Source organism: Neopsephotus bourkii, unplaced genomic scaffold (assembly GCF_033783945.1).
Source record: "Neopsephotus bourkii isolate Nb327-2 ecotype Australia unplaced genomic scaffold, CSIRO-AGI_Nbou_v1 NB_1630, whole genome shotgun sequence".
In the NCBI taxonomy this organism is placed as follows: Eukaryota; Metazoa; Chordata; class Aves; order Psittaciformes; family Psittacidae; genus Neopsephotus; species Neopsephotus bourkii.
Genome location: NW_026902105.1, coordinates 11,329,508 through 11,471,123, shown reverse-complemented (window position 1 = coordinate 11,471,123; position 141,616 = coordinate 11,329,508). Strand labels below are relative to the sequence as shown.

The window sequence follows — 141,616 nt, the reverse complement described above, 5'->3', positions numbered from 1 at the left end:
TCTCCACGGGCTTCAGCAAGGGGCTTTGGAGCGGGTCCTAATTATTGTGTTCTCAGCTGGGTTCTTCACTAATTCTATTAATTTTTAACAGCAAATATTTAATGTTTGAGTCATTTGTTATAACGGGGGAAAAGCTTCAGGCAAAAAAAGGAAAAAAAAGAAAGGAGGAAATTCTTTTTCTTTTTAACTTTCTTCCACTTCCCCCACTGCAAACTCAGAGCTGAATCCTGCTGCACGGGCGGGCTGCGGTGGCAGGCAGCCTTGCTTTGATCTCAGCAAAGAGCTTGGTAGGTTAAGCCTGTGTTTTCTCACTGTAACCATTTATCAAACAATCCGATCCTCTCCGAGGGCAGCCTCCTCCTTGTGCAGTAATGTGTTTATAATCGCAACGCGTTTCCTGGTTCTTCTCGATTAAACACACCTGACAGAGCAGGGACGATGTCAGTGCATAAATAAACGGGCACTTGGAGTTCGTTGCTTTGTCAGTCCCTTTTTTTTCCTAACGCCGAGGAGTTCACTGTGGGGTGAATCCTCTACTTGAGAAGGAAACAATGGGGAGAGCATATATGAATAGCGTACAGGGTAATTTATCCCTGGCATTGTTCCTTAGCCTGACCTGAGAGCCATTAATAATTGACAGTGGCAAAACCAATCCCTTTTTACAAATATAAACATCTATACTCTTTTTCCAGCTGCTTGAAAGCTCCCACACAGGCCTCAAACAGTCATATTCTCCATGGCACAAATGAGCATGAATTCCTTGGTGCAATCTACAGGAGCTAAAACCTGCTCATTAATAAAGTGCTAACAGTGATTTCAATGGCTATTTTGATGAGTTTGCCCAGGGTCCAAGCAGAGCACAGGGCAAACGGGTGTCTCAGGCTGCAATGGAGTGAAAAGGGCTCCTCAAGGCTTGTGCTGGAGCACTGAGAGATTGATCTGGCCTCTTGTGTTTATTGAAGTTTCCAAAATAGCAGCATAGTGAGGAGCCCAACTGCTCTGTCACTCGGCAGTCACCCACCGGCGCCAGCTGCCGCTTGTCACTTCTCTCCCTGGGGCTCTTGCTTTGCCTGCGCTTCTTTCGTGTTGCAAGACCCCATTCTGAGAAGAGCAAGGAGCAGCGTGTCTCCTGCAGCCCTGGGCTCTTTGGTGGATGCTTTAAACACCAGGCATCCCCACAGCTGTTGGAAATATTTGTCTTCAGACTGGGGGTGAATCAGGGGGTAAAACACTGGTGCAGGTGGAAAAAGCTGTCAGAACCTGGTCCATTTCTTCATCTGGCCAGGAAGATGTCTATAAACCACCCTCCTATATCTAATCCTCCCATTTCTAGTCTTCTGAAGGTTGTTTCTTGATCAGGCTGTGTCTTCTGATGAATAAGCCATATCCCACCACCCCTCCCTAAAGCAGGCATGCTGGGACAAGGGCTAAGGCCTGGCACCTTCCTCAGGTCCTCCAGTGCCACAGCTGTAATGGCATCCTATGAGTTTTGCCCTGGTCTTCCAAGGTTTCTCCCTGCTCTTGGACACCTTCTCCAGCCACGCAACTGGGCAGATGTGCTCTGCAGGTGCCCTGCACCCATGTTAGGAATTGGCCACGAAATAGCACCAAGGGTTCTCAAGTTCAGAGTTTCAAGCTGATAGGATGCTCCTGCTGTGGTAAATCAGTCAAAACCAGTCTGAGCCTTAGAGCAGAGCCCTGACACCTCTCCATGAGAGCCAGGTCACTGCAGGGGAACAGGGCCAGTCCAGAGGAGCAGAGAACAAACTGCATGGAGAGTGCTGCAACGTGAAACTTGGCTACAAAGCTTCAGTGCTGGGAAAGTGCAGTGTTTTGTCCAGAGCAGCAGCAAGCCCTGGAATTAATAGGGTTGATTAAACCATTTTGATGTGCATGGTATGTGGAGATAAGGGCCCAATTCCCAAGGGCTTCCAGTGAAAATTACATGTTAACCACAACAGTACGTGACATCCCCTGATGGGTGAGGAAGACTAGAGACAAGTACAAACCAAGGGGGCAAAAAAGGCAGTTCTTGGGAGAGCAAAGTGACCATGAACTTGCTGGATCTGTTTTGATGCTGAAATGACGTGGACCCTGGCACCAAGCAGATTGAAAGGAAGGGAACTATGCCTGCTCTATGTTGTTATGACACGTATATTTCCGTGAAGATGACATTAAAGAGTACCAGAGGCTCAAACACTGTTGTGTTTATCGGTTCCCTGGGTAGGACTCTTACTCTTGGAGACAGCCTGAGCCCTGCAGAATATGGCCCCTGTTCATAAAACTTTGCCTCTGGCTTGAGGACCATGGCACATGTGACATGGAGAGCCAGCCCAGCGGGTCAAGGGTCACATAGCTATTGCCCCCTGCTACCTGGCAGGACAGCATCCCTTTGTGGCATGCAAAGGGATGAGCCACCAGAAGAGACTCCCCTGCCATGCACGGAGGCTCACAGATAGGAAGCTGATGGCAGAGAACAATTCCTCTCCAAGGTGTTGATGTGGGGTTCATCCTGTGCAAAAGCACGGAAAGGCTCCTCATCACCCAGGCTGTGTCAATGGTGCCTCCATCTGCTTCAGGCCATGTTTTGATCCTGGGACTCCCTTGCAGTGGAGCTTGCACCTGAATTAGGCATTAATGGGATTGCAAATTCCCCCTACCCATGGCACGGACTCACCCATGCTTGTTCAAGCAATGCACACATAGCCATGGCATCCTGAGGAGAAGACTCCCAGCAGTTGGGCACTAGCTCAAGCCTTGACTGAGGAGGAAAGCAGAGAGGTCCTATGGACATTCTTCATGACACTGATACTTAATGGCTAGCTCAGACCTTTTTCAAAGGGGGCAGTCTTTGGGCTTGGGAGATGCTGGCTGAATCCCTGAAGACTTTGAGCTGAGAGACTCTGTTTTAAGCCTGCAAGAGTTGTGTTTCTGCTCATTATAACTTGGAACAAATGTCAGTAAACGGAGTCTGCTTCTCCTCCAGGAATAGAGGGCCCTGGAAATCTTCTCAAGAGAAAAACAGCAACACGCTGTGAGAGAAGTGGTGTCTGCAGACTGAAATACAAATGGCAGAGAAGCCAAAAGCATGTTCACCCTTCCAAGCTTGAGCTTATGTTTTTAATGGCATGAAATGTGACATGCACAGTCAGTCACAGATTTAAAGCCGAGAGTCTGTTATTTGTGATGGCAGCATAAAATACATGAGTCCTTTCTTACTCCAAAGAGCTTACAAGAGATTCAGAGCAGAGGGCATAGATGATACTCAGTGCATCATCAGCTGGAGTTTCAAAGCATACAGCTCATTTGTTAGGCGAGAGCAACACCTTATGCCATAACCTGGATCAAAACAGAAAAATCAGCTCTTCCCTGTGGCTTCCTGGTCCACAGCCATTCCCACAGATCAGCACACAAATGCCATCAAGCAAGTGCCAAGGCCCAGGGTTCCTGGAAACTCATGCAACACGTGGCTGCACCAACCTCTTCTGTCCCCAGGTGCCCCATTGCCAGAAGGGCATCATTACCCTAAAACATACCTAGGAGAACAGACTTTAGCCTGGTTTTCAGCATCTAGATTTTCCAGTCCCCCAGGAAAGGTAGCAAAAGGTTTGGGACAACTCTAGGAATGGGCATGCAACTGCGAAAGTGGATCCCTCCTGCTTTTAAACACAAATGCATGATAGAGTGAGGGAACATTCAGACAGCTCAGGGCTCCCTGATTTCCAGGAATAAACTAAAAAAGCCGTTTAGATAATTGAAAATACTTTGGCATTTCCCTTTCACATTTACAGAGCAATTTCAAAAGTAGTGCAGGCCAGTCTTCCTAGCACTGTCACCAGGGAAGGGAAATGCAGCTGGGGAAGTGATTACATGGATCAGTGAGGTTTTGCCTTTATCACATTTGGTTCTGGAATACATTCTGCTCTGCTGATTTGAGGCTGGACTAATGAAAATACATGGATTTTCACATAAATGCCACATAGTGCTTTGTGGCTGCAGGGTGTTGGTGAGCTCAGCTTGATCAGGAGAAAATCCCTGCCCAGGTTTTAGTAGACATCAGCAGACACACTGCTAGCAGAATCCTGGTACTGCCAGGCTCGGTGGGATACGGCACTTGCGAACAGTGTGACTCATCTGCCCTGGAGCTGTAGGAGCAGAGACCATGTGAAGATCTAGATCAGATTGGTGAATCAGCAGCATCTGACACAGTTTAAGAGGTTAAGCCTATTTATATACAAATGAGGGTAATTTTCATAGCTGAAGGGATTGGATTTTATTACTTTTTTATAAATTCATAATAAACTCTAGGGAGGAGAATACTGAGATCTGCTCTCAGTTAACTCCTTGGAAACAAGAGGAATTTTGTCCAAAACAGTCAAAAAGACAGAAACTCAAAACTGCATTATCCTCACTGCTTTGCATTTTAACTACTCGCAGGATTAAGTTACGCATTCAGGACAGTACAAAGCATGTCTGTAGAGCCAGACCTTGGTCTCCCTACATTGCACATGGGTGGAACTTCCCTGGCACCCACAGAACTGCATGGAATGGGGGAAACTCAGAGGTACAAATCGGATTTGCACCCTTGTGGAAACAAGTCTCTTCTTTACAGGGGACTTTCTGTCTGTCATCTCTTGCTTTAATTCATACTTTACTCTTGCTTGTCACTAATGGTAGACATAGTTTGTCAGTGTGTATCAGCAGTGGAGTTACGTGGCATAATCAGGCAAGTAATATAGGATGTGACGTGCTGATTGTGGGTAAAATGTTACTTGTGTCTCTACTGTCACACCTTGAAAGTAAGGATAATACCAATGGCACAAGGGCATTGCAAATGAATCCACCAAAGCCTGAAAAATGCAGTCTCTTGTGAATTGCCAAAGACTGCTGTTGTGCCATCCTGCTGCAGCCACTTGCTATTTGGGAATTAACCACACCTACAGAAAAAGTGCTTTTAAGTGAAAATGATGATGTTCTTAAATGAACTGGTAATTGGTTGGATAAGTACAAAGACTTATAAAATGAACGTGGATCTGGGTTTGGTGGAGATTATCCACCCCACACCCCCCCAAAAAAACCCTAAATGTTCCCTTAAAGACTACCAATGCTAGGAAAAGCCTTTTGTAAAGAACAGGGCTGAAGTTAACGACCACCTCATTTTCCTGCAGTATGTTTTTGTACACTGCTTTCCACAGACATCAAGAATGGATTGAATATGGAGTTACAGACCCACTGGGAAAACAGGCCTTATGAAAAGGACGCAGGCACTTGTAGTGTTTGCAGACTGATCGTACCCATGGACTAGTAATGATTTTACTCAAGCAAGGGCTCTTCATCTTGGAGGCAATCTCCCAAGTAAGCTTGCAGATATTAAAATCATCCCTTTGGGTTCAGCTGAAACTTCTTTTCAGACTCAGAGTACTGATGTATGGAGCATTCCATGCACTCATTTCATTCCCAGGTCTGCAATTTCAGATCATGCCAAAACATGGCATTTCCATAACATGCATTTCTACACCCACAGTCTGTAGGACCACTTCCTTGCTTGTTCTCTTGGAAAACAGCAAGTTTTTCAGTTCTTCCAATGTTTTTGCACCAGTCTTTCTGAGACGCCTTCTTATAGCCTCCCCTCAGCATCTGTTTTATTTTAAAAGGACAAAAATGCATCAGAGTCTCACACATTCTTGCTACTTTCAAGGTTCTCCAACTATGTTATTTATATGGGGTTTTTTCTGTATTTCAAATTTCATACACCCAGTGGCAAGGACAGAGACCTGCAGGGTGTGTTGTTTCTAAAAAAACCTTTTATTTTGTCTGTTCTGTTCTGAAAACTGCCTGCAAATGTAGGATTACAAGAATGTTTGGGCATCCGCCATCACTCTATTAACTTTAAGCTGATCTAGGAACTGGCAGTACTTGAGTATCCAGTTCCCAAGTAGCACTATGAACCTCACGAGTCCTTCAACCTTTTCTTCCAAGCACAACTCCTTAGGTCCCTGCACTCCCCACCACTCTTGGTAAGATCAACTTACCCTGAAATCCTAAACTAACATGAGGCATCTCCATTCTTCGGCATTCACGTGCCTGCCTCGGCACAAAAGGAGACAGAGCAATGGAGGTGCTCAACCTGACAACCCAGAAGACTTAGAAGACTTTCTGGTAGTGTTCAAGGCCAGGTTGAAGGGAGTCTTGGGTGACGTGGTTTAGTGTGAGGTGTCCCTGCCCATGGCAGGGAGGTTGGAACTGAATGATCTTAATGTCCTTTCCAACCCAAACCATTCTATGACTCTGTGAAACAGCACACACTTCATCTGTGCTTCTCCAAGTGAAAATCCCCTCATTTATCCCCTGCAGTTTGATCTGACAGTAAATGGATCAAATGCTTCAAAGCAGCCTTGGGGTGTTGGTTAAGTCCCCCAGGACTAGCATGGGGGTTCCTTGGTGCTCCACTATTTCTCATACCTTCTCAAAAGCAGTTCTGCTCAGCATGCTTCAAAGCAAGCAAGCAAACCAATTAACTGTGTTTGAAAATCCTGGCATCGGCCTGTTATGCCAAGATCCTCTTGATAACAGCACTGTTTGGAGTAAGCAAAGCACTCTCCTTGTTTTCTTCAATGTGAATTCAAGCAAACTTCTGCTGACCTCTTCATTTTGGCCATTTGATTTCAATGGGAAATGGGCTGCACAGGGACCTCTGACTGAAGCCTTGTATATTTTCTCTAATATTCTTTTATCTTCACTAAGAAACATTTACTAATACTTTAAGCTAATGTTTCTCTTCAGAGGGTCACACACAGTTCATCAGCATCCGAAGATTTCTCTAGGTCTCTAGAGTTAAGTTTTCCTAAACAGGTTGAGTATTTACTTGCAGTTGCTGAAGGCAGTGAACAGAGCCCTTCCAGCTGACATATGAAATAATGAAAGGAAAACAATATGTAAACCATACTTTCTGGAAATAAACTGACCCCTCTACATTTACAGGGTCAGGGGAGTACAAGTGACCCCATACATCCCCATGTGACTGCCCAAGTTTCTACATAGCAGGAGGGAAGAGGGCACAGCGATGTAGTTACAGAAGATGAAATGGGGATGCAGGGAAGATGAGGAAATGCAGCCAGATTTGGAGTAACAGGTGGGACCCACGAGGGATGAGCGGTGCTGAGAGCAGCCTCTGCTGAGGCAATGGGGTGGAAAACTGTCTGCAGGGATTTAACCCATGGAAATCAGCAGGGAAACTGGCACACGCAGCATCATCCCTTTCCTAGGATTGGTCCCTCAAGGAGCTCTGGAGAAACCTGACCCTGCGATAAGGGCTGTACCTCAGGACGTTGGAAACACGGGGTCTAGGCACCTGCTGTCCCAGGCTGTGTGGGACGATCAACAAACCACTTGGCCACGATGTGCAGATCCCAACAAGTGCTTAAAAACCTTCACAGTCGTGGGTGTTGGTGTCTCAGTTCTCCTGTTTCCTTTCCATGTCAGGGGAAAAAATAGCTCTTCCCTACCTCGCACATTGGAGAAGACAAACGCGTTCTGCTGCGCCAAATGTTGTTTGAAATGAGGTCCTTATTTTAGGGGCCCACTCGGCTCAGAAGAAATAACCCATGCCCATGTTTCCAGCTCAGCACAGGTACCTTGTGTGACCCTGCAGGTTTCATGCCCATGTCTCCAGCTCAGCCCAGGTACCTTGTGTGACCCTGCAGGTTTCTGCCTGGCAAAGGACAGGTCATACAGAGGCAGTGACAGAGATCCAAGCAGAGCACTGCAATCCAGAGGAGATTATGAAGCCACAGACAGCTATGAGAGTGAACTCATAGCATGTCAAGAAGAAAACAATTAGCACAGGGTTTGAAATACAGTCTCTGGGGAAGCTCAGGAAGACTTTCCATAAGTGTTTTAGTGTCTCACTTGGACACTGAGTTTTTCCCCCACCATCCTACCCCTCGTGTTGGCACAAACATATAAAGAACGCATGAAATACCATTCAACTTTATGTCATAGTTTACCTCCAATCCATGCTTTTGAGCCTGTCCAAGAGAAGGAAGAGCTGGATTTTTACATACTAAGTTTACAGGATTACACTCTGCTACGTGACTGGGGCTTTTAGATGTTAAAGCCAGATGGAGCCAGACCTCTCCTAGTCCCACTGACCTTTTCCCATTGATGACTGACATCAGGCCTGCCTATACGAACAGAGAGCAAACAAGTCCAGAGCAGCAGTTCCTTGGCAGGGACTTAGTTTACCTTTCTGTGCCACATTTAATAACACTGGATCGCACTTATCGGAATAGATTTTCCAGCAAGTGGCATGCCAAAGCCTTGATAAAATCAAGCCTTCTGTCTGATGTCAATCACGTACCCTTTGCCAGTTCAAAAGTGCTGTCCATGCTGGAAATGCGAGACCCAAGGAACACTTCAGCCCAGAAATGCACAGCTGAACCTGGCCTAGCAATACACTGTAGTAAAAAGAGGTCATCAGTGCATAGCCTTCAACTTGTTCTTCTACACTTTGTGTTAAACAACTCACTCACGGAACTGCTGGATGTGCTTCCACATGTCTTCCTCCCTGTTTTATAGGGAAGCTTGCATGGACACTGGAGCTGCAATACATGCATAGGCATGGGTATCTATCAAGGTATTAGAAGTAAAAGTGCATTCACCACCTTTTTTGCAGACATTCCATGGTCTTTACAATAGATTGACCCAAACAGCTGATTACACACATATGAAGATTCAGGGAGTGGGCAAAGCTATTTCTCAGCTCATGGCCTGAGCCTATTCTTGCTAAATATGCAAAAACAGACATTGTTCTCACCCCTGATTAGGTTATAGTTTCGGTTCTTGTTGTTCCCTGGTGTCAATAGGAAGTATGTTCTCTGGCATCTGCATTAGGCTCACTTGCACCAGTCCCCGATGGCTGCAGAGCTGCAACTTCTGCTTGTGGGTGGTGACTTTGCCTCCTGATCTATTGTTTTCAGAATGCAGCTGCAGAGGAGACGAACATGGCATCATTACTGCTATGAAAGGTCTTTTCATCCTCTGTGGTTTCCGGGTTAGAGCAGTGTTGGCTGAGGATTCCTCCCCCAGGGTGGAGGAGTAATGGAAACACAGCCTAAAACAGGATCAGGAGGAAGATGTGAAAATGAGCGCAAACGTACAGAGTATGAGTCAGTACCACAAGGAATCTCTATCCCATAAGTCAAAATCACACCTCCTCCTGGTACAGCAGAGCTGTTCCCACACAAAGAGAAGGCATCATGTGGTGTTCAGCATCTTAAAACGGACTTATATCCTGACTGAAAGTTTAATAGTGGGAAAATGCTTTCAGGTCAGTAACACTGGAGCTTCAGAGAAGGATAGGAAAAGCAAGCACAACATCACAACATGCTGCATTCATTATCTGCTGTAAAATAATATGGACTTGGCACTGAGGCCAAATCCTCTGCATGTGCAAATCAACAAAGCCTCACTGGTGCTAAACTGATGCTGAACTGATTAACTCCAGCTGATGAGCAGGCCTTTGTAAACAAAACCAGTTCTTGTACCATGGGGTCTCGTGGTTTTAAACTGTCATTAACAGCCTCACCTCAGGCTGTGTGGGAGAATGAAACTGTAGCTTTAGCACAAGGAATAGGTGAAACTACAGCTCCTCTGTCAAGTGACTTCAGACTCCAAGACCGTAAAGAGGCAGTCAATGGCAGCCTGGAGCTGCCTGAGATTCGAGCTCAGACCTGAGCCTGTGGGTCCTCCAAGGCAGACACAAAGTCCATCAGAGTGGGAAGAATTTGTCCCCCAAGGAAAGAGTAAGGGCCCAACAGAGAAAGAGCTTCTCCTCTTAGGTGAGCATGAACAGGGCAAGGCAGGGTCAAGCCCAAAGAGTAGTGCCAAGTTTGAGCCCAGGGAGTATTAGGAGGTACTCCAGTCAAGGCAGCCACAAGGCAGACTTACAGAAGCTGCGGTGCACTCTGAACCAAAGGGACTGGCATGATCGAGGTTAAGGAACGATATATAAAGAGTTATTTTTATTGCTGTTTATATCTTGAGGACCTGAAGCAGAAGTGGGATATAAGGGGGCAGGATGGAGCACGGCAACAGGGGGTGGGACTGCTGCATAGACCTAACCATGGAGCAATCATCATCCCTCCTTCAGCTCCTCCTAATGAAGCTTATCAAGCCCTGCCTCTCCCAGGGAGCTAGTTACAATCAGGGACAGAGAGGAAAGCCTGGGTAGAGCCCCACGGCCCATGCAGCTGCACACCTGAGCACACATCGTGCTTGACACCAGCGCACCGCTTCCCTGGCTGTGCCTCACCAATAGCTGCCGAGCAGCTGCATGCCACACTGCCTGCTCACATGTCACAGGGCACACAGCACTGCAGCGCTGAGCTGCCCACAGCACACCCTGCAGCCCCGGGCAGCACGGCACATTCCTCTGCCATGAGTATGGCTCGCCTGGCCGCACCCAGCCTGCCACATCCACATTGCAGCACCAGCCCTCCTGACACAGCTCCCCTGGGGAATGCAGGAGGAGCCTTTCCAGGAAAGAGGATGTTCACAGAGGGGGTGGGCTGCAGTGGGCACATGGCTCTGGGGACAACCACCTCCAAGGAAGTGCAAGATGAGGATGCTCAAGCATCCTACCAGCCTAGGAGACACCCCAAGGAACCCAGAACAGAGAAGGTCCAGGACATGGCCCGGGAGGGCAGCCTGGGCCATACCTGTGCTCTTGGTACCCATTTCCCAACTGACTCTTTAGGGGTCTCCATGCAGGTGTTCACTTGCACTGGCAGAGGGGACACCTCTGTCACCCCTGGATTAGTAGGACATGGCCAAAAGCAGGTACTAAGCCATAGTGAGTGTGCTATTTTCAGGGAGGGGCAATGCTACTCTATATTATTAAACATGCTACTCTATGTTATAGAAGCCTCTGTGTGGTTTCTCGTAGTGGCTGGTCTCTGCCATGTTCAATTTATAAGTGCAGTGACTCTTTTCCTAAGTGCTGGAATGATGAATGCTGCTGGCCTCTGCGGTTCAGGATGTTCCCAAATAAAAACTGTGTTTCCAAGGACACATGTACACCTTCCTTTCTTCCATGAATTTGCATGGCTGGAACCCAGTGAACTGCTGACAAGGCACGAGGAGGAGCAGGACGCAGGTCACTCTCTGGTATCCATCCTGGCTTATTTGAAAGCAGACCTTGTTTCAAATACAAAGCGCTGAGCAGAAGATGCCATTTGTCACTCTTGGGAGCAGATTTTCACTGTAGAGGCCCCACTCGCATTTACAGTAAGTTGCCTCATAACGTGTAGGTGATTTATGCCATTCTTCAACTATGAATTGTATTTACATCTACTCCATGGTCTTTTTACATTGTTGAAGTGTAGTAATGTGACTGTGGGGTAAGCAATAGTGATAACTTGTCTACAAGGAGAAATACATCAGGATAACTGTGTGCATGAAGAGAAGTCTTTTTCATCTTGGAAAAGCATTCTGTCTGGTTTCCTCATGTGAAAAAAACATTTGCATCACAGATTTGATCTACAGGCGTTGTTTCACTTGACCCGAACACCACAGATATGTGCTATGTCTTCCTCTGAAATGGGGTCAGGAATTATGAATCTCTTCAGTAACTCACATTATTTCTATTCACAGTATTCATCCAAAGATCCCAAGCAGGGAGGAGAAAGCTTCTATTAGCAGCAATCGAAATCATGAATGAGGATAAATGTGTCCTGTTTGCTTTTCTGGTTTGCTTTTCCAGTGTCCGGAGACTATACCTCTTCCTATTATAAGCTATTTTTCAAGGGTGATTTTACCTACAAGCAAAAATGAGCATTGTGAAATCAACTGTTAAATTTAGATCTTTGGGCTGTTTTCATCAGAACAAAAACACAGGGATCTGTAGCTGTCAGCTTTCCTAGAACTGATTCATACAGAAAGCCCAAATCCCGAGCTCAGTTACCTTAAGGTGGTTGCCAGTGACACCAGAGCCACAGGCATGAAATCAAGGTCCCTTCGGACCTTAGGATGAGGGATCTTTTGAGCATTTCAGGCAATGACCAGATCAGGAGAGGTAACTGGGAAAGAGCTATTTTAGTGTTTTCTCACTGCTAACTTCCTGAAGAAACTTTTGAAAGAGGAAAACAACATTTCTCGTGTCTCATTTTTCTTTCTATTTTAGGATATTACTTTGGCTACAGTTGGAGCTTTCTAGCTTTGAGAGCCAAATTCTACCGTTAGCTCTGCAGGGCATTTTATCTGTGAGGGGAAGAAGAGAGTTGGCTGGAACGTTTAATGGAGGGCCTGCAGGATTCTTCTGGCTCCAAATACTGGTCTTGGTGGATCCATGCCGACTGCATGCTTGGGATAATAATGCATTTTGTTCAAGAGGGGGCAGTTCTAGTGCTACCTGCACCACTAAAACACATGCCATGACTGCCTGTACTAGGGGCTAAATCCTCCATTGTGCTCTCTGATGACTTCTGAGGTCATATTGCTCAATATGCTAAATTACAGCCAATTACCTTATTATTATAGATAGAGTATTTTCATCCAACAGGCCATGGAGATGAATATTGTGCATAACACAATGCCTCTGAAGTTCACAACAGTGACTTCTGAGAAGAGACATCCATCCAGTTCACTGGTAAAAGTGATGTCTTGTATCACTTCCCAGCAGAAGGAATCAACCAGTTACTGGATGAGCCTTCAGAGCTGTACTTTAGTCTAGGAATTCAGTTCAAGAACTAAATCCTGGGCCAAAATTCTGGTATCTGCCAACTTCAGTTTTCACCCTCCTCTGTTCGCCCAGCAAATCAGATCAATGATCTCACTGATACTGTGTCAGTTTAATTGCAGGAATCGTGTTGCACCACTTAAAGCTTTTACGTGCAGGCTCGTTTCTGTGTCCTCTTGGATGTCCTCTGCATCAGGTTGGTTTGTCCCAGCCCTGACCCTGTGCATCATCTCTGTGTTGCTTTTCTAGGGGAAAAAAACAACAGCTTGCTACCAGACTCACTGATGCTGATAGTCTGTGCAGGATAAAGTAAATTAAACCCATGCATGTGGTTGGTCAGAAAATGAGTTTTACATGTGAAGAGGCTTAACTCCAGTGATGACTTTTTTGTATTCCTGTTAAACATTACAGGACCTGTACTTAACAGACGTTATGCTGCCAGCTGTATGGGTCATTTCATTGGCAAAGACCAAAACCCCAGGAAGCACTGAATTCTGTCCTCCCGGAGAAGGAAAATGGTATTTTACAAGACTCATTGGTGCTGGTGCACCACAGAAGACCTTCTGTGGCTGATGACAGCCCATAGAAAAGGATTGAAAACCAGAGAAACAAAGATCCTGCCTTCCGGGGTACACTGAGGTAACATGACAGCAGTGAACCCCTCACATTTCTAAACCCAGAGTTTCCCTGGAAAGCAGACACTTCATGAAAACATGATAAAGTTGAATTTAACCTTTTGCTGCGGCGAGCATTGCAACCAGGCATTTTACCTGCTGATAGAGGATACCCCTTTCCCTTTTTCCTTTCTTTTGTTAACAACAGAAATATTTAGGCACATTGTATGGACAGTCAGGACATGTCTACAGCTAGGGGAAAGAGACGGAGTGGGAATTTGGGAGGTGATGTCCTCTACTGCCCTTTGTGCTCTCCATGCCTGGGGAACAGGGGGATATTTTTGGAATATTATTTTATAGAGCAGAGATGGGCTATCAGGTTCCGTTTCATCTGTTGGTTCAGGTCTGCAGTGCCAATCAAGCTACAATTGTAAATCATAGAATGGAGCCCTATGTGGCGAGAAGCAAAGGAGAGGACAATGCCCTCCCTCCTTCGCAGCTGGGGCATACCTGTGGCCACCTGCATTTTCACCACTAAGCCCATGTTACTGCAATTACTGTCTGTCTCGGACTTACTTATTTGAAGCCTATTACGTCAGCTTAGTCAGATAAGCGCAGTAATGCTCTGCTCTCTGTGTTTCAGCCCCTGGTAGGAGAAGAAATAGGTTCCCCTTTCTAGAGGGAACCGAGGTTTTTCTGGCAGTGTGCGATAGTGCACAAATACATGGATAGCTGGCATCATCCAAGGTCTCAGGTCTTTACCCAAGACCCCTCAGGAAGATCCATCCAGACCCCATGCACCCTAGGGAAGGAGGATTAACAGGGAGCACAACTGACTCCCACACACACTCCTCTTCTGTCTGGGAATAGCATCCATCTGCACTTTGTGTTTTGTCCCTTCTTTACAGCCTACAAATCTTTCATCCATTATGGTTTTACTCCAACTTCCGCTGTTGAAGCAGCTGATGATTGTACAGTCTGACCATGTGAGGAAGATGGCCCAGAGATGCACTGAGCATCTCTCTGTTTATGTCCAGATAAGGCTGGATACTGGGATGGGGAAAGACTTTGAAGATCCATCAAGATTAGGGAGTTGAGTGGTATCCCCAGTTGACTTTCCTTTAGAAGTACATTTCAATGTAAACTTGCACAAATCCCAGCACCAGGGAAGGGTGAAAAAGGGATCAACTGTTCTCATGGTATCAGCCTCTCTTGTAAGCACTCAGCTGCAGTGAAACCACACCAGAAGATAAGGTGGTGGGTTCTGACTATAATGACACGAACGCTTTGGGGCTGATCTTGGGTCTAAAGATTTTAAGTTGAATTTACCTTCTCTTTCTTCCTTAAATGCTCTATTCGAAAGACAGCAGGAAGGCTTGTTCCAAAAACAGTCTGAAAGGAGTTTTATGGGAAAAGTAATAAATTTACATTTTGGCTTGCAGGGTTGTATATTGCCTGCACTGCCACAATGATCTAATTTAGCTGGAGGAGTTAGGCTCCAACATGATGACAAAGGCTGTTTCTGCACAGGCTAAACAATAACAGCTTTGTACAAGGTAAGCTTCAGTGCCTGGGAATGGGTGGAAAAGACTGGGGTCAAGCAATTTAAGGTAGGTAGCTGTCCTATAATGTATCTCTGCATTTCAAACAGCTTTGAGATCTAAAAACTCAGCTGTTTAATCAGCTGTCACCTGTTCAAGGTTTCCTAATTCTCCTACGCTACGCTCACAGCCTTAGATGATACGTATTTTCCACAGACACATGATGAGACCTCTGTTAGGCCCCATGTGTCGTTACCCTCCCACACCAGAGCTTATGTCCTTCCCGTAATGCATGTAGATATACAGATGAACACAACACATCCCCTTCAAAAAAAGCTTTCCATGCTTTTTCTCCATTAAGTTAACCTCAATTGTATTATCTGGAATTAATTTTGCTGCAGTAATTGGATGTTCAACAGAAAGAGATAAGCTCTTACGCAAGTTTTATGCTCACTGGAATAGCTGATCATTAAACTTGGATCTGGAAGGGTTTTCCTTCCTCGTGCTCCAGCTGATGTATTTACAGTGGTCACACTTTTAAAGTCAGCATCCTGCACACAGTGCTTTTAATACCTTCCAATAAATAGCACAGTATCTGCTGGGAAATGCTATTGGCCACCAGCTTTGCCTCCAGACTACTGGTCCACTGCAGCTGTCAGCAAAAAAGCCTTTTACACCACCACAGAGTTTCCAGCTAGAGTATTCCTTAGGGACATGGACTGCAAATTTAAGAACAAAACCTGCTCCACTAATATCAGTAGGAAAGTCGCCAACAGCAGCTGCAGGCACCAAGATAGATGTTCTGGCAGCAGAACAGGAGACTTACTTTGCACTCTCAGATGGATAGAGGTACTGTGTCCCTCCCAGCCTGGGCAAAACCCATGTGAGTTAGAGCAGAAGAACCTTAAAATTAGATGCAAACTTAGAAGGACCCACCTTTTTTAATGCAATATGGGTGGTAAATCACATTACATAATGAAGCTCTGAATAAAAGCAACATCTGCTCTTAGGGACCTGCAACCTAAAGAACAGGCTGGGACAGACTCAACCAACAGACTCCTCCTTGCAGTTAAATACTGAGATTTAACAACATTCTGCCTGTGAGCTAAGCTGCAGTAACTGTCCTGAGCACCCTTCTGACTCCAGTGGAACACAAGGTAATCTGACTCGACTGATGAGCAGGGAGGCAGATTGCATCACCACCAGGAGCACGGAGCCACCGCATGCCTGCAGCTCTCCTCATGCACCGGGACTTGTTAAATCCAGGCGACTGTGCATCTCGGCTGCCAAAAACCAGAAGAAAGGTCCTGTCCTGGGCCGGGTGATGCATTTTGAATCAGAGGGACAAAATTTTCTCCTGAACTGGCCTCTAATTGTAATGTGGCAGCTCACATATCCTACCATGAGCCAAGGAAGGGTGGGAGGCAACTTTTTGGTCCTTTAGGATTGATTTGCAGTGGCTGGGTACAGCACATAACTGCTTCTGCAGAGCTCAGAGGCTCTTAATGCACACCAGCTCTTGCCAACAGAAAAAAAACCCAAAATCAATGTTCCAGCCATGCAGGTGGCCTGCTTGGGTTTCTGAATTATGAGCCTGCTGAACTTGCTGAGCTATTCGCAGTCCTGCAGCCCCATATCCCACTTTTACTGTAGTAGGGATTATTTATTCCATCAACCCCAAACACCTGATCCGCTGCCAACGTGTAAGGGGGCCTTTTTGTGATTTTGAGGGATTGTCATGGCTTGTACCTCAGCCTTTGGGAAAGTAGCCAAAAAATGCTCCTGCCCACCAGCCAAGTGCTGAGATGAGCAACTCAGCAAGAGGCTGTGTAGTTGCAGTATTAGCCACAGTTAGGAGACCCGACTCGTCTTTTTTAAATGAGAAGATGCTCAAAGCAGCAAGTTGCTTTATTTCCTGCAGTTTTAATTATATTTTAAAATCAACATATATTTAGAATATATTCTTTAGAAAATAGATATTTTGGTATTACTTAGGTCTTCTTTCTATTTTACAAGAAGACTGCATCTTTCCCAGCTAAAATTTGGAAAAGAGAGAAGTGCTGTCACAAAAATATGCACTTACTTAAACTCTGAATTCATTCCTGCTGTTGCAAGCACCAGTGTTGTGCCTTCTCCTTGCACTTCCATCAGTCCAGCTCTGGGCTGATGAAAAACCTCTTGGAGAGTACTACTCCCCCTTTCTGGCATATTCTAGGAGCTGGGCTCCAACTGCCTGCAGAAAGACTAAACGATCCTAAAGATGAAGTAGCCACCCATCATCAGTGTGTGCTGAAAATCCCCTCCTTGTAATAATAGTGATGCTGCTGTGACTTCTTGGCACTTTCTCTGCAAATCCACTTGCTTTCTGGAAAAAATCAGGCATGCCTTACTCCATGCCTGGCCAAGAAAGTCCAGATGCTTTATTGCTGCATCCCCGTGCTGTGCTTAGTTTGTTAATGCTTTTATGTGAAAACAGTGTGACACATGGGAACCCTAAGCTGATACTCTATTTATTTCTTCTGTAAAGTCACTTCTTGGTGTGAGAGTTAAAGGTTATGACTGAATGGCTGCTGACTCCGGGGGTTACTGCTCTAAAGCAAACCAACACTGATTTTTATATCTGTTTATCTGAAGCTTGCAGAGCACTACACACCATGTAAACATCACAAGGCAGCAAGGGGGGAGTTGAGAGCAAGGACTGACCACTGCAATTACGTCTGCAAACAGCACAGGGAAGCACAAAAAAGCGGATTAAAAACTGTGATTGCTGAGCCACAAAGTCTGTGCCTCTACTGGAGCAATACCAAGCCTGAGAGACATGAAGCCAAAGCCCCTCAAATACATCTTTGTATTACCTATTGGAAGAGAAAATCTCTGATGTGCAGTGATCTTCAGCAGGAGAAAATGTTCTTTCATGCAGCTATTCATAAAAAAAAAAAAGGTTATAAAAATATCTTACTTGCATGTATTTAGGTTAAGAGTGCTGGCATTACAGCTGTGTGTGGGCAGTAATAGGCAGGGCAAGAGAAAGGAGCCAACCTGGTCTGATGCCTCCTACCTGCTCCTCTAAAAGGTCCCAGGTATGAGAGGTGCCCCATTGAGCTCACCACTGTTCTTCTCAGCACTTCACAGGAGTGAAGGGAAGAATCCATCATCTATTTCAGGACACCTAAATCCCTGCAGGTTTGGCTCTCGACATTATAGGTAGCTTCATAACAGAAAGGCTTGGTACACTGGCTTCTTTCCCTGACATTGCCAGTGCCAAGTGCTTAAGGACCACAACTTAGCCTTAAAAAAAACTAATATTCCTTTCTGATTGTTTTCTTAACCAAAGCACAGGGTATTTTGCATCTTTTGAACCATGGGAGCATGCTCAGAAGTCACCTCAAAGCTTGTCTCTGCAACTGTCAAGGCTGCAAATGTGCATTTAAATGAAAGCCGAGCTTCTCACCCCAAAACTATGCTCCAGATACCAGTGCTTTCAAAGCCAGTTATCACAAGACAACAATAAAAATCAGAGAGACGGTGACTGCCCTTCCAGCAAAGCATTCTTTGTGGCTACCTGTAGCCAGCTGAATCTCAGCTGTGTGGTTTTAGACACACAAGTCAGTTCCTCCAGCTGCGTGACAACAAGACTTAACTAGATCAACTCGAGAAGGCAGCTCCACCAGTGTCCCTGCTCACTGGCACCCACACTGGCCTGATGCACAGCTCGACAGAGGACAGTGGTACATGCACAGCATCCGTTGGATGCTCAAGGAGCAGAAGATAAAGCTGAAAAAGTGGTGGTGCTTACAAGTCATAGATGTGAGGGGTAAAGAATAGATGGCATTGGGTAGAAAACAGCAACAAAGACCAGTAATTACAATACTTCTGGTCCAAGTACAAGCACACGGGCCAAGTGTCCCTGTTCAACTGAAAATGTGTTTGGGAGAGGTCCCACATGAAGCTGCAGCACTATTCCTGGCTGTGCTTCGGGTGAGCTATGCCGGCCTGGAATGCATGCTTCGGGAATGCAGCTGGGCAGGCTGTGTTTAGGAAAAGTTGTGTATCCTACCAACAGGGAGGAGGATCGGAACTCTCTAATAACCACACTCCTCCCTCTGCAGGGGGTTTTGCACAGCAAATCGCCCTGCTGCCTTTTGCTCCCATCACTGCACTAGGCACTGGCCACCCACGAGACCCAGCCACCCTGGAGCAGCTTTGTACAGCTCTCCCTGTCAGGCAGGGATGCTCCCTGCCTCCTGCTGATGCTGCCAGGGTGGTGTTGAGGGGGGGCTTGCTGCAGACATGGAGGCAAGAATCCTGATAAACTCCTGTGGGATCTTCACTGAGACCAAGCAGGAAAAGCTCTGGCTTCCATAGAATCTGCTGCTGGTGCAGGAAAGGGCTTCTTGCATGTGGAAGAATGAGCTGTTCTGTTACATAGTTCTGGTGTAGAAACATGTAAGGGACAAAAGGGTCAGCTAAGGGGCACCTTCAAATCCTGTCAGGCACAACTACCCAGGCTGCTTCCCCTGCAGTGCTTTCTACAGCACAACCATGAAATCTGTGTTTGCTTAATGCTTCTATGATTCTGTGATTAATGGCCAGTGAGAAAAGATGGGAGAGAGGGAAGATGTGCTGGGTGGTCCAGCTGCAAGGAGTTACCTATTGGATTTTCTCCCCCATTGTGTTGCATGGAGGCCTGAAGCGGGCAGCGTGCCCAATGGGCAGGGCTGTAACCCCCTGGCACCTTCTCACACCTCACCTGGGGCCACCTCTCACCTTAGGAAAGTGCCCTGCCATGGATGGCTCTTCACACAATGGAAACAGCTGCTTTCTGAGGCTGCAGGAGGGACAGAAGGGTGGGAATCTCACACTCCATTCACTCCATCTGTGTTCCTACCTTCCCTTCCAGGGACATCCGTCCTCTGCAGCAGGCTCTGCCCTTGGACTGCACCATCCTTCCAACTCTGAAGGCTCCAAATCCCTATAGGAGATTAAGACACAAGATGGCTGCAAAAAGGAGTACCCCAGCATTAACCACCTCCCTGTTAACAGGCATCCAGAGAAGAAGAGCAGTGGGCAAAACCAGGGAGAATTTGAGTCACCAAACCGGGTCCCTTGAGACTGCAGGCAACCAGGCAGTGATGCTTGTTGCATGGGGGGGGGGGCTGAAAGCCACAGAAAACACTGCAGTGCCAATAACAAACTTCACACCCATTGTAAGAGCCACGGCCCTGATGTGACACAAGGACATGGGAGATGAAAGGCATGGCCACTGTGTGATGTCCCTGGGGTAATTACAGGAGCCCACTGGTTATTCTAGCAGCTCAGCCATGACCTGCACTACAAAGCCAGGGCACTGCTCATCTGAGCTTCTCAGGTGCGATGCCCTCAGAGCTTAGTGCTTTTGGTGCCTTTTGCTTTCCCCAGCACTGGCGGGGCAGCACACACACCACCAGCAAGGCACTGAAGCCGATCCAGCTCTCGGCTTGGTGCACTGCTGTCCCACAGAGAAACCTGTGTGCTGCAGGGCTGTCGCTGCAGCCGGTTCAGGCACCGCTGGCTGATTGCCCACTGCAGCTCTGAACTCCTGCTCTTCTCCATGGTGGAACTGAATGTCAAGTACTAACAGCTCCTGGCTACAAAACCCTAGGCTTCGCCCAGTGGGTGGGAGGTGGAGACACCCTTTGACATGGAAAACATATATTTTCTATGAAATCAAGCCCCGTTCCTGCTGTCAGCTACATAGTGTACTATTTACTGTAACCAAGAAATAATTCCCAGATATACTTCTGGTTTGACAAGACAAGTCCCTTGGGCTGCCCCTCTTCAGTTTGATGATACTAATTTGCTGCCAGCCTCTTTCCTCCTTTAGCTCTACCGATGGCACAGGGGGGAGGGAGCACTGGCCCATCGCGTGCCACATACGTGGAAGCTGGCTCACAGGCAACACCCCACTGTTTGTCTTTTGTGCATGGGGAACTGCCAGTACTATCGCGGCTTCCTCCTCCCTGCTATCTGTCCTAACCACATCACCCATGTTTAGAGGCAGGCTTGTGTTCATGAAGGTAAAGCCAAGTCATCATTTTACTTTTGCTAAGTATTTTCTGCTGCACACCAAACCCCCTCGCAGGTATTTGCCCCGGAAGCTGTGATGCTCCTCTCCCTCTGGTTCTTACAGAAGCTGCAGCTCTGCACTGATCCCATTTCACTGCAGAGCAGGCTTCTCCCCAGGGAGATCAAGTAACTCACCCAAGGTCAACCAGCAGCTGGTGAGACCAAATCCGCCCTTGGGGCCAGTGTCCTGGCTTGAGTCCTCACACAAACAGCCCTCTCACCCCAACATCAGCACCAAGACCCCATCCACAGGGTTAAAATCTTGGGCTTGGGCTTTCAAAGGTGACAAAAAGTTCAGCCTCCTGATCCAGCCAGGAGCTGCTTCCCTTTATTTTCCCTTTATTCCCTTTCTGCATCCTTAACTGAGCGGTGTCACTGCCAGACCCAGGAGCGAGTTGTTGGAGGATGCACCCCGCAACTCCCCATCCACATCCAGCACTGGAACCTGCCTCTGAAGGTGAGTCATGGCCCAGCACCTCCCCATGGGCTGCGTGACTTGTGCCACAGGAGTCTGGCTCCCGCACCTCCTTGCATGCCAGCTGCCTCCTTGATGACTACATCGGGTTTAATGGTCACGGGACGGGCAGGCAGGAACTGCTGTGATTTCATTGCAGCTATGACCTGATTCACCCCTCATCACACCATTTACTCCGTCTCTCTGTGGAGCGAGGGTCAGGAGACTCGTCTATCTGGTATGAGCACTAATTCCCACCACTAATGTTTTGAAGATGAGAACATGGGTGCCACTGTTATTGCTGTTAGACCTGTGCTCTGCCAACCTGAGAACCAGGGTCTGATAACGTACAGGCAGGAGTCCCTGGTGAGAGGCATTTGGTCATACATGTTTGCGTGATATCCCTGTCCTGGGAGGATCCCAAAGGAATTCACTGTCGGGTGCCTTGACGGACCCACATCCACCAGGTTGCCACCAAGAAGCTTCCAGGCAGGGGCAGAAGGGTCCCCTCCCATGCCCAGGGCCAAAGGGAGGCCTGATCCAGGGTAGAGCTACTGAATGTTTTGAAAGATAGGGCTCCACAGGACACCTGTGAGCATCCAGACAGGAGAAATAGAATCCTAGGCACAAACCAGCTCTCCTAAAGCTTCCCTATAACACACACACCAGCGAGCCAAGCTTATTCTGGCATCTACTCTCACTCAGTGACTTGCTGTTTCAGGGAACAAAGGTGTAGTAAAATAAAGCATGGGCCACACCATGGCTCACTGTTCCCAAAGTTCGATGCTCTTCATCATCACCGTGTGTCTTTGCCAGACAGCAAACCCTCCCACAGCAGTGTGAGCCACATCGTGCCCAGCCAGGGATGACGGGGACACAGAGGCTACCAGGCCTGTCTCCCTAAAGAAGTATCCATCAGCTGGTTCATTTGGGGGGTAAAAGAGGGACACTTTTGCTTCTGAGGCTTGAGAGCACAGCTGCCACAGCCAAACCTGGCTCCTGGCCTCTCCTCATCAGATGGTGGGAGCTCACCTGGGATGGCTTGAGGATCCTCTAAGGTGTGCTACATGAGGGTTTGTTGCCTGGAGTTTGCTCTGAAAGAGGGTTCCTGGCTGTACCCCCATGCAGGAAATGCACCCTTTAATGCAGATATTGATGATACAATGACCACATCAATACCTCTCCTGAAGTCCACTCCCCTGTGGGAGCCCAAGTGAGTCACAACCAACAGCCAAGCACCCGTTGCCTTTCTGTAAGCCAGCACTGCTGGGTTTTGTTACACACTGCCCAGTGCAGTACCCCTCACCCACAGCCTCAGTGCCCATTTGCACTGACAGAGCCGATTTCCAGCGTTAGCTTTGCCCTGTGGTGTCTATAATCCATATATCCTGACCATGAGTCTATAGAGGTTGAAGTGGAGACACCGTTGAAGTCCTGACCACCCCGCATGCAGAGTGGCTGCACCGCTGCACCAGGACTATGCCCACTCCCAGCTGCACCCTGTGGAAGCTTGGCAACATTACCCTGTACCCAGCTCATCCCAAAAGTTCTATTTTTCCCTTTGAAACTGTGCTATGGTGAATCCCCTCTGGCTCCAACCAGCTGTGGACAATGGCAGAGCCAATCCTGCATACCCTGAGGTAAAACTCATTCCTCACATGAAGAGCCCAGCCCTGGAGGGGTTCAAGGTTAGGGAGCTCAAATAGGAGGCAATAGAGGCTGCTTGATGTCTGTGCAACATGCACACACATGTGCACACCAGGCTGGCTGCCTGAATTGGTTTCTACAGGGCCAGTAATGCTGGCTGTGATGGACGTGCTGCAGGGAGGCCTCTTCAAGAGCCATTATGTTCATGTAGGGATGGGAACATTCTCTCTTCACAGCCAAGCACACCACTTTTAATCCCTCTGCTGCCGATTCCCAGGTCCGTAAACAAGGAGCCACGGTCAGTTACAGATGTACCACCTTTGGACAAAACCATCCCCGTGTTTGCAAAATCTCTGCACCTTCCCAGGCAGTGCGCAGGTTTGTCCCTGCTACATCAACCCCTGCATACCAACGGCCTGAAGGCAGGGTCTGGGGTACCTGCTACGTAAAGGAACTTCAATAATACTATTAAGGAAGCTGCTGCCCTGCAGCACCTCGGTGTGGAAGCACACATGTGTGGGAGAAGCCCCCAGAACAGCCTCCCCACTGTGACCTGCTCCCATGTGGATCACAGCTTCTGCACCTGGGCAGTGGGAGCAGCGCAGCTCAGCCATGAGCAGATCTATTTTGGTCGCCAGGGAAAGGGTCCATGCTCCGGAGCAGCAGCTCTGATTTCTGCCTATGCCACCATTTCTGAAGTGTCAGTGCCTGTGGCATGTCCAGCCCAGTGAACCCCGGCTCTGTGCCTGTGTGTCTGCACAGCGAGCTCAGCTCTCAGTTCTGTGTTGTGCTTGCAAACGTATCATTTGCAACTAGATGATCCTAAGGTCCTTTCCAACCCTAACTGTTCTGTGAGTCTATGATTTTTCAGCTTGTGTTCAGGCTGTCCTACAGGGCTGATGGTGGCTGGTCTCCTGCCACACTGTGTTAAAACCTCTGAAGGGTTTAACACTCCCCCTGCTTGGTTGAATCCAGAGCTCTCACCAGCTCATGGTCTGATATGGTGCTTTAGGTCAGCAGCCGACCACCTGCTGCAGATCAAAGAACCACAGACTGGTTTGGGTTGGAAAGGACGTTAAGAGCAACCAGTCCACCTCCCTGCCATGGGCAGGGACACCTCACACTAAACCATGTCACCCAAGGCTCTGTCCAACCTGGCCTTGAACACTGCCAGAGATAGAACACTCACAATAACCATCATCAGTGGCTCCCTGGCCACTCATGAGGGTTTGATGGTGCTTTTGGGTTATAACCCCAGATCATGGCAGCTTTTAGGAGATGGGACAACTCAATGCCTGCATCTGCCTCCCCTCACACTCATTTCTCTCTGCATCCCCTTCTGCAGGCTGAACCTGCACTTTAGACCTGCCAAGCGATCCTTATTGAAAGGATGAAGATATTTTCAGTGACATAGATCCACCTGGCTTAACCCACTCTCCAGGGCAGGATATGGATGACAGGCCACAGCCTTTCAGGGACACACTGAGCTCAGTGATGCTGTTAACAGGTTGCCTCACACCAAGCAGGTCCATTGCTGCAGACCTGGTTCCCTCCAGGGTCTGCTGGTTGCATCACCTGCAGTGATTCTGTTGGAAGATGATCGCTGGAAGGCATGGGGCACTTGAACTGCCAAAGAAACCCAACAAAGGTGATTTGCTACTCAAAACACTCTCACAGGTTAAACAGCATTCCCTGCCATGGAAATAATAGCTGGCACTGCTGTAAAGAAGAGTGGACCACTGCCCTGAAAGGGTGGATTGGATGAGCACGGCCCTGGTGGCCGTGTATTTGCATTTTATTTTATGCACATGCTGTGGCTCAGTGCTGCTCCACAGCACTTTCTGTCCCCAGGACTGCAGCCACCCATCAGACATGGCAGCATCTAACTGATGGGTTTTCACTCTTCCTCCCACTGGCGAGCCGTGGCAGGAGATGGAGGTGGGATGGCCAAGGGTGGACAACGCTCCTGGTGTGGAGCTTCCAGCATCAGCAGGCACACACCCCAGTTCTGCTGCCTGCCTTCAGCCCGGCAGCACTGCATCTGCACACGCAGTCCTCCAGTGCTTGTTTTTCTTTGGGATTTGGGGTTTTTTTGAGGGTGAATACGTAACACTGTCACTTGCAAGGGCCAGATGTTGCCGAATGCCTGATAGCTGCCGGTAGCGCAGCCAGGCAGCTGGCAACGTGACCTAGATTAGAGCAGTTTATCCCTGAGGCCCTGCAGGCAGCCGCTCACCATGTCTCTTCTCTTCAACTCTCAGCTCCAAGCACTGGCCAAGTAAGGCCAATGGTTGCTCCATCCCAATGGCCACCCTGTCCCAATGGCTGCCCGTCCCTTCCCATACGATTGGAGCTGCTCCTGGCCACCCAGGAACGCCCCACATGCAATGCCCCCAGGTAATACCAACCAGCAATATGAAAATCAGTGTGTTGAGATCCATACACCACAGCACAGGGTAAATACATTGTAATCCTAATCCAAAATGTCCTATATTTACAGAATGTCCCACAGTGCATCTCTGCCTGCGAACATGCCCCTTCAGCCTGTGTTTTGAATGTTCAGTACCTAACACTTCTGCTACCAAATGCCAGCGCATGCACACAATAAACTATGTGTATATATATCATACATATTTCTACATGCAATATTGCTATATATATGTATCTGTCATATTTATCTATAAAATATAAAAATAGTATTATATATAAAAATGAAATTAATATAAACCCACATGAATATATAAATAGGTACATAAAACATGACATACATAAAGCATGTTATACATAAACCATGTTATATACATTATACATTTTATGTATGTTGTACATACACAAAACTTTATGCAAGTATAAAATATATGCATATGAAGCATATATTTAGAACCAATTCAATAGAGAAAAATTTCTCTGTATGTGTTCTCTATATAGAACCACATACTACATTATATATACAGCCTGCATGTTTTCACAAGGTTCTAAATTTGTATGTTCAGATTCTGTGTATTTCTATAAATAGAACACAATTTTGTAATACATGAAAGTGTTAACCACATTCATCAAGTATTAACATGCCTGTGTACATGCTTGTGTTATTTGGATCAATAAATCGAATATAGGAATGTATCTGGAATACACATTATATCTGGAATTGCAATATACATAAGATGTTACATTTATATGTATCTGTAATCGATAGTTGATGTTTTATCTACGGAACGCAACCACCCACGCTCCTGCGCAATGCATGGACTCAGCACACATTTTGCCTCTGCTCAAGCCCTGTGACCACGCCCCCTCCGACAAAGTCACGCCCCCTCCAGCCAAGCCCCGCCTCTCGCCCCGCCCCGGGCCTCTCGCGGAGGGCGGTGCGGTGCCGATAAACACCGCCACGTGCGGAGCGGCGGGGGCGGGGTCAGCCCCGCGCTTCCGGCAACACTGCGCTGCATAAATAGCGCGGCGCGGCCGGGCGCCTGCAGCTTTGCGGCATCCTGCGCGCTGCCGTGGTCTGATCCGTCACCGATCCCGTCGCCGGCCCTCATCTTGGTGTCGGTCCCTCTCCCGGTGTTGCCCCGCTCTGTCTCGCCGCCATGCCGTTCCTGGGGCAGGACTGGCGGTCGCCCGGGCAGAGCTGGGTGAAGACGGCTGACGGGTGGACGCGCTTCCTCGACGAGAAGAGCGGCGGCTTCGTCGGCGACATCAGCAGGTACCCGCGGCGGCTCGGTCCGGTCCCCGCTCCTGCCCCCCCCAAGGCGGTGCCGCTAGGGGGCGCCGCGGTGCGACCGCGCGGCGCCGGGGGGGGTCGGTAAGATGGACGGCGGCGTCTCCTCTCTCCCGGGCTGGGGCAGGCTCCTGTGCGGGGCTGCCGGTAGTACCAGGCCTCCTTGTCGCTGAGGCGAGGGGGCTCTGCGGCTTTCCCCCGCGCATGTGATGGACCCAGAGCCAGTCTCCCTCAGCCCCGGCGGCGGTCCGCGCTGTCGGTACACAGAGGCCGTTGCCCCTCCCGGTTGTGGGACGGGAAAGAGGGGGGTGAAAACAGTCGCAGCGCATGGCTTGGGCGATGTGTCTATGAGGAGCACCGCTGAGCCTCTCCCGTGGGAAGCCCCTCTGCCTGGGGCTTCCCGGCTCTTGGGCTGGAGCGGGATGATGTGTTTGAAGCCATGAGTAATGTACCTTCCGTGCTGCTTGACTAATCTGCCTGCACAGCATCAACAACCCCCCGAGCTGCGGCGGGCAGGAAGCCTGTGCAGCAGTGTGGGTCTCCGTGGTCTCCGTCCAGACTGCTCCTGTCGGAACCAAGCGTTTCTCAGAGCTGCATCGTGTTTTTAGTTAGGTTTGGGCTGAGGGATGGGTCAGAACTGTCCATGGCAAAGGGACATGGAGCAAACAGGGATTTGCTGCGAGCCGTTGCTGAAATGTTGTTGTGCAAGGAGGTTTATGTAGCAGGTTTCCCTTTTGTGCAAGCTCTAAGTTAAAATGAAGTTTAGAATGGGAAGCATCTCATTTGTAAATAGGTAGGAAAATGGCTGTTAATAATGTGATTGTGTTGGGAATACTGGCTTTGCCATGGGTTTATACATCCCTTTTCCCATTAAAATGTGAGCAGGTGACGTACTGGCCCCAGTCTGAGGTCCTTCCAGTGCCAGGTGCTGGTGTCCAACTGTTCAACCTGTCAAGATGTCTTGGAGAAGCCTGTGGAAACCTGGCAGTACATAACCAGGGGATAATCTGCCTCCCATGCTGGAATTCTTCCACTGCTGCTGTTGTTACGGAGGTTTCAGATTACAGAGTCATTCAGTAGGAAGTCAACAGTCAGGGGTGTGCTGTTGACACGTATGATTTAAAGCAGATCCATCTTATGCTCTTGGGCCTGGATTCTGCCACTGCACGGGGCACGTTGACCCATTATTGATTCTGTATAACACTGATAAGGTGTGAGCTCGAACATCTCAAACCTGCTTCTTCCTTACTGCCATGCTCTGTTCTTGAGTTTTGGTCCCCATACCAGAGAGCAGCATGGATGGGGGAGATGTGCAGCGGAGATGTTCTGCTCCTAGGTTTAGGTGATCCTGGTGGAAGTGTTACTGTGAATATTGTGCACCTGCATTGCTGCTGTTGTTCCCCTCCTGCAGTGTGGTGGGGGAACCTGCAGGAGTTGCTGCAGTTGTTATCTGCGAGGAGAACATGGAGCAGGAGGGGGGAGCTGAGGCTCTTGGTGTTCTGAAGCCAGGGAAGTTTCTTCTGCACTGGGAGCCATGTGAGATGGCAAACCAGAACACCCATCTGGAAGAGGCCTGGGTCCCACATGGGGCTGAAACTGTTCGTTTCCATGGATGCTGCTGGTGTGGCTGTGCTGACAGATGGCAAACAGGGGAGATGAGGAACCTTGCCCCCCAGGTTTCATTCCCTTGTGGGAGCCTGTGCTGGGTAGCTGTCAGAAGTGTGAGCTGGTGTGGTGCTCGTGTTGTCTTTTGGAGGCAGTATAAACATGAGGTCTATGGAGGAAGAGGTCTGACTGTGTGAAGGTCCTCATGGCTGTTGTGGAGGAAGTTTGCCCAGGGCTGTAAGCAGCAACTCTCAAGGGCCTACCAGAGCTCCAGGGGTGTACCAGCCACAGCACTGAGAGGTGCAGTGATGTGCCTGGGACCCTTCTTTGAACTCAGAGCTACAGAGAGCCATCTCCCATCCCCTGTGAGCTGCTGGGGCAATGGGGGAGCTGTCTGTTTCATTCTCTTGCATGCATTTCCTGTCTTCACAGCATCTCCACACACAGACATCATCCTCACAGCTCTGGGCAGCATGGTGGGTGCAGGGTCCTCTGGTGTGAAAGCTCCTGGTGGGTGCTGCTGCCCCTATGGATCTGTGCTACAGTGATGTGACTGCCTGGGGGCTTCCCGGTTTCACGTTGCTACATGGGTCTGCTCATTTGCAGGTCTGAAGAATGTGAGGATGTTGATGCAAATCCTCTTTATAGATAGTCTTTCATTGGCCTTAGAGGAAATAAGGGGTTACAGCTCTCTGCATTAATCATATAGTTACAGCAGAGCTCCAGCAAAAGCAGATGGGCAGTCTTGAACTAGAGATCCTAGCTGTTAATTTGTATAGTCACTACTATTTGGTGTTTGGAAAGCCATCAGCAGAGTCTGGACCTCAGCTGAATCTGAAAGAATGTTTTGTAGGGACTCCTTTGTTAATAAATATTTTGAGTGCATATATATGTCCTCAAATACCTAAATATGTCTTTCTGTGGAAGTCTGAATGGCTCAGAGGAATTTACCACTTACAGCAGGAGGATATGGTGCTAGGTAAAGATAGAAACAGGTTGAAGAAAGGAGAATACTGCCCAGTAGTGTCCCAGTGCTAACTGTGCAATCTGTATTACTTGTTCCTGTTTGTTATGGGTATTGTAACACAGAAATGAGACACCAGAGGCTCATTTAAGAATACCATTACTGGATGCAAAATCTGCATGTAGACTTCTTGAGAGCAGCCTGCAAGGAGGCAGCTTTGGAGCTCCCAGAGAAAACCTGTGTGTTTTCTCTCCTTGCAGGAAACAGTGTTCAGCAGACTGCAGAAATAAACAGAAACCTTGCTTTGTGTCGTTCACAGCTTTTGCAAGAAGGATGATCACAACAAAGAGAATCTCTTCAACAGCCTGAACTATGATGTTGCTGCCAAGAAGAGAAAAAAAGACCTGCTGAATAACAAAGCCAAGATTCAGTGTAAGATGTCTATTTGGGCTTTCTTTTTTAAGAGGAGTTGCTGCAATACGATGGAAAATGCTTCGTATCCCTGGTTTTTGCAGTTTATGAAACCTTCCAGAGTGTCTTGAAGGGCTTTGCGCCCATGTTTGACATAAGTAGAGAACTTGGATACAGTTTAATGTGAAGATTTATGCCCCTGTTATAATCCTTGCTCTGAGGAGTTGTGCTTGTTCAGTTCAAATTTGTCATTTGTGCTTGTCAGAAGGAGGGTAATTTTTTCCTATGGTACATTCAAATGAACCAGTTCCAGGGTTTGGTTCCCCCCTCCCCCCCACCCCATAGACTTCCTTGTGCACAATAAGCTAAATTTATTCTTCCTTCCATATGCATGTTGAGCACTAATCTACATTACTGGAGGCTATAAGCCTGAATGCGAGCTTTGATCCTATCTCTGTGCGCGGAGTGCATGAAAAATGAAATAAGATTTCAGCTCACTCAAAACAATGGAAGGTTTGAAATCTCAGTGTGCTCAGTGAGCAGCAGGGGTCTGGATGGTGCACTGTGGAGGACTCGGGGGAGCCTGCAGGGGCAGCAGGGTCTGTAGTGATCTGATTGGAAGATAGGTACTAGAGTTCAATGTGAGGGCTACAAGTGTAAACACACACAGAGGAAATGAGTTACAATTCCCACACTACTATTAGCTCATTGTGCATCCCCCAGGATTTCAGAAACTGGTGCCAGAAGTTGGCCCCTCAGTGTATTTGGTTCTCTGAACAAACAAATGTTACCATGACAGTTTTTGGCTGGATTCTGCTCTGACCTACTATTCAAAAGGGCCTGGTGCAGGGTCTGCACATCTGTAACTGAGATGGGTTGGCCTTGGGCTCACAGTACCAGGCAGCAGTGACATCAGCTGCATCCTTAGGTGGAAGGACTCCAGAAGTCTGGTATTTTCTTCAAGGAAAGAAGTCTAGCAGGACAGGGAGAATAATTTTCCTTACACTAGCTGTTGATTGACAGTGTGTGGTGGAAGTAGTGTCAAAAGCCTGTGGGAGGAGGATTGAGCAGCAAAACTGCTTACAATAAGGGCCTTACTGCAAACCAAGTCGGTGTGTGGTGGGTACAGGAAAGCTATTTTGGGGAGTGGATGGGACAACTCCCATTTCTGAGGGAAGGGAGGGGCAATTAGAAATAGGAAAATTTTGGTCCCAACTAGGTTTTTCTTTTTTAGCAAGTTAGCTGCAAGCACAAGCATGCTCCTCTGAGCCTGACCTCACTGCTAAAAGCTCTCTCCCACATGCCTGGTGTCTCATGACATTTTTGCTCAACTTCAAATTTGACATTCAATCCCAAGCCTGTAACCAAGGTAATGAATAGTTAATAAAATCAATAACAACAGCACCTGGCTGTCAGCCATACTTAACTGTCTAGGACCAAAGAAGAGGAGGTGCTATGGTATATCTGTGGCTGGCAGATTAAACATTTAGAGTCTTGAGCTGTGTCACTGAAACAGAAGCCCTCTCTAAGGCTCAGGGCTGCAGTCTCAAATGAAGGAGTATGGAAACAAAGCAGCTTAGCAAGTTGCTAGATTTGGTTTCAAGTGCAGATGGTGTAAACACAAAATAGCTTCATTTGCTCTAAAAGGGCAGTGAGTATTATGAGCAGAACAGAGATCCAGCCCTCTGAGGTGGGAGATTAACTGAGCAAAATGTCTTTATCCAAACAGATTTCCACCAGGAGAAGTGGATCTACGTTCACAAGGGGAGCACGAAAGAGGTGAGTGCCTCCATAGGTTCTTTGTTCCATTTTCTGCTGTGTTTTTTTTTTCCACACAGTGGGAGATACTGTATTGATAAAAATCAGCAGAAGCTCTTCAGAGATAAGTGGAAGATGTGGCTTGTGGTTGGTATTTCAGTAATGATTTTAAGCCCCAATCAGGGAGCCAGGGCTTGCTGTACATGTGTTTAAAATACGACTTGTTTGCTTCCCTCAGTTAAAAAAAAAAAAAAACAACCAAAAACCAAAAAAACAGCCATTTGCAGACCAAGCCATAATACTGTTCTTGGCTTTCACCCAGAGCAGTCCTAACATGGAAAATCGTTGGAATTCATAGCAATGCCTTGCTTGCGTTCATGGAGAGAAGCAGCTGTATGAGACTGCTCTGAACTTGCCCTATATATTGAACCATGGGAATGTGTGGCTCATTCTCACCAGTAAATCTGTGGGTCATGAGCAGATCTCAGGTCACTGTTGAGGAAAATACCTTAATCTACATCTGGTCATGCCCACTCCTGATGTCAATAAGCGTGGCTCTGTGGGAGGCCTCCTGCAGCTGCAAGCTGCTCCCATGGTTTGTAACCATGAGCTTGCTCAGTTGAGTTTGCCCTGGGTCACATCTACCTGGTGCTGTCTGGACTCGTGTCAGCCAAAACATGACCAAGACTGTGGTGTTGTTTTTTCTGCTCAGCGCCATGGTTACTGCACCTTGGGGGAAGCCTTCAACCGACTTGACTTCTCCAGTGCTATCCTGGACTCCAGGAGATTCAACTATGTTGTGAGGGTGAGTGAAAGCCCAGGGTTTATTTTGCTGTGACGGTGGTAGAGGCTCTGAACTGAGTTGCAATTGGGTGATAGGAAGCACTTGCTAAGAGAGGCCCAGGTGTGAAAGGAGGGGGTGTTGTGCTTTGCTGCATGAAGTAGTTGATGGTAGCTGTGTTGATAGATGCCCAAAACTTCCTCTTTGATCTGTTGAAATGGAGAGGCACGTAGGTGATGGGCTGTCCTTAGCATAGCACTCCTACTATTTTTCAATTGTTAAATTCACTTCTGAAACCCAGAAAACTTAGCTTTTCATCCCTGACTTCTTAATTCAGCTTAAGTGTAACTTCTGTAGTCCCCAAAGGGAGCATGGGCTCTCTGCAGAGGCATAGAGCAGCAGCAATCTCTTTGTGCAGAAGGCTTCAGATCCATGAGGGCTGTGAAGCTTTATCTTGCTTGAAGTGAAAAAGGAGAAACACTGAGGAGCTGAGCGTTTTGGGAATGAGAGGTTGGGTTAAACCTCTTGGAGGCACTGCTCTTAACTTCTCTGAGGATCATGGTTGCTCTAAATACTGTGTGAGTAGCGGTGGTTTCAGTGGGTGAAACATTTGATTAGTCCTGACACCATTAGTTGGTAGGAAGGAGGCATCATTCCCAGGTTCCCCATACTCTGGCTTTGCATAACGGGTCTTTTGGCTCTGTGGCAGAGGGGGGTGTTAGTGGCTGGGGAGCTACTGTCTCAAGGACTGTGGATGCTTGTATATTATGTCCATGTGATCTGCAAATTGATCTTGAATTTCAGTTGTTTATCAAGGTTTGGAATTCAATAAGCTTAAAAAAAAGTCTGTTATTAACTTGAGGCTGTTTATAAACAGCTCCTTTTCACATCTCAGCAGCAGCTGATCACTGGTGAGGCACCAGCTGTTCAGGTTTTAGGTTCTGGAGCAAGCAGCATTGGTATTGCTTTCCCTTTGAGTCAAATGTCATGAAGTGTCTAAGGAAGAAGTGATCTGAGCAGGTTCACCTTGATTTGTTTAGGTGACAAGGAGCCTGTGGAAGCCTCTGTCAGCCTGGGAAGGTATCTTGCATAGGACTGCAATGATCGAGCAGAATTCCCATTTAACATTTCGAATAGTGAACTGAAATTTCAGTGAGGCTGGTGTGGTCTGGTGGGGAGGCTCTGGCTGACCTTCTTCCCCTTTTTTCCCATAAAGCATCCTGAATCTGCTGTGTCCAAAACAGCAGTTTTCTGTATGGAATTCAGCATGTGTCCTTGTTTCTACAGATTGCCTCTCTTCTGAGCTTTTAAGAACAGTTTTCCTCTGGTAGTTTTAAGGATAAAACACTACTAAGAAGTATGAAGCTTCCTAATTGAGGCTGACTTGTGGTTTGGCAGATTAAAGAAGGTATTAAACCTGGTACCATGGATCAAACAGAAAACTGGCTTCTTAAAATGAAAGACTTGTATCAGCCAAGTCTCCAGTGGATAGTAGCTCATAAAGTGCCTTAGGGGCCAGATTCACTCATGAAAAGCTCTGCCTAGATGTGGATCTTGTTTATGGTCCTTTGCAAATCACAGGCCTCCTAGAGCACACAGATGAGCAGACTGTCACATGGAAAATGCCTTTGAATATTGGCAGGCATAACATTTTTCCTTTCCCTCCCTTGTTCTCTCTAGTTCCACCCGTTGCTTGGGGTATCTGATTAATGTCACGCTACTTAGTTCATCAAGCAAATGCTTTCCAAGGAGGGAAGTTTAGAGTTGGAGGCTGGGGAAGAATATGAGGTTGTCTGTAGGGGAAAGGGGGAGAGAAGCAGCCGCATGCTTGGGATTCTGCTGGCTACACGCAAACTTGCCTTATAGAGAAATAGGCTACATCACTGCTGACAGCAAAATGGGCTTTCAGGCTGAGCATCAGCTTGTCTTTTTCAAAGCATTCCTTTCTGAATTTCTGTGAACTCAAGTGCTACAGTGGTTTTGGTGCTGATTTTCTTGTCATACCTAAGTGTCTGTTGCTTAAGATATTCCCCAAGTAATACTGACAGTGCACTGATCAAATGGGCACCTCTGAGGTGGTGTGAGCTGCAAGAAGCTTGGCAGGTATTCATGGAGCCAGTGAGTTCATATAACAGAAGAAATTCTCTTCCAACATCAGTCTCATCTTGACAGTCTGATGATATGGTGCTGGAAGTGCTAACTCTAGGCATTGGTGCTAGGACTTGATTCTTGTTGATCTTTTAAACTATAGCATCTGCCTACATGTTACAGGATAAAGTTTTAGAGCTAGTAATGAAGTGTGTGATTGATACAGAGGACCTAAACTGTTCTTAGTCTCAAAGTAGCCCTGGTTTCTCTGGCTTTAAAGACTGGAAGTATTCTGTAAGCAAAAGTAGTGTCAGCAAAGACAAGTACGTACAGCCCAGCAGTTGTTTGTTCTCCTTTGGGATTGCTGTTCAGATGATAGGTTTTACAGGTTGCTTCCTTCAGAAAGGTTTGTTGTATGATGGTTGTGCAGTAATATCTCAAGGGAAGGTGCTGTGTCTGGTCATAAAAGCTTAGGTCAGGTTAAGCTGCATGGGCACAGTTCTGGAATAACATGATCTAGATAGTGTGCAGCCTGCTAAAGTAGTCTCTTATGTTTTTACAGCAGTTAGCTCCAGGAATCTGGATTTATGCTGTGCTGAAAGAATCAGCTTGATGCTGTCTCATGGAGATCTGTCAGCACCTGTGCTGTAAATCATTATAACTCGCCCTGCTCTTGCTCTACATCCAAGCTGAAAGCCAATGTGACATTTCAGCCACAAACTGAAGGGCTGTGAGAGCAAGGTGAGGCTGGAGGAGGAATTTTTCATTGCAATACGTTTTTCTTAAGCTGTACAGATGTGAGGAACCATAATCCCCAACCAGGAGGAGCTTATGGATACCCACAGGGTGCAGTCCAGCTTCCCTATAGCTGCTTTGAGGTATTTAAAGGGGGTTTACACTTGAGTAGTTTGAGACTTGTGATTTTAATAATTACAAATCATTTCTCTTTTTGAGTCAAGGTGGCACCTATCTGCTGTGCAGCAGGCCTGCTGGGGGTTGGGGTTGGCTCTCTGTGTTATAAGCCTGTAGCTGTGTGTTGTTTGGGGTATGGATTGCCCACACACCCCGGTGTTGAATGGAGACGGTGGCACCAAGGGTCATCTGGCTGTAGCAGGTCTAAGCAGTGCTGTGCACAGTAATTGCTGTATGTCACTTATGTGTTCTTATGGTCCTGAAACAGAGAACTTTTATTACCTGCCACATGGCAGTGTTGTGTTTGCTGGGTTTTTCCCTTGTTGTGGTAGGAGGACCTGCTCTGCTTGTGGAGCCGAGTGGCTCATTGGACCAGCTGCTTTAGGCTGACTGCTAGTGGGGTTTGGGCAGGAGCCTATCACTTGTGGGGAACTGAGCAGGTTATTGCCCTGGTGCTGAAGATGCTGCCTCCTGCAAGCTTTGCAGAGGCTCTGGAATAGCCCACTGCACCTCTTGCCCTTCCTCTGGCTCTGGCATACCTCTGAGCACACAATGTGGGTGAGATGGTAGGAAGGATTTTCTGGGGAAGCTATCAAATCACCTTTATCAGCTTCTGAGCAGTTGAAAGAGTGAATTGGGCTCTAATGCCCTGTTTTCTGAAGGCCTTGCAGGCTTCTGAGGCCTAGTTACAATCAGCTGGAATGCAGTCACTTAGTGGTTTTGAAAGCAGGCCTTTTAAAATTGCTCTTAACCTTTCCCTGTGCACTCTCTCCTGCCATCTGTCCCTCTCAGTTGAGCGTGGGTTGGACTTAATGCAACTGCATCATAACACATGCTTGCAGCTCCCCAGCCTTTTTACCCTACTCAGCATTAATCTGAATTCACCAGTCTGCTTTTGGTCTGTATTATGCAAGTGGCAACATTGATTTACCTTTTATAATGCTGTAGACCCCGATTTGGCAGTCCATTAAGAGATCATACTCTGGGTCTGTGCCAAGGCTGAGACCCTTCAGTACACTGGAGCATGTGGGGCATGGATAAAACTGTACTGCTTACTTGGTTTTTGTGTATTACATGAGCACAGAAGAATAAAACGTGTCTTGGTTTGGAGGGCTAAGCTGGTTGCTTCAGCCAACAAACCCTGTGGAGCAGTCCTAGAAGTATTCACAACATAGTTTTCATATGGAATTTCATCCTGTGTTTATTGCTGCAGGGGAAGGGAGGTGACATGTGATATCTAAGTGGGTTCACTGAACATAAATTGAACCTTGATAAACACAGGGCAAATTTGAAGCTGTTCATTTGCTAAATTGGGACAAAATTAATTTAGCTATTCTTCAAGGAACTGAGATTTTTATCCTTGTTCTTAAAGAATGGCCCTGGCATCTCACTCCTCCAGTATTGCATTACGTGATGCTTATCACTGGGTGCATTTTGGTCTTTTCTGTAATGGGCACAACATTGCTAACACCCAGCCTGGAGGAAGCTGTCTCCGTGCCAGTTCCAGAATGGTGCAGTCTGGAGACAGCAGTTGTTCATGCATAGAAGAGCTGATCTGGGTGCATGTGTAGCTAATGTACAGATGGAGTCTGGTGAATTGATCACTGTAACGGAGGTCCAAAGGCTGATCAGTTCTGTGTAAGCAGGGTATTACAGACCACTTTGGGGCAGTAATATTTTTTTTCTACTTACTCCTCCTTTATTTCAAAAAAATGAATAAAAGACCTCTTATAAAACATCTTGAGCATCTTGCAAACTGCCTTGTTTTTAAGAGTATCTAGTTACTGTTGTCTTGGTTTAGCTGATATGGCAAGAAGATCCACTGATGCATGTGCACCAAGTATTACCAAACTCCTGCATCTCTTGTTTCCCTCCAAATGAGCCAAGAAAACAGGCAGTCTGCCCTTCACAGGAGCTAGCACAGGTCTTTTTTCATCTTGTTTTCTTTCAGTCATGAGAGGTACAAGATATTAATAGAATGTAAACTCAAATCCATCTGATGGAGGTGTTGGCCTGGAAATAAGACGGAAGAAGATCAGTCACTCAAGGCAACTTCACTGCTCCTAAGTGGCAGTCACATGTGAGCAGAGCAGGCGAATGACTGCAGTGACACCTCTCCCCAGCTCCCTGCTTTATGGCAAGCTGCCAGTGACTTTTTGGATGCATTCCTGTCATTCTTACAGCGGGGCAAACAGTTCAGCTCATGACTTATCGAGTCTTGTCAAAAGCCATCTTAGTTACTTGACACAAGTAGTTGCACCTTTGCTGGGCTCTGCAATGCCAGCAACTGGATACTGTAGCTGCAGATGATAAAGGATTAATAAGCTAGTCATGTGGTAAAGTGTTGATTGACTTGTAGCATAAAAGGTTTTCCCTTTCCTTTCTAAATTAAAACATCCAAACCAAATGGACTGACATGTGGACGGCTTGTGTATTTATATAATGCTGGGGGAAGGGAGGAAGGCTTGGAAGATCACAGGACACATATTCTACAGTGCATTATCCATAGGGAACTTCCACAGCTGTTCTTGTGGTGGTAGAGCTGGGGAGAAGAGGGCATCTTCCCTATGGGAAGTGCTTCCTTTAGCATGTGCAGCCTAAATTCAGTGTTCACCTTGTACACAAGTCAGATCAGTGATGGGAGCCAAATCCTAATGGAAAGTAAAAGCAAGACCTCTGTTAGGGGAGGTTAACAAGTAAACAGGACAAATGGGGAAAGGTGGCTTGGTGTTTCAGCTGTAAGACCTGAACAGGGGAGGAGACCTTGGGGCAATAGGAGTTTGTTGAAGGGGGAGGCTGTTTTTAATACAATGCTCAACCTTTCTGTCATGGTGACAGCACTCTGACAAAACCCATGCAACCCAGGAGCTTGACGTAAATTGTGGAGTCTGATTCTCATTAATGCTCCATCAATAATATCCCCGTCCAAACAGACATTCGCTCGTGTTCCCTCATGACAGGGCTTGTTTATGCCCCAGCGAAGGACAGTGACGTTGGCTGTTCGTTGTTCTCTTGGTGTGAATAGAGGCTGCCAGCCTCAGTGCTGCTCTGTGGTTTCTCTACGTCTCTGAACCATGAAATCAAGTTTTCTTCCTTCCCCCCTCCCCCCAAAGATCATTAGAGTGCTCTTCCCCCCCTTCAATGTGGGTTTAATTATTTGGCCTCTGCTCTCCTCCCCCTTTGCATTAGCTTGCTCTGTCGTTCTATCTCCCTTTTATTTTCCAGCAGCAAACAAGTCTGTGGACTGTTTTGCTGTGTCATGTGACCAGCAGTCAAGATTAGAAAGGTATCTGTGTGCTCTAAGGCTCACAACCTCTATTTTTATCCCCAGCTGCTGGAGCTGATAGCAAAGTCTCAGCTGACGTCACTGAGCGGCATTGCCCAGAAGAACTACATGAACATTTTGGAGAAAGTGGTGCAGAAAGGTAAGAGACAGGAGCGGGGAGGAGGAGGAGGAGGTAGATCTGATATAACCTAACCTAACCTGCAGCCCTCTGTGAGCCACATCCTTGAGAAAGCCAGTCAATACACCATGGTGAAGGGGGGCACCATTGCTTGTTTTTGTAGTGCAGTTCCATTTTTCCCTCGGGGAAGGACAGGAGAAGGGGGCGAGTGGGAAATGCTGTATTCCAGTAGGTATCTGAGGTGATTCCTCCTTTTCCTTGCTACCACCCCTTCTGCATCCTACTGAGTCCTATTTCTGACTGCAGAAGAGATGGGCTGCTCCTGCCCCCAGCCTATCTGCAGCCTCTGCTGCCGCCTTGTTGCCAGTTTGCTGTATCAAGTGCTCCCACTGCTCCAGAGGGAAGGAAAGCTCCAGAGCTGTCTTCACCTGCTAGGGGGGCTGAATGGTTGACATGCAGCACTTCCCTCCCTGATGGTTTAGCTCTGTCTGAAGGCTGGGATTTGAGAGCAGCCCCTTAGTGTGTGTATACATAATGAGAAAGGAGATCCTGAGCTGTCTCCCTGCACATCAGCTGGGGTAGATGAGGAAGAAGTACACACGGATATTAGAGGGGAAAACTGGCTGCTTGCCAGTGGTGGGAAATGGGAAGTGATGCAGAAAGGGCAGATACTTCATCTGCTTATCCCGGAGGATCTCTTTCCATCTGTTGTCTATCCTACTGTGCCTGGCTAATGTTTTAAGTGCTTTCCTCTAAAAAGAAAAGCACAGGCTGGCTGTTCTGGCCTGTGGGGTTATAGCAGATAAATTGACCTGCCTGAGGAACATACAGATTTGTAAAAGGATTTGGGCAGTTTCCAATTTTAACCTTTCCTGTTCTTCCAAAGTCCTTGAAGATCAGCAGAACATCAGGCTAATACGGGAATTGCTGCAGACTCTCTATACATCCCTCTGCACGTTAGTTCAACGGGTCGGCAAGTCTGTCCTGGTTGGAAACATCAACATGTGGGTGCACAGGATGGAGAGTATTCTCCACTGGCAGCAGCAACTGAACAACATTCAGATCACCAGGGTAAGCGCAAATCCTGAAAGCTAAAAATAACATGGCTCCTTTGTGAAACCTTCTCATGTAGCAGCTCTCACTTAGGTGACTGCATCTCACTGTACTACCAAGTGCAAGCACAGAGTGCTGGGGAAGGACCTGGAGCTGCCAAAATAACTGGATGCATTCCTAGCATTACTTGTGTCCCTTAAATCAAACTCAATGTACGTGACCCAGGATCGTACTCACTGTTACTGGTCACAGACCCCATGGTTTGACTCCTTAATGGCCGTGAAATGTTGTGCAAACAGAGCTGGGCAGGAAACCACCTCGCCCACTTGAGAGTCCTCAGAGACTAAGCCTCAGTGTAAAGAGTCAGCTCAGTCTTTCTGAAACTGAGACATTGTCATCAAAACCTGTTTATCAGATAGTTGAGGTTTTTAGATTTGCTCAATCTGTAAATTAAATGCGAATTTCCAAAGAGCTGTGCAACTTTGTGCTTCCTGGCTGAAAATATCAGTGATTCTTCCGGTAGTCTGGAGCTGCCTGTTCTAGCCGGATGAGTCCTGCTTTTACAATGTGTGTTTTCAGCAGTGTCTCTGTGGATGGGAAAGATGTATTGAGAAATACGTAACCTGGCTTTGCATAGGAATAGTCTTGAATGTGCTCCATTTCACAGAATCACAGAAGGGTTGAGGTTGGAAAGGACCTCTGAAGGTAGTCTGGTCCAACACCCTTGCTCAAGCAAGGACAGCTACAGCCAGTTGCCCAGGACCATGTCTAAACATCTTTTCCACTTGGAATGGATACCTACTCACAGGAATGATTAAGATTTCCCCCAAGGCTGATCTCTGGTGTGCCCCTTGTAGGGCTTTCCTGTAGTGAATTGGAGTGTGAAATTGGTTGGGCAGACCAAGGCATGGCTCAAGAGAATATAAAGAGCACCTTTTTCTCTGGGGGGTTAACTAGAGAGGCCTTTGCAAAGGATTAAGCAAAGGGCCTGTATTCATCACTTCTCTTGGGAACACCAGGAAACAATTTCCAGTCCTTCCCTGAAGTGATGCAGGCAACAGGACATGGGAAATGAACTCTGGGGAGTTTGAAGAGCTGCAAAAGCAGCAGTGCCTTATCTGATGGTGGTCAGGGAGTCCCCGCCTGCTGTCCCTCCCAGTGTGCAGCTTTTGGGATGGGCCTTGCAGGGGAAGCACTGGTCCAGCTGTGGGGTGGCTCTGGGGCGCAGCAGGTCCATGAGCTGGGGAGCTGCCCTGTGCCTGGGCACTGTCAGGCTCAGCTCACCTGGCCATCTGCTGCCCTGAGTGCTGCTTCCCTCTACTGTAGGAACTCATAAAGGACAGACAAGCATTTCAAAGAACTCTGTCTATCCAGACGGAAGTGCATCAAAGTGTTGCTTGTGAACTCATTTCTGTGTATTTACGTGTGTGTTTGCAGGCACTTTTCTAGCATAAAATAGATGTTGAGCTTGCAAAACAAGTTTCACACCCCTGAAGATGACTACAGGTCAAGTTAAAACAAAACCAGCTGAGTTTAGAGGAAGGAAGAACAAGCTCAGCTCTGTGCAGCCAGTTGCTTACAGGGCACTGAGTGCTTCTGGGGTTTCTGGAGGGGGGGAAATATCTTGGCAACAGCCAAGACCTAAACCTTTAAAATAAAGAAACTTGCAAAATATTGTGTGCTAGAGCTGCTTTAAAACAAAAAAACAACTCTGTCCAGAAAGTGACAGCGAACTGCTCTGCTCTGATCTCATCTGTGTTCCTTGTCCAAAATAAGTAATGTTTGAAAGTCCTGGAAAGGAATACTGAGGGAAAAGAAGTAGCAGATAAGTCTTTGGCCCTGACTCAGGAAACCTGTAAGGATTTGCTTGAGTCACTCTGGTTTCTTCAGAAATAAGACATAAGCATGAGCTTTGGGGCTTTTTTGAGCCTCTGAGCTTAGTTTTTCATGTTTTGCTGTAGCAAAGCTTATATGTAGAGAGTGCAGGAGAATGGAAGGGAGATCAATGGGAGGTGATCCAGGGCTTCAGTGCATTCTTCGTACCTCAACATATGACCCAGGCTGTCATGGAAAGAAATGTCATCTGGAGATGGCAGAGACAGTTCACTCCTGAAGTTCACTCATTTCTGTCAGGCCTGTTGCTGGTGGAGATGGCCAGAAATGATGTGTTTGAAAAGCTGTGGCACTTGCAGGTAGTGGGCAGTGCTGCATGGTTTGGCCAGGCTGGTGATGAGGGCACTGAAGGGAAGGTGGGAGCTATTTGCGTACACACATACTTGTTGTGCCTGTGGAGTTTCACATGGGATGACTGGAGATGGAACCACATGATTAAAAGCAGCTTCATGCAGTGTTCCCCTGCTGATGGCGGGCCTCGTGCTTCTTGTTTGAAACAGTTAATAGTTCTGCCAATTGTGAGATGGGTGCTGTGACTCTGTGACTTAAAATAGCAGCATCTCTGTACAGGGTAAATGATAAACTTGGCACATCTGTCTAACATTGTTTCTTCATTGGGACCTAATCCTAAAAGCTGCTGTTTGCCTTAATAAGGCTGGGGCTGGTTTTGGAGCAGTTGGAGTCTGGGTTGTGGTCCTTGCTAATGTTTTGCTCCCATGTGTGCCTTAAATTTCCCCCAAGTGCAGGGCCTTCAGATCCATCGTGGTCAATTTGTCCTGGAGCTGTGCCACCATGATGACTTGCAAAACAGTCCTGCACCCCATGTAGACCAGGCAAAGGTGGATGGGGTGTGAAGGTGGCTTTTGTCTCTGTGGGCTAGGATGTGCTCTGGTGTGGCTGAACAGCCTGGAAAGCCATGGCTGCAGCTGATGGGAAAGTGCAGGTCCTTCAAGTGTTCACAAAGTTAGTCTTGCCAGCAGTGACCTGGGAAGACATGCAGGGAAAAACCCTGCTGTGGGTACTCATCAGTCACTGCTGTGGTTACAGCAGGGTCCTGTGACAACATAAGCTAAAACACATGTGAGAAGAACATGAGATTCTCAGCAATATGTGTAACATGAGGCTGAACTTGAGAAGTAATACTGATCTCCCTCATGGTGGAGAGACCTGGGTGGTTTATAGTTGATACCATGATGCAGCCAATGTCCTGCTGTAGTGAAAGCTGGTGGTAGTGCTTCTGGGAGCAGAGTCTCATGAGCATGGGTATGGGAGGCTTGAACTGCAGCTCTGCTTCTAACTACTGTATTACATGTACATGGCCTCATCCTTGAAGGTATTTCAAACTGTTCTGGGGCAGAAGGTTAAATATCTCTATGTAAAATGTATCCTTATTCAAAGAGGCAACTACGGCATTATTCTCTATGTGAAGAACAACGCTAAGAAGGCAGTAACTCTGCTGCAGCATAGAATTACTTGGGTTTTCAGCTTCCTGTGAGCTCTATTTTTGTCTGTCTCTTCCAGCCTGCCTTTAAAGGAACCACTTTCACAGATCTACCATTGTGTTTACAATTGAACATCATGCAGCGACTGAGCGATGGGAGAGACCTGGTTAGCCTTGGTCAGGTGGCTCCTGACCTGCAAGTGCTCAGCGAAGACCGGCTGCTGTGGAAGAAACTCTGCCAGTACCACTTCACAGACAGACAGGTACTACCACCACTCTGCTTGTTGTACCCCACTTGCAAGTGAACACACGGGTAGGACTCTCTTAATTGACTCGCCTTGGATCTAAGTGCTGTGCCACAAGCTGATAAGACAGGCTGGCATGAGGATGGCTGTGAAGATGATTTATGTAGAGGGTTTTGCATGCCACAGCAATGATTCCTGAAACAGGAGCCTGAGGATTTAGTCATACGGTGAACTTCAACCCTAATCCAGGTAGTAACAACTGCAAGTCATGCTCCTCTTCCCATGTGTGTGGGGAAAACATGCAGGCAAGCTCCAGCCTGGCCCCTGATGTCACAAGGACAGACACCCTCACAGAGAATCTCTGTGGATGTGGTCCATGAGCGATGAGTTGTACTGTCTTATGCTTTAGAGCAGGAAATCCCCTCTGAGCTGTTCTGTGAGTGACAGGACTATGCGGAAAACAGCCCTACCAGTACCCAAGTTTACATAGGCAAACATCTTTAGCCCTTTACAAGCTGGTAATCATATAATTGCTTGGGTGGGAAGGGTCCAACCCCCTGCCACTGACTGGGACCCCTTCCACCAGACCTGGTTGCTCCAAGCTGTCCAAACTGGCCTTGAACACTGCCAGGGATGGGGCAGCCACAGCTTCTCTGAGCAACCTGTGCCAGTGTCTTGACCATCCCCACAGTAAAGAACTTCCTCCTCATATCTAAATCTACTCTCTTTCAGTTCAAAGCCATTACCTCTTGTCACTACCTGCTGCTATAAAAAACATTCCTCTTCAGATTTCTCATAGGCCCCCTTTAGGCACTGGAAGCTGCTGTAAGGTGTCCCTGGAGCCTTCTCCAGGCTGAACAAACCCAACTCTCACCATAGCATAGGTGCTCCAGCCCTATGATCATCTTCATGGCCTCCTGGACTCATTCCAACAGGTCCACATCCTTATGCTGTTGGCTCCAGACCTGGGGTCTTCTAAACTTAAAACCAAAGTCCCTCTCTCTATTTATAGGTGAATGTCTGGGGTGTTTATACCAGACCTCAGCACTTCAGGGACCATGTGCCACATCCCTCTGATGATTCGGCTTTATTTGCTTACTCTGAATCTGACTTTGGAAGTGACTCTGGGGAAGTTAATTCAAATTCAGTCTCTGCAAGTAATGAACCCTTGAAGATGGGTGTTGCCCAGGCTAATGTGACAAATCATTGACTCTGCAAGTCAATGAAGAAGCAAAACATCTTCCAAAACTGTTAAATGCAACTGTACTCACTGTCCTGCCAGCCAGATTCAGTGGCTAAAGTAGTGACAAAATAGCTCCCAGTGTTTCAGGGTTCATATGGTAATGTTAGTGAAATAGGAATAGATCCTGATAACAGTATTGGGTGAGGCTGTTACCATCAGGAAGCTGGTTGTAGCTGGATATTCAGAGCAGGAGCTATTATGGGACCTCACAAGGATGCGAGGGAGAGAACATGAATTGGGAAGAACAAAGCATTATTCTTCTGATCTGCTACAGTTGTTATTTTCTCTTCAGATTCGCAAACGGCTAATCTTATCTGACAAGGGGCAGCTGGATTGGAAGAAGATGTACTTCAAGCTCATAAGGTGTTACCCACGGAAGGAGCAGTATGGTGACACGCTGCAGCTCTGCAGGCACTGCCACATCCTCTCCTGGAAGGTATGAGGTGCTGGTGGGACAAACTCAATTGGGGTGGGAGCACTGGGGCACCCAGTGCTTTGCCTGATTGCAGCTGGTTTGGGGTGGTGTGGTTCCTTTGCCTCCATAACCTGGTGTTTTCCTACATCTTAATCCTCCCTCAGCTGTTAACGTCCTTTCTCCCCTATGCTTGATATCCCATCTTTATCTTGAACAAAAGTAGTGTCCTTCAAAGCCAGAGGGGAGGGAAATGGGCATACTCTAGGGCTGCCTGCAGTAAATCACCTTAGCATTGCCAGCAACTCCTCCCACCCATTGCATGGAGGTGGAGGTCTTGGCAACACAATTAGCTGGCTACAGAACAGCCTAGACAAAAATCTGCTGGCTGCTGTGGTAGGGCAGGTCTCTAGTTAAACTCACGCTGCTGATGGTAGGCTCCAGCCTCTCATCCCTCAGAAAAAGGGAAAAGAATGAACTGGATCTTTGCTGGTTTTATTTCCTGTGACTTGCCAGTAGCCCCTAACACACAAAGCCCAGTTCTGACTGCTTTGGAGAGTAGAAATATTATTCTGGGCTCTGCTCTACTTGCAAGCAGGATATCTGGCAGGGGGCAGTGCTAAGTTGGCTGATGCTCTGGCGCCCTTTCCACAGTCTCTCTAAATGGAGTTGTTTTCTCCTTTCCCAGGGCACTGATCACCCCTGCACAGCCAACAACCCGGAGACCTGCTCCACCTCACTTTCGCCGCAAGACTTTATCAACTTGTTCAGGTTTTGAACTTGGGTCACCGCAGCTTATGTGATTCTTACAGGACACTTTATGCCACTGAGCTTGGACACTCCATTTGTAAATAGTGTAAATATTCATGTCTGTTCGAAGCTCCTGAGTCAAGCAACAAGAGGATCTCGGAGATGAAAGGTGAAGTTGCTCACTGACACGCAGCACTTAAGGAATACAGACTTCCATAGGACTGGTGTATAAATGCAGCACGTTGTACAGAGTCCCTTTTTTTATGATCAGAGTACAAGATACAGGGCAAAAAACTTCATTTTTCTTGGTTTTAGAAGTTAAAAATGAAATTGCCCCTCAACCATTTGAGAACTCTTTTGGTTTGTTTCTTATAGAGAGAAAGCAATACGAGGCTAGGACTGTTGAACTGTTCCTCCATCTGGTTTTATTTAGCATACATATTTATAAATATGATGTTTTAAAACTATTTATGAAAAATATCCCTGTGACAAGTTTAACTTTTGTTTTTAAAGGACACATTCTGAAATGCATAGAACTCTAGCCTACTTGTGAGAGAGAATGGCAACATACTACTTTCTACCTCTAATATATTGAGTACCTTTCAAACAAGAATCCAGTGTACAATGTGAACTTTTGTATTTTGTACAATGATTTAAAGGGAAATGTTTGTGATAGTAAGCATCTTTTCTTGTATTAATGCTTACCTCTTTACATTAGTTTTCTTGCTCTGTGCTTGAATGCCTAGATGATAGGCACCATATAAGTACCTAAGACTTTACTCCATCCTCTTTTAATTCGTTGGGTTTATGAAAGACTAAGCAAAAGGAGCAAGTGAAGCCACAAGGATGAAGATTATCTAAAAGGGAGGAAGCTCTGTTATAGAGAAACAAAGGACTGGATTTAATCTCACCATGTAAAGCCGTATCCACTCCACTAGGTTAATTACACGTGTTGAAATCCCAAGTGAGGTTAGAATCTGGTTCTTCAAGCCCATGTTTTCCAACACTGCTTTGTATTCCCACTGCTGTCAAGTGAACTTAGTCATCTTGGGGCAGGTAAAATACAGGGAGAACTGGACCATCCAATCTAGTGAAATTATGCGGTTTTTAGTCACTGGAGGACTTGCAGCATCATTTCAGACTACTGGAGTTTAGGGTGATGAGCAAGACAGCATAGAATAGTTTGGGTTGGAAGCGACCTTCAGAAGTCATCTGGTCCAACCCCCCTGAAGAAACTGGTCAGCATTTTCCTAAAAACAGCAGTCGAGACTGGGGTAATCAAGGGATTTCCAGCATGGCACTTGGCATCTTTGCTACTCACACAGAGAAATAACCAAAGACCCAGCCTAATCCCTTCCACTTCAAGTGCTGAGCTGCTCTATGGGATCATCTAACACCAGCCTAGAGCCAAACTTTCAGTCCTATGGAGTAAGTGGCCAAACTGACTTCACTGCGGCCCTGATCTGGCTCAGCATCTCCTCTGTTGCACGCAATGCTTCACTCTTCCCTAGAGTGGAGCTCAAAGCATCCAGCTCATATCTAACAAGGTATGGAAGGGTTTTGCTGTTTGCTAGTAGATCTCCTGTATAGCACTTTCTCTGTGCTGATGTAAGCAGGATACCTTGGAAGGGTAAGCATTTATGTGACTATGTACAAAGAACTGTGAGGAAGTGGAGTACTCAGGACAATTCAGGAAGAACTACTTGAGTTAATTATTGTTAACTATTCTGTTCCTTTTTTTACATTTTTATAACTGACTTTCCACACTTTTCTGCAGCTGTTTATATTAAAAATTGACAGTATTTGCATTTTTGCAAACTAAATCACTTTGCATTTTCTTGGAAAAGATGCAAAAAGGGAAAAAAGCTGCCTCTAGATGGAGCACTGGGGAATGGGGGAGGAAACCCAGGAAAATGCTGACAAGAGCTGCCCTTCTGCTGAAGCTTTTGCTCTGTGAGCCTGTGCACCCTTAGCTGTGGCCCAGAGCTTGGCACTCTCCAGAGATGACGAGAAAACACGTACAGCATACGGAGCTTTGTCTTGGTGTTGATGCCCCATCCATCAGTTTGCTGGTGGAAGGCATAAGCCTGCTGATCATACTCATGTCAATTGAAAGTGATTTAAAAGCTGTTACCTTGGAAAAATGAACTTGTGCTTGTTTGGAGGGACGTTTGAGTGAAGGAGGCCGGTTTGTTTTCATTCCCACACTGTGTGTTAATATTCATACCCACAGTGGGTAGATGAGGCTGAAATCTGGCTTTGTGAGTGAGGATATTAAGGACAGAAACATGCAAGTGAAGTGAGTGAAGCACTGCCACTGTATTTGGAGATTGTTGTAGCTCCTTTTTCTAGAAGTGAGAGGACCTGTGCCCCTTGGCAGCATCTGTTTCCAGCTCTGACCTAGGGTGGGTTTATTCCATTGTCTTGCCACCCGTAGTGAGCCAACTTCACTATGGTTGATGGGAAGGCAATGCTACTTCACTATGAAATGCTGGGGGGTTCTGCCTAGTCTGAGTGCATGCTTAGCAGGTAACACTTATCCACTGTGAGACTGTGACACTGGGTGAATTTCAAGCTCAGGTTTGAATCCAGTCTAGTCCATTCCCTGCACAGCAAGACAAAATCTCAGCATTTAGCTGTGATTTGGGAATGTCTGAGCTATTACTCATCGTCTCTATCAGCCCTTCGCTGCTCTTGAGCAAAGAATTTACTCTGTGTCCTCTGCCCAGAGACCACAGGTCATGCTCACAACATAATGTGCAACTGAGGCTCCTATTTATAAAACTTCAGTTAGAGGTGGGGTTTTTATTTATTAGCACTATATAATCTTAGAGAGTCAAAGAGGTGAGGATTATTTGTTAATACATATAAACACTTGTGTGTTGCTCTTGTGAGGTCCTGAGATACTGTTGTCTGTGTCCAAAGCAGCAGAAAACCAAGCAACTACTGTGCTGGAGAACAAAATGGACTAAACAAAAGGAAACAGAATAAGCCTCACTCAGTTACTGCCTCAGTCATTACCCTTCTGCTACAGCAAGAGTCACATGAGACCTTGATCTCTTTGGGAGACTCATTGTTTCTTGAAAGGCTGGTAGAGGAAGATGTGGTGGTGAATTCAATGCTCTTGTATTTCAGATGAAATGCTGTTGCGTCCAAATACCTTAGTCCAACAACTTACAAACAAAGCAATCAGTATTTTAGCAGTGCACAGGCATCTGCTTGGCTGAGGATGGCAGAGTAACAGGACTGACAGTGATAACAGGGGCTTCCAGGCTGGATGGTTTGAGGCTGCCCTCGTGCAAAAAGGACCTCTTTATTTTAAGACAATGGTGGCAAAGCTGTTGTGAAGGGAAAACAGACTTTTACTTGTATTTTGGAAATAGAATGTTCTTTTCAAATGACATTTCACCTTCCAGTCAGTGGAAGGAGGGGTTTTTTCCTCTCTTTTATTTTTTTCCTGCCAGCATATCCAAAGAAACCTCATTATCTTCAGAGGATGAGTTAACCAGTGCAGCAGTGTAGAGCATGGTGTTGTGAAGAGGAAAAATAGATCTATGCAGGGAAAGGAGGTGGCTTAGGAAGGGAGAGATCCCAGAGACTGCAGTTCAGCTTTCTACAATAGGCAGGCATTTGGTGTTCGTTTTAATGTGATAGCCACTTCAAGAGGCGTAATTTTAGCTGTACATACCTTAAGCTCTTTATACTAATTATGGTATGGTAAAGATTGATCATAAAATGTGTAACTCCTCTTGTATTGTTTGGGTTTCTGTTTTTTAATTGTGGGAGTTTCTAGATCCTTTTATTTTGTAAAGTGCTTAGGAAGGCTTGTATTGCTCTGAAGATACTGCTTTGTATGTAAACATTTATTTGCACCCTGCCACTTTCTGTATATGGGAATATCTTTTGTATTCTTTTTCTTTGCCCCCAGGTTTTGAACTGTTTGTGTTCCCATTTCTGTTTGACTTCAGTTACCTTTGCTAAGCTGTCACCTTCTACAACATATTCAGGTACTAAACCAGCTTTTCCTGCCCAGAAAATTCCTTGGCCCTTAGTAGCTAAAATGTGATGTGGAGCAGGAGCATTTCAAATTCTGTTATGTAGCTCATAAATCAGATGTGCTGTTTCACACTTCTTTCCTGCTCAGGATAGCAAACCAGCATTGTCCTCTGCGGTTGTTCTTACAAACCTGTTGCACAGTTTCCCCATAGATCAGCACTTTGCCAAAAAGACATAGCTTTAAATTAAAATGGCACTCTTCCTAGCTGGCCTGCTTGCAAAAACGCACACCCTGTGGAGCTGATGGCTGATTAGATTGATAAAGACTTGCTTTTAGAAGGTTTAGGCCTCGGGTGTTCTTGTGCTGCTTCTCTCAGCTCATGGCTTATAATGATGCTTGTTAAAGGTTCTGAAGGCTGTCACACAAGCTGCCAGCCTGTGGATGCTGGGCTGTGTGAGTGTCTTTACCTACCTTTAGGTAATAGACATCGGGTGCTGGTAATCAGCTTTGCAGGATCTCGCCCTAGGGAGAACAAATCCATCTTGTCCTTGACACATGCAGTCTCTAGTATATTAATACCTTGAACATGACAGAGATTCTCCTCCACTGGCCAAGCACTGCTGCTTCCCCTCCTGGGGGGCCAGCTGAGGGTGGAACTTGTGTATTTGTTTTAGCCATCATGTGCATCACAGAATGCTGAAGGGCCTGCTACCAAGAGAACATTTTAATTTGAAACAGCAAATATGCTCATCTTTAGAAACTAATCTACAGTAATTATAAATACCTACTTATATATGGAAGGGAGTGTGTGTACTGCTTTGTTTTTCCTTAAAGCTGTAACTAGAGATGATATGAAGTGAAAGTCATCCCTTATATAAGACTTCTGTTTAATATTATTGTGTGGTTAAAATCCTTCCATTATAAATTTGCACTTTTTTGATTCTTCCCTTGCATGTTCAGCTCTGATTTTTACATCTGTTCTCTGCAGACAGTAATGTATTTTTGTAAAACATTTTTGACACTGAATTGCAATAAATGTTCAAACAATGTGAACCGCAGAGCTGGTTGTCTCATTGCTTCCAAGCTGACCGTTCAGACTTAACGTTTCTGGTAACTATAGGTAGCAGAGGAACATCCAGATGCAGGAACATCCAGAACTTGGGTTGTTGTGGCAGTAGAAGAATATCCTGGATAGAGCTGTTGCTTCATTGGACCTTGAAACAGATTGAGGTGAATGGAGCCCTTACTTCTAGGAAAAACATTGCTGTTGTGGAGCTTGTGTTCTCTGGACACAGCACAGGAGTGATTATTGCCCCAAAAGAGTGCTCACTCTGGTCTGATAGCTTCAACTCTAACCTGTGGCTTATGGAAATGTTGTTTTTCATGGACATGTTATCCAAATTCCAAATTTTTATCTTTTTTTCAGTTACAATTGCATCCGGTTGGTCAGGACTGCAACAGGCTGACCCAGGCTCCTGCGCAGAGGGAATGCGAATAGGAACCTACTATAAGGACTCCCAGTAAATAGGGGGAACAGCAGATGAAAAGGCAAATGAAATGTTTCAGGTTGGAAGAGGAGAAGTTACCATGGTAAAACAGGATTGCTTGCCTGATAAAAGCTATGCCAGCTATGAAAATAAGCATGAAATGCAGATGGTTGGGGTTTAGTCTCATTTGCACTGTCAAGGAATGCTTGAGTGGTTTCATAGGTCTTTCTGTAGTATGCTATGCCTCAGGTTTAGAGTTGCACCCCCAAGACACAAAGCTGTGGAAACAATGGACAGTCTGCAAGATGATCAGAGCCTTTTAAACAAGGGGATGAGAGAGCTGTTAAGACATGTTTATTACACAAACTTCCTTGAAAATGTCCAATTCTATGTATTTTAATAGGCTCAATCGTTAAAGGGGAATACTTTCTAGGAATATGGTGGATGAGGTCTGTCTACAGTTCTCATATTCTCTGTGAATATGATAATTATATATAATTCTCTATATTCTTCTTCCCCTGAGAAGGCTGCATGGAGACCTCACAGAAGCCTTCCAGTAACTGAAGGGGGCCTATAAGGATGCTGGGGAGGGACTCTTCATTAGTGATTGTAGTGACAGGACAAGAAGTAACGGGTTAAAACTTAAAATAGGGGAAGTTTAGATTGGATATGAGGAAGAAGTTCTTTACTGTAAGGGTTGTGAGGCACTGGAAGGGGTTGCCCAAGGAAGCTGTGAATGCTCCATCCCTGGTGGTGTTCAAGGCCAGGTTGGACAGAGCCTTGGGTGGCATGGTTTGGTGTGAGGTGTCCCTGCCCATGGCAGGGGCATTGGGACTGAATGATCCTAAAGTCCTTTACAACCCTAACTATTCTATGATTTTTCCTACTTTCATGTTGTTGCTGTTAACCTCTCTACCTTCTAAGAGCACTTAGGGTAGCTGTTGAGGCAGCTGGAAGCATGGATGAGGTCACTGGATGGTTTGGGTTGAGAGGGACCTTAAAGATCATCCAGTTCCAACCTCTGCCACGGGCAGGGACATCTTCCACTAGACCAGGTTGCTCCAAGGCCTGTCCAGCCTGGCGTGTTCCACTTGGATCAATAACCAGTCACCCTGTGTAATTCCTTGAAGCATCCTCAATGCTTGGAGCCAAACAAAGGAGCAGAGTTTGGGCAAAAGGCATTTTGAAAAGCATACATCAAATACTAAGATCACAACTCTGCTTTGCCCCAGCTTTCCCCAGTTCTCAGTTCTGCTTCACAAGGGGCGTGGGGTGAACCCCTGTCAATCGTGTAGGGATTGCTTTATTTTTAACAAAACCTGAGCTGCTTCTGTCATCAAAATTGCAGGAATGGGAGAGCTGTTTTCTAAAAGGCTCTATAAATAGCTTGTGTGGGTTCAAAGGCCTTCCCTAAGCTGGAAAGAAATGAGTTCACCCCTTGCCATTCTCGATGTGCAATATGCTGTGCTTTTTAGTAGAAAACAAACAAACTAATATCTTTTTAATGTGTTTTCCTTGGATTGTTTCGGTCCTGCTCAGAACAGGCCTTGGATGCAGGAGGCAGCCCCAGCAGGTTTTGGGCCTGAGGTGGCAGAGATGATGTGGGGTGCTGCGGTCCTCCTGCAGCTGCTGGAGGGAAGGAGCCCACTGCCCTCTCCATACACAGGATAAACAACCACCCCTGGGGGGTTTGTGTCTGTGGAAGAGAAACACAGCCAGTGCAGGAAGTGCAAGTCCCTCCTCTTCACAGCATGGATTTCAACTGACTTTAACAGGGCTTTTGAGCACTGAGATAAGCTTGTTCTCACAGGCATATTATTTGTGAAGTACCTAAAAAGGTGTCTCTGCGGGTAATCAGTGATGGGAATGGTCTTTGTGACAAGTGACAGCCTAGAAGCCATCTCAGTCTCTGCCTGCTCCCAGGGCCAGGGTAGCTGCAGTTCTCCCTTCTCCTTGCTTTTCCCTCTGAAGCCTGTACTTTGTGAGGGATTCAGCTCATGCCACAGGCCAGGAACCTCTCCTTCCTCCCGCCCTGGTGCAGCATCTCGGCCCACAGGAAGACTGTCAGAGGAGGCTGTGCACCCATGAGGCCATGGCCAGGCTCAGCCTAGGGCCAGCATCCATCCCAACCACCATCCAGCTTGAACCCATTGGGTCTGGTCATGCCTGAAGAAGCACTTAAATGCTGTGGAGTTTGGGCCCTAACACACTGCAGCCAACATGAGGTGCCTCTTGGTACTGCTTTAACCCTTGGGATACAGGGCACCCTCCGCGGCTGGGGGACATTCTGTCCATGGGTCTCCCATCAGAACCTGGCCATGGTTTTCAACATGGGTTCTCTTCCATCCCAATCTTATTATAGCTTTCCCAGTGAAGTGAAATTTATTCTTTCTTTTTTGGATATAGCCGGAGGTGTAAATCCAGACAAATATAACTCATGAAGGGGGATCAATGTATCCCTGCTGCTTGTGTATATAGAGCAACCGGGAGCCTTTTTAAACCTCTGAAACTAAAGTTATTTTATTTGGGGTTTTTTTCCTTGCTTATAGACAATTAAATGGTTCTCCTTGAAAAGAGCTGGCTCCTGGTTGTAGGTAGAAACCTACAATCTTTCTCTTACCACACACTTTTATATATAAAGCCTCTATTTTTAACCCAATGGTGGGATTGAGGGTTAATGCTCGTTAGATCTGTGTCTAGACAGTTGTGAAAAACAGGAAATGAATTACATTATAGTACGAAGGGAGAATTTAACCTTTTCTCTCCTCGCAGACACATGAGACCGGGGAAAATATGTTGGTGCCGAAGGGTTTGGAAAGTTTAAGGAAGTAGAAAAATGAGAAGGGGAAAAAAAAGAAACAGAGCTGGGTTTCCACAAGGCCACGTGGGAATTGTTTCATAGAAAAGAATGAGCCAGGCTCTGCCCCCAGCTACACCCAGGCAGGAATTTGTTTCCTCCGCTCCCTGAGGAAAAGTCATATTTTGTTATTCCCTGCTTATGCTGAACGCTCAGGAGCTCAGAGCCAAGTGAACCACCTCATACACGTGTAGCTGTGAGAGAGCGGCCGCCATGCGGCACCCGTCCTCGGCACACGGAGCCAGGCAGAGCGGGTCTGGAACACCCCTGTGTGGAACAGCAGCACCTCGCACCCCTTCTGCTCAGGCTGCCAAAGGCCCCAGGGTCATTTCTTTGCTATTTACAAAGTTATTTATTCTTTATTTGAGTTAAGAGACTGCAAAAATGCAACATTCCCTCCGCTTGGCCCTTCTGGAAAGCAGGAGCCTGAGGGCTCGCTGACCCAGGCCCGCAGCACAGCGATGCTGCTCTGCTGCCAGCAGGGCAAGACCTGAGGTTTAAAGGAGTGTTGCAAAGAACCCAGGGCACAAATTAAGCCTGAACTATTGCAGGCAGCTGGTCTGCTTGGGAAGAGCTGAAAAGTGGAGGCCTGGTGCTCTTTACCCACTTATACCCCTTACCCCTGCAAAATGGCTGCTGTTGATGTGTTACACACCATGATCAAAAGCAATGCTACAAGCATAAATCAGAGAATCATAGAATTGTTTGGGTTGGAAAGGACCTTAAGATCATTCAGTTCCAACCCTCTGCCATAGGCAGGGATGCCTCACCCTAGACCATGTCACCCAGCATGTCCAACCTGGCCTTGAACACTGCCAGGGATGGAGCATTCTTTGGGCAACCCATCCCAGCGCCTCACCACCCTCACAGTAAAGAAGTTCCTCTTTATATCCAACCTGAAATTCCCCTATTTAAGTTTGAACCTGTTACCCCTTGTCCTGTCACTACAGTCCCTAATGAAGAGTCCCTCCCCAGCATCCTTATAGTCCCCCTTCAGATACTGGAATGCTGCTATGACATCTCCACGCACCCTTCTCCAGGCTGAACAGCCTCAGTTCTGCTTCAAGCTCTTTCCTCAGACCCCAGTGCCCCCAGTGATGTATTTTCAACCCTTTCTCAAGCTCTTCCCCTGTCCCCGGCACAAGCCATCAGCTGGGAGCCCAAGGAGGCTGCAGAGGCACCCAGCAAATGGCCAGCTCCATCCTCCACTGATGGCTGCATCTCCCTGTGCCCGCCTCTTCCCCCCTGCAGCCCTTCTCAGCTAGGCACTATTGCAAAGCCCCTCTTTATCTCATGCACAACTTGCCTCTCATCTGCAGCCCTTTGCTCGAGCCAAATGTTGACGCTCGCTGCACAGTCTGTCAGCGGGCCAGAATCTTTACTATCCCCATGGCAGAGCAACAAAGCCCTCCCAAGGATCCTGCTCAGCCCAGGGTCTGCCGCTCCTGCCCTCCAGGGACCCCGGCTGGCTTTGGTGGCTGCTGCGAGCACAGGGGAGAGGGATTAGGGCCTCCTCAGGACTGTTTGTTTGCTTCATTTTATCGTGGTTGCTTTTAATTTTGAAGGCCCATGAAGAGTACGAACCACTGGAATAATACTGTCATTAATTTTATGGCGTCTTCAGCACCGTCCAAAATGAGAAATAAAACCCAACAAACAAACAGCTCCCCTCGCAATGGAGCTATCTAAATAAAGTTTTTAAAGCAGGACAATATTTGCCTGTACGGCTGTCAATGTTTCCACTGCCAGTTTGTCTCCTGAAGGAACCAAGCTTTGGCATAGCTTTTATCAGGAAAAGATAACATCTTCCAATGTTTCCAAGGGGGTATGGGATGGGGGAGATGATGGGAGAGCAGTAATACACTGGCCTGAGAGCCTTAGAAAGGAAGGGACCTTGATCTAACCAGATTTACTTGGCCATGATTGTGGCAGCGAGGAGGGAGCAGAGCAGGAGCCTTCACATCACTTACACCCAGGTAGGCAGCAGCAGGCAAGGTGTGGGTCCTGCTCAGGAAGAGCCAACTGCTAACAGAGCAGTGAGGATATAATTTAACACAGCTCATTGCTAATGCTGAGGTGAGCTCAGCATGCTTAGGAACCCATACCCACTGCAGAGGAAGCCGTCTGTGTCTGTACACGTGGAGAGGCACGCAGACACGCGTGTGCAGCCATGCAGACACACAATAAAGATGTCTTTCAAAAGCTTCACTCTGTAGTGTAAGAAGGTCAACAGTTTTCTTGTCAGCAGCAGCTTTGCTGGAAGGAGAGGCTTTAGGCCACGGTTCATCCTGCGGCGGGGAAGGAATGTTTCTGTATTAATCATGAACCTGTTTCTCTTTTTCAGGCAGAATGTCTTCTGTCTGATGTAAGTACAGCCTGCTTGACAGTCTAACGCAGCCAGAAATGGTGTTTGATTTATGGAGGAGGTGGAAATCCAAATAGAAAAGGATACACATATTCTAAGGGTCCCTTCTCCATGAGCACATGTTACCCTTGAGGTCTCTTGGCACTGGAAACTGATGGAGGAACCCCAGAGCAACTCTTGCTGGTTGCTGTTGCACCCTCTCAGGTATCTCCCCCAGGAAGCCACCTTTACCTCCAGCCCATCCTCAGGTTACCAGATTAACTGCTTCAGTGGGATCTTGCATCCCACTTAATATTTAATCACCCTTTGCCCTCATTCTCTTCAGTTGGCAGTGAAACCCTAGCGAGCCTGCATGCCTCAGCACTGGGGTATTTCATTACAGAAAGCTCAAAACAAAGCTTCCACTTGCTAATCCAGCCGTGCTAATGTCTGTACCACTGCAGATCCATAGATCATTCCCCAAATGCCTTAAGCAACAGCAAGAAGTAGTTATAACATTATCTGAATTGTCTGGGAGTAGGCTCTACTGCACTATGCAGGCAGGGCAGAGGACCTTAGTGCAATGTCTCTCTCATTTCAGATGAGACCAAGTGACAGTGAAGATGGTAACGCCTCTTTTGGACCACATACATGTGCTTTTGTCACATGTTGGGCCTCAGATGTCCCCAGCACTGGACAACCTCCACATATGGGTTTTTGCCATAGACTCCACCTCCTAAACCAGGGCATTTGCTCGCTGAATGAGCACAAATAATCCCAATTTCTGAGGATTTCCATAAATCCAGCAAGTGGTAATGTCCTGCCACCTCCACCGCCTGCAGTGCTCTGCACAGCACCAGCAGCAGGGACACCATGATCCTGGCAAGGGCTGCGGATGCACCCGTGTGGCCAGGGCTGGGCTCAGCCATTCCACAGCCCTGGATTTCTGTGCAAGACCACAGCAAGCACCAGCAGGAAGGTCCCACTGGGGCTCTGCAGCTGCTGGCAGGGAGACTGCTGCACCCTGGCTCACTCAGCCTTTAGGGGGAGGCTGGGGCTTTGCTTCCATGCATGGATCCAACCTCTGCATGGTGTGAGCTCGGAGGGGCTGCCAGGACCATGGGAGGGTCTTCTCTACTGGGAATGATGCCCCTCACTTAGCATTTCAGGAACACCCAGCCTGGGGAGGTTTATTTAATACTTGTCAAACGAGTTAAATGAGAGCAAGGACTAAGGAAACTTCCCAGTAAAACACCTCTGACAAATACAGCACTGCAAATCCCCTCAAGTCCCTTCTTCCCACCTTTCTGCTGGGACCAAGGCAGGGGAAAGGCTGGATCCCTGCAGCACTGGGTATTTTGCATTTCCAGAGGGAGCTGCTTGTGCTCCGTTTATTTTGTAGCAGCTCCATGGAATGATGCATTTGCAAACAAGCCCTGGCCAGACGCATACCTTAGCATATTAAAAGGTATTTTTAGTCCCTCTGGCAGAGCAGATCAAACTCTGCTTTTAGCTGCACTAAGACAACTCTACGGACACTGCTGGCAGTGCTGCACGTTCATACCGAGGTAGCCGCTGGTAGAAGCTACTTGACTAAACAGTCCCATTTCCTTCACAGACAGCGCAGGGAAAGGCTGGTGGGATCCCTGCCTTCCACAGGGCTGTATATTTGTCCCTAGGAGCACGACTTTGCCTGACAAAAGTCTGAGCTGCTGGAGAGCGTCACGTACTGAGGAAAGAATACTCTGAACGTCGCCTCCTCGCTCCGCGATGACTTTGTTTTTGCGCTGGTATAAATAAAACTGTCACCATTTCATACAGCGAAGTGCTCTGTGATGAGCACCGTATAAATAGCCGAGCTGATTACACTGGCTATAAACAGGGACTGGAAACCCTTGCTTCACCCAGGCAGTGGAAGAGCTTTACAGCGAAACGGTTAAAAGCCGCAGCAGAACGTTTTCTCGGGATGGCTCCAAGTGCGGAGCTGGTGCGCTGCCATTTCAGCAGCCAAGCTGAGACGGTGGGAAGCACGCCACCACAATTGCATACTAAAGAGAAGGGAAGGCTGAGATAACTACCATCTTCTTGCTGTGTAGGCCGTTTAAAAAGGAATAACATATAATGATTCCTGCCTTATTGCAGTGTTTGGGTTCCAGATATAGCCTTGCATGGGAAGGCCAGCATGACACTGAACCAGGCCAAATGAGCATTTTCTGCTTTGAAGTAATATGATGTCAGGAACCCAGCTCATCGGAAATACCCTGCTCATGGCCCTCTGCACCAGCACCAGACACTTAAAGTGAGCTTCAGGTGAATAAGGCTGCTTCAGCTCAAGCTTTGTGAATGACAGTTCACAGCTTTGGTCCTTTGAACATTTATTATTATCACTATAAAATGAAGCTTGGTATGCCTCATGCCTAAGAAGTGGCTCAGCTCACTCAGAAACACAGGGACTTGCCAGAGGCCTTAGATAACCAAGTAAGATTTGGTTTAGCTGCCCTCAATATCCAAGGTATTTCCTACTGTAAGTATAAGGAAACACTGGGGATACTTAAGGAACCATATTTGTTTATCTTAGGTCAAACTGGAGAGATTTTCCAGAACCACTGGTGCAGCTGCACTTAACCTGTTGAAAGGCTGCATCTGTATGGACTGCTTCACTTCTCACTCCACAGTCACAAATGAAAGCCTTCACCTAGAGCTGAGCTCCACGGAAAGGGTGCAGGCAGGTGCTGAGCAAACCTGAGCAGATGTCTCCAGACACTCACTCTCTGGGTGTGCTCCATTAACCTTGGCCTCAACTGGGCCAGCTCTTGCATAAGGAGGGAGCCAGAAGGGAGAAGAAAATCACCACATTCCCTCCATCATATTTCTGAGTTTGTAATTACCAGATGTCCAGACGGGTTTCACCTCAAGAGCAGATGAAACACTATTCCCTGGTACAGCTTCGCAGGTCATTCAATCCACAGCTACGTTTGATGCAATATGGTAAGATTTGGACCAAAGTCATTCTAACAAAAGGGAAGTGGACCCCAGAGGTGGTGAATTCACAGTAGATGTTTGGAGAGCAACAGCGCTTCAGGGCATGCACGAAGCTCTGGCTGGATGATGACGGGGTGAGAAGTGGCCATGCAGGTCAAAATGTCCTGACTGGCACTGTCATACTGGACTCTGGTTCATACAGATGCACCCCAGTGTCTCTCTGCCTCCTTAGACTCATAGTTAGGGTTGGAAAGGACCTTAAGATATCTAGTTCCAACCCCCTGCCATGGGCAGGGACACCTCACACCTTGGCATGTCACCCAAGCCTCCTTCGCAGCACAGATCAGAGTGCAGTATCCCTGGTACAAAAATGTAACCTTTGAAGTCCATAAATTGACAGTGAAGCAGTTAGTATGATATTCTAAGGGTTTTCCCATTTCAGTAGGGATTGTGAATGCTGAACAGATCCCACAACACTGGTAGGTGTTTTGACACTGCTGCCGTATAGCCCTTGATGCACAGGATGGACTGGCTTTCACATTAGAGACTCAGGCAGCCAAGGGCAATACCTTGCCCGCAGCCTTGCAGATACAAATCACCTCTGCACTGAAGTCAGTGTAGCAGTGAAATAGTCAATGTAGTAGTGTAGTCACTGTAGCAGGTACCAGCAGGGCAGAGCAGGCAGGAGAGCAGCTCTGGCCAAGCGTCCCAAACCCGTCCACCGAATGCTGACTGCTCTCTCTGCTGGCCAGCTGAGAAATGGTATTTTCTCAAGACAGCTGCTCATACTGGTGAAAGCGCGCTGAGCAAGCAAATACATGCCAGGAAAAACAAGCTTTTTGTTTTCCTGAAGTCCCAAACAGGCAAACAGAAATGCTTAGTTATCAAATAACCTATATTATTAACTAAAAAGCAGCAGCATAGAAGAGGCAGGAGAGACGTGGATGTCCCACCTCATGTTGCAGGTTACGGCATCAATAGCCTGATGGACACAAGCACTACCCTAAGATACAAGGACATGGAACTGTTGGAACAAGTCCAGAGGAGGGCCACGAGGATGATCAGGGGACTGGAGCAGCTCCCATATGAAGACAGGGTGAGAAAGTTGGGGCTGTTCAGCCTGGAGAAGAGGAGGCTGCGTGGAGACCTCATAGCAGCCTCCCAGTATCTGAAGGCGGTTGAAAAGGATGCTGGGGATGGACTCTTCATTAGGGACTGTAGTGATAGGACAAGGGGTAACGGGTTCAAACTTAAACGGGAAGTTTAGATTGGATATAAAGAAGAAATTCTTTACTGTAAGGGTGGTGAGGCACTGGAATGGGTTGCCCAGGGAAGTTGTGAATGCTGCATCCCTGGCAGTGTTCAAGGCCAGGTTGTACTGAGCTTTGGGTGAGATGGTTTAGTGTGAGATGTCCCTGCCCATGGCAGGGGGGTTGAAACTAGTTGATCTTAAGGTCCTTTGCAACCCTAACTATTCTATGATTCTGTGATTCTAAGATAGGTTGTCCCCCCATTATAAGGCTATCAGGGACTTTCCCTATGTTGTCTAGAAGTAAAAGTGATGGAGAATTTCCAGTGACAAACAGAATACAGATGCTAGGAGATCGTGGGATTGTGAGTAATTGACCTGAGGGCAAGGGGTCTTCTCAGTACCTGATTCAAGGGTGACCTAGTCTAAAAAGCCACCACTTAGGGGCTTTCAGAACGTAACTACTGTAATAACCAGACAACAGAAAGATTTCATGATGCAAAGGACAAGGTAATGAAGGCTGAAAGGCAATGGAAAATAAAGCTGCACTAAGAAACCACTGTAGTGAAAGCGAATAAGCAGATCATCTTTGTGCTGGACAGAGTGGGACATCATTAGGACACAGGGAGATTAAAAGTCTGGCAGTCTATCAGCAGCATAGAGTACAGGTGAGCACGTGCTGTTCCTGCTTAGCCGGTGCATCCCAGCAGTAATGCCAAAGCTTCCATAGTACTGTGTATCTCACAGCAGCACTCATAGCTCCCTGCAGCAGGGTGCGAGGCTCTAGGGAGAGCACCACTTTGGCTGGCTGAATGTGCTGGCCAGCTTGGAGCTGCACCTGAGGACCACCGAGTCATGCTCTACTGTGTGGTGTACCCCATGCCTATGCATACCCATGGTATAAAGTCGCTTGACTCTTAGGTGTTTAAATACATCTATTATCTCAGAGCTGATAATCAGTGGCAATTAGTGGCACCAAAGTTGCCTCATCACCATCAGCTTTGCAGTAGCTATTCTTGTACTTCTGACATGTGCTGCTTCTGCTGGCACTTGGCAAAGCAGCTCTCAACGAACTCTGCTTTTCTGTATGCAACTTGTGGGGCTCAGTGAAGTAAACTATGCCTGTGGGGCCACCTCACACACCAGTATGAAGTACAGCAGGAAGGTTAACACAGCAAGTGCCCCAAAACAGTCAGAACAAGGGGTAGTTGGAGAGAGAAAGGAGCAAAGAGGGGAAGGAATTCACTAAGTCCCTCTAATGGGACACCATGGCTAATGAGCTCTAGAAAACAGGCTGGTCTCTGCTAATTGTAGTGACGAAAGCAGCTTCTCCTCCTATTTGGGCTGTAAATGAGCACTTGGTGCACTCTTGAATTCTTTCTGACAGCACAGCTTCCGAAATGGTGGTGAAATGCCACCAGGCCTGAAGGGCTACAGAGACAGCACCACAGTACCAACCTGCTCAGCACTGAGTGAAATCATGCTCTGCCTTCTGCCTGTCCCTGTGCAATGACAACTTTCTGCAAGAGCTACAAAAAGATGGTTAATTCTAGAAAAGCTCTCATGACACCCAGCTTGCTACATGCAGAATTAAGCATCTGTTCAGCATGATTAGACAGAATTGGTAGGGTTTTTCAACTTGTATGTTCTGAATAGTGGTTGTGACTGTTCTCCCTAACAGCCTCGACCCTAAAATTAGATTAAACCAGGCAAATTCTTGCCTCTGAGCTTCAGTGAAGGGAGTGTGTCATGGATTTCAGGCACCAGAAACCAGCTGAGGTTGGCAGCTCAGTATTTAAATCAAATGACATACTCAAGTATGGAGGGATGAAAACCTCATGTTCTGCAACAGCTTAAAGGGTCTGTTGATCAATGCAGAGGAACACTGTGTATGTGAGATTCAATCACTTACTTGAAGGATAAAAAGTGCTTAACATAACCTGCTCTTCCAAAGTGTGCATCTTTCAACTCCCAGTTCTGCTACTGTCTAACACGGGCAGTGCTGGGCGCTGGGTTGTCACCTATACAGAGCTCAGCAAGCAAACAGCTGCTGCTGTGCACGTTCGCAGTCAATCTTGACATCACCCAACAATAGTAACACCACCTTCACTCACTCAAAGGATGGCTGCCACACCAGTGTCATGCAGAAAGAGCTGCTGTTTCAACCAAACACAATAAAGAAGACCTTTCAGAAGTGTATGTGGTTAAATCCAGAGCTGCCCCCTCTCTGGAGAGCTCCAAGCACCAGTTTATCAGGAACACCAAGTCCCATCACTTCAATCTCTTCTGGTAAAGCTGGTTCAGAGACAGAAACTACAGAGCAACTCTCCCACTCTGCGGATGAGTGGTGCCTATCCATAGCTCATGCTGGCACCCAAGGGATCCATGTGGTAGCAGCCTATCTGCACAGCAACCAGCCATGATGGTCTGGCCACAGAAAGTCAAGTTTCTACAGTCAGCCAGCCCTTATGACAGAAAAAGTGAGGTGTGGGTGAAGTAAATCAGTCCCACTGTTGCTCAATGGTCTGTCACTGTTGTTAACGTAAATCCTCTGGAACTAATGGGAGATAGAGTCACACAATATATACATAACAGCACACCTGTGTAACAGTAATATACATGAGTATCTTTGAAGCTTTTATACTTTCCTGTACTTACAAATAAAATGATACCTTAATACTTACAATCATTACTATGCTTTTCCTCATCAAGACTGAAGTCCATCGTCTCAATCCCTGACTGGATAAAGCCCTGAGCAGCGTGGTCTGACCCAATTTGAACATGAATTGTTCTACCAGTCTGTAATTCTATGACATGTTAGTAGGTAAAGTAGAACAGATCCAAGCCCAGATAATTAAACACCCCATCGCAGCCTATTTCTGCAATCCCATGTTTTTAGGGCACTCTTCTAAGACGTGGGAGACTGCTCCAAGCTCCCAATCAACACAGTGGCTTTCCTGGGTTCCCCTGTAAGCTTGGTATCACCTCTAAGGAAATTCAGCAGCAAGCAGCCCTGTATGGGGGAGGCTTTCTCATTCCCTTCCCCCCAGCCATATGTCCCAGCTGACTTCCTTATACCAGCAGCTGTCTGACCTCATCACAAGCCAGGTCAAGGAGCTAAGACCCAGAAAAAAACTCCCATCCTTCTTTCTGTCGTTTTAGCTTCCTACCCTGGATTACTATGGGGCCAGACAAATGCTAAGTGCAAGCATATGGGGGAAGGTGAGGACACACAAGCGTTAAGCAAAAGCAACTGCATCTTCCAGCAACCATCAGCACTGGGACAGTTTAACTGAAATGGCAGCACATTTAATTCTCCCCTTGTACAGAACAAAAACTTAGATACTTGTCTGGTTTTACGTAGTGCTTGGGAGTTCATGCTACTAAATCTGTCTTCCCTTTGTGGGCCTGACCTTTAGGCTTCTGCTAAATAAGGCCCAATTGATAAAGCTGGTGACTAAACTGAGATGCACCGTCTGTTATGTAAGTGATAGGAATCATAACACAAAGCAAACATACTGCATCTCACTTCTGAAATGTGGTGACATGTAGCAAGCTGAGCTACACTGTTCAGTATTTCATGCATATCTTTTTCCAAAAGCTTTTCCTACAGCATGCAAACACTCTTTTCAGTTTGGGCAAAGCGGATGGAAAAGCAATGTGCTTATGGTGGGATATCTGCTTTTCATTTGACAGCAAAAACCAAGCTCCTTCTTACATAATCAAAATAAAAGGTTTTATTCAGTTCATGATATTTCTGATCAGGTATCCTACCTTCCCAAATACTTACTCCATGTACAGAAATGTAAACCATAAATAGAACATAAAAGCAGCAAAACACTGAGAACAGAAGCAGGGAGAAGATCTTTGTTCACTTCACTGTCCTTCCAAGGAATAGCTGTAGTCAGTCTGTCCGCCAAATCGATGTATGAAGTCCGGAAGGGGAAACACTGAGCCCCATCCCACTTTGGGATTCATACTGATGAAATCATCCAAGTTCATCTTGGAGTCTAAAAAAAGAAGACCAGAAATGAGCAATATTTAAGTTCTTGTTGCAGCTTCTGTAGCACAGCTATACACCTGTGCAGAGAAAGCCCCAAGATTCCTCTTTGACAGTTCAGTTCAAAACTGCATAACAGTCCATAGCACGTTGCCTGAGCAGCAGCCCAGCAAGGCTTTGAAAATCGTACAGTGCTCTGAAAACATCGATTTCCAGCCTCTGAAATGTTGCTTTTGCCCCTGATCCCTCTCTCTGCCCATGGCAATAATCACATTACTGCATCAGTCAGTATCCTTAGTCATTAGAAACTAGCGTGCATAGAAAGAGTAAGACTTTTCCCTGCAAAGGCAGCCTAGAAGGGTCAAGTAGCATCAGAGAACTGGAGTGCAAGGAACAACCAACACAGGGAATCGCAATACAACAGACACTTGCAGTCTTCCTGCGCTCACACCAGTGTCATTGCTCAAAAGCAGGGGAGGTACTATTCCCCCATTACATTCTGAACCAAAGTCAACTGAGTCAGTTTTTGCACTGACTACAGAGGAACTGAGTCAGAGCAGCGGTCAGACCTGGAACTTGCTTAGTGCCTCTCAGAAGTGATTTGCCCCTTGGGAAACAAAACATTTGTGACTCCCCAGACTACAGCATTTGCTCTGGATTTGCTTTCCCTACAGCCCTGAACCTGCACACCAGTGCATTGCAAGGCCAGAACAGACACACAAGAGGAAATGTGTGACTAATGCAGCCTGTAGCCTGGAGGGATGCTCAGGTGAAGAAGGGTATCAACCTAGGCCGGGGCAGACACAGGTTGGTTCGAATCCTGAACCACTGAACAAAGTCAGTAGCCATAACTGCTCTTTGCCAGGAGTTTAATCTGCTCTGACTCCTGCAGAAGAGGTAGAAATCATACTGTCACTCCTACGGATCCCAGAGAGCTCAGTGGAGAGTGCTGGTGTGCAGTTACGGGTTTAGGTACCCCATACATTCTTTTTCTGGACCTGGGCTGGTGCAAAGCCTTGCCGTCTCACACTGAGCAGAGATTTCCGATTCCTTGGCCTATTTAGCTCTGACTACAAACTTCCTTGGACTTCCTTCTTTTATGTTCACACTGACAATTTGTGCACATATGCCTTTTAAATGCCCATTAAAAGAAATCTGGAAGAGAATGAGTTTAAAGAACAGAGTGGGAGAGCCATTGGATTTACTGTTATAGCTTTGCCACTGTATTTATACATTTATTTTAACATGGGTGATTCATGCATGCGTTTAAGAACTAAACATATGTAGGCTCTAAACGAATTTATTATAAAATCTACATGATGGAATTTGCTTCAGTTGCAAAAAGCTTGTGTAATATGGACAACATAAGCAAGGAAGTGAAGATAATGTTCAGGAATCTCAGACCCAGGAATCCCAGCCATTAATGCAGCCCCCAAAGCCTCTGTTTGCACCACGGTACAGCTTTGTGATTTGCCTAATCCCAGCTCTCATCACTTCTGAGGTCAGGCTCCTAACTCCTTTCTTGTTAACCTGTTTGGGCTCTGCACATGGAAAATCCTCATGTCCAGCCAAGCATGGTCCTGCTGCTGAAGTGAGTCTGGCAGAACAAGGCCAGCTCCTGCCTGTCTGAGTGTGAATTTGAAATAGCACAAGCCCAGATTTGCTGTTGTAGGTCAAAACCATGGAGTAGCAGTTAACAGCTCTTGCTGGTAGCCTGGCCAGCCTGTTTTCTAATTCCCAACTTGTCTTTTCCTCCCAGTGCTTTATGTGCACTGAGCATAGCAGAATAATTTCATAGAACTGTTCTGTGAATGGTAAAGAAGCCCAAAGGGGATTGTTCCAGTAGAGTTACAAACACAGCCGCTGCTGTTAGCAACTTGGAAGTTGCTGTCACATCGCTTGTAGGAAATGAAATACTCTCTTAAATTCAGGATTACGGCAGAGCATCACTGAGTCAGATCGCTGTAAAGAGAGGATGGTCTAAGAACACTCGGTAGATGGCACTAAAGCAGTACAAGATAGCCATAGGAAAAAGCGTAGTGAGACCTCTCCTGTTTCATTCGAGTGGTAACACTGCTGCTCGTTTTACTCGCGCTGTTACCGTCATGAGTGTTACGTTAGACCTTGCGAGTTTAAGGAACAGCTCGGCAAAAACGCATATGCACAGCACAGTGCTCTTCCTGAAGCAGATGAGCGACAAACAGCAGAATTACAGAAGAGGCATCTGGATGCTACAGCTGGCAGACCAAGAGGATTTCACCCCAAAAGCAAGGAGGAACATGCTTTATAGAACATTCATACATGGTCAAGAGCAGCAGAATTAAAACAAGAAAGAAATCATTAAGATTTACACTACACTTTCAGTCCTCCTGAGGTGCCGCAGCTATTCTATGAGTTTGTGTTTCTGCATGCTCAGAGCTGCTCTTCCTCTTGGACCAAACCCACTTTTTCACACACAGACGTGCTGTCTATGAGCTCTAGCTGCTGCATTTGGGGATTCTTGCATCACTTCATTTTTTTAATCAAGTCTGACACTTTTGCCCTGAGCAGGGATGAATTAAAAGGCTGCACACTAGCAGATGGCATTGCTAGCCAGGATACTTCTGCCTGCTGCCACCAGTAGTCAGAGAGCAACAGTTCAGTCAAGCCTCAGCTTGGCTCACAGACCTCGGACTAACTCTGCATAATGGCAGTGCTGAAGGGCTGCTGGAAGCGAGCAAGTCTGAAACAAAGCCTCCAAGATCAGTTCTGCTGCTGCCTAACCTTGGGGGCACCTGAAACAGAAACACAGAATCAAACAGGTTGGAAAAGACCTTTAAGATCATAAAGTCCAACTGCTCCCCAGCACTACCAAGGCCACCACTAAACCGTGTCACTAAGATTGGGTTCTTTAGACTTGCACAGATGTCTGTAGATCTCTTCAGATCTCCCTTCCTTGCAGGAGTAGGTAGAGGAGTCTTTTTGCAGGGTTTTACCACACTCAGCTGGAGGGCACTGGTCCCACAACCAAGACATAACTGACTGCAAACCATCCTGGTCTGCCTCAGTGTAAAACAAAAGGTCATGATCTTTCACAGAAACTGGTGCAATTTCAGTAAGTCTTTCACAGAATTTAGATACTTCTATCCTTAATTGTACCCTTATTGCCTTTACCCTGACTTGATTCTTTACTTTCACAAAAGCTCATGAAATAAGGACTTAACCTGACAGATTGGTGTTTTATTCTCAAACAAGAACAGAAGGCTCCTATGAAACACATATGAGCTATTTACATCTGTACTGGTGCCTGCTTTTTGCTCCCACTAGGACAGAAAAGCATCTGCCTGGTCTCTTCTAGCAGCTTGCCTGTTCCATAGATGTTATACACAGTGCTTCCATAACTTCTCAGCTGTCCTACTCATGCTCTTCAAAACAAAACAAACCCCAAACAAGTGAAACCCCATCATTTATGGCCACCAGGGATTTTAATAACAATAAAAAGAACAAAAAGCCTTTACAAATCAATCCTGCCAGTGTGCTACCAAACACCTGAGGAGATCTGAAATCCAAATCAGTGCTTTTCAGTGCTAGAGCTGATGCTAACAGTTAAGCCGTAAGACCATCTGTTCCAGGTAATTATGAAACACACCTTGCAAGCTGTATTCTACACAGGCTTGAAATAAGGAGGGCTGATCTCATCAGGACTCAAAACTAAGCAGCATCAGACCTCATTAATCTGTGGAAAGAAGACTTAAAAGAAAACCTCAGGCTGTGCTTGCCATCCCTGGAACAATGAATCTGCACACCAAATCGCATCTTCTTTGGTTTTGTATTTGAACAAAGTACCAGATTGGACCTTGTTTTCTTCTTCAAACAGAAGGCCACTAGCAACCTATTCTGCTGCAGCTCAGGTATGCTTATTCCAGCAGAGGATAGGGCTGTGTGAGACGCACCCAGGTACGTTGGCCAGCTTCTCCTGGCACTCATAGAGGCAGAGTAGAAGCCAGTAAGAAACACAGAGGCCTGGCACTAGGAGCCAGCTAGAGCAGAGCCAGTTCCAAAAGGCTCATGCTTAGCATGCGAGTTCTGATGAGATACTGAGGAGTTTTTAGTTATGTAGCTTGGGATTGTTTGCTTTTTGAAAAATAATGCTTGAAAAAGCCACCTAATTCCAGCTTCAATGTTTTTTAAGCATGGATTGGAACGGATGACTTATTTTAGAAGGTTTATTTTGCACCACCACGAGCAGCGCAAAGACAGCTGAAGAATTATTCCTTGTGAGTTAGTCATAGTTTTAAAAAAAGCTGAATTGGTGACTGATAGAGATTCCTTGATTTAATTCCAAAAGGAATTTCATGGTCAAGCATTTCCTGGTATACGTCATAAAAAAGGATCACTGGTCCCAGATCCTGTCCTAGCTGCACACTGGGTAGTTACATTATCCTGCCTATGGTCCTATATAATTTACACTTGACTTTGATACTACAGAATTTCCTTTTCCAAAGTGCTATATTCAGGCTTAGCAGCTGCTCTACTCTGCAAGAGGCAGTATTTTAGCAGACATTCTTGTCTTTTAAGTTAACTAAAAGCTTTAAAACCCAGTGGGAAAAGAGCAGCAGTGTATATAAACGTAACTAATATGCTTTAACACATAGCAAATTGCATCAACAGAATAGTACCAGAGTGCTGATTGTCTTTAAACACCAAGAGCTCACGGGCACGTTTATTTTTAACAGCACAATGCTCATGCATTAAAAGAAGGACTAATATATTTTTGTTGTATTTTTCCAGTCTTCAAATATTTGCTGTAATTGAAAGCAGTTTAATCTTACACAAACACAAATTCTGAGGGAAAGCAGAGTACTCTATCTAAGTGAGACGGCACGGAGAAAACAGTTATCTGCCATGGAATTTGGCATGGGCATGAACACTAATACCCCAGGCTCTTTTATGATAAAAAACCAGGTTTGGCACCCAGTCTTCCGTCAAGGCTAAAATAAGTCACTTTCATGCCTGATAAAACCATGCTGAGACATTACCAGTCTCTAATGGGAGAGAATTACCAGTTCCACTTGTTGACAGCAATGCCTTTAAAACCTGTATGTTGGCCTACAGGACACAGACTCATCATCTACAGACACCCAGGGCTTAGATTTAGATAAAGGTTAAAGTAAATGCTTGTTCCAGAACCATTAAGCCCAGACCCGTCACTGACTGGGCACACTGAAGCACATATGATTGTACCTCACATTAATACTGGGAAAACAAAATTAAGCTGGAGAAACTGGTAGTGAATGAAACACAACTTGAGGCATCCTAGATCTATTCCTGTTCGTGCCTAGAACTTGAAGTTACCTAATGAACCATCCTCCACCTTCAGTGTGTACAAGGGTAATCAGTTTCTTTCAGCCAAGTAACTGACCAGGAGACCAGAGTGCATCAGCACAGAGCTGGAATACTGTATCCAGTCTGGAAAAAACCCAAAACAGTGACATACTGGAGTGAGCCAGAAGAGGAACATCAAGCTGTTTGGGGTGGGAGAATGTGATATTCAAGGAGAAGCTGTGAGAAACTGGGTCTGTTCAGTCCTAAACAAAGATGAAGGGGAGACCTTACTGCTGTCTACATCTACCTGATCAGAGGACACAAAGAAGATGGAGCCAGAGCTGCCTTGAGGAGCCTGGTGACAGGACAAGAAGCAAAAAAGCAAGTTGGAATATGGGAAATTCTGATTACATGAAAATAGGAAAACGTTGTTTATATGTTTTACCATGACAGACTGCCCAGAAAGTTGGTGGAATCTCCATCCCTGGAGGTGTTAAAGACTAGACTTGAGACAGAGCCCTAAGGAACCCGTTCTGAGCAGGTGTTGGACTGGATGTCCTATGGATGTTTCTTCCAGCACAGTACGTTACAGAGCAAAGAAATAAAGCATTAGAGGAACAAAGATTTACGTATCTTTCACTATCTACCACATCACAGAGGCAATCTGGAAGTTAAGGCCACTTGTCTGCCACTTGTCAGCTAAGGCTGCTGCTCACCAGTGAGGTAAGTTCAGACAAACAAAACAGATAAGGTGAGAGTTACAGGGTCTGCAGCTATGGAGTCATTTACTAGAGCTAGAAGTACATGCACACAACTGCAATTGGTTGAGTCATTATGTAACTTACTATCCATGAGTAGTGCCTTCTACTCTTTTGATTCTAATAGAAATATTCCACCTTCCTGGTCTGGCCTGATCTATAACCCTCACACTTTCATTAGCTCTTAACTGTCACAACAAGGTTTCCACAGGCAAAAAGCCACCAGTGCCTGGGAGGCTCCAGCTAACACGGAACTGTGAACTGCAGTTCAGGCATTCGCCACCTGCTACAGTACCTTTGTTGAAAACTTTACTGGAGATAAGGCCCAACACATGGAATTTAAGGTGCTTCATAACCTGAATTGTCTAGAAAATACCTAAAGCTTCACAATGAAGACTAGAGCAGTGCTTCTGCCCACATTCATGATTCATTGTACTCCAGTGCACAACACCAAGCTTCTATAGAAGCCAAAGCCTGAGAATTAACTTCCCAGCAATTTAAAACCATAATAATCTTGGACTTAAACACAAAAGATGTTTCGTTGACTCTGCCTTCTCTAACGTAAACACACAGCAGTGCTGCATTATTAATAAAGCAACAAAATCAAACATGCAGAGCAGTAACATGAATACTCCCTTAAAGCACAACTTTACCATGCCTTTCTTCATCTGGGAGGAAAACCAGACAACAAACAAACACATGGCAGATGTTAGCCAGCTTGCCAAGCACACGATTAGAATAAGCTGAAGTGCTGTGTGATAAGAATGGTTTATGCAGCTCTACAGAGGAGACAACAAGCCTTCACTTTCCCTGTTTGGCTTAAGGCTTGGGGGAAAAAGTGCTGATTTGCCAGTTTGCCTTAAAGTGTCCTCAGGTCCAATTCACCTGGTAGAGACTTGCTCTGGCAGGATGGGACTTGCCAGCTGAAGTGTGGTATAATAAGCATGTTAAAAATTCACTTTGTAACCCCCTAGGCAAGTTATTTGGCCTCTTTGCTTCAGTTCCCTGCTGTAACAAGAGAACAGCACAGAGCCTTGGGTGACATGGTTTAGAGTGAGGTGTCCCTGCCCATGGTAGGGGGGTTGGAACTGGATGATCTTAAGGTCCTTTTCAACCCTAACTATTCTATGATTCTAACAGCACTACTTACCTCCTGTTCTCTGCTCAGCTTTTGAAGTTCAGTAATTAATGAGTAATTAATGTTTGATAATGGTAGCTGCCAGGAGGCATGCTAGACTGTGCATGTTCAGAAAAGGAAGTGCCAAATGCTTCGCAGACATATGAAACACTGACCTATCTGAATGTGCTTCCAGACACACATTATGGAAGGGTGTCTATTTCTTGGGTGCATCTTGGACTATGTCATTCACCATGGTAAGCAGAAAATGAGCTCTGGCAGCTTACCTGCAGTTTCAATACAAGGGTATGAAGGAGGAGGTTTGTGCCATTTCCCATTTGCATCTTTCATATGCGATCTGTCTGAAGCAAAAGTCTTCAAGTACAAATCAGCCCGAATCATTCGGATTTTCCTAAATAATAATGCAAAACTGTATCACAAGATGCATGGATACAATACTGCATCACTCACTCACAACAGCTCTTTCATCCCACCAAGGAACATTCATTTCATGAAACACATAAATCACAAATATTGTGGCAAGAAGTTAACAAGCAGAAAAGAAAGGAAAGGAGTTTTGATGACTGAAGAGCTTTAGAAAAATAACACAATGCATTTGTTTTACTGGGGTATAGCACAAAGCCCTTTGTCACTAAACATCCACAAAGAGAACTTCAGCTTTAATTTCATGAAATAACATTCATGGTCTTCATGTTTTATGTCATTACCTGTGAAATTCTGGACGAAGGCCATCATCCAATCTAAAGGCCTCCACACTGTACATGTCAAAGGGACATGGGAACGGCAACACTGTGTCGAGATCATAAATGAAGTTCTGCTCCCCGCTGGAAACGTGAAGTAGAATGACATGGTAGTCCTGGGAAAAAGGGTAATTGCCATGAGTTAAACAGCTTTAATGAGAAACTGGCAAAGGGAGAGGGGAGACGAATGCTTCCTAAAAGCAGAAGCTACAGATCCCTTCTTCAAACCCCACTTCCTGCTCTTGAAATATTAAGCCTGTAACATTTCTGGCACCAGGGGTTTTCGCAACACCTGTCCAGCCCATTGGGCCTTTCAAGAAGCCTTGCTATTCCATCCGTTCCTCTTCAGCCTCCTCTGGGGCTTATCTAACACGTACATTACTCCTAAGAACTCTGAAAATCTTTTCCATGTCCTGCATTAAAACACAAAAGTTGAGTGGGATAGTATTTTTATCTTGGACCCAGCCCTAAATAAATGCTCACTATGATATGAAGACAGCTTAAGACTAAAATTATCTAGTGATGTCTTCTAACAAAAGACTTGTACCTGTTGCAGTAATTTGAATTTGAGTGCAGTGTTCAGCTGCCAGAAGCACCTGAAAAAACAGCATGCAACTGAAAAGGGAGCAGATGGCTCACATGAAGAGGCCCGTTGAGAAAGACGTGCCCATAGCACCTCCTGTAGCTGGGCAGAAACACCCAGACCATAATTTTTCAAGGTAACTATTTTGTCTTGACACTTGGGTTGTGAGGTGCACTTTTATTCCTTAACTCATAAGAAACACACAAGGTTGTGGTGGAGGTTTGGAGATGCTGTAGCTACTTATGCCAGCTGTTAGGTACGTACACTGCTGTGTTCCAAAATTAAACTGAAGGTAGCTGTTAACAGCTTACTAAAGCTCAGATTAAACCCGCTCACAAAAAGAGTGTGAAGCACCATCTTTTGGCACTTTCAAGATTAAACAGAACCACAAAGGGACTGGGAGGAAAAAGATCTTGGGGCAAGCTACTTTGCCAGACCACTATATGTATGTGTATAGATACACAGACACACATATATATGTAATGTATGCAATGATAGTTAGAAGAATCTGTTACAGACTATAAGAAAACTTAACTTTACATGTCCTATGATCCACTGAAACATCCAAGTTAAAACACCTTTCAATCCATGAGACATTCACATTCTGCAGTGGCCTTTCCTGATTCTCTTATTCCTTTTGAGAGCATCTTTGTAAGACTTTGATTTCCTTAAATGAAACCTTTTTTGTGCTATGAAGATAGTGATATCTTGGGAGAGAATAAGCAATTCAGAAAACATGGAACTTCAGTTTTATTTTACACAATTTCAGGGGGAAAAATTGCCACAAGAAACAGTTTTTTCCAGGTAACTGAAAGGACTCTAATCATATGTATTTAAAAGGAATTCTGCAGTGGCAATTAGTGAACGACATTAGTTGATTAAATGACACTCCAAAGCCACCATTAACGGGTCAATTTAGTTGCTGACACCTGAAGATATGCACTGCTTATTTTTCTATCCTCTATCAGGCCTATATGGATATTTTCATTCATCTACTTCATACAAGTACAAATATCTACTTCAAATCCTAAAAAGCTGGTAGCCTCAACAACACTCAGACAATAATCTTACCAATGTTAAGGTTTATCACCTATAGATTTTACTGTCTTGCTGTTGATTTGTTATGAATGGTAAAAAGGAGCACCAGATTTAGGCTTTTTATAAATCTATTGTAAAGGAATACATATTAATACAAAGTTATAGAACGGCTGAGGTTAGAAGGGACCTCTGGAGGTCACTTGGGTCCAACCTGCTGCTCAAGCAGGGACACCTAAAGCCAGCTGACCAGGACCGTGTCCAGATGGCTTCTAAATATCTCTAAGGATGGAGATACTGCAACCTCCCTGAGCAACCTGCTCCAGTGCTCCATCACCCTCATTGTAAAACAACATGTTTATGTTCAGATGGAACAGTCTGCTGCAGTGAAGACATTGCCCACGTCTGACCCTGCAGCTGTCCACTACAGAAGCACACGCTCAAAATCACTGACGGGAGAGAACGCCTTACCCAGACAACAGGCTCATCTCCATGTCCCGATTTCTGCTTCCACAGTGGAATCTGAAAGTTGCAAGTAAATAAATCTGAAGTGAATAAAACCTTTCAATTAAATACACATTCCCTTTGGGTTAATTGGTTTGTTCTTTGCTAACCTATCCACTTCCACAGCTTACATCTGTACTGCAGTCAGAAAGATTTCTGTCATTTCTATCTTCCAGGAGCATGAAGTTGGAAACACCATTCTAGATAACATCATCATCATCCTCTCAGATTGACAGATCACAGGGAAGAATGCTCATAGGGGCATTGTGGCTTCTCCACTGTCCTGAAGGCAGCAGATAACAGATCTGACAAGGTATGATTCCAGGTCTCTGAGCCAAAGTGAGCTACAGAAGGGGTCTGGACCATGTCTTACAGGTTGGGCTGCAGGCTAGAGGCATCTCTCACCTATGCCAGGCTGTGGTTAAAATGCCTGGGACGATGTTTACTTACACCAGGCTGTAGTCTAAAGCCCTGGACTGCGTCTCACCTACACAGGGCAGCAGCCTGAAGACCTGACCCTCTCCATAGCTGCATCCACATCACACCCCATTGACTCACCATCCTCCTATCATTGGATATGAAAACAGCATAAAACTCTTCTAACGGGTACTGGCCCTGACTCCTGATGTACTCACAAAGCTTCCAAACGTTTTCTTCACTGCAAAACACAAGAACTGATTATTTCTGTTTAAACAATCAACGTGCGGACAGAGTCCCGCCCCACCGGGTGCGGACCACACCACCCGGCTCCCACCCGCCCCTCGCAAGGCCGCGGGCCGCCCTTACCAGTAACAACTGGTGTAGGCGCAGGCGGGGCGGGCTGGCACCGCCGGTTCGTATGCAGCCGCGGGCCGTGCCATGGCCGGCCTCGGCGGGTACAAAAGCGGCGAAGGAAGCGCGGGGAACGACGTACGCCACCAGCTACGGCTTCACTGAGGGGACGCGGCCGCACGGCGGCTCCGCCATCGCGGCTCCGCCTCAGGTGTTCCCCGGGAACCGCGGCCCCTTTACCCCGGCGGTCCCTCAAACCGGGTGCAAAAGGACAAGAAACCGCCGGCTGCTGTTTGCGGCGGGAGCGGCCCCTTTAAGCGGAGGCCCCGCCCCCTGCCGGTGGGAAGCGGCCGCCAGGCCAATCCCGGGACGGCAAAACAAGCCGCATCAACTTTTACGCGCCAAAAAAATTGAATTAGCCTATCGCTGCGCTGTATCCTTCCGCCAGCCGTGCCGGGACTAACTGCTGGGGCCGAGAAACAGTAGCAGGAGGAGAGAGTGAGGCGGCAGGATCCGGAGGGAGGCGGGGCCGGGGCGGGCAGCGCGCGGGCTTGTTGCAGTGAAGAGGCAGAAGGGTGCCCGCTCGGCCATGGTGGTCCTGAGGAGTAGCGCTGCTCGCCCGCCCGCACCAGCAGCCCGCGATAGCCGGCGCCGCCGCGCCTCCTTCGACCTCTTGGATTCCAGCTCCGAGTTCATCTCCCTGGAACCCCCATCGCTCAGCAGCCGCCGCATCTGGACGCGCTCCGGGGCCTCCTCGGTCACCACCAGGGCCGCGGGATCCAGGGGGACCAGGAGAACCGGCGAGGATGTGAGTAACCGGGTAAGGCTCTGCCTGTTGGGCTGTGGGCCCGGGTAGGGGTTTGCAGATACCGACCATGAGCCTCCGGGAGCTGTTGGGAGGAGCTGGGGAAGCCGCGTCCCCTCGCGAAAGCACCGGCGGTCGGCGTCGTGTGGAGGGAAAAACAGTAGGAGGGGGTTTATCGTAAGAGCCCGCAGCTACGGCCGCTTGTATCACCTACAGCTACGGCTGATTGTGTTCCCTACAGCTATGGCTCATCGTGCCACACCGGCTGTGTTGCCGTGTATGCGGAAGCAGCTGGTGTCGTCGTCTCCGTGCCCGCCCTCCGCAGCCGGCCGGGTCCGTCCCCGCTATTCCCCTGGCCCGCAGCTGTCAGTGGTCTGGGTACGCCGCTGTTCCAGGGAGCGGTGACAGGGCAGGGAGGGCGCCCCGGGCGGCCCTGCCCGAGTGAGCTGCCCGTAGTATTGAGGTTTGGCGTGTGTCTCTGTTGCCTCTACCTGCGTGTTTGGATATAATTTGTTACCGAAAGAGTTGTCTTTGGAAGACCCGCGAGACGGCTGTGCTGTAGTTGTGGCAGTGCTCACAGGGAGAGCTCGCTGCTCTGGTGACAGAAAAGCGTCAAAACCAGCGCTCAACACAGAATACACGGGACCTACAACCGCGTTCCAGCTGGCCTGAAGTGCCCGTGAAATGCTCTTTAGTCAGGGTTATATCGGTGTTACTTTGGACGCTTTATAAACAAAGCTCTGGTTAGAGATCAGGTCTACTTTAGACTTAATTAAAAGCACTTAACCTGACATGGTGAAAACGTTACTTGAGCTTTTGATAATTTTAATCTATCCCAGTAGAAGAGACATGTTGTGAGGGTTATGAAGTAGCCCATGCTGTCTGCATCTCCGTGTTGCTACTTTAGTAACTGAACCATTTCACTTTGAGAAGTTCATTGGTTTTAATCACGGAATAGTCAGGGTTGGAAAGGACCTTAAGATCATCCAGTTCCACCCCCCTGCCATGGGCAGGGACAGCTCACAATAAACCCTGCCACCCAAGGCTCTGTCCAGCCTGGCCTTAAACACTGCTAGGGAGCATTCACAACTTTCTTGGGCAACCCCTTCCAGTGCCTCACCACCCTCACAGTAAAGAGGTTCCTCCTTATGTCTAACCTGAACTTCCCCTGTTTAAGTTTAAACCCCTTATCCCTTGTCCTATTGCTGTAGTTCCCGATGAGGAGTCCTTCTCCAGTGTCCTTGTAGGCCCCCTGGAGATACTGGAAGGCTGCTGTGAGGTCTACACACAGCTTCTCTTTTCCAGTCTGAACAGCCCCAGGTTTCTCAGCCTGTCTTCATATGAGAGGTGCTCCAGCCCCCTGATCATTCTTGCAGCCTTCTCTGGACTTGCTCCAACAGCTCCGTGTCCTGTTTATGTTGAGGACACCAGAACTGCACGCAGTGCTCCAAGTGGGGTCTCATGGAAGCCAAATAGAGGGGCAGGATCTCCTTTTGATACAGCCCAGTGTTGGGGTTGGCTTTCTGGGCTGCAGGTGTGTTTGAAAAAAGCATTTAGCAATTGAAGGCTAAAGCTCTTCTCTGCTCTTTCCAAATGGGGCTCTTCTCAGGGTGTCCTGCCTTTCCGTAACAAATAGGCAGGCCAGCTCTAACTTGGAAGAGGTCTGCTCTTTACTAAAGCCCTGCCATGGAGTGGTGCTTGTAATGGACTCTGTTTCATTCCAGCAGAACTCTTGGGATTTTCAGTTGTGTGGTTTCTCATTATTTTCAGTGATACTGAACTAATAAGGAAGAAATCCTTAGGTCCTGGTTTGGTTTGTTGGGGTTGTTTTTTTTTTGACATGGAATCTGCTTAAAGGTGACCACTTTGCTTTTGCAGTCCACACTAGAAAGGGTTGTCAGAGGCTACAGGGAATTCAGCTGCCTTTTCCACACAGGCACACAAAGGCTGTGCAGAGCCAGGCAGGCAAAGTGGCTGGCTTGTGTTCTCAGTGTGGAGAAGAAGAATGAGGAAGCTAGCTACAAACTTTTCACTGAAACCAAAGCAGAATCCTCATTGTGAAACTGTGAGGTTGTTCTTTGGTTTTGTTATTTTCTTTTATCTTTTGCTTTGTTTTGGTTGTGTTTTTTCCCTTTTTGCAGACCCATTCTTTGAGGCACAGTCATTCTTACCTCATTTGTACGATGGTCATATTCTGCTACAGTGCAGAGACAGATACAAGTGCCCTAGATGATAAAATGACGATAATGATGCTAATTGCATGTTCAGGTCCTAATGCCTCTTTCCTGTCTTGTTAATGTGCATGACTTGGCAGTGGCAGCTCTTGAAGTTTTCATAATACCAGCAAGGGGTTTATCTTTAGTCAGCTTCTTTCATGCATACTGGGGAGCACACAGCAGGAAATCTGAGGTAAGCCAACATCTGTGTGTTTTATCTCTTCCAAGTTTTCAGTCCCAAGCAGTTCCATGGCAGGTACAAAGTGGTCAGTATCGCATTGAAAGCTGTGTGTCTACAGGTGTATAACCCTGGTGTAAGGCCTCAAGATGAACAAGATTGCTGTTGTGTGACCTGTATTTGGGGTCAGTGTGCTTCAGGGTTCCCTTTTTGTCTGGGCAAAGTGGAAACTGCTGTTTTTCCAGGCTGAGCCTTCATGACCCGTCTGTGTAGGGACATCAGCATCAGAGGTAACAGCCTCGTTACCTAAGGACCTTTATCTGTTTTGGTAATACTTCAACACAGAGTTACTTCCTCAGACATTACAGAGCTGAACACGGTTTTTGTACAGAGGCTTTTAGAAACAATTGCCCATTGCTGCCTATAGGATGAGGAAAGTAACAAAATATGAAATGCTTACAAGACTTGAAATACTTTACAAAACTCTTTAATCCAACCACCTTATCTTTGCTGTTTAGCCATTTGCTGCTTCTGAGTTTACTTCTTCAGTGTGTGTTTTCAGCCTGGTTGTGTTGATAAGAGTTAGTTACTCTTGCTCCGCTGGCTGCTTCTTGGTGTCTGCCATCTTGCTGACCTGGGATACCTTCCTACACATGGAGAACGATCACAGTTAGCAATATGCACTGTTGCTGCTTGGCCTGTGTCCTAATTTGAGCCAAGATTAAGGTAAAAAATACAGTACAAAGGGCAGTAAATATCACAGATATTACATGGTGAACATTGCATTAAAAATACATGACAACAGTGAACAGGTGTGTAAGTGCGCATAGAAAGATTTCCCTGGTCACTACACTGGGCTTTTCCTAACGTCTGTGCTGACATTCTCGGAGTGTTTGTTCTTCCTTCAGTCTGGCCTTTGGCTCAGAGATCTGTGAAATGTGTTACTGCAGTCATCTTTTAACTGATGTGGGAAACCTTTAAAGTTGCTCCCAAGGAATATTCTCACCAACAGGGAAGGGCTGGTTGGAAATGTGACGCTCCAGGGCAGCCTTGGTTGCAGCAATCATGAGATGATTGAATTTGAGATCCTCGGGACAGTGAGAAGAGTGTGTAGCAAGCTCACTGCCCTGGACTTCAAGAGAGCAGACTTTGGCCTCTTCAGGAACGTGCTCACTATGGTTTCATGGGATGTAGCCCTAGGGGGCAGGGAGGCTCAAGACTTAGAGTTTAAGACTTAGAGTTTAAGCAAGCTAAACTTTGCAGAGTCACTCCCAAGCTGGTAATTTCACAAGTGATCATGTATGTAGAAGTACAGCCTCTGACTTAAAAAGTTGGTCTTACTTGAAACTGTTGTATGTTCGGAGTAGCTGAATCTAGCTCTGTGGAGACTGCAAATGATCCTTCTTCCCTCTCTGATCAGGATGAAAACCCTTTAGTGGGATAATACACACACAGACATAAGTTTATATATGTAATATGGGCCCCTGTGATAGGTGGTGTTGGTCATTCAGTCTGTCTGTACCTGTCCCTGATGCTTGGGTGTCCCCAGGGGCTGGTTGTGTGAGCCCTGCTCCAGTTGCTGGTATTTAGACCCCACATGTATGCACACACCTACTGTGTATATCCCTCTGTAAATGTGCTCAGGCACTCAGTGTAATCAGTAACTGGTTCCAGATGGTGTGGCTTCCCAGTTACCTCAAGTGCAGATGTGTCCCTGGCCTAGACCTTAAAGTGGTCCAAGACTTAGGTGCTGTTAGTTGCACTGTAACTCAGAAGAGTTACAGAAAGAACCTGCCTAAATGAGGTAACATTGCCTTCTCAGCTCAACATACATGGTGTATATAAATGTTATTTCTTTTTTTTGCTAGGAATATTCCTCTAGCAAAATGGAATGTTTCGGTGGACACTGTTTAAGATCAATGAGAAAAAGCATCCCACCCTGTTCGGACTCTAGCTTTGACAAAAGCATGGAGATATTAAGTGAAAGTATCAATCGAAGACACTTAACAAGGTACCGTATTTTTGGGTGTTCGATCTCTGTTGAATAGTAGAACGAAAAGGAAAAGTGAAAGTGTGTACAGTGAGTCACATCATGATAAATCAGAAGCCGGCAGGGGAATATGGTTATGTTAAGACGAGTGCCAGTATCTCAGAACTAGAATTGCTCTTCGTAGAATTGCTCTTCATACAAGTCTTCTGCTTGTAGCAAAAACCATGCATCTTTTCGCAACTCCTTGTTGCTCTCTCTACTTTGGTTGTTCAGGTACTATGTGCCCCATTAGAACTTCAGCCTTAGAATGTTATGTGATGCCAGTCATTTAGAACTCTGTGCAAGTAGCAGCTGTGGACACAGCAGACTGGGGATCTGAATCCTTGTGGTCCACGGGCTTTTCTTTGCATGACTAGGAGCATGAGATCATAAACTAGGTAAAGTTCCCCAGTCGTGAGGGGGAATGTTTTGATGCAGTATGCTATGGTAGGATAGAAGGAATCCTTCTGTACAGTAATTCTGATACAGTGTCCTGTTTCTTAATGTAGGCAGTTGGCAAAGCGGAAATCAGAACAGAAAAAAAAAGACTATAAAGAAGGTAAGTAGTGGGAATTCTATAGGGTTCCTTTTTAGCCCAGTTTCTGAGGAGGATTGCACTTCATTACTCTGCCTATTTAACTTGGCCCCAGAAACATCTGAAAGCCAAAATCAGCTGAAACTGTGAGGATATCTTGAAGATAGGGAATTTCTGGTGAGTTTTATGCAAAGAGGTAGATGAAACAGTAAAGTTTAAACATAATTCAGTTGGGTGTTGTCACCGTGACATTAAATTTTAATTCAGTATTTAAAGAAAAAATCACTGCACTGCAGATTTTATGTTTACTGGTGCAGTGGTGAAATAAAGGTAGTGATGCATTTTCTAAATGTCTCAAAATACTTTCTATGGTTACTGCATTTTAGTCACCAGGACACTGAGAACCAGAGCCGAGGCAAAAGCTGCAGAACATGTCCATGAACAAAATGGAGATTTAGAGGTCCGCCGAAGCTGCAGGCTTCAACAAAGTCGTTACACCACTACAAATCAGTCCGTATTGTTTGACAAACTTATAACAAAGTACGTGGGTTTTTTTCCATCATTTCACAAAGCCACTGACATGAAACTTTTTAGCAGCATTTGTGGTATGGCGTACGCTGGCTAGGAGCTTTCTCCTTTTGACCACAGAAAGAGGTATTGCTAGTTGTGGCAGCGAGAGCTCACTGGATTCAGTGGTTAGGCTGAGACCTCCCTACGTGCCCCTGTGTATGTGATATGTCGGCACAGCTCGGAAAGGTTTGCAAAGTGTAACAGCAGCAGGGTGTTTCTGTCCAATATCTATAGCCACAGAAAATTGACGTGAAACTTAAATTACAGTTAAGAAAAGACTAAGCAACCTGTTGTCTGAGGAAGGCTGTGAACTAAAAATGACTTAATGCTATCATGCAGAAGCAGAGCAGCTTCCTGCTGTAATTTCTGTTATCTTACCAGGATCTTCATAATTCTACTTTTTTTACTAAAACAGACTTTTTTCAGATTTATTTTTACTGTGGTCAATGAGAGGGAAAAATAAATGTGGAAACAGAGCTTGCTTGCAAATCCTCAAACGCTTGTTCTTAAATCTGCTCTAAACCAGTAAACATTTGAACTAACTTTCAAGTAGTGTTTAAGAACTTGGCCAAGTGTCCGTGCCTCTGCTTTGTGCATACTCTATTAGACTGTCATACCGATTCTGTGTATTCTTGGATATATTTGGGGGTTTATACTTGCCTATCTTTGCTCTGACATGTCAACTTTTTATGTTAGTACTGCAGAAGCCGTCTTGCAGAAGATGGATGACATGGAGAAGATGTGTAGACGGCGAATGATGGAAGACCTGGGAGTGTTCAGCAACACAAATGTAGATACTGATTTATTTTATTATTCTTTTGTCTAGTGTGTTTCACATAGGGAAACCATTAGTTTGTCATTTTAATTGAACTGAAATAACTTCTTCCACAGAATAGTGTGGTCCAAAATAACACTTGGTTTTGCTCTAATTGTAATTTAACATACTGGTGTTAGTGGTCCTGCTGCAAATGGACTCTAAGGGTGGAGGAAACATCTTCCTCAGCGAACATGAAATAGCAGTGATGTCCTGAAATGCATGTCTTATACTGTGCTTTATAAATTGCTTTACGATTTTTGAATGAATGCTGTTTACAAACAGCTGTTTCAGGGCTTGGGTCTTAAATTTTACAAAACACTGAATTCATTGATGTGTGTTTGTTCTTTGCCGGCCTTGCCTGTAAGCTTAAGTAGTCTCTGTCCCTAGAGGAACTTGTGCTAAAATTCTATACAGCAGTCCTATTTTCTCTGTCTTGGCTTTGCTATATTAAAACAAGTTTTTCTGCAGTCCATCTGAATGACAGGCACTTCATTTTTAAACCTCTTCATAGCCTTCCTTTAGAGATACGAATTCCTTTGATTAGTGAAACTGGAATTGTTCATAGTACTTTGCACATCATCTCTCAAATGCCCATAGGGTTAATTTTTTTTTGTCTTCTAGAAACTGTTTTTTCCTGGCTTCTGCCAGGCTCTTTGATAATGAATGATTAATTACTGTGGTTAATTAATACACATTGGATTTTGTATGTAGAAAAGTATTTAACTCCCACATGTACCAAACCCCATTTTGGAGGAGGAATTCTTGATACTAATCCTGGGTACCAGAATGATGTTCCTATTCTCCAGTACCCTAATTTAATCTTTTGTATATATGGAGTACCCTAATACCATAAAGAGAAACCAAATATGCCCATGTCAGGTTTTCTGCATATTTGTGACTGATCTTTCTTGTTTCTTTTAATTAGGAAAACCTCAGTATGTATTCCCGAGGAAAGAAAGAAATCCAGAGAGCTGACAAAGAAATAGCTGGTAAGCAGAGGGTCATTGCAGATTAGTTCTGGTTTAAATTTTCTTTACTATGCTCTAGCCAAAAGCCTTGTCTTAAGCAATTGGGATGACCTGATTTCTCATCTATTAAAAAGTCCTTATTCTTGACATTCCAAGCCATAGTCAGGGATTCTAGGGCTGTGCTGCATTGAGCTGAGAACAGATATTCAGAGGTAAAAAAACTGGGTGCAACAGGTAGCTGTGGACAAGTGGGAATCTAAAGAAAAGGGTGGTATTACTCAGAATGAGATAGAATGACCCCACTACAGTGGGAGCATGACCGTGTGCAGGGTTTTAGTGGTACAGTGAGAATTCTCAGGAATTCAGGTAGGTTACCAGGTGTGTGTGGAAGGCTGCTCCCTAGCATGAAGATCATCAGGGGAGAAGACAGTGTGTTTTGCATTCTTATCATCTTTCATGAAACCCCCCTTCAAGTTACTTCACAGAAGCTAGTGACATAAACTGCATACTTTGGACGTTACCTTTTTGACTGGGGAAGTTCAAACCTGTAACTTGCCCATTACTGCTCCGGAGATCTGTGGCAGAGCTAGGACTTGGAGCTACATTACCATGCTCAGTCTCGCCATTCTGGAGTGTGAAATACACTTCCCTGAAACACTTTCTCAGAAAACACTTCCTGAAATAGTGGTTTTCACAGCAGCTGCATCTTGCCTAGGCAAGATGACACAATTGTTGTTACTGAGATACAAGAGCAGTCACCAGCAAATGGAGCAAGAACAGAACAGTATCTGTATCTGTGCTCCTCTGTGCTTTCTAATTGCTGGAATGTGTCTTCATAAATTGGTCTTCAGGTTCTGAAGGTTCTCAGATCTATTGTGTCATTAACATGGAGGTAGTAGTAAAACTGACAGGCACCTGTGTAGTGGGTTTTTGAATATAATTTGCAGCAGCATTTAAACGTTTTAATGTTGGTGTGCAGTAACTTCATCAGACGAAAGTGACGAGAAAGAAGATGAAGATGGTGAGCACACTCAAAAGCGTTATTTCTTTCGACAGAGGAAGACTGTGGAGCGCTACCAAGCGCCGCTGGAAAGTAAGTTATGCAGTTTCTCTTACAAGCTGCTCAAGATTTCCCCTGCAGCTAGACATGGGTAGAACACGTCACATTTTCTGCCTCTTTCACTGTCCTGCTTCCTGTTCAACTTTTCTGAAGCATTAGTCTAAATTCTTTGCTTTCAACAGAACCAAGACAACGTAAGATGGATTTTCCGGGCCAGTCTTCACCTGTCAGACAGACATGTTCATTTACAAGCGCTCAGCCGCAAGGCTCTTGCTGCAAAAGTAATAACAGGTTGGTGATGGTTAGCGATAGTTCTTATTTATCAGTAGTGCTGCCAGTCACATCCCTGAATTATGCTTTCAAGAGGCTTTGGATTGGTGGTAATTACAGATGAACAGTGTGATTATTGCTGTGGTGGTCTGAGGGTATAAAGAAAAATACTGGGGCACAAGATACGCTTTTTCTTAGCGATTAGGCTTGTTTAAAATGCAGGTTTGTGATCAGTGATAAGGTGATGATGAAGGTTGTGGCTGAGGTTGTGTAACTGAAATTCTTTTATTCTGGAATTGAAGCCAGAATCTTCCTCTGAAAATCTCAAGATTGTTTAATCTTGAAGGGTACGACTTTCTTTCTTAAAAGTGAAGATAACATTGTGAGAGGGGAGAGCCTGTATGGAAGTATTAACAGATCTTTTTGTAATCACTTAGAATACTGATTCTGTTTTTTCTTCAGAATCAGTTGATACTTCTGTACGAAACTACCCTTAAGCAAGAAAAATACTAAACTATAAATTGCAATAGTCATGACAAGGGAGTTTTGGATCCTGTAAGCAGTTGGAGCACGGAGAATGCCATCTCTTGCTGTATTTGACCATGGTCTTTAGCATCCTTGAAAGCAGATGGTTAGGGAAGGAAGACAGACTTTTAAGTAAGTTTAAAAGGTCTGTGTTTCACAGAGTGGGTACATAATGCAAAGTGAAACTCCATTTGTGTGTGTGAGAGAGATTGAAACAAGTAATTTGGTTTTGAAATTTCTTGGCAAAATAGTTTAACGTTTTCCCTTTCCAGAGTATTTTTCTGTCACAAGGGAAATCCTGTAGTTCCCTTTGAAATCATATTTATAAGAAGTACAATGCTTTAGAAACTTGAGAGAACTCTAAGTCAATTCTGAGATAGAATTTGCTTAAATTTTTACATTACTTGATATTACTTTTGATGTTACTTAGATAGAATTCACTTAAATTTTGATATTACTTAGTACTTTAATTTTCTGACTTATTTAAATGCTTGCAGACGGAAACACGCAGTCCACAGCAATGATTCCACATCCTCTTCCTCCTCATCTGATGATGATGAAGAGCATTTTGAGAGGCGTAGGAGGCACAGCCAGAACAGAAATTTAAGAAGGTGAATGAAATTGGAGAATAGGGGTGGGAGGAATCTATTGGGGTTTAATCAGTGATTCGATTTCTAGGTGGGGATGGGGAGAGGAACACTTTGATATTCATTTTTAAATAGAAGGTTGTACTGCTCCTGTGCTTTATTGTAGTTTTTTCAGAAAGAAAACCACCATAAGAATATGTAATAAAGAGAGGAAATGATGGAGGTTTTGTTACTTAACAAAAGCTCTAGAAAAGCTATTTTAGTAAGAATCTAACAAATGGGTTTTCAGCCTATTTCAGACGTGTGTGTCTTGTGGCGCACACATCCCGAAATCCCTGGGAAGGACCAGCAATGGTGGGAAGCCTTTAAACTGTTAATCCGTATGGAAATAAGTGTCCCTATAGGCTGTAACTCTTTGAATGTAGCAGCAAAAAGTCTTTGAAAGGTGTCAGTGTTTTCTGTGGCTAGATTCTTCCATCACACAATTCAAGGTCAGTTCACAGTCTCCACATAGAACAAGTTATTCTCTAAGCTTGCATTCATACCCCTACTGTGTTGGCTGGCATGGCTATTCCTAAGTACTAAGAGTTGGTAAGGTAATTAACTCTTTCATCTCTGGAATGACCATTTTCCTTTAGTTATTCATGTACATGAAATGTAAAAGCATTTACACAAATATTTAACTCTTCAGGAAGTTTATGCTCATTTACAAAGTCTTCTTCATTCATTTGCCATCATTCTAAAAGCAGAAATCTTCTGGCTGCATCTGAAGTTAGAAAGCCCTTTTTTTCTTTCTCCTTCACTCCACTCAGGTGTCTGCCACTAAACTTCCGGACAGATGAGCTAAAGGGAATTCGCAAGGATCGAATGAAAATCGGAGCAAGTTTGGCTGATGTTGATCCAATGCAAATCGATTGTTCAGTAAGTACTGCTGGGTCATGGTCTCAGTGAGAGGTTTCCAGCAGGCCCTCTGCAATTGGATTGGTTTCCAGTGTTGTACCAAGCAATTTGAAAGTTGCCCCAAACGTTTCCTTTCTGCTGACGTGAAATCGGTGATGGAATCTTGCGGAGGCTGCAGCTTTCTCTAACCTATCAAATGCGTTGTGTTGAATTTAGGTACGATTTGATGCCGTGGGTGGTCTTTCTGAGCACATTTCATCTTTAAAAGAGATGGTCGTTTTTCCGTTGCTGTACCCAGAATTCTTTGAGAGATTCAAGATCCAGCCTCCAAGGTAACAAACATTGTTCAAAACTATAGATTCTCGTTCACCTGTTTTCGGGAGAATATTCAACTGAGCTATCTTCCATGCTTCCAAATTTTCATCAGTGATGATGGGGATTCCTTAGCAGTAGTAAAAAGTAACCTCTTAACAATGAATAGAATCCAGAATGTCTGTAGGTTCTGAGATTTACTTTGTGGTGAGAATGTATCTAGAAGTGTCTTGGCTTGAAAAGCTGTTGAGGCTGTATCTAGCTGGGAATTCAGAATAGGCACCCAGCTTTGGACCTCCTCCTTGTTTATCATCAGCAATGGGAGGCCAAATCCAGTAACTTGAAAGCTTTTTAAGGGAGAGTTAAATGTTTTCCTATCAAATCTTGCCTTCTGTGACAATGAGAATGGGTATTCAGTGTAACATTGGAAAATGAACCTGTGATTCATAAATTAGCCCCGTCTCAGAATCTATGAAGTCTGTTCTTGCTTGGCTCAACTGTGCTGTAACCACCCCTGTTAGTTTGTCACCAGGTTTGGAAGTGTCCTTCTGGGATATCAGGATCTTTCTTGAGGTTTTGTGCACGTGCATTATCCTCTTTGGTTGCTTCATTTTCTGCCTTGTTGAATTGTGTAGGATCACAAGACTTCAGCTGTTACTGCTGTGTGTGTGGTTTGTTTAGGAGAGGAGAGTTGTGTGTTTTAGGGATGGGGGTTGTAATACTGTTTATTGTAATGACGTTTTCTTACAAAAATCTTCTTTTTGTGACTTTTATGGGTTTTTGTTTGTTTTAATTGCAGGGGCTGTCTGTTCTATGGTCCGCCAGGGACTGGAAAGACACTGGTTGCTCGTGCCCTTGCTAATGAATGTAGCCAAGGTGACAGGAGAATAGCCTTCTTTATGAGAAAAGGTGCTGACTGCCTGAGTAAATGGGTGGGGGAGTCTGAACGACAGCTTCGCTTATTATTTGATCAGGTGAGGTTGAAACACGCCCTGTGTTCTGTCCGAGTGGTAATGGTAATTTTCTGCTGTCAATGCTTTTAAGGACTCAGTCTTTTTCATGTTTTGTCAGTTCCTTCCACCGAAATGGGACTGAGTTCCATTTTTTTCTGTGGGTTTTTTTCAGGTGTGAAATCTTGAGATTTATTGGGAAAGATGAAACAAATGAGAGTAGCTCACACAGCAACCCCCTCAAACTGCAACCAGGCACCCAAAAAAGGTTTAAAGAGTCAAGAGATGGTGGCTTTAGATCAGAGGGAAACAGATGCAGGGTCAAAGTATGGCCATTTAAATTCACAATGGAATCTTTCTTCCAGAACCTATAATTGAATTGAGTCCCTGCCCTGTTCTTGGTAGTTGTCAAAGAGCTGTAGAAACTACTGGTGTGATTTGTTTGCTGTCACCCAGTCTCAGTGGCTGAAATAAACCGCTGTCTTCTGTTAATCATGCCACTTCCTGCATTAGCTCAATCTTTAAAGATCCCTGGTGCTAGTCTGAAAAGCCCAGTTCCAGTGACTTTTCCATCCGTAATGTTTTTCATGCTTTTTCTCCTTACAAGAGTGCTGGTTTACTTATGCCAGTATTCCTGTGTTTGCATTCTAGGCCTACCAGATGCGTCCTTCAATTATTTTCTTTGATGAGATAGATGGTCTTGCTCCTGTGAGGTCCAGTAAACAAGACCAGATTCATAGGTAATGCATTTTTTGTGCCTCCATAGAAGTTGCTTGAACTTTTTACAAAGAAGACCAAAACGTATTTCAGTTTGTGACACATAGATTTATTCTAGGAACTAGATACTCAAGCACTAATATGCCAGGCGATTTATAAACAGTAATAGAAAACAGTTTGTGAAGCTTGGTATCAGCACAAGGTCTGTGTTACCTTATCTGTTTATGTCTTAAAATGAGCCTTTCCTAATCAGCATCTCTTCAGCTAAAGCTTGCCCTTCTTGAGAGTTTGTTGGAGAAGGTCATGTGGAATATAAGAGAAGCCACTAAACCAGTGAATGAAAATTGTATTTTTCTGTTAGCTCTATTGTGTCGACACTTCTGGCACTTATGGATGGCTTAGACAGCAGAGGAGAGGTTGTGGTGATCGGAGCCACCAACAGATTGGATTCTATAGATCCGGCTTTACGAAGACCCGGACGCTTTGATCGGGAGTTCCTCTTCAACTTGCCAAATAAAGAGGTCAGAACTTCAACTCAGCCTTACTGCTAATGTGGCAAAGTCCATCTCTGTAACACAACCTCCTAATGATGCAGTTAGAGTCAAAATCAGTGTTGTACAACTCAGACAAAAGAGGGGGATGCTTGGAGAGACTGCCTTGTATTGTGGAGGGCAGATCTGATACTGGATATCTATGAATAAGGTGATTTCAAGGAGTTCGCTCGATCATGAGGTTTCGCTTCACTCTGGCCAGTCAAGACAATGGGATGCTGCTATTTGCTGGAAAGATAACAATTAATGCATGAATTAGTTATAGATCACTGCTGTTGCATCTTGAAAATGTAAGAAACGATGTGCACAAAAAGTGCATTGTCGCTAGTCTCTGTATCAGGAAACACTTAAATGAAAGTCTTGCTGAGATCAGAGATAAAGATAGGCAATGGTTGTCATTCTCTGGATCAGTGACAGTAGTTTGAGTCCTAAATATTGTTCTTCTTTGTAGTAATTGTAACAACGTGAAACTTAGTGCTAGGACTGTTTTCCTTGAGTAAACTGGCAGAAAAGCAATGATGAACTAATGAGAGACTGTCAGCATGAAATTGTGCAGAGTTTGAGAGGATTCTCTTTGATGAAACATTCTGTTTGCAGATAAGGTTGGGGTTTTTACTACTTTTTTTTCCTCAGGATCACTAGATCTTATGCTTGTGGAAACCTGGTTTTCAGGGAAGGTACAAAAGTCTTTTTCTGGGGGCCTGCACTGCAACAAGAAGTGAATGTGACAGGTTAAGAATTATTAAATATCCTGCTTGCAAAAGCAAAGAGCACATGAACTGAACTTTAAAATACCTGAAGAGCAGCAGATAAGAAAAGTATCTGCACTAATGTAAGGGGTTCTGGGGTTTTGTGGTGGTTGGTTTGCCTTTTGTTTGTGGGGTTTTTTTGTACAAGTGAACTTAGGATGCAACTAAAATGCAACCATTTTTGTTTCCAGGCCAGAAAAGAGATTTTCAAGATTCACACACGAGACTGGACCCCTAGACCACTGGACACGTTTCTTGAAGAGCTGGCTGAGAAATGTACTGGTAGGTTTGAAAACCAAGTGAGTTACTGCGTGTGACTGAGTCCTGAGAAGTCTGAGCTAGTACCAGGCAGTACCTGAGCTCTTGTGCCTCGCTGCAGAGCGAGGCAGTGAGGCAGCTCCACACCTTGGGAGCAAGCAAAGGCAGATGCTGCCTTTGTTGTAAGTTTTTTGTGTCTCTCAGAGCACTGACGGGGTTTGGGAGATACTCCTCAGGAGCAAAGTCGTGGCTGTTTCATAAGCACAGGATATCAGTCACGTAACATCTCTGCAATGCAGTAACTCTTTAAATTCTCTCCTCACAGGTTAATTTTTGGCTGCCTACAAAGTATTTTGGTTGTTGCACTTTAGCAACCTTTGCCTTGCCTTTTGTTTTGCCTGAGACTGACATAACATTTGATTCTTGTTTTGTTCATTAGGATACTGTGGTGCTGATATTAAATCCTTATGTGCTGAAGCTGCACTCTGTGCTTTGCGCCGCCGCTATCCTCAGATATACAGAAGTAGTGAGAAACTGCAGTTAGATATCGCTTCTATTAAAATAACAGCAAAGGATTTTGTCATGGCTATGCAGAAGACTGTTCCAGCTTCACAGAGGGCTGTGGCTTCACCTGGGCGAGCACTGTCACCTATTGCAAAACCACTGTTTGAAAACACACTAGCAAGAATCTTACAAGCCTTGCAGAGAGTATTTCCCCACACAGAGCTTGCGCTAAAGGACCAACAGCAAGGTATATCAAGAACAACCCCTTTGGTAAAATTCTGCCAAAGCAAAAGCTGCTGATTTGTGCCATCAATCTCTGGGCTGTAATGGCAGTAGAATTTTAGAACAGACACGTGCATGGTCTTGCATGTGAGATCAGAATGTTTTAGTGGTGTGTACTTGGGGTTTGGCTTGCATAGCATACATGAGTTCACACTCCTGACTGCATCAGCCCTGATCGTAGAATCATAGAATGGTTTTGGTTGGAAAGGACCTTAAGGTCAAGTTCCAGCCCCCTGCCATGGAACACCTCACACTAAACCGTGTCACCCAAGGCTCTGTCCAGCCTGGCCTTGAACACTGCCAGGGATGGAGCATTCACCACTTCTTTGGGCAACCCATTCCCGTGCCTCACCACCCTTACAGTAAAGAACTTTGTCATTATACCCAATCTAAACTTCCCCTGTTTCAGTTTAAACCCATTACCCCTTGTCCTATCGCTACAGTCCTTGATCAGGATTAGTCTGTTGGTGAGAGCAAGTAAATCGATAAACTCATTTCGATCCTGATTAATGGAGATCCATGAATAATTTATTGTGCTAATCCATGGAGAATATCCATCCTACCAGTACTACTCCCAGTGGAGCTGGTAGAGCATTTGCCAGTGTTAAAACAGAAACCCACCATCAAAGCAAAAGCAGAGAGGCTAGGGGATGGGTTGTTGCATCCTGTTTCTGTTGTCCACCTTCCATTATCTTCTTTAGGAGAAGATAATCCTGTTTCTGTTGTCCACTTTCCATCCTCTTCTTTGAGGAGCCGTATATAGAGGATGTTGGTCTGTATGTTCTGACTTGCTAGTCCTAGACAAATGGAAGTCTGTGGCCATGGCATTCACTTCATTTCCCCATGTCCGGCTCCAGAAAGAATTGGCCTTGTTGAGGTTTTCAGGTGTTGAGGAACTTCAGAGGTTGTTCCTAATCCTCTCTGTTGTAAGGGAAAAGCCTCCAAGTTTTCACCAATGCAGAGAGAATATCTTAGGCAAATCATGGGACATGGGACAGCTTTGTTCAGACCTGTGTAATCTCCTTAGATTTGTGGTAGAATGAGCTCTACAGAAAATAGCAGTGAGTGCCCTTAAATGAAGAAATACAAGATAAGTGTTTTCCAATGCTGATTTAGAAGCTCTGTTAATGTGAGAGCAAGGTACAGACTGTTCAGGAAAGTTAACAAACCTCTCTTGCCTTTCAGACAGTTTAAATCCCACTTTAAGAAATGATGTGATTGACAGTGATGCGGAATCACCACCAATCTTTGAAGAGAATCCAACTCATAAAACACCTGGTAGACAACCGGAAAGATTCCTCAACTTTGGCAGGTAATTGTTTGTCCCCTTTATGTTGTCAATATGGCTGGGTGTGGAAACAGTTCTGGTGTGAGGGGTGGTAGATGAAGCATTTTGCTGCCATAAGCCATCACAGTGAACGTTCCTGCCCTCTTTTCCCAAGTCAAAAATGGTCCACAGACTATGGGAATGTGTTAATTTAGTGCATTGTATTGCTTGAAAGACTCAAGACTGAAGAATTGGGCTCTCTGTCCCTCTAGATAAAAGCCACCTATGGATTTGTGTAGCCATCTTTTGCCTTTCTGCCTTCCAAGATTGTTAAACCCGTAGCAAATTATGTAGCAGAAACGAAACTGAGAAATGGTTTGTTAAAACATTATGAGGAGAGCTTACACAATGGCTGCAGTTTGTACCTTGAACCTGCTAAGCTTTTGTGAACCTTTTGGTAGCTTAATGTGAAAGTCATATAAGCCAACAGTTGCAAAACAGATTGATTTCATCCTTGCTGGGTCAGTTATTTTTGTCACTTTCTTAACATTCATCACTTCATTTCTTTAACTTGTTTTTTCCTTACTGTTCTAGAAATGTTTATTACCAGCCAACATCTTGTAGGCCACGGTTGTTACTAGTGGGAGAGCCAGGATACGGGCAGACTTCTCATTTGGCACCTGCGGTAATACACGCCCTGGAGAAGTTTCCAGTTTATACACTAGACCTATGTATGTTGTTGACAAGCAGCACCTCACCAGAAGAAACGTGTGCACAGGTATCTCTTTTTTCCCCTCTTTAATCTCATAGCATTCATGAACTGTTTCTAAACTCGTAAAGTAAGCCAAATTCACTGTTGGTGGAGGCAGTTTGGTTTGAATGTGCTCTTACATTTCCTTCTGTCTGAAAAACGCACTTTTCTTCCAGATCAAATGATATCAAAGAAGTATATTATACGTGGCCATATTTTCCAGTCCAAATTAAATAGTGAGGATATTGTAGCAGCTCGAGAAGGTGGGAGGTGCTGCTAATAAACCCCTCTCTATGGCAAGAAATACTGCTGGTCTCAGTGGGATCCAGGAAGTTGTTTCTGTTGCCTCACAAGAACCTGTGCTCCCAGTAGATGGCTCTGCATCAGCCTGACTGTGTGTCAGGCACTTGTAGCTGCCTTTTTTGTTAAGACTTAAAAGGCAGTGGAGGTTCTGGGGGTGAAAGAAGCATTATTCTTTTTTTTTACATAGGCAGTTTCTAGTGCTGGAGTGTGTGCAGTCGAAGTATTAAAATTCACTGACATTTGTACACAGGTGAATATATCTCTTCACTAGGAAAATTAATCAGATACTGATAATATTGATATTCTGAATATTGATCATCTGGATATCTGAATATTGATAATCTGAAAGGGTGCATGGAGGAATTTGTCATGTGAAAGGACAGTTCCCACTTCCCTCACATGGTAGATGCAAGTTGTCTTCTGTGATTGAGCTACAATCCATATGCATTGGCTTGTGGTCTCCCAAGACACATAATCTGGCCTCATGCATTGTTGTTTATTGGCCCATGGGTTGGTTTTCTTATCCAAGCTTTCATTTTGCCAGTTGATGCGAGAAGCTCAGAGGACGGCACCCAGTATAATTTATATCCCACATATCCATTCATGGTGGGAGGCTGTTGGAGCTACACTGAAAGCTACTTTTACAACACTACTGGAGAACGTTCCAACATTTGCTCCAGTTCTGCTGCTTGCAACATCTGATGTGCGTCACGCGGATCTCCCAAAAGAGGTATTTCTGGCCATACTTTTCTGAATGCTTTTTGTTCAGTTTCTTGCTTATAAATAAATCCTTTAAGCATTGGAGTTCTGTGCACTCTGAAGGAAATTCACACAGTTATTCCTCGGGCATCCAAACCAGGTCTCTTAAAATCTGCTTAGACAAAACACTGCTGAAAGCACTTGTTTAAAGTGGTTTTGGAATAAAGAGACTGACTTTGACCCAACTTTTTCTCCCTTCTCTCACACTCATGCTTATTAGACATATGTATAACTTCAGACAATAAATTCCAGTGACTACAAGATGGTTGGGTATGTACTTAGTCAGGAATATCCAGTGCTTGAAATGGAAATGTGGAAAGGAAGTTTGACAGAGTAGAAAGAGAATTTTCATCTTCTCTTTAAGTCACCTGGAAATCAGTTGTTGTATTTCTTGACAAAATTCAGTAAGAGGACGTGCTGCGCTGTTTGGGCATGTGAGAGTGTGCATGAAAGGAAGGTGCTCAACATGGCAATCTGCTGCTCTGATTATTTTGCCTCATTTCCCTGGGGACAGGAGGAGGGCTTACCTAGATGTGTTTTCTCATCAAATGCTTTGAAAGGGCTTCACTTTCTACACAGCTTTTTATACTGTTTAGAAGTTCTTTTTAAAAGAAGGATTGAAATTCCTTCTGTGCCTTTTGGGAGCAGAGATTACAAAAATGGAGTAGAACTTGGAAGTATGCGACTTCAGACACCTCATTTTAACTAAAGTCATAAAGAAACCCAAACCAAACCTCCATCCCTTTACTAAAAGCCTGCCTCTTCCATCTACAGCTGCCTTAAAGTTTTAAACTAAAGGACAGCAAGGAGGGTAAATACGAAATGGAGAGTCCTGGAGGTGGTGCTGAATGTCGCTACTTCATCAGTGTACCAGATGGTCTTTTCATTGAGCTGCAACTCCAGAGGTGTTCCTCAGAGAAGATGTTTTCAGTTGCTGTGCTAACCTGTGAAAATCTGGCCTTTCAAGGCCAAGTGGATGATTTTTCACAGTTTGCCTTACAGAAGCACAGGACAGTTAGGGTGGGAAAGGACCTAAAGATCATCTAGTTCCAACTCCCCTGCCATGGGCAGGGACACCTCACACTAACCCATGTCACCCAAGGCTCAGTACAACCTGGTCTTGAACACTGCCAGGGATGGAGCATTCACAGCTTCCTTGGGGAACCCATTCCAGTGCCTCACCACCCTTACAGTAAAGAATTTCTTCTTTATCTAGCTAGGTCTATTTGATTACCTAGTCTAGGTGATTATCTAGCTTCATTTAAACAGGTACTCCCCTTTTTAGAATAGAACGTGCATTTGCGTGGCCTTAGATCTGAAGTATCTTTTCTTCTCCTGCTTTAGATCAAAGACTTATTTAATGACAGCCATGAAGAAGTTTTCAAAATCCAGCTGCCTGATAGGCAAGAAAGAGGAACGTTTTTTCAGGACTTAATTGTAAATCAAGTTGCTAAGCCTCCTGCACCCAAACCCAGCGCAGGTGAGAGTATTCTGCGTACAAACTTTGCTACCTAAGTTCATAGCTGTGCAGTAGTTGCTTTGGTGGTAATTTTCTCTGAGTAGTTTTTCATCTGCTTGTGTCTGAGTACCATAAACTGACTGAAAGTTTACTATTCATTTAAGCTTGGCGTCCATTGGAAGAGCTGCCTGTAGCACCACCACCTAAGCCTCGACAATTGACAGAGGAGGAAAGAAGGCAGCTGGAGGAGCAGGAGGAGGATACATTGCGTGAACTCAGGATTTTCCTAAGGGATGTGACTCATAGACTTGTCATTGACAGACGTTTCAGAGTATTTTCAAAGCCTGTTGACCCAGAGGAGGTAAATGAGATATACTTCCAAGCCAGCTGTAGTCTTATAGAGCTTTGTGTTTCAGCAAAGTCCTGTTCCCATCAGCATCTACCGACTTCTCTTTCCTTTTACTTCTACTTGGTTTCTATTCTTCAAATCTTGGAAGCACAGATGTCCTCATCTGAACTAGTTGTTAGGCTCCTTTTATGGTCTGAGTAAAGAAAGCTGCAGCCCTCAGTCCACTTAGCTCACTGTAAAGCAGATGCCTAAGACAGATACTTGAAAGGTACAGTTCTTGCAATGTTTTTCTTGCTGCCAACAGCAAAGAGAATATGGGGTGACTTCTGTGAGAGTTTTCTTTCCTGTGGTGAAGTGAATCCTACTCTGGGTGTCCGTTCCTTTCTCTGCCCACACACATGCTTCTTCCCTCCCTGCTTCATTTTTTCCCTCTACTGGTCTGTCTCTCTGAAGCCAGTCAAAACAACCCTTTCATTTTCAAGGAAGTAACTCTTCAATGTAAACTGAAACTATCTGGTTAAATGAATCTTTGTATGTGTCGTAAATACTTGAGGGTTTTAAGAAGTCCTTTGTTCGGCTTCATTAAAATCATTAATTTTGGGAGACACTGTGTTAAATCTGAGCATGTTATGTTTCATTTGTAGGTACCTGATTATAACACAGTTATCAAACACCCCATGGACCTTTCAACAGTTCTGTCCAAGATTGACTTGCACCAGTACCTAACTGCAGGAGACTTTCTAAAAGACATTGATCTAATCTGTAGCAACGCGTTAGAATACAACCCAGATAAAGAGCCTGGAGGTGAGGATGTGTTTTTATCCCCAATTTGGAAAAAATTAAAATGTATAAATTGATGAATGTCACCTGTGGCCAGCAGAGATGGGATTACATCATTTGAAACATCCACAGAGCAGCATTGCTTGCCAGGTTGTAAATGTTGTAGCATTAAAATACTTGGGTGTGGAACTGTCGCAGAAGAGTTAATCAGAAACTCTTTTGCTGTAATAATTAACTTATTACAGCAGAAGAAGAGAACCCTTCAGAAGCTACCTGTGAGAAGAGCAAAATCTTTTTGTCTTAGTAATCGAAATGGAGGATGTCTTTGGCTGGTAAAAAATGCTCAGTTCTGACTGTTGAAATTTCAGATCGTCTCATTAGGCACAGAGCTTGTATTCTGAGGGACACTGCGTATTCCATAGTGAGGGAAGAAATGGATGAGGATTTTGAACGATGCTGTAAAGAAATACAAGAATCTCGTAAGGAAAGAGGTATGGGTTTTGACACTAAGGGTTTTAAGACTTGTCTCTGTATTTGTAACCAACAGTGCACAACACAATTCTTTGTCACCTCTCTTCTATTGCAAGGTTGTAGTTCATCCAAGTATGCTCCGTCTTACTACCATGTAATGCCAAAGCAGAACTCTGCTGCTGGGAGTAAGGGAACGGACCCGACGTGTAGTGATAAACTGAAGGTGCCAGCAGAGCCTGTATGCTTCAGTACACCCTCCTCTAAAGGCAAGTTGTATTTTATTCATGCTTCCTTAGAGAAGGTGCTAATGCTACTGCTACCTTCTCTGTTCTTGGAACTCAGCAGGTTTGTGTGATGCCTGGTTCTTCATGCCAAAGGCATTGCATTTTTCAGTTTGCTCCCCTGGATGAGATAGATGCATTCATTCAATCCAGTTATGAAGTTCAAGTGCGGTGGTTGTCTTGCACTGTAAGAGCGTGGCCTTTGTAGCCCACTGACATTTAATGGCTCTTAAATGTTGAAGTCTCTTGAAGTCAGAAATGTAGTAGGTGGCAGTTTCTGAATCCGCAATGAGTTTCCAGTTACATGAAACAGTATTTTTCCCTTCCCTGCCCTCAGATGCTAAACTCTGTGCCACCTCTTACTGTGATTCCCAATTGATGTGGGAAAAGGGAAAAACGAGGGGAGCAATACAAGTAGCTCTGCAAAGGAAGAATCATTATTTCCTCACTTTTCCTGTGAAAGGAACATAGAATCATAGAATGGTTTGGGTTGGAAAGGGCCTTAAGGTCATCTAGTTCCAACCCCCTGCCATGGGCAGGGATGCTCCACACTAGACCGTGTCGCCCAAGACTCTGTCCAAGAAACAGCGTGGCTTGGGCCTCATTCAGTTAAAAGTGCATGACATGGTGTGAGGTTTGCTGGTCTCACTGGCATGACTGGGGATTTTGCCAGCAGCTTCACCCATCAGCTCTGTGTATGCAGAGAATGGTGGTTTTCTGGAAGGCAGAAATGGGAAGTTTGTTTTACATGGGCTTACTGGAATCAGCTGATGAGGTGTTTGTCTTTATGCACAATTTATTCTTCAGCAAATACTCCCTTCAAATTGTCTCTAACTCTGCCCATTATGTGTTTTAACTTCTGGAGTTTACTGCATTAGAACAGATTTGAAGGGCTTGTCTCCAAATGCTTTTCTCTTCATCTGTATCCGTTCACATCGTAAGACGGCAACTTGATCTAATAATTCTGCTTTGCAGCAATACTTTTTATCCAAAGTAAGAATTTGCTGCTCTTAAGATCGTGAAGCTGATGGTTTTGTGAATGAAATGCTGTAGCTGCCTTTTTAAAATCTAACAGCAAATCGACCTCGGTAATGTGCAGCTCTTTAGTCTCTGAACAGATGCAGGAGAGAGAGAATGGTACTTGAGCTCCTTTGGTCATTTTCCTTGAACGTCAAGTATGATCAGGATGCTGGATGTGGAAGGAAAAAAGTTTTGGGTTACATTTCCTGTTCCCTTTTTGTAGATACGGAAAAAAGAAAACGCAAAAAGAAGAAAGTGCATTCAAGTATCGCAAACAAGAGGATGAATTTTCAGTTCAATAAAGAGAATAAAGTTCCAGAAGAGCAAAATGAAGTAGAGAGTGATGAGGAGTTAGAAACAGGAAGACCTCTTTATACCAGAGATCACAATGAAGGGGAATCCACACAGGATTCTTCAATGGATGAAAATGAAAATGTCCTGCAGGAACAACACAAGAATGTGAATGAAAATAAAGCTGGTCCAACAGGTAATTTAGGTCTTTTTTTTCTCCCTGAGGATTACACAATTGTTTGGGTTTCAGCCTCCTTCAGTTCCATTCTGTTAGTTCTGTTGTATCTCTGAAGTTAACACGCAGAATGGTGCTGCCCTTCTAGCTCTGCCAGCCAAGCTCCCCTTCTGCTGCAGCTGCTGGGGTTTTGATTCTGAAGCCTGTTATGCAAAAACTTGACAAACAGCTGTCGACTTCCTTTTTTTACATGAGTATCACAATGGGAGATATGTTTCCTAACACCATGCAGTGCTGTGATGGCAACAGGATGGTATCTTTTTTGCCCTGTTTTTACCCTGCCTTTTTCTCCAGTGCTTTTTTTGAGCGTCTCTTTCCAGTTTTGATGGAGCAGTGACTTTTGCCAGGAAGCAAGTAAAAGTCAAGAGTTTCTCAGTGGAAAAAACGGTAACAGTCCTGTGTCTGTCCTTTCAGAGAGAGGCTGTGTTCCAGGTAGAGGATACTTCACTAATCCTGTATTCCAGATAAACAGAAATCCTGACTAAAGGAATCCGTGTCGTTGCAGATGTGTGGGTGCCCCGTGCGGTTCGTGCGAGGCGTTCTGGGGGAGAAGAGCGAACGGCAATGGGTGTCGAGAAAGCGATTGAAATTCCCAAGCAGCCAGTGGTTGTGGATTACTTTGAACTCAAAGTAAGTCTGATTTTACTTACTAATACTGAAGTAGCTACATGTGCGGTTGTAACTGAAGTCAGTTGTTAACTGATGCACATTAAAGCAATTTATGAGAAGGATACCTAAGTTGTGAAATAATTCAGCCTGTGATGCACTATGACTGTCATGTTTTCACGCCAGGTATAGACTGCTCTTCTTGCTTTTGTGAGCTAAGTTTTAGGAGACTGGATTCTCTTCCTGACTTTTAATTTAAAGGGGCTTGTGGAATTGTGAAACAGTCGCCTGACAGCCTACTAGTACTGTTGGTTATTAATGCATTAACAGTTTTTATGATGGATTTGGGAGTTTTGCTTTGGTATTTGCGTGTCCTCAAAAGGACCTTTATTTCTAGCAGTGATCAACTTAACCCTGAAGTTGACGTAAAGCTTATCATGACAGGACAAGGGGGAATGGCTTTCTACTGAAAGAGGGTAGGTTTAGATTAGATATGAGGAAGCAAATCTTCCCTGTGAGTGTGGTGAGGCACTGGCACAGGTTGCCCAGAGAAGCTGTGGCTGCCCCATCCCCAGCAGTGTTCAAGGCTGCAGTCATGTATGTGGCAGCAATTGGAAATAGTTTCACAGGGGATTGTCATGGAACCAGTAAATTGAGGCTGAATGATATTTACTGTTCCAACTCAAAGCTGTACCACCAGTAACTCCACATTCAGGGTGGCACAGCTGTATCTAGAAGATCTGCAGCCTGGCTTCCAAAGATCCAGTTACAGCACCCTTGCATGGCAGCCACAGCTGCTCTGATGGAAAGCAACAGTGGCTTAGCAGTGGCTGCTGCTCTGTAACCAAGTGGGTTATGTTATTCCCTGCTGTTCTGGAAACAGCTGATTTGGAATGAAGATCATCGGTTGGTAATAAGATACTGTCTGAAAATTAAACTTTCCTTTTCTGTGAAGTATGGCAAATTAACTCATTTTCTCCAGTTCAAGCTTCCGAGATACTGAATCCCGTCTCTGAAGTGTCACTTGTATTTTATTTTAGAATAGAAGAAAGTAGGATGTCACTTCTGTTGTTATTGTTTAGCTTCCCAAAACATGGAAAACCCTGTTCAAAGGCTCTCGCACTAGAATTCTAAAGTTGTATTTCCCTCATTCTTTTTTCTTCAGCAACTGTTGCATTTTGTCACCATGATAACAAAGAACTTCAACGTTACGCAGCTGGAAAAACTCTATGCAGTTATCTGTCAGTGCATTTACCAACACCGGCAAGATTACGACAAAACTGAATTAGTAAAGGTGAATTGTTTTTGTCTTCTGGCACTTTCTATCACTGTCCTGTTGTCTTTGGCATAATCTTTGGCTGCTTTAGTAGGGAAAGCCTTGACGTTGCAGGTCCACCCTGGCAAAGCAGTTCACCTCAGTCTGTCAACAGCTCTTCTCCAGATGCTTTCTAGGGCTGTGGGCTATGGAAGGAGGGTGCTTTTCTCAGTCTGTGGCTCCCTCTTTCTCCCCTTGCAGGCAGTCAAACATGGCAATACTTTGTATTGTAGTCATGCCATTCTTGAAAGACAGGAAGTGTGAGACATAACAGGAGTGTGAGACTTTTCTCTAGTCTCACCATAATCTCTTTTTACCTAGCAGGGCTTGAGCATCCTTCGTTTGACATACAGGGAGATTCCTGCCTGTGACCATTTAATGGTAGTGAGTCAGATTCCCTGACCTCTTCCTCTAAGAGACGATTCCGAGTTGTCAGAACTCAGGAAGAATCTTCCATAGGCTCCCATGGTCCCAGCCAGGGATTCCCAGTATTGACTCGATTTGAATAGGCAGAATATTCAGATACAGACTCATACAGTCCCTCTTGCCTACACGATTTTTGGACGTGAAAGGATGCATTTGAAGCTAGTGGGAATAGGAAGGTGTTGGGATGGTGGCAGCACATGGATTTGTTAAATATAACAAACTCCTCCTGTATGTGCACATTATTTATTCTTTCTTACAAACAAATAAACAGGGTTCTCCAAGATTTTATTCATGCTAACTGCTGCTTTGTCTTCTTTTCTCGTTAGGAAATGAAGAAAGAGATTGCAGCCTTCACGTACTCTGAGTGACTCTTGATTTTGGACTGAAAAGACTTCTTGCTCTAGTTTCCTCCTCGTTGCAGAATTCATTAAAGCTTACTTCTACATATATATTTATATAAAGATATATTTGTTTAAGATTAAGAAAGCTCAAATAAAGTCTTCTAATTGCTTTATCTTTTTGTCCTGTCAGTGTATATGTATGTGACATACTGCTGAGATTGCTTTTGGAAACGCTGCAGATCTGAACTTCTACATAACTTAAGTACCTCTCTTTAAAAGAAAACAATCAAATATTTCTTTGATAAGCCTTTTTCATCATTTTCCAGCTTCTGGAAATGTGCTTTTCTGAAGTATTCAGGTGCCGTGTATTCAGTCTGTTGTATATGACAAAAAGGCTTTAAACCAAATCTCTTGTTTGGTATATGAATAGTCAGTTCTTTAGAAACATCTTAATGCAGTTTGAAGGTAGTGATAGCGGAATAGACTCCACAACTTTGTTAAAGGAAGTTGTGGAGTCTATTCCGCTATCAGTAGCATTGTGGGGGGTTTTAGTTACCTCATCATACGCCAAGTTGCTTTCATAGAATTAATAACCTAAAGAAAGCATGTGGGAGAAACACTCCTCTCACAAACCTGAGAGCTTTTTTTGTTGCATACTTTTGCCTATCGATACCACTTAACTTGAAACAAAATCAAGATCAACTAAGTTTCTACAGTAAAGTTTAGTCTTGTTTGTAATAATGGCAATCTTCTTGATAGTGGATGTCACGGAAGCAGTAAATAGAGGCTAAAAGCACTGTGTTACTGGAACTTGGTTAAAGCTCCACTAATGTTAACTCCACGTTTGTGATGCCACATGGATTTTTCACTACACTGCTGATTCTTCATGTTGATGGCCAGTGATCCAAAATGTGCAGCCACTCACCTAAATGGGAGGCTCTCGACCTCAAGGAGCTCCCTTGGATGATGTCCTGACCCAAGGGGAGAGTCCCCAACTCTAGCCCTGCTGCTCTGAGGAGGAGCGACCCCGAACAGCTACCCAAGGGGCTCCATTTCTACCCTGCTCAGATCTGAGCTGTGGTCAGATGTGGTCACCTAGCCCCCATGGGCTCAGTTTTCCTGGGCTCTTGTCTGTTGGGGGAAGCTTTTGCAGGCTTTGGTCAGGGCTTTTGTCAGAGTGGGTGCAGCTGCCACAGGGATGTTGACCATCCACCTCTGACACATCCTACCTTTCTGTTTGCACCAGCCAAAAGCATGTTGGATAGAATGAAGTTGAGGGGAATACTCAAGGGTTGCAGTGGATGCTCTGAGGGAGGCAGACTTTGATGAGAGGCAGTTGTGAGGCAGTAATGTTTTCATTTGGTATGGTTGCTCTCTTAAGCTACAGCTTCAGAACATCACACAATACACAACCAGTTAATGGGTGAAGGTGAGCGCCTCAGGATCCTTCTGTTTGCAGCTGGCATGGCTGTATCTAGAAGATCTGCATGTACATAGAAGATCCATCTAGATACATCTGCATGTATCTAGAAGATCCAGAGATCCATATACAGCATCCTGCATGGCAGCCACAGCTTCTCTGATGGAAAACAACAGTGGCTTTGCTGTGCCTGCTGCTCTATAACAAAGCAGGTTGTGTCACTGCTGTTCTGGAAGCAGTTGATTTGGAATTACGATCGTTGATGCGATAGCTTGAGTAGTAATAAAATAGTGTCTGAAAATTCAACCTTCCTTTTCTGTGAAGTATGACAAATTAACTCATTTTCTCCAGTTCAAGCTTCTGAGATACTGAATCCCGTCTCTGAAGTGCCACTTGTATTTTCCTTATTTTTTTTTTTCCTCAGCAACCGTTGCATTTTGTCACCATGATAACAAAGAACTTCAACATTCTGCAGCTGGAAAAACTCTATGCAGTTATCTGTCAGTGCATTTACCAGCACTGGGAATATTACGACAAAACTGAATTAGTGAAGGTGAATTGGTTTGTGTCTTCTGGCACTTTCTATCACTGTCCTGTTGTCTTTGGCATAATCTTTGGCTGCTTTAGTAGGGAAAGCCTTGACCTTGCAGGTCCACCCTGGCAAAGCAGTTCACCTCAGTCTGTCAACAGCTCTTCTCCAGATGCTTTCTAGGGCTGTGGGCTATGGAAGGAGGGTGCTTTTCTCAGTCTGTGGCTCCCTCTTTCTCCCCTTGCAGGCAGTCAAACATGGCAACACTTTGTATTGTACTTATGCCATTCTTGAAAGACAGGAAGTGTGAGACATAACAGGAGTGTGAGACTTTTCTCTAGTCTCACCATAATCTTTTACCTAGCAGGGCTTGAGCATCCTTCGTTTGACATACAGGGAGATTCCTCCTGTGACCATTTAATGGTAGTGAGTCAGATTCCCTGACCGAGACGAAGTCCAAGTTGTCAGAACTCAGGAAGAATCTCTTCCCAGGGTCCTAGCATTTTAACAGACACCGTTAGGGCAGGTACAGTGGCTTGTAGCTGAATTAAACCACAGAATTCTAGGTACCTGGAGAGAATTGTATCTCTTTGTTTCATTGGAGTTCATGTATTGTTGGTGTAAGTATATTTAAGCACAAGTAAAGCAATACCCTGGTTTGGAAATGTATGCCCCATTACACCAGCAGATAAAATTTCTCTTGTTTGATTTGTCAGAAAATTACAATAAAACAGACAAACAGAATACATTTTAGTGTGTTTTGGGATCAAACAAGTGGCAAAAAACGTGGCTGTTGTGTTATGTCACCTCTCAGAGGTATCTGGTGATGCTGAATGCCCACCTGTGCAATCCCTCTGTGGGTGCTGGTTTTGCAGGCGAGTTGTACTTTTTTTCTAGTATGTTTGTCCCAAACACATGTGTACTATGCGGACTTTCATCTTTTGTACTGTTTGGAGGTGGATTAATAAAAAAATCAATGAAATTCTTGCATGTTTTTGTCTGTTCTGTTTTTATCACACAGTAATTTTGACCAGTAACATGCCACCACTTCAAAGCCAGCTCTTTTAAATAAGAACTGTATGCAAGCAGCTTACCCTGCTCTTGGTGTGTCGGTCATAAGGCAACGGCAAGCAGAGGAGGAAGGAAAACTATAGTGAAAATTCCCATTTTAATGCAATGGGTGACATTGGAAATTTCACAAAGGAACTAATGTCATTCTTCCTTAACTCGGTCTCCACCTCATCTGCTGCCAGCGGTTTCCATTGGGACAGTAATGCCAGTTTGCTGCCCACCGAGGCTCCTGTCCGAAAACCTCAGCACGAGTGAGAGAGTGGAACCGAGGAACCAGAAACCTTCCTGGCACCCGAACTTCTCTCAAAGCTTTAATCCAACCCCTGCTTGCCACTAGTCTTGACAGGATACCGTATCTACACATTTCAATGTCCGTAACTGTGTAAATCTTGATCTCCCATGATCAACTGTTCGCTGTTAACTCCTGGAGATTATCGCATGCCACAACTTCATTTTCCTTTCTCAGGGAAAGAGATGTATTTTAGCGTCTGACCTAAAATGGCAAACAACGACGAAAGGATACTGCGTAGGGGAGTTAAAAACTAAAATGTGACTAAAATACGTAGGTATGTACTAAAGGAAGAAGTCCCGTTTCCCCAAGTTCTGTAACTGAACAAAAACCAGGGCGATTTTGGTTCCATGCCTTCAGAGCCGCCCCTCCTGTGCTCACTCGACCCTGCTCCTGCACCCTGCGGCCGTGGCTTCCCTCAGCGACAGCTCAGGGACCCTCCGCGGGACTACGGCCGCCGCCGTCCTTAACGCCCGGCGGGGTGCGCGGCCCAAGTTCGCCGCCGGAGGGGAGGAGCGGGCTGCGAGGGCGCCGCTGCCACCCGGGAGCTCCCGGCTCGTTCTCGCTGTCGTCGCAGCGCGCAGTCCTCCGGCCTGACCTGAGGGCGAGGAGCCGCAGCTGGCCCCCCGCTGCCTCAGCGGCGCCGGGCCGCCCCCCGGCTGCTGTCCGCCGCCTGACGGGCGGGGCGGCGGGGGAGCGGCTCCGCCTCCGCTCCCTGCCAGGGAGGCTGAGGCACCGGCCTCCGCTGCCCGGCCTCGGCGCCGCACCCCCCACGGGGCAGGGAGGCGGCGAGGATGCGAGTGTGCGCCGCGGGCGGCGGCGAGGAGAGGTCTCGGGCGGCCGGCGGCGTTGGGAGTTCCCGGCTCAGCCGCCGCCCCCCCGCCCCAAAAGAAGTGCAGTAGTTTGTGAAACGCAAGATGGCGGCGCGGCCGTGAGCGGAGGCGGCCTGCGGGTAGGCGGGCGGCGCGGGCAGAGGGGGCGAGGCGCAGCGGCGCCGGCAGGTAGGGGCTCGCGGCGGCCGTCGCCTGTGGCGCGGGCGGACAGGGGGCCCTCGGAGCCGGGAAGAGAGCGCGGCCCCCGCGGGGAGGCGTGTCCCTGCCCGCCCCGCTGCGCTGCGCTGCGCCCCGGGGGCCGGGTGCTCTCCCGGCCAGCGCCTCCCCGGGGCAAGGGCGGCTCCTGGCCGGTGGGGGCGGGCGCCCCGCTGCCGCCCCCGGGGTGTGCGCGGTGGGCCGGCAGCGCCCCGCCCGCCTCTCTCGCTCCCTCCCTTGCTCGCTATTGTCTGGCGGCGGCGGCGGCGGCGGGCATTGCCTGCCGGGGCCGGCGGGCTCCGGGCGGGCTGGGGCAGGCGGCGCTGGGGCGGGGGGGGGGAGAGCCAGGGCGTAAGTTGTGAGCGGGCTGCTGCCAGCCCCCGGCCCTGCCCGCGGGGGATTGATCCTGTTCGGGTCAGTTCTTCCCTCCTCCGCCCTGCGCCAGCCGCGGAGCCGGAGCCTGTGCGTGGCTTTGCTCGCCACGGGGCGGACGGAGGAAGATTGGTCCGAGTCGTCGCTCGGGGAGGAAAGTGAAGAAGTTCCGTCCCGGAGCGGCTGCAGGAGCTGGAGCTCCCGGCCGGGGTCACGGGCTGCGCGCACCCGCGCTGGCGCTCGGGCTGACGGACGGACTGACGGCCTCGCAGGCTGACGGCAGCGGGCGAGCCATGAAGTTGTGGCTCCCGAGTTGTGTCGCATCCCGTGGCGTTGCAGAGCGGGGCCGAGCGCGGAGCAGCGGCACGGTGTCTGTGCAGGCAAAGTTGGGGAAGACGTCTGGTTTACTCTGGTGGGGGTGTTTGTGTCCTGGGGCTCCTTCTGATGCTCGGCTCTCCCCTAGATCAGCATGTGCAGCACTGGAGATCAGCACCGGCTTTAATAAACCATGTAATGGAGGCGGTTCTGGGCTCAGAGGATCTGCAGTAGGGAGCGTTGACTGGTAGGTACCTGTGCGGGATTTCTGAGCTGCTTGGACTTTGTGTAGGTTCAGGAGCTGCCGGAGGGATGGAGAAGTTTACTTTGCACGAAGCATCACGTGAAGTAGTGAAGGCTGAGATGTCTCGGTCTGCAAGCTGGCGTAGGACCCGCTTATATTAACGTAGGGATGTCCAGAGAGTATAGTGGGCATCTAAACACTAAGTAAATCAATAGAGGATTCGGTTAGGAAACTCGTTACATGAGCACAAATGTGCCGTGAAACGCCGGAACGAGAGAGGAATTTTCAGAGTTGTGCTGCTGCTTTTGACCAGCACTCTGCGTTTTGTTCGGGTTTGCCGAGAAGGATTTCACACAAGAATAGTGCAAGCTTGTGAGTACTTGGAGAACCGCTGCTTAAAGCAACCTGCATGGTGAAAACCAGAGGACATGATCTCTTTGAGCCATGACCTGTTGGTTAGAAAACCTTTTTGTCACTGTCTTTAAGCATTGCCAGCAAGGCAGTCTGTTTCACTTGTGGTGGTAAATGAATTCCCCTGAGCCGATTAGAAGTAGGAGCCATTTTTCATGACTGATACGCTGTGGTTTTTACTTAAGGTTAGTGTTTCCTGTACCTTTGCTAGACTGAGAAGCCGTCTGTTCTCTCGTTTGGGTAATGAGTGTCTCTGCTGTGACTGTCCCCAAACTCATCTTTGTAAAACGTAGCAGTTTGAGGTAGGGCTTTTCTTTGTGAGGCATAAGACTTCTCTCCGCTCTTCAGGTTTCTTAGGGCTCTCTTCTAGATGATTTCCTGTCTTGCAACATCCTTGATGACCTGTGCGTGCTTTAGCTGGATCCAGTGTCCTGGTGTCCGGCTTAATTGCTGTCATTTATCACTGTTGGTTACTCCTGGAATAGGTGGTATTTGTCACTGGGTACCGAAACATCACTGGAGACTGTTAGAGCTGTGTGCTGAACAGTCCTGCCTTGTGTAGATTCTAGTACTAAGGGATTTGTATCAACTGATGGATTTTGTACTACTGCTAGGATTCCTTTTGTTCCTAATGTACCAAAAAGACCGGTTCTTGTATCTCTTGCTTCACTGAGCAGTTTATATCATTTCACTCAATCTTACTGCTATCCCTGAGCTTTCCCTCTGTTTTATTTATTTCCCCCCCACTTGTTTATATGTGCTCTGAGGGAAAGGATTGAATTTTGGTAACTTTTTCATCTAGTTATGATTCAGACACTTTTGTTTGATGTGACCTTAGAGGAAGTTTGCTTTAAAATACAGTCATGCATCTTTGAAGTCAGAGTCTTTCCTCCAGAGCGAGTTAAGGATTTTTTCCTGCTTTATGAAATTGGAACTTTTAAAGCACTAAGTACATAGAAGCTGGGGTCCATCCTGTTTGCACATACTAACCAAAGTGCAGTCACCTGTAGCTAAGCTATGGCTGATCTTTATTTTGGTGACCGGTTTCTCTTTACCTGTGAAGTGGAGGTCAAGAATTCCACGCTGTCAATTTGAGGACTTTTTATGGTTTTTCATTTTTAGAAATCCTGATCTTGTTGCAAAATGCACAGAGTGATCTTTTCGGTGTGTGTTTATTAAATTCTGTGTGAAAACCATTTTGGAGTCAGGGTGTAGGGGGAGGTTCTGAACATTTTTAGCTGCGTGCATGGACATGCTGTTCCCTTCTGCATGTGAAGGGTCAATATTTCTTCTCCTTGTGCTTCAGATGCAGGGTCATTGATCCATAAATGTCCAACATAGTTCATCTCCCAGTTTTTGGTGGCTTGTAAACAAGTGATGCAATTTTCACCGTAGAACCATTTTCCCTTTGTTTATTTGCTATTCCCTGAATAGGCAGCAATATTGATCTTAATGTTCTATTTGTGTATCTCTCCATTCCATGTCAGTAGTATCACCTTTGTTGAGTATATACCTATAAGAATACAAGTTTTTTGTTGCTGAAGTTTCTAATATATTCAAATTGGGCATAAATGCAGCTTCTTCAGGCTGTGAAAGGGATGTGATTGCTTGTGTTTTCAGCATTATTAGTAGTAGTATTTCAGATTTATAGTCTTCCAATTAACCTCTCCTTTTTTCTTTTTATATTTTGTATTTATATTTTTAATATTTTTATTAGTATTTTCGGTGGCTAGTTCAGGACCTTCCAAAATATCCAAACCATTTTGCTGCATAAACAGTTGTTTCTTTTTCTGTGGAGGTGGAAGCCAGCAAAAATGATGCATTTCCTTCTCCTGTACCAGCCAGATGGCATTTCAGAATTCTGTGCTTGCGTCCCTTTAACTGATGGTTCCCTTCCAGTTCTGTTGTCTTTCTTCGAGGAACTGGAAGGAACTTCAGAAGGTCCACCCAAGTCTTTTTCATGGCCTTCAGAGTTCAGTGAACTGTAAGGTGTTTCATCGAACAGTGTCTCTACTACCAGCTTCAGAAATGAGCCTGTCACATGGGGGAAGATGTGGACCACTCTTTTATCCTTGAGAGCTTTGAGATCATAGTGAATGTTAAAGTTTAACAGAACTCAGTGGAAAGGAGGATGATCTAAAGGGGCATGAACTGGAATGTAAAGTACTTTTATTCATAACACTAAAATGGTAAAAAGAGCAATATTGTACTAAAACACAGGAAGCAGGATAATTGCTAGTGAGTCAAAGAGGGGCAGATGTGGCTTAATAGGAGAACCTTTAGGAGAAATGGTCAAGAACTTTGAATATGCTCCTTTTTGCTCTCCTAAGATGTCAGAAGTAAGCCAGAACTTCACTTTGCAAGCATCCTTTAGCAGCATGACCTCTGCTTGTTCCTGTCAGGTCTAAAGGAGCTCAGTATATTCAGTTTCCCAAGAGCAGGCCTCAGATTGTTTGGAGCCAGTTAAGAAAGTGAGTGTGGTATTTTTAGGTTCACTCTGTGAAACTTTGCCTTCCCCAGTGGAATTTTGCCACCTGCTGCTCACCTTCTTTGTCTCTCTGGGAGCCGAAGGAATAGAAGGTGTTGCTGGGGGATTCACAATATGAAGTCAGTGCTCAAGCAAGCTTGAAGGCTGGCAGTTTTGTTTCCACAGTGGGCAGACAGAACTGTGTAATGAGGCATGCATAACGCCAGCCCTCGCTGTTTGGCAAAGCCGGTATCGTTCTGAGTGCCAAGTTCACCCCACCAGACAGAAGGACAGAAATGAGCTTTTGAACTTTCTAATTGTTATGGTAAAAGTTCCACCTGTTCAGCACCCTGAATCTTAAAAGCATGAACCACAGATACTGGATGGGAAATAAGCTGTTAGGTTACAGTTAATACTGTGAATTAGGCAGTCATTTAGATTTTAAGGCTTGAATGCGTGTTTGTAGCACAGGAGTGTGCTGCATTCCTGTTACTTTAACGTAGTCTTTCTTTACAAAGGTACTAAGAACTTCAGAGGTGGAAATGCATGTTTGTATAGTCTGAGGCAATCTTGGCAGAGGTCTCCAAGGCTGGCTTTCCTAAAAATGGAGGTATATTAGCCTAAACAAAGCATGGTAGTAATGCGATCGTCTTCCTCTCTGTGTTATAATGGAAAGATACTTCTTAGTCAGAATGCTCTTGACTTTAAAACTGTCCTGCTGGCTCTGTGCATGGGTGTAAGGCTCTGTTTTGGTAATTAGGTCATAATGAGTTGGAGTAATGTTCTATATCCTAAAAAGTGTAAAGGGGACACAATGGGGAGGGAGTCAGGAAAGAATAGTTATTACTGCGTGGACTGTAGCAGACTGGCTGTTAAACCTTAGCTATAGCTGTGTGCTTCTTGAGTTGAGGTTCATAGTTAATCTTTACAACACTTTAAAATGAGAAAAATAGTGCCTTGTTATTGCACAGGTCAGCTGTTACGCACAGCTTTTTGTACACAGGTTGCCTTCAGCAACATCAGTTGGAGCTGAGGGTGGTCTGTATAAGAGCTGTATCAGGATTATTTAGGCATTGGCAGCACTTGCCAAGTGAGTTAGGTGGAACAAGCGTGAAGACCCAGGTTTCTGTTTCTTAGCAGGATTCTCGGTAAGATGAAAGACATTTGTAGCTTCAGTGGGGTTTTTGGAGCATTCAACAGTGCACAGTGTCCAGCCTTGTTTGTAGTGTGGAATACTTACAGCCCTCTGTCCCCCAGACTTCTCACTGGGGGCCTGGTCTGAACCAAAGGTTCCCCGTACCTGGAGTGTCCCTTGAGTTCAAATTTCTTGTGCATGGATCGGTGTGAGGAAGTGGTGCCCCTGTAACACCCCTGCTGGCATTCCAGGTAGCTGTTTAAATATGATGCAGACCCACACAGCTGTGCTGCTTGTATTTTAAGAGTGCTTTTCAAAGTTGACTTCCTAATACGTTCTACTTAAATTTTGCCTACTGAAAACTGTTTGCTTAAATTGTGCCAGCAGAAGGCGGGGGGTCGGAACTAGATGGTCTATAAGGCCCTTTCCAGCCCAGACCATTCTGTGCTGCTGTGATTCTGTGAAATGTGTTGGAGGAGTTTGTGTATGAGTAGAGAATGAGTGGTTTTATTTTATTAAAGTCATTTGAGATGGAAGGGGCCTTCCTTTGTGTGTGGTGAGATGACTGCAGCTTTGGATGTTTTACCTTACAGTCTACCAACAGTCGCTTTAAATGTGTTTCTTGATAAGTAGCTTTCTTGGGTTTAATTTTGGTTTTCATTCTCTAGTTCTTGGGTTCCTCCACCAGCAAAATAAGGCTTTGTTAATATCAGCTGTTTGTTTCTTCTGGGGACAGGAGGGAGGAGGTGAGGAAAAAAGAGCAATACTGAAGCAAAGTAAGTTTACTCTTTCTACACAAAGTGAAGCAGCGGGTTGCATGTGCACCTCCTTAGAAATATATACTAATCCTTGTATGTAGTGTTCAGAGAGGGAGAAGTTTTACATTCCTGCACTGTCAGTACACTGATATTTTACTTCAGAATGCTTTGCTTTGAAAGCTTTCCAGTGTATTAATGTTTGTGTGGATGATGAGTGTCAACACTGTACACTGTAGTCACATGTGTGTACTGACAAAGAGCAAGCAATACTTTTAACAGCAGTTCAGGCCAGATGCAGAGGGGCACGAGCTAGTTCTGAGGGCAGAATCTGTGGATATGTGCGCCTTTGTATGAGTGAGGATCCTATTTCTGGATGCGATCCTCACGAAGTTACTATCTGTGTATTACTGAGCAGGAGCCCACTTCCTTACCAGGGAACGTTTAAGTCCGGATGTTGCAGAGATCTGTCTGGGGAAAGAGAAACAGGCTGAGGGTGAGAGCTTGCAGAAGGGTTGGGTCTGAAGATAGCTTTGCACCAGCACAGCTTCTTCTGCACTACTTTATGTGGAAAGATTCAGTCATTTCCAGCCAAAGCAGTGAAATAAAAAGCTCAGTCAGCCATTTCATCTTGAGATACCCCGCCCTCCAAAACAAGTATTAAAAAGAAAATGTAGGATTTGGCCCATGCATATCCCAGTAATTCCCCCTGATTAAGTTGATGCTCGTACCTGGGGTCTAGACAGGCCGTGTTTTGCAAAATGTAAGTACATTTTTAACTGTAGTAGAGGGAGTCAGGAGGTTTATATAGTCCCTTTGATATTTTATTTAACTCCATAGCTGCTTGGGAAGGAAGGGGTCTGTTGACCTTTGTCCTAAATTCAGTTTAATATCTAATGTTTAAATGAAGGGGGGTTGATCTTTATTCTTAATGATTCATGCTGCCTCAAAGCACAGTGGTTTCTAGTTGTGTGCTGCCTTTCCCACTGGGGGATGCAAACAAAAGAACAATAATTTCAGACTCCTCCTTCAGTTTCCAAGAGAACCTTAGCTTCTCAGGGGTAGCTTTGAATTTTAAAAGCATTTCCTTCCAAATTATGTATTGATTGCACACAAAATAGCAGTGCTGTAAGATGCAATTTAAAACAAATGCACGATGGTGCTCATTTGCTTTTAATGCTGCTTTTTTTTTTTTTCCCCCAGCAGAAAAACAAAAAGTGGATTCTGTTCCCATAAACCAGTCTTGCAAAATCCTTACAAACATTTATTAGTCTAGACACAAAATATTCTCACCCGGCCTCAGCTTGACGATGGCAACAACCAAAAAAGAAAAGAAAAAGGCAAGCTAATATTGTACTTGGCTGTCAAAAAAGGGAAAAGGGGGGGGGGGGAAGGAGAGTTTGCCCCAGGCAAGTGAACCAGTAACATTTTGCTGGAGCTGCCTACAACAACAGATGCATCTGATTCCCTGGGGGTTCCAGGCCTGCCTATTCTCTTATGCTAAACTTGGACACTCATAAACATTCTCTTTGAGTCCCACACCCCAGTGGTATCCCGGGCTCTTGTGATTTGATTGATTTAATAATGACACAAGAGGCGGTTCCTCTTGCCTCTCCTTCCCAATCTTTGTATTCCCCTGTATCTCTCCCCACACCTCCAGATATCAATTGCCTAATGCTGGAATTCAAAACCAATCCTAATACATGGGAACTGCGATAGTTGGTAGAAATAAAATTGGTTTTAGCTAGGTGATTTAATTACTGTCTAAATCTGCCCATAGGGAACCTTGATTTAAAGGATTTCTAGTCTCGATTTGCATTTGTGCTTTTGATAACTTTCATCAATGGCCAGAAATTCTCATTGTTTGATACCATGGCAGTTTGCAGAGCTTTGGCTTGTAAAGTGATAAATTATATCAGTGCGTGTTTCTTTTATCACTCCTTTATCTCAACATACATTCACTCAGACTATTATTACTTTTTTTGTCATTTTCTTAGAAAATAGTGAATTCTGTATGTCTTGTTTTTCAGAGAATAATTGGTTCCTGCTTTTCCCAATTTATATCAAACTATTTGCTCAGAAATAAAAAATTGAATGAAAAATTCCCCTAAACAGCATAACATGTCTGTATTATTAAAGTAATACTGTAAATATGTAGAATAGGTAAGAATACTTTTATCCAAACATGACTTTTTTGTTTTTAAAGCTCTGGATTTATGAGACAAAATATGGTACTTTTTACACATATGAGATTAAGTGTATTGTTTGATGTCTGTTAAGATTTTAGCCCTGTCAGAGCTTATGCTTAAACCTGAACTGGAGATCTTACACAGAAAGCAATGTGTCCTGCTTTTTCACCTTTGAGGCAGGGCACTTCTGTCATTCATGAACTAATTTGTATCCTCACTCAGTGCAGATGTCTGCAAAGTGAATGTCTGCCTGTAAGGTTAGTCGCTGACTGCCACTAATTCCGTGTTTTCACTAAGAATTTCCAACGTAGTCAACTAACATAACTTGCTTCTAAAAAAAAAGATTATATTAACTAAAACTGTCTGGTTTAGTACTGATTTTTTCCTTTTTCTCCTTGGTGCTTTTATCCCATGAATAAAAACTTCCCAGCTTACAGTTAGGACAGCACTTGTGGCAGTCACCGGTGCTCTTTGAGGATAACTGCTTTAATGTTTGTCAATCTGATAGGTGTAACTAACATGAGGAAATCTGTGTTCAGGTATTCTTGAAACATGAAATTAATAAAGTGTTTCTGACTAAAAATTACTTTGATTTTCCTACTTTAGATAATGGGAGGTTAGAACAGAACACCGATTATTCTCTTCCTCCTTCCCCCACCCAACTGATGTGCTGTGTAATTTTTAAGGCTTTTCTGTTGCTGCTTAAATGTGTTTCTAGCAACACATACAGTATTTTTAAATAAAATTCTCCTGCCTATTCTCATTTAAGTCAGTGAGAGTGCGATTTTGACCCTGGGGTATTTATGCAGCTTTAAACTACCGATGTATTTTAAAACAGAACTAATCCAAATCTTTTGGTGGTCTTTAATGCCAAAAAGAAGAAAGCAGCACCACAGCTATTCACAGTGGTTGAGGTAACTACATGCTTTCCATTTAAATCCTCTTGTGCTAATTTTCCACCATTATACCAGCACATGAGAGACAAAAAGTGAAACGGGGCCGTGTGTTGTCAGTAATCCCCTCCCTGGCAGCCCTGCACATCAGAGGTCTGTGTTTCTCCTGCAAGAATTGCTCACATGGTGGGGCAGAAGGAGCAGCCTCCAACTTGCCTCTTCACTGGGGTTGTTCCTTTGAGCAGGGATCTGGGCAGATAGGAGAGTCCTGTGTGTAGTGGATGGTAAATCATGGAGCATGGAGAAAGTTTGGGGCATCTGCAGGGAACGAGGCTGGTGAAAGACTTGGTGGTTCTTGCTGCTGGGTTGCTTCACTGCTGCATCGAAGGCCTTTATTTAGGTGAGCCAGGAGCAGTGTGGGACAGCATCAGGCTACTGCTGGGCTCCTAGTCCAGCAGCACTTGTGAAGTACAACACGGTAACTGCAAACTTCCTGCTCCCTGTGCCATGGGATGAAATACTTGTTCTGGGATGCTGACTCTTCAAGACCCTTCATTGCACCATGGTAACTTGAGTACACAGTCATCCCTCTGACTTCTGTGGGTACTTTGAGACTCAGCTTTTATTCCACATGTGCTGCTTTAAAAGCTCGATAGTCCCATATCTTTTACCTCTTTTTTTATCAGTGGGCTGATGGCAGTAAAGTGTTTATCCACTCTGTGAATGCATGATGGGGGGGAGGAAGGGGTGATCAGTCTTTGTCACACACAGAACAAGATGTTGTCTCCCACAGAAATCAGCGGGAACACCTAAGGAGCACAGTACAGTACTCAGCAGGGGGGGTGCAGTCAGGTCACTGTTGCAAATAAAAATGCTTTGGTTTTCACAAAGGTCAACTTGGTACACAGTGGTGTTCCACTACATAGTTGAGACCTGCAGAGAGTGTTCATGCCGGCAGCTTGGGCTACCCTCCTTCTCTTTAGCTGTACTGAAACATCCCAGAATCTTGGGGAGAAAACTTGAGTAGAAGGCACTTTTGGAGATCATCTTGTCCAGCTTTCTACTCAGAGTTAACTGAGAAGACAAGGGGGGTTGTTTGGGGATTTACTAAGTTTTGAAAACTTCGAGGATGGAGGTTACTTACAAATTGACAGATCTGCACAACCCCTTCAGGCAACTGGTTATAGCTCTTCACCAGCACTGAGATGCTGACTCTGCCACCACCATGTTCCTAAAGTCACGTCATCCATAGCAGACCAAAAGCGTGTTGGCATTGCAGTGAAAGGCAGGTGAACCTGAGCTAGCCTGACAATCTTGCCCTGGTCCTGGCAGTAATTTAGCACTGTTCTGGGAATACGTGCACTTAATGGTGGTGGCCAAATACCCTGAATATGGAGAGGGAAGCTGAAGTGTTGTATCTGTGCTGTCAAAGTGCTGCTGCGTGAGCAGCTTTGGTTGGATCAGGTCAGAGGGTCACATCCTGAAGAGCTCCTCTAAGATCAGCTGTGCTCGTGAACATGGACAGAACTGTTCGACCTCTCTCCAGTGTGGAGGAATCTGTCAGTAGATTCCTCGTGAATTCTTGGTTTTGTCTGTCCTTATGAGATTGAGCTGACAATTGTGAAGCCGTCCTGAAGCCATGTTAAAAAATCCCTCTTAAATACCAGCTCTGAAGTCACATGTTTGACTTCCTAAGTGGAGAAGCAAATGATGGGGCAGAGAAAATGAAGGACTTGTTACACACTCTGTGCTCCTTGACCTTCTCTCGAAGTGGTAGCACACCTAAGAGGCTGGAGGAGGCTTTAAGGGGGCAGATCCGGGACACGCAGAAGAGGTCCTGAGGAAGCGTGTGTGAGCAAAAACCCGTTGTAGCTTTAGAATCTTCAGAGGAGGTTCTAAAGAGTAGTTGCAGCCTTGATAATGTGCCTTAAAGTCTTCTTGACATGCACTAATCTAGGCCCATGCAATAGAACTGTAATATTGGGTGTTTTTTGCTTTTAAAGTGATACTTTGGAGTCCTTGCTTTTTCTTCATCCACCAAACGCTGGCCCATAGAACGCTTGACTTTATACATTTATTTCAAGTATTTTGGGAATCCTTTGGACAAACTATGGATCTGTATCCTGGTGTATGCAGGTCTGTGTATACCTGTGGAGTGTGTGGCAGTGTGTATTAGTGTCACCTGCTGAGTCCATTGGAAGCCCTTGTTTTCAGTTTCTTATGTTCATGGAAACAAGACTTTCTCACACACTGTTTCTGTTTGGAGGCTGCTTTTGTTCTCTGTTCATTGAGTTTTGGGGAACATTCAGCTGGTTCAAGAGCAAGACAGTGAGAAGGGAAGAAAGGAGAGGAAGGGAGGCAATCTCAATGTGAAAGCTGTATTATCTCTGTTTCTGAACAGCTCTGTTCCTCAGGGATTTGACATAGGAACTTGAAACTTGGCAAGGCTCTAGTCCTGTGGTCTGAGAAATGCATTTCACTGTTTAAAAAAGAAAAGGCAGAACTAGGAGTCACTACCTTTTTGTATCCAAGGTAGAGTTTGCAGACTGTTTTGTTACCTGCTCATGCACACCTGCAGGCTGTTCTAAACCACCTGTATTCAATGGATTCTCTTCCTCCATCTGTCTAGGTTACTGTATTGGCATGCATCAGCGAAGTCCTTAAGCTGCTGCTGCTCCTTGTGCTCCTGTGTGTGCCACTGGGTAAACCCTGAGACCCGGTCCCACTTGTTTGAGGGTAGAGCACTCCCAATACTGTTCATTGCTGTTGAGAAGGTGTCATTTTGCTGCGGTGACAGGCAGATACTAAAGCAGATAGCAGCCGATCTGAAATCTGGTTTCCAATGTGACAAGGGCACGTACAGTGAGTTGCAATCAGTGGAGGAGGGGGAGAGGAGAGGGAGACAATCTGTGCTGAGCTGTGTGACCTTCAGAAGCGCGGGGGTTCCTATATAGCACGAGGGATGATTAGAGGATGAGTCGGGCTATCTAGCAAGGGAGACCATCTGTGGGACTGCTGCTTTGGTGTCTGTAGAAGCTGAAAGGTGTATGGGGACACGAGCTCTGGGAAGTGAAAGGAAGGTCTTGTACTTGCAGCACTAGGCTAGGGCCTGGGAAAAGGGAGGTCTCCAGAAATTCCTTGCCTGGGAATAAACAAAAAGAGGCAGATTCGAGTCAAAAGGAGTATTTTGTGGCATTATGTCTGTGCCAGATTATTTAATTTTAAAGAAAGAAATCCCAGAATAATCAAACCTTTTGCTTTGATGGTATAAGGAGAAACTTTTTTGATCAGCAATTTAAAAAATGAATTATTTTTTACTGTTCTTTTTTTTTAAAGCCAATATAAAACATTTGGGGGCTTAAATTAAATGTTTACTGAACCCAAAAGACATTTTTAAATCTTTTTGTGTCAATAATTGATTTCTTCCTCCTTGCCTTCTCCTATGTAACAGCACAGCAAGCAAAACAAACAGAGCTGTAACTAGGCTAAAAAAGCATCCCTACCTCTGCTGCCGTTTTATTGGGTATGATAAGCATTTACAGAAGGCTGGTGCTCACTTTCAAGAACAAGCACGCAGAGATATCTGATGGTAGGAGTACTGAGAGCTCGCAATTAGAACTGAACATTTCAGTAGTAAAAGACCTGTCTGTGTGAGGTTTAGCTGCCAAGGTGCCCACATCATGTAGAAAATACATGCTGATGTGACTGAAGAGCAGAGACGTGCACCGTGTATGTTGAAAAAGGTACTTCCTCATGAGTGCACTATGATTATTAAGTACTTGTAAGATGTGATCAGTAGCTTCTGTATGATCAGACATAAAAGCTGGTTATGGCTTTGGGTGTCGAAAGCAATGGCAGAAGTTACTGTGCTCATTGCAGAGTTACCTGGGGAATGTTTTGTAATGGAGAAAGATAATGTAGGGGATTTAGTGGTCACTTCTGTGCTGAAATTCTGAAGTTGACTTTGGAGTTTACCCATTAAAACCAGTGGGGAGAGGAGGTAACGGAGGAAGTCTGGTCCCATGTCCTGCAGCAGGCCCCTTTCAGGCTCTGCTGGGCTTCGTGTCTGCTTCCCAGTGCTCCAGAGCAGGTCTGGCTTGCATGCAGCCTGAAGCTGTGTGGGCAGGCAGCACAGCAGCCTTTGGGAGCTGCCTCCCTCGTCACAAATTGTAGTGCAGCAAGGACCCGAAGTGTTCCTGTAGCGCACGTGGAGTCCTGCTGAAATCAGTCTGACACATTCTACTCTTGTGCTGAATTAGAACCAGACCTCACTTTAAAATGGGAATCAAAGGTGAATATTGCAAGGTTTAGATATTTGGTTTTATTCTCGAGTCAGTAAGCAGTAGTGCCCCCTGGACTTTGCAGATAATCAACAACTGAAGAAAAAGGCACTATAAAACAAGTCCTTCACCCTTCTTGCTGAGAGGCAGCACAGGTCAGAGCAGATTAGCCTGTAGTGAGCTCTGTGCAGAATGGGTTTTGACATGGATACATCTACTCTGAATAAATGGTAATAGAATGAGGATAAACAAAAGATCAACAATTGCATGTTGTCATGGATTAATGAGATGCTATAAGGAGAAGACAAAACAGCATTTTCTGTGTTGAGAGTGATCACAGGCAATTTGTAATCTGGGTGATTTTAAACATTAGAAGCAATTTCTATTGTTTCCTATTCTCCTGAGCCACCCTGTTTGTGCATATTCTTACAATCACATTACCTGGGTTTGAATGTTTTGTTGGCACACTTTTCCTGCACGCTGGATGGAAGTGTCATGCAGCCAGCGGGGAGAAATGCCTTCTCATAAACCATGCAACCTGAACACAGTGAGCTCTTCCTGTAAACTCATTTATTTTCTTGCTGCATCAGCGACTTGTGTTTGGGGAGGGAAGGAAGAGGTGGGTAAAGAAATTGTTGCAAACAGGTTCTTTTAGGTGTGTCTTCTGCTGTCAATCCCTTTGTCTCTTTTCAAACTAGAATCAAAGGAAAAGAAGGTTTCTGCCTGTATTTAGAACATATTTCTGTAAGTCTTTATGCAAATCTTCCATAGAAACAATTTTAAGTGTTGAATTCCACTCTGAAATAAATCTGTCTTAATGTAATTATTAATTAGCTGGGAATGTTTAATGTTTATGGTCTGTTTCTGAAGAGCATTGTTGTGTGCAGTTGCCTGCTCAGAGATAAAATATAAGGTCCTGGACCTGCACTTACTTTTTTATGTTCCTGGGAAAATGCCTGTTTCATGGGCTGGTTTTCTGGGAGTGTCAATTGTAAGAAAATCTGAGGTAAAATGACAGAAGGGGATCACAGGGATGAATGTCTTGAGGGATTAAGAGTGCAACTAACTGAAGGGTTCTGTTCAGATTCTTTCATTGAAAAATGCTGCTTTTGACATAAAGCAAACACTTGGCGTATTTAATTACAAACCCAATTGCCCAGTATAATGTCAGTGTTAACAGGGAGGGATAAAAATGCAGTCCTGATAAAAATAGCAAATTTTAAACAATATTAAGTCACGCATTTGACCCTAAAGTATGTAAGGGAGAAGCCAAAGCAATCTCTGAACCATTAGTGATGATCTTCAGGAATTCATGGAGGATGCAGGGAGGTCTCAGCAGACTTGATACAGGCAAACGGAGTCTGGTTAAATGAGGAGAGGCATGAGCAGAGGAGAAAAACTGGCAGGGAATCAGAGGCTGGTTCATGGGATCTTCATTCCCAGGGCCATACTGGAAGAATTTGCTAACAAAGCAGTCTGTAGAGCCTAGAGAATTGTAACAAGGTTCTGGAATGGGTGGATTTGTGAAAACCAGACTATGTCAAGCCAGTCTGATTCCACTTTTGCTGGAGTAATTGGCCTGCTGGAACAGGATGTTGCAGACGTCACCAAAGTCAAGATACACAGCAAGGTCTCACGTGGTCATTCCTGTGAGCAGTGCAGGAGAGGTGATGTAGAGGAACTGGAGTGCATACTTGATGATGCATGCTTGGTTTGATAAATTACTCAAGTGTGAGTACTTTTCATAATGCCCTGGTAAACTGAGAGAATGTGTCAGGGAGGGTGCTACAGATTGAATGAACCCATTAACACCAAGGAGAAGGGAATGGAGCTTTCTGTAAAGTCTGCAGAGGAAAGAAGGCTGGGAAGGGTTGTAAGCATCCTGCTTTGTTGAGATTTTAATGAATGCTGTCATAGCTCCTTCGTAGGCTTGAATTAAACAGGGGTTTGAAATCATACACTCATAGAATGGTTTGGGTTGGAAAGGAACTGAAGATCGTCCAGTTCCAGCCCCCCTGCAATGAGCAGGGACATCTTCAGCTAGATCAGGTTGCTCAGAACCACGTCCAGCCTGACCTTGAATGCCTCCAGGGATGGGGCATCCACCACCTCTTGGACAACCTGTGCCAGTGTTTTACCACCCTCATTGTAAAGAATTTTTTCCTCATGTCCATCCTGAATCTCCCCTCTTTAGTTTCTGACCATCACCCCTCATCCTGTCACAACGGACCTTACTAAAAAGTCTCTCTCCATCTTTCTTACAGGCCTGTTTTAAGAACTGAAAGGCCTCAGTAAGGTCTCCTCGGAGCCTTCCCTCCTCCAGGCTGACCAACTCCTCATAGGAGAGGTGCTCCATCCCACTGATCATTTCTGTGGCCCTTCTCTGGACCCTCTCCAGCAGGTCCATGTCTTTCCTGTACTGAGGACCCCAGAGCTGGACGCAGTACTCTCAGTGGGGTCTCAACTACTACTTAGTGTAGTTTGAAGGCCATAGATGCAGCTTTCTTCTTCTGAGACCTGCTTGCACCAAAGAAACACGTTGCTGTGTAGGTGAACAGTGGAGGAACAGGACAATTGGCCATGAGTGAAACTGAACCGCAGCAAACAGAAGTGTGGTACAGAGATTGAACTAGAAGGCTGCAGGTGATGCAACGGCGTGTGGAACCGTAGGCCTGCAGGCAGAGTGAATGCTGTTGGGTAAATGGAGGGATTGGAGAAAAACACTGATTTGTTGGACTGGTTTCCCATTTTGTTCCTTATCTGCAGCCTTATCTCGAGCATGCTTCAGCACTGCAGGTCAGGTCAAGCGTTGCTTTCACTTCTGCTCTCTGCCATCCCAGACTGGGAACCTCAGCAAGCCCCTAAGCTCACACAGACTGCCCTGAGTATAGATCCTACTACGTGCTGTGCTAGGGCTGAGGCACTGCCGAGTACCACAGTCGCTTCTCAGACTGAAGCTTCAGGCAGCAAAACTCGCTGCTAAGTAGCTTTTGAGAATGGGCATTTCTGGCATTTCTGAGATTTTGCTCAAGATCCACAAGGATTAGGTAATACCACCCAGCTCTGCCCCAGGAGCATTGCTCAACGTTGAGTCTTGGCAGATGGCCGTCTTTTGTCAAGGGCCCTTCAGCCTCATGGAGAAGCAGCACAGTTAATAATGCCCTACCTCTCATCCCTCAGGATACTGAGACAGATGGATCCGTTTAGCTTTGCTACATGGTTCTCTCACTGCAAAGGTAAATGAGATGGCCTGCAATACATAGTTTGTGTATGTGTTAAATATCTTCTGCATGGTTTTGCCAGCATTAACTTGTGCAAAAAGGGCATTTTTCAATGTCGGTGCTATTAAATAATTGTCATCCTGGAATGATGATTACCCAAGATTTATTGAGCATTGTCAGTGTTCTCAATGCCATGTAACCGTATCCTTGGCATAAGAAGCCTGTCCTGTCGGGCTGTGCACTTTGCATGTAGGCACAGTAGTAGTGCAGAGGGTGGCTGTTGAGAACATTTGGGGAGGATTCCTCCAACAAAGTAAGGTGAGGCACAGTGTTTCCAAGACAGCTTGTGGAGCAGCACTGGGTGACAGCTAGAGATGAGCACTTCTGTCTTTTGCCAGAGGAAAAAATGTGTAGCTAAGAATTACTTCTTTTCCTTCCTACCCCATACTCAAGGAAGGCTGTACAGTGAAAAGTAAGTTGGTTTTCTCCCCCTTCTTCCCATTCCTCCTAACTGCCTTTCTTCCTTTTACACTGTTCTTTTTCCTTTAAGACTTTGTCATAAACAAAGCTTGCCTTCTGTTTTTAACCTTTTACATGCTGTTCCCTTTCTAAACCTTCTGAATCATCTACTGAGTGTTCCCCTTGTACTTGAGAGTGCCCTCACTTTGGCAAGTCGCTGATGTTCCACTGTCTAAAAATGCATGTGCCGATGGGATTTCTGGTATGAGAAATCAGTGCCTGATTTTATTCTGAGAGGAAGATGATCAGAGTTTATAACCCTCTGCAGAATTTTAGGCATCAAGTCCAGCAGATGAGTTGTGGTCCCTGTGGGATAAAATTCACTCCAGTCCCTGCTCTTTGAGATTACATTTATTCTCTGAATTTCCACAGGCCTCAGCTCTGTTTGGTGGTACTTTAGTTTTCCTAAAATTATTTACATAAATTTGTGTGGCTCCTGCTTGTTATAGCCCTCTTTGATGCTTTTTCTGTCTGGCAGGGTTCACACAATCAGTCAATGTCCTTGTTAATGCATAGAAGCATGAAAACAGATTTCAGTTAATTGCCATGTGCGAGCAATCAGATTTGATTGGCTTGGGATTGGTCTTCAACTGGAGAATGACGTTTGGGGAGCTAGGAAGAAAGGATAGTCATCTTTTGTCTGTTAAAAAGGCATTGTTTTGCCTGTTTTCAGACTTGGGAGAAAAGCCCTGCATATGATCATCCTTGTGTGTATAAGGCAATAGAAGAACACTCTAAACCTGCCTTTTCTAGGACCCTTCCTAGCCTCTGACATGGAAGACATGACAGACTTAGTAGCAGAGGTGTCATACTGGGGTTGAGTTTGTGATAGGAAGGACTTGAGCTCACAAAGCAGTGGAGAGAAGTCGTAACTTAGGCAAAGCAGTTCACAGCCGAGACTGCAGAAATCGCACAGGACAACTGACCTCAGCATTGTGCCAAAACAAAGGGCTTCTGAAGAAAGTGAAGTGGTCAGAAAATCATCTGATTTACACCATTCTGTGTTTATGCCTTTCACTGCATTGACATGAATTAAAACAAATTTCAGGCTGTGATAAGTGGATTGGATTTTGCCTTTCTTAATTCAGCTTTGAGTATATCTTCTTGGAAGGGGTCTGCTGGGTTTCAGGGGATGAACGGTGGCAGGCTGAACCCAAAGGACTGAATTCTCTTAAGCTGTAATATGTAGCAGAATAGAAGCTACTCTTTAAATTGAACTAATTCCACTGTCTCTTCTTTGCTGCAGGTGGTGGATGTGGACTTTAAAACAGTGTGTCTCAACATCTCATCCTCAACTATCAATTTTTAATCTGATTGCACTACAAAAGGAAAGCTGCTAATGGGAGAAATGTTGAGACTTTACAAGAACTGACTTGAAGTACCAGAAGCCATTATTATTAATCAGGAAGAGCTTGAAGCTAAGTCCATATCTAAGCAGTCAGCATCATTTTCACATAACAGGCATGGCAAGTAAAAGGAAGTCAACAACACCGTGCATGGTCTTAGCCAACGAGCAGGATCCGGACCTAGAAATGGTATCAGACATGGAGGAAGGACCACCTGTACTCACGCCAGCAGATAACCCGACAGCAGAGAGCGTAACGAGTGATGAGGATGCCCATGAGTGTGGGGATTCAGACAATCAGAAAAATACAAGTAAAGTCGAAGGTGGTTACGAGTGTAAATACTGTACTTTTCAGACTCCAGATCTCAATATGTTTACTTTTCATGTGGATTCAGAACATCCCAACGTAGTATTAAATTCATCCTACGTTTGTGTAGAATGCAATTTCCTTACCAAAAGATACGATGCTCTCTCGGAACATAATTTAAAGTACCACCCTGGAGAGGAGAATTTTAAATTGACCATGGTGAAACGTAATAATCAGACAATCTTTGAACAAACAGTAAACGATCTCACTTTCGATGGGAGTTTTGTTAGGGAAGAAAACACGGAACAGGCTGACTCTGCTGAGGTCCCCTCATCGGGGATCTCAATTAGCAAAACTCCTATTATGAAAATGATGAAAAACAAAACAGAGACTAAACGTATCGCTGTTTTCCACAGTGTAGCTGATGACATTGCTGGTGAAGAAAAGGGAACTGAAAATGAGCCAAACTCTGAAGAAGTGGTGGAAAACCCACCACCGGCAGTTTCTGAGTCAAAAGCAAGCCATTCGGTTGTTGGCAGTGCAGCAGACGTGGCCAGTGCGGTGGTGACTCCAGCACCAGTGCTTCAGCCTGGGGTGGCACAGGTCATAACAGCTGTCACAGCTCCACAGAACTCAAACCTGATTCCAAAAGTCCTAATACCTGTAAATAGCATTCCAGCCTATAATACTGCTTTGGATAACAACCCTCTTTTGCTTAACACCTACAACAAATTCCCATATCCAACCATGTCGGAAATCACTGTTCTTTCCACTCAAGCTAAGTACACAGAGGAACAGATTAAAATATGGTTTTCTGCCCAGCGTCTGAAGCATGGTGTGAGCTGGACGCCAGAGGAAGTGGAGGAAGCAAGGAGGAAACAATTTAATGGCACAGTGCATACTGTGCCACAGACAATTACTGTTATTCCAGCACACATTTCCGCCGCTAGCAATGGTTTACCTTCAATTTTACAGACATGCCAAATAGTTGGTCAGCCAGGACTAGTTCTCACTCAAGTTGCAGGTGCAAACACGTTACCAGTAACAGCCCCAATAGCTTTGACTGTAGCGGGAGTCCCAAATCAAACACAGTTACAGAAGAGTCAGATTCACACTGCTCAGCCTATTGCAGAAACCAAACAAGTAGCGGCTGTTCCAGCCCCTCAGCCTATCAAAAATGAATCTGCCCTGATGAATCCTGACTCCTTTGGCATCCGAGCAAAGAAGACTAAGGAGCAGCTGGCAGAACTGAAAGTCAGCTACCTTAAAAATCAGTTTCCTCAAGATTCAGAAATCGTTAGGCTTATGAAAATAACGGGCCTGACTAAAGGAGAGATCAAAAAGTGGTTCAGTGATACGCGCTACAATCAGAGAAACTCCAAGAATAATCATGGGATGCATCTCAACAGTGATTCATGTGCCACCATTGTTATTGATTCAAGCGATGAAATGAACGAGTCCCCAACGGGAGCCACTCCACAAAACAAGTCATCCTGGAGTGCTTTCCCTGATTTCACCCCACAGAAATTCAAAGAGAAGACCACTGAGCAGCTGCAAGTCCTCCAAGCAAGTTTTCTTAATAACCCCATCCTTACTGATGAGGAGATGAATAGGTTAAGAGCCCAAACCAAACTCACCAGGAGAGAGATTGATGCCTGGTTTATAGAGAAAAGGAAATCAAAGGTCTTGAAGGAAGAAGGAGCTGACTTGAATGAGAGCAATGCTGGCAGCTCAAAAGAAGAGGCTGGAGAAACATCTGTGGGAGATGGAGCAGCGGGAGCAAAATCAGGGTGTTCCACTTCAAGCAAAATAGGCAAAAAATCACCAGAGCAGTTGCACATGCTCAAAAGTTCCTTTGTCCGTACTCAGTGGCCATCTCCACAGGAATACAACAAGCTGGCAGAAGAAACTGGACTCCCAAGATCAGAAATTGTGAGCTGGTTTGGAGATACTCGCTACGCCTGGAAAAATGGTGGATTGAAATGGTATTATTATTACCAGAGCGCCAATGCAAACAGCCTGAATGGCCAAGGCTTTGCAAGGAAGAGAGGGAGAGGAAGACCAAAAGGGAGGGGGAGAGGCAGGCCTCGGGGGAGGCCTCGGGGAAGCAAGAGGTTAAATTGCTGGGACAGAGGTGTGTCTGTCATAAAGTTCAAAACTGGAACAGCAATCCTGAAGGACTACTACATGAAGCACAAGTTCCTTAATGAGCAAGACCTTGATGAACTGGTAGCCAAATCTCACATGGGATATGAGCAGGTCAGAGAGTGGTTTGCAGAGAGGCAGAGAAGATTAGAACTTGGAATAGAGCTGTTTGATGAGAATGAGGAAGAAGATGAAATGTTGGAAGAGCAGGAGGATGAGGAAGAAACTGATGATAGTGATACTTGGGAACCCCCCCGACATGTTAAGCGTAAACTTTCAAAGTCAGATTGATGAGCAATTTGGGATTTGGGGCCAAAACCTATTAATGGGTTTGATGTTATGGTGAAGAGCCAAATGATTTCTTCATGGCCTTCAGTTTAGCAAGCACCTGCTTAGCATCTTTCTTCCGCCTAAAAGAACCTGGGCAAGATGCAACCTGCAAGCAGGCAACAACTATTTGCTTCCTTACTACAAGAGGTGGACATCCTGAGGCCTAGCCTAGGACATGGGATTACAAATTGGATCCAGTTCAGCTCCTCCTCTTCCACGTTACTGATGGGAAGGTTCATGTTCATCATTCACCTGACTGCTTCTCAATATTTAATTGCCTTATGTTGTTTAATTCCAGAACCACCACAGACTCATTTTTTTGTTGCTGTAGGAGAACATTGCTCATGAAGGAGGAACATACGAAAACCTAAGATGGCTTTTTGCAAACATCGCTTCACCTGAAAGGTTTCAAGGCCTGGGTTTATTTCTTAAGGAAAGAGTTCAAAACAAAAGAGAAGGGGAAAAGTGTGACAAAGGAATCAATGAACCTAGGGGTGAGGATGGCTTGGTTTAAGAAAATGAGGTGATCTTGGCACCTTTTGTGTATCTTCAGAGTGTTTTGGGTTTACAGAACTTGTGCTGAAATGCTACTTGTTGATAATTATGAGCTAACTGAATGAGTCTAATGCTAGAAGATGCTTTTCGTTACATTTAATCCGTGTATCCTACACCAATTTAATTTAAATGCCTGACAGACTTGATGCAGTTGATAGTACCATTCATTTTTAGCTTGTGCATTCTTTCCTTTGTTGGTAAGAAAAGTATGTATATTTCTAGCTAAAAAAAGTAATTCCTGAAATCTTACACTGAATTTGAAGGTAAATGTGAGGTCGAAACTGCCTGAAAGGCATTCAGAGTTGCTTATGGGGGTTGTAAGAATACAGAGATACAGAGATGCAAAGTGTCTTTGGGTGCTGTTAAGAAAGGTTTTAAAGTAAGTTGTGGCGATGACATGATGTTTAATTCTCAGACAAAATGAAGTTATATGGCTTTTAGATGCTTAGGAATGATAAACACGCCAGTGGTTAATTGTTCCTCAGCGATAGCCCAGCTGAATGACATGTGTGCAAGTTTAACTTAAATTCATCCTGATGGATTGAGCTCGCCGCTATGCTGGTTGTTCTTAGGGCTGCTGGGTGAACGCACTTAACTCCTACAGGAGGTTTGATCTGCCTGAACTGAACTGCAGAAGTAGTTTAATCTGATGTGAAACATCCACATCTTGAATAAGTGTCTTTAAAATGGGGGGGGGAAGGCCATTTTGCCATTTTGTCTCAAGACATTGAAGGTGTCGTAGATTTTGAATTAGCAACTTAAAACCAGGCCAAATTCACAGAAGTTAGTTTGGGCAGATAGATGGCATTCCATAGAACTGGTGCATTGAGGAAGAGTAGGTTGTGTTCTTGCTACTGTCTGTCTGCATTTTTTAGGGGTAAGTTGCTTTCTATTTAGATGTCAAAAGATGATGAACTGGTGCTGTTGTCACCAGCATTGTCTGCTTTTACACTGCACTAATGGAAAGGATGCTTGCAATGTCCTTTTGCTCACCTGTCAGCATCTTCTCTGTAGGCTTCTGCATGTGATGACCTAAGAGAAATTAGTGTCGGGAAAACGTGTCCCAGTGATTCCACATCTCCAGGAACTGATTCTAGGATTATTCTGTCTTTTTCCCTGGGGTAACAGTCAAAGGACCAAGAAAGTCATTTTAGTCATGATTTTCTGAAGCAGAGGAGTCCATGTTAGATCTCATTTTCCTACATGAATGTGGGTGAAACCCAGGTCAAAGCAACAAAGGGAATAATGTCCAACAAAGAATACTGTTAACCTCCTGGGTTCGCCTTCTTCTGTGGTTGCTTTAGCTGCCTTTCTGCTCCCAGATTGAACAGGCTGCTAGAGTTGCAGGAGGATGTTCTGTATGAAAGCCATTTTACCAGGGTGAGCTTTAGAGAGTGCTGGAAATAAAAGGGCCATGGCTGTTGGTGTGTGAGGTGAATTCTATGTGAAACTAATCCCTGGCTTCCGTGATTGAAATTGGTGAGGCACAAAGGAGCCATGGTGCTAGGGAGGGATAGCTCAGAAGCCCTCAGTTTAACTTGTGAGTGGGGGAAAAGCAAAACTGTGTTGTCAGCTTATTTCACTAGAGTGTTTATGGCTCTGGATGTGAGGTGGTGGTGGATAGATCAGGATCTGGCCTTTTCAGCTTTGGCTGTTACGTGTGGTTGGGACATACTCTTGTTTGGCTGGTAATGGTATGGATGAGGCTGTTGTAGATGCCAGCAGATAGAAGAAACATTGTCCACTGGGAATACGGTGCTTGCTGAGTGGGAAAGGACAAAGCTAGTAGGGAAGGAGATGCTATTTTTAAGTTTCCAAAAATATTAAAGCAAATTCTTAAAATCCTTGGGAATATGCCTCTAGCGAGCAGTCTGCAGTTGCCTGAATGCATAAGATTGACCCAGAATTAATATTATTCATAAAAAACCAAACAGAAAACCCTCACCCAAGCAACCTGTCTAAATAAAGAGCTCATGTTTTTGTTAGCAGAGAACTGCATTTAGGTTACATTAAATCTGACCTTCTTTACAAGATGGGAAAAGATCAAGATCCAAGTTAATTATACGATCAAACTGGGAAATCTTCCATTTTGGCAGTGTTCTGTTCAGTAACACTCAGCTACAATGGCAGGCCTTAGCACATCTGGTCTGAAAAACACAGGAAGAGGAAATACATTGTTTATCAGACTAAATATAGTTGGATTGGACATATTCTGTCAGTGGAACGGTCAGAGATGGTGGCTGATGTATACCAGGCCAGATTCTCAGTTATAAGTATTACAGTTCCATGTATTCCACTGGCTCTAATGGTATTTACAGCCCACTGAGGAACATTGTCTGTGCAGAAAGTAAAATTGAAATGTAACCATGTGCTGTGGGTTGGCTAATGGGAGATGCAGAGTTACCACGTTTCCTTTGGGCTACATGCACATGTTAAGCCTTTCAGTTGTGCCAAGGATGAGAAAAATCTGGGTGGGCTCAGCCTGAAGGCAGCACTTGCATGCATTCGTTATTGCTCATAATCTGTCTGTTATTTCTGTTTGAACAAACAGAGTCCATTGATTACCAGTTTGTGTTTACAGCATGTGTATATTTGCACTGCATACTGGGAGGGAGTGAAATTCCTTCTGGAGGCTTCTCGTATGAGGACTGACAGGAGAAGCATTGGAAAGCTGTCAACATGCTGGTGTATTTTATCTGGGACTTGTAGCTGTGGGTGGTGGGAACTCAAAGCTTCTGGTAGCAGTGGTGTAGCCAACCTTAGGCTGCTGTGCTTCTTACCTAGGTACTCAGGGCACACTGTGTAGTCACCCAAGAGAAACAGAGATCACCTGGGAGTAGGATAAGGCACCTTTACATCCTCCCAGTTAACACGCAGGAAACTTCCTCAATTTAAGCACGTCAGCAAGCGTCTCAGTGGGTGATGAATGTGAGCATCTCAGTGCTCACTGGCAGTGCACCTCTGCAGCACAGCTCCCTCTTATAGCTTACACACACCTGCAAGATGCTTGGAAGTCACTTGGACTGAGCTATGTTGACAGTGGGGACGTAAGGGTCAAGAAAGTCCATCTACCCTGCGATGGGTGTCCATGCAGGGTTTTGTTGATTTCCCTGTGGGGTGAAGAACTGTGTATTCTGGCTTCCGTATTTCTCTGCAGCTTCACCTCTTGGGTTTGAGCTGGTTATGAGCCAGGTTTCAGTGACTGTCATTGACACTGAGGTAAAGAAACTCTGATCTTGTTCAGATCTCACCTCTAGGTAGCTGGCTTCTCAGTCTTCCTTGGGAGCAGTTTCAGCGCTTTCTTTAGAGCTAAGGTAGACCTTTCCTCTTCACCTGCTGTTTCTGTCAGGAGTACCTGATCTGATGATTCTAGTTAACTGATGTCTCTGGAATTCAGCTAAAGGGAGAATAAACAGGATCCTGTGCCAGAATGGAGAGGGAGGGCTAAAAGGAGGCAAGCAGTGTTAAACCGGGTGAGGCATCCCACCTTTAGTGTATTGTGCTGCTTCATGCCATGTTTTGCTCTTGCTTCTGAGCACAACGAAAGAGCACGGTTCCATCTTACATAGTGCTCTCTTCCCAGTCTCAGCCTCTGAGTGACCCCAAGGTTAGTGTTTGTTGTAGAAAGAAGGTCAGACCTATTCCTCCCTGGAGGTTTGAAGGAAGTAACAGAGTGCTGGCTTGTAAGAAGAGGGAAGAAGGGAAAATGCTGAACTTGAAGGCTCTGATTTTTGCTTGCCCTGCAGAATTCACTTACCTAGAAGCTGATAAGCAAAGCAAGTTTTTCTCTTGCTGTCCTGACAGAACGAGTAAAGTATTGCACTCACTCATTTTGAGCACACAGAAATCTCTGCTTTGTTTTGAATGCAGAGGAAAGATACCTAAGACCTCATGATTAGAATTTAGTGGATTATCTCTAATACACTCTAGTAAATGAGGCCATTCCCTTTTTTAACCTCGCCCAGGATCATTTTCAAACCTGCTTTTTCATGACATTATATGCAGTGTGGGATCTGGCTGTAACTTTGATTATTGGGAAGGAAACTCGTGCAATGCCTGCACATGATTGCTGACTTTAGGCAAAAGCCCATTTTCTTCCTGCTCACCAAGGAACTCTTGAGGCAGGCAAATGCATTCCCTTGTCCTCTGCAGAGCAGAGAAAGCATTTCTGGAGCCCAGACAAAGTGATTCATGGCCTTACGCAGCCCCCATAGGCCAAAAAGCCCAAAGATGCATTCACTCTCCTCTTCCTCCTCCGTTTCCTTTTGAAACGAGAACACAGCAGTTAAATCTGACATCTGGTCTCTGGCTGCTGAGTAACCAAGCTGTACTTAAAGGTTGGGGGGCGTTTTCTCTTTGCACTTAATGGAGTACTGTGTATTCAGGCTGGATGTCAGTATTTGCTTCTGTAAATAGGATAGTGTTGATTTGTGTCCTCCACCAGAGACCCGTATCTGTCTATATTCATATCTCCCAAGGAGAGAAGATAATGTTTAAGCTTCTGTAATATTAAATATCACTGCCCTAACCTGAATGCACAGAAGTGGAGTGCAATGAAATATAGCTACTTTCTTTGATTTAATTTATTTTTCTTGGAAAATAATTTTGCCTGCGTTCAGTAGTAATGGAAAGAGAGTGTCGATGATCAGAAAGCAGTAAAATTGTTGAGAGTTGGCCATAATACTTGGGATAAGTGTGTAAATTAAAGGTGGGAAGGGCTAATAGAGGGCTTGGTTCCCTGCACTTAACAGTGCTGGCCTAAACCTGTATCAAGCCTGTGATATCCTAGGATAAGTAGATTTACCAGGCAGCTTGACACAAGCTTATCACTCAAGCTACTTGAGGTTTGCTGATATGTTAAAATTACATAGGAAAAGATTTTAAAATGAAGGTTGTAACAGAAAGTGAAAAATCCCCTCAGCAGATTCTTACACCCACTCCAGAGCTCAGATTTCTGTGCAGAAACAATTCTCACATTTAACGAAGGGATGTTCCAAAGTACAGGTGGGTTATAACCAGTGTTTTCAAGTTTAATGGTTGGAGCGCTTGGGGGTTTTTCTCCTTCTGTAGCGAAGAGCATCTGCACTTTTCCAGTCATTGCAAAACCCACTTAGACAACATTGTAAGATGTAGAGTGGTAACTGAGGATCCTGCAGCACTTCTCAAGAGTTAAGGTAGGATTTGTCTGATCGCATATTGATGTCTGCATTTGAGCAAGACACCCCTTGTCAGCATACCCAGCGAATGCAGGGCTGCCCACCCCACGTGTCTGCACCCTCAGCCCCTCTGAGTGTGTGTGACACGTGGCTTGAGGACAGTGATGCTACAGACAGCTGAAACTGGGTGAGATGGACCTTCACCTGGCTGGATCACAGCACTGACTTTGGTGGTGTGGTTTGCAATGGTACTTACCTCTGCTTCCAACTTGGCACTCGTTGGGAAGTGTGAGGCCTTTTGGTTTGCTTTATTTGCCTTTGTTTTTTTTCTTTTATTCTAGAGCAGGTAGCACTAAGGTGGTGGATAAAATAACTGGTCCTTGGTTATAATACTGTGGCATAAAAATGATTTGGGGTTTCTCAAGTATTACGGAGATAAGGTTACTATATAAACATTGGACTGTGCATAACTTGGAATGTGTTAAGACACATACTACTTGTGTCACAGTTGATGAAAGTATTTCCTTATGCTTATTCAGTACTAGATACCTACCACGAAACTGTCCCTAAGGAATCTGCTGGAATGATGGGAGATTCTTCATCTGTGATGCGAAATGATCAACCACAAGAGCTCCATTATGATTTTGAAATGTTCCCCCCACCGCCAGTTCCAGCTCACAGAAGTGTTCCTAGTTTTGCATAGTTGGGTCTCTGCTTGTGTGCTTACAGTCTGTACAGAAATGCACTAAAATGAGTCGCCCTACCCGGGAAGGCTTTATATTGTATAGGAAACGTAGCACTGGGTACTGCTCTTCATGTGCACAGGAGAGTTACAGGTGTCGGTCTCGTTTACAGAAATGATGGCGCTTTGCAACTTTCTACAGTATATTGCAATATATTTAAATGTCCTGTTTGACATGTGAAATGACATCAAGTCAATGCATTGTTACGTATTTGAAGTATGAGGAAGACGATTCACTAACGACCAGCAAGGCTTATAGAAGGTGTCCAGAGTGTAGCCGTCTGTGTGATCTGTCTGGTGTCTGTGATGTTAAAGGAAGCAACAATACTGTCACTGTTGAGAATGAAGAGTTTCTTTTGAATGATGCAATAGCTTACAGTGTCTTTCCTTTGTAGCTGCCCAGCGTGGTGAAGGGGAAGCAATTCTTGAAAGAGTTCAAGAGAACTGGTTAACTGTGAATGGGCCTAATCTTTCGTGAAACCAAGAACATTTTTGGACACACACAGGACTTGAATACTCAAAAGGATTGGAACTTAGTGTTGTGCCAAAGTTAAACTACTGCAGTTGGCAGAAGTTCTGCACTGTAAATAGAAGACTGATTAGAAGACAGCTTGTAAAAAACACACAAAAAAATCAGATTTTAATACAGTACGTTTTTATTCTGATACACGATGGAAACAGTCTGGTTTAGACCTTTTTTGAAGAGGCTTCAGTGACCACTAGATTTTGTCCTCTTATATTTTGTTTGGCCTAATACTATATGTTCTAGTAAGATGGGCTTTACTGCCTGTGTTCTTTGATATGTGATTAAGCTTATAGCTTTGAGTGACCAAACATTTTACAGAGTAAAAGTTCTTAGAAACAGTATATAATGTAACTGATATTTTCCGTGTCTTATTTATCAGGCTCTGCACAAACTTGGGAAGTTGTGCTGGACTTGTACAACTCCTGTATGGGAACGCAGCATACTTCTGGATGTTACCCCCGTAAGCCTTGGTGGCACTACGGATCTTGTCTTTGGATTTATTTTTGTTATGTTTTTTGAGGCAAAGAGACGATGGATGCTGCTGTAAGATATTTGTAGTATTTCCATTATTGCTTTCTGTAGCAATTACTGCTTTTGCTTCAACAGATAAAGAGAATAAATCAGAGAGAAGAAAATCCTGGAAGACGCTGGGAGAAGAAAAGGATCATGTGGGAACTGCTGAAAATAAACTTTGTACCAAAAATCTGAAAACAGAAGTAATAGAATAAATGTCTCCTTACTGAGCGCGTGTGGGTTTAAGAGGTGGTGTGGAAACCAGCAACGTGTCTGTATGAAACTGGCACAAACCACGTCTGATCAAATGCCTTTTTTTGTCCCTGTTACACAAAACTGAATCTCACCGATTCCTCAGATGTGTTGAATTTGGAGAACTGGCTTTTGGCTGAGCAGCCAGCGTGAGGTCAGCTTCACGTGCGTGTCAGTACAGCTGCTTGTTGCTGCACTGTTGTGCCACGTCAGCAGGCCAGGGACGCTCACGTGGTTATTCCCATTAAGGCAGATGCTCTTTATTGTTGCATTTAAAGTACTCGGGGTGGGAAGGGTAGCGGTGAGTGGGAACCAGCTCTCCATTTCAGCCCTGTCAGGGGGACATTATGCTGTGTGGTTGCTTTTAACACGTGCCTTCTCCTCAGAGGAGAAGACTCCGAGATGAGCACTTTCTGGTGAGCTCTGCGTCCCTCTGGCGAGCCAGACTTGCTGTCACTCACACAAGCTCCCTGCTGTCCTGAATCAGGGTGACCCATCACACTGACTGCTTCAACTGTTGTGCTGCAACAGGAGGGGCTCAAGATCCAGTCTTCCCCTCAGGCATTGTGCCTCCAGACCTATCCCCACCTGAAAACAAGGTGTTTATGGCGATAAAATCACTCCTGTGCTGTAGTTTACATCAGTCCCGAAAAATCACATCCCTGGCTGAAGGAGTGACCTACGCACAGGCCTGGATATGAGCGCCAGTCCTCTGTACAGATTGGGGGCTGGCCAAATAGTTTTACTTGGTTCAGTGAGAAAAGGGGGAGGGAGAGAAGGAATGCTTATTCAAGAATCCGTCAGCTAATGAGGGAGTTACGGAAAGCCCTGGATTATGCACGCAGTCACCTTTTTTAAGCAGTTCCCTTTTTTGTTTACAGTGTTAGCAGTGATTCCAAAATGCTGCAATTCAGTCGGTATTTTCACGAGGGACCAGCTGGCCTTGTGGGTTGTTTCCCCTCTCCCAGCCTCCTCTTCCCAGCCCCTTCCCTCTTCCATTTGTTTTCATTACAATACTGACAACTACTGTATTTAAGAATTTAAAATACCGAGTCACTTTGCGCACTGCCTTATTTTTCCCTTTACACCAGAGCATCTCCTCTAGAATGATGTTCAGCTGCTCCCTGTGGACTCGGCATTGCTTTGGAATACTGCTGGTGGTGGTCTTCAGCCTGTCGGAGGGTGGATTCTGACAGTTTTGGTTGTTCAATGACTTGTTGCACTTCAAATGCTGTAAAAGAAAACCTTTGAATATATTTATATGTTTCCACCACTATCATGTTGAACTATGAGCATTGTGACTAATTCATCTCCCATGTGTGTTTCTTTACAGGCTCAGCGCTGAGCTGATGTTCGTTAACTTAAAGTATTTATTTGGTAGAAGAAAGATGAGGGAAAAGGGGAATGAAAGCGTGTGTCACACCTAGTTAATTTGTGTCTTTGGGTGAAAATAAAGGTCAGTGCTGGCAGCAATTCTCAGTGATTTTCAGTTTTCCTAAATGAAAGCCAAATAGGAAAAAACGTAATTGCAGTGCAGCCTGTCTTAAGGGACTCCCATGGAATAGGGCCCGCAGAACAGCCTCTCATAATGGTGTGTTCTGAACTGAAGGAGACAGTACAAATAATACTGCAATTGTAGCTGCTCTCAGTCCTTCCCAGCAGCCAGCCAGAGCCTCAGGTGAAGTCCTGCTGCAAGGGTTTCTGTACAAGCATCACCCCCAGCACCCACAATGTGTGATGGAGGTGGCTCATAGTTTTCCTTAGTGCCACCACAGAGTTAAAAACTGCATCACTGACATATGTTTTACAGTGTTCTTTGCTCTAAATCCATTTCACTTGCAATGATTTGGGGACGGGAGCAATTGTGGGCAAAGTCCGCTCTTGATTTCTGTGTTTGTTTGCATTTGTTCATTGAGAGGCGCTTTCCCTCGTGCTTTCTGCGGGCACTGATGCTTGTACAAGGCAAATATGAATCCCTAGAAGCTATATTTATTAGCAGTTTCCACTGGCCCTTTCCAGCCGTGCAAGAGTTGCATGGGAAACGAGGCACTGGAGAATCAACAGTTTGGTTGGTTCCCTTCTGGAGGCAGCTTCTCCGTATGGAAAAGGAGAGCGGGACTGGAAAAGCCCATGAGTCGTGAGGGTCAGTCCAGGGCAGTCCCAAGGTCAATTCCTTCAACATAGCATATTTTTTTTCTGATTCTTTAGTTTTGTTTCTCTGTGCTCCTGCAAGAGCGCAGTGTTACAGGAGCTCAGCTCAGTTTAATAGATGTTATTACCATAGAGGTCTACAGCAGCCAGGGCTGCTTAAATGGTGTCCTAGAGGAGTTAGCACCATTGTTAGTTCTGAAAACTGCAGTACTGAAGTTTTAACCAAGAGAGGCAATAAATGTGCTGTGGTCTCCACAGCTTGGTTTCATCACGGGTAACAATTAAGCAACAAGCGTGACTGTGGCCAAGGGAAGTTAATGAGTTTTCAGGAGGATAGATAAAACAGAGAATAGGGACACTGAGGGAAGCATACGAACTTCACTGCGCCCCACAGCGAGTCTGTTGGGTGTTTTCCCAGTTAGAGCAGTACAGCCCTTTGCCATGACTTCCACATCCAGCTTGTATCCACCATCATCAAGGTACAGCCTCAGTGCTTGTACTGCATGGCTGAGTGAAGCAGTTCAGGTATGTGATCCACGTCGGGGCTGGAATTGTGCAGGCTTACAGGGATATGTATCACTGCTGTAGGATTCTCCCTGGTACCTGATCTTCCTCCTGCCTTTCCACAAAGCTGCCTGCCTTTTCTCAGCAGCACTGTGGTCAAACCCAAGGGCGTGCTCATTGTATTCATCATTTATCTTATCAGACAGAAAATAGTTGCAAACCTCATTAATAGCTGAACACATCTGTGGGTAGTGCTCCCTTTTGGCGATAACGACTTTATTGGGTTTTGTGAGGCCTAAGGGGGGAGGATTATGCCCTAATTAATATCGCTTGCCAGGGGTTTGAAAAGTTGAGCAGGCAATGAACCACCTCCTGGGGGATGTGTCTTCTCCTGATTGTCCTAAGGACCCCTAAAAAGCTTTTGGCTTCCGGTAACAACAGACATTTCTTACTTTGATTGCCACGATGCATGGCCCATCCCCACTCATTTTTGTTGGGTCTTGCCTGGTGCCTTTCTTCTCAGCCGCTGGCCTCTGTGCTTTCTGTTAATACTGCCCTGGTTTCAAGGTAGTCTCTTCCACAGTGTGTGAGGATGCTGGAGCACTTTTCCCCTTCAGGGATAAGGAGTCATTTTAGTTCCTGCATTTCCCTTAACTCAGACCTGGTTCTGCTTTCCTCAAGGACAGATCTGGATGTAGCTTCCTGCAGTCACATTTGCCTAAACTAGTTTCTCAGCTTGCTTGAGATGGATGGAAGTTCATCTGATCCTGCCAACGCTTCTTTAAAGATGTACTGAGCTTGAGACAGTATTCTCCTTCTGAAATGTGGGTCAGTAACTTCTGGGAGCTTTGGCTCAGGGGGGTCAGTCTTGCTGCCCTCAGTGTGAGCACTTACTGCTTAAGGATTGCTCTTGAGCTCTGCAGTTGCACCTCAGACCATCATAGTAAGATACACAGGAGCTCGTGTGAGCTCCTCAGGGCTTGAACTGCAGTTTTGTTTGCAGTTAGTAGCATTGATAACCTCTCTATGCCACTAGCCATGAAATGTTATTTGTACTACCCTCCCACATTAGTCATGGGCAATATCCCCTTATGTGTGACACCGTGCAAAGAGGATGAAAGATGGTCTCTGCTGTAAAGAACTTGCAATCTAAATAAAAGGCAAGAGACAAGGACACAGGGAGACAATGTCAGCAAATAAAGAGCTGCTGCTCTTCTCTTTCCATGGGCATGTTTAGAGAAGAGCCTGTGTTATGACTGTCAAAAACTAATCTTCCCTCAAGGTACGAATATTTCACACTGTCTGCAAGAACCCGCTTAATGATTCAGGAGCCACCCATCCTTTGAGGAATGCTGCCTGTGGGCCCCAGTGCCCCTTCACTGCAGGCAACTCTCTTGCTTTGAGCAGGGAGCTAGTCTCTCTTTTGCTGTCTTCCAAAGGCAGTTCCTTTCCAGCACATTTTAATGAAGCTATAAACCATGTGAGAGCTGCATTATTCCTTAGCTGATGCGTGTGGGTAGTGCCTACCATGATAGGGCCCTAGTGCCGACTGAGGTTTCTTGTTTCTGCTGTGTGTGCTTGATGGTCACTAAAACCTTTGTGGTGTGCGTTCTTCTGGCACAAGAGCGGCCTGGCTGTGGCGAGGACCCATGGAGGCTATCACAATATGAATAATAACATCAGTAACTAAAGAAGCACTGGGGGAGAATTCTTCTGAATTAATTTTTCCTCAGAGTGGAGTGGGAAGCAGGGAGAGGAGGGGATGTTGGGATCTAGACAAGCTCTGTCTGCCACGCTGCATTTTCTTTCCCTGGCCAAAAGGCCCAGGCAATAGGGCAGTGTGACAGATTCCTGCCTATCACTAGAGTTGTCTTCACTGCCCAGGCTTTCCGTGGGCTCGCCCTGACTACAAGATGCAGCCTGTTTCTGCTCACTGAGGTTGAAGCTGGGTCACAGCACCTCAGCACTGTGTGAACAGCTACAATAGCTTTGCTGATGTGCAGGAACCTGCTTGGTGACCACAATGTGCTGGAGCCCATTTGTTTTATTGGTCCAATGCTCATGTGCCAAGCCCGTGGTTTACACTGCTCGTGGAGTAAGACCTTGGCTGCCTTTAGGAAGAGATTCGTCACGGCTGCTTTTTATCCCCAAAGCTGCCTACACAGAGCAGCTGCAGCAGCGCAGGCTCTCGTAGGGCTTGTGCATTCCTGAGCCCCCTCAGAGCTGCCTCTTCCAGAGATGTTTTCTCCTGCGTGAAGCCAAGGCTAACGGCACCATGGCAAATCATGCTGTGCAAACTCCGGCAAGCAGCTTTGCTTAAGTACAGTGGGAATCTGTATTCTGGCAGCTACACTGATGACTCAGGTCTTATGGGAGAAATGGAGCAAATCTCCGATGCTGACAAGGCACAGGAATTTCCTAAAGTTGCGTTTTTTTATTTCTGTAACTAATACACAAGGAGCCTTGTAAATGTTTGAGGAGAGGCAGAGGAAGGAAAGAGCCAGGCAAAGAGGAAGGAAGAAGAGAGGCAATATCAACGCCTATGATTTAGGACTGAAACCATGCAGTCAGCTACTAGGCCCCTGTGTGGTGCTCCACAATCACTGCTCTCCTATCAGTGATTTACCAAAGGCATTCTGTGCATTGCAACACAGAGCCTTTGCAGACCACACTGGGATCCTCTGAGGCAACCATGACTGAAACCCCCAGCCCTGGAGGGCTCTGCAGTCCAAGCTGGCAGCCAAGCAGTTGCTCTGGGATTTGCCCCGGGTGTGCCTTGCTCTTTGTGTTTTACTCTGAGCTGGGGCCACATTCTGCTTTGATTACTCATGTTAATTTTTTCTTCTTTTTGGTTTGTTCTTAATCATCGTGCTGGGTTTTTGTGCTTTGCTCATTAGTGGTGCCTGCAGCATGAGCAGCAGTCCTGGAGGAGGGGGAAAGGAATGTGTGTGTTCAGTGTATGTGAGCAGAAGTGCAGATGCTGTAACTGTGACGCTCCTCCAAACCTCTGCAGGCTGAGCCCTGTGTGCTCTGCCTGTCCTGCAACAGCTCATCACACTGGTCTGTTGGCAGCAGGAAGCCACATGGGTTTGGTGTGCACATGCAAGCAGCTCTGTTCCCACGTACCTTGACACTTAGGAGGACTGAGGCGTGTTGAGCACACTCTCCGTTCTCTGCAGATTCACTTGTTAAGTGGTTTCCTGTGTTCAGGCGGGCTTGTTTGCCAAACAGCAAGTTTAAAAGCAAAACAAACCTCAATCTCCTTTCATTTTTCCAATCAAATCTACCTGCCAAAACTGAGTTTTCTTCCCAGGGATTTATGCTGGCTGATGCTGCATCCAGTCATAGCTGTGCTGGTGTGGATGGATATTCTGAACATTATCCACTTAGAATAATAACCCCCCCCCCCCCCAACCTAGAACCTGTATTTTACATGTCTATTAGAAGGAAACCTTTAAAATTACCCAGATAAGCAGTGCTTTGGCCTCAAAAGCTGTTCTGGTATAGGCAGGTTCATTAGTCCATTGTACAGGTTAAGGAAGTACAAGGATGACCTTTCAGCTTACCTTCTCCAAATCTCCGTAGTGATTAGATGGGACAAAAAGAACTTTATTGGATGGACAGACTGGCGAGGTGGAGAGGAAACAGCAGTGCAGGTAGAACACAGCACACTGTGCACCACAGGACATAAAGCTGGGCTGGCTTCATCTGGGTGCTGCTAATGAGCTCATTGCATGTGATGTGCAATGTGCCAGAGAATCCTCATGTCTTGAAGAAGCCCTGTGATCAGCCTTCACTTCATCATGTCCCCATTTACTGTATCACAGTGCTTTGGGGAGGTCCAGGATTTCACAAGCTTCCTCTTCTGCTCTGGGGCAGAACTGAAATCAAATGGAAGCATTATCAAAACAGATAATGGCTCCACAGAGCCACCAGGCTAAGATACCACAGAATAACTCTACAATTACGTGACTAATTTATTAAAGCACGG

General features: G+C 45.4%; 4 protein-coding genes across 14 annotated transcripts; 3 read left to right on the top strand and 1 right to left on the bottom strand.

Annotated features, from left to right (window-relative positions):
- The first annotated feature begins 26,608 nt into the window (after positions 1-26,608).
- On the top strand, positions 26,609-50,248 carry FBXO32 (F-box protein 32). Of its 2 annotated transcripts, XM_061373495.1 has the most exons (9): positions 26,609-26,800; positions 29,704-29,816; positions 31,525-31,574; positions 32,266-32,358; positions 38,666-38,759; positions 39,625-39,809; positions 43,206-43,388; positions 44,906-45,049; positions 45,714-50,248. In XM_061373495.1, the coding sequence occupies exons 1-9, from the start codon at positions 26,685-26,687 to the stop codon at positions 45,801-45,803; spliced, it is 1,068 nt and encodes a 355-aa protein (XP_061229479.1). In that variant the 5' UTR covers positions 26,609-26,684; the 3' UTR covers positions 45,804-50,248. The 2 variants fall into 2 exon arrangements, with proteins under 2 accessions (XP_061229479.1, XP_061229481.1); XM_061373497.1 differs by lacking the exons at positions 26,609-26,800; positions 29,704-29,816; positions 31,525-31,574; positions 32,266-32,358 and adding an exon at positions 34,861-35,163.
- A 5,054-nt stretch (positions 50,249-55,302) lies between these two features.
- Positions 55,303-75,794, bottom strand: NTAQ1 (N-terminal glutamine amidase 1). 3 transcript variants are annotated; one of them, XM_061373494.1, is made up of 6 exons: positions 75,540-75,794; positions 75,312-75,411; positions 74,721-74,771; positions 72,599-72,747; positions 72,158-72,282; positions 55,303-56,141 (listed from the first exon to the last, which is right to left on the bottom strand). In XM_061373494.1, exons 1-6 carry the CDS (start codon positions 75,611-75,613, stop codon positions 56,125-56,127), a joined length of 516 nt encoding a protein of 171 aa, XP_061229478.1. In that variant the 5' UTR covers positions 75,614-75,794; the 3' UTR covers positions 55,303-56,124. The 3 variants fall into 3 exon arrangements, with proteins under 3 accessions (XP_061229478.1, XP_061229476.1, XP_061229477.1); XM_061373492.1 differs by lacking the exon at positions 55,303-56,141 and adding an exon at positions 64,403-64,701; XM_061373493.1 differs by lacking the exon at positions 55,303-56,141 and adding an exon at positions 70,157-70,258.
- A 319-nt stretch (positions 75,795-76,113) lies between these two features.
- On the top strand, positions 76,114-102,017 carry ATAD2 (ATPase family AAA domain containing 2). Its single transcript, XM_061373491.1, has 29 exons — positions 76,114-76,344; positions 80,592-80,734; positions 81,262-81,311; positions 81,674-81,827; positions 82,554-82,647; positions 83,600-83,663; positions 84,053-84,073; positions 84,622-84,735; positions 84,885-84,993; positions 85,995-86,108; positions 86,897-87,005; positions 87,201-87,316; positions 88,096-88,270; positions 88,898-88,986; positions 89,325-89,484; positions 90,455-90,545; positions 90,961-91,272; positions 92,493-92,619; positions 93,169-93,352; positions 94,173-94,358; positions 95,732-95,867; positions 96,011-96,207; positions 96,840-96,999; positions 97,344-97,466; positions 97,563-97,712; positions 98,971-99,234; positions 99,779-99,903; positions 101,045-101,173; positions 101,947-102,017. Exons 1-29 carry the CDS (start codon positions 76,114-76,116, stop codon positions 101,986-101,988), a joined length of 3,969 nt encoding a protein of 1,322 aa, XP_061229475.1. The 3' UTR covers positions 101,989-102,017.
- Positions 102,018-106,005: 3,988 nt separating this feature from the next.
- On the top strand, positions 106,006-134,948 carry ZHX1 (zinc fingers and homeoboxes 1). 8 transcript variants are annotated; one of them, XM_061373478.1, is made up of 4 exons: positions 106,006-106,271; positions 107,134-107,232; positions 124,346-127,720; positions 134,075-134,948. In XM_061373478.1, the coding sequence occupies exon 3, from the start codon at positions 124,563-124,565 to the stop codon at positions 127,185-127,187; it is 2,625 nt and encodes an 874-aa protein (XP_061229462.1). In that variant the 5' UTR covers positions 106,006-106,271; positions 107,134-107,232; positions 124,346-124,562; the 3' UTR covers positions 127,188-127,720; positions 134,075-134,948. The 8 variants fall into 8 exon arrangements, with proteins under 8 accessions (XP_061229462.1, XP_061229464.1, XP_061229463.1 ...); XM_061373479.1 differs by lacking the exon at positions 106,006-106,271 and adding an exon at positions 106,635-107,040 and having other exon boundaries at positions 107,139-107,232; XM_061373484.1 differs by lacking the exon at positions 106,006-106,271 and adding an exon at positions 106,635-107,040 and having other exon boundaries at positions 134,585-134,948.
- The last annotated feature ends 6,668 nt before the right edge of the window (positions 134,949-141,616 follow it).

Excerpts from the sequence above, each read along its gene's own strand:
- FBXO32 (XM_061373495.1), top strand. The coding sequence starts at position 26,685 with ATGCCGTTCCTGGGGCAGGACTGGCGGTCGCCCGGGCAGAGCTGGGTG. Across the intron at positions 29,817-31,524 it reads TAACAAAGCCAAGATTCAGT|ATTTCCACCAGGAGAAGTGG; the intron begins GTAAGATGTCTA and ends TTATCCAAACAG. Across the intron at positions 32,359-38,665 it reads GATTCAACTATGTTGTGAGG|CTGCTGGAGCTGATAGCAAA; the intron begins GTGAGTGAAAGC and ends TTTTATCCCCAG.
- NTAQ1 (XM_061373492.1), bottom strand. The coding sequence starts at position 75,613 with ATGGCACGGCCCGCGGCTGCATACGAACCGGCGGTGCCAGCCCGCCCC. Across the intron at positions 75,412-75,539 it reads GCCTACACCAGTTGTTACTG|TGAAGAAAACGTTTGGAAGC; the intron begins GTAAGGGCGGCC and ends TGTGTTTTGCAG. Across the intron at positions 74,772-75,311 it reads TATCCAATGATAGGAGGATG|ATTCCACTGTGGAAGCAGAA; the intron begins GTGAGTCAATGG and ends TGCAACTTTCAG.
- ATAD2 (XM_061373491.1), top strand. The coding sequence starts at position 76,114 with ATGGTGGTCCTGAGGAGTAGCGCTGCTCGCCCGCCCGCACCAGCAGCC. Across the intron at positions 84,074-84,621 it reads TCATCAGGGGAGAAGACAGT|TAACTTCATCAGACGAAAGT; the intron begins GTGTTTTGCATT and ends GTTGGTGTGCAG. Across the intron at positions 99,904-101,044 it reads TGGATTACTTTGAACTCAAA|CAACTGTTGCATTTTGTCAC; the intron begins GTAAGTCTGATT and ends TTTTTTCTTCAG.
- ZHX1 (XM_061373480.1), top strand. The coding sequence starts at position 124,563 with ATGGCAAGTAAAAGGAAGTCAACAACACCGTGCATGGTCTTAGCCAAC.